This window comes from Megalops cyprinoides, chromosome 14 (genome assembly GCF_013368585.1).
Source record: "Megalops cyprinoides isolate fMegCyp1 chromosome 14, fMegCyp1.pri, whole genome shotgun sequence".
In the NCBI taxonomy this organism is placed as follows: Eukaryota; Metazoa; Chordata; class Actinopteri; order Elopiformes; family Megalopidae; genus Megalops; species Megalops cyprinoides.
Genome location: NC_050596.1, coordinates 20,417,517 through 20,561,695, shown reverse-complemented (window position 1 = coordinate 20,561,695; position 144,179 = coordinate 20,417,517). Strand labels below are relative to the sequence as shown.

General features: G+C 39.6%; 1 protein-coding gene across 1 annotated transcript; it reads left to right on the top strand.

Annotated features, from left to right (window-relative positions):
• Positions 1-57,521: 57,521 nt before the first annotated feature.
• On the top strand, positions 57,522-116,646 carry LOC118789292 (contactin-associated protein-like 5). Its single transcript, XM_036545635.1, has 25 exons — positions 57,522-57,525; positions 63,404-63,493; positions 65,252-65,362; positions 67,325-67,518; positions 81,682-81,829; positions 84,158-84,361; positions 84,633-84,817; positions 87,387-87,530; positions 91,509-91,773; positions 92,874-93,017; positions 93,860-94,031; positions 100,702-100,808; positions 101,341-101,460; positions 102,559-102,759; positions 104,661-104,817; positions 105,492-105,619; positions 105,905-106,075; positions 106,389-106,607; positions 106,920-107,159; positions 109,568-109,792; positions 111,500-111,633; positions 112,660-112,747; positions 114,993-115,196; positions 115,618-115,692; positions 116,279-116,646. The coding sequence occupies exons 1-25, from the start codon at positions 57,522-57,524 to the stop codon at positions 116,524-116,526; spliced, it is 3,978 nt and encodes a 1,325-aa protein (XP_036401528.1). The 3' UTR covers positions 116,527-116,646.
• The last annotated feature ends 27,533 nt before the right edge of the window (positions 116,647-144,179 follow it).

Sequence of the window (144,179 nt, the reverse complement as noted above, 5' to 3'; positions counted from 1 at the left end):
AGGTGAAGCAAGGGAGCAGTAAGAGAATGGACAGGATATATTGAGTTGATAGAGGTGTACCGGTGATTGAATAACATGGAATGTTTCATCCAATGATTTTCTGAATACAGCTAATGTCATTTCTTCAATTTAAATTCTAATATGCTTTTATTGCATAAGGCTGGCATGTCATTGTATCGATGATTTCAGGTGAGATAAACACATTACTAACTTAAAAATCTGGCACATGTTGAGGGGGCCAGTGGTGTTGATATACAGTGCGCACACAAGGAAAAAAATGTCTTTAAAAATTCAAGCTGGGATTCACAGAGAGGAGTGTACTGCTGGTCATTGCCGGGAGAGAGAGTGCATTTGCGACCATTAAGCTCCATTCCTCATCAGAAAGGTACGCCAGCCAGACAGGTTGAGTCATTAAAAGCAAATCTCTGAGCCATCTGGTCTCGCGGTCCATGTCTCTAATTGAAAATAATGTCTCCATTAATCTTCACTTAAGCACAGGTATCATAATATTTTTCTATACCTTTTGGCCCCAGCAGGTCAGAATGCATTCATCTCAGGCTAATGCACTGACAGATAATGCATTCCATTCCAAACAGGGCCATTCAATGTAGCAACAAAGGTAGCAAGACGAGCATTCATTCTATTCTGTGATCTGTGTCTTTACTGTCTCCAAGTTAAAAAGCAAACAGGAATGCCTTAATTAAAAAACTGCTTCTCTTCTACATACTATTGTGTTTCTGCTATATCTGAGTCCACAAGCAGTGGTGTGACATAACTGTAGTACTAGTAATAAACACAGCTTGTATACACTAATCTACTCTTTTTTTTGTGAAGTAGCAGGTGCCTGTACTAATGCTGACAGTTTTCAACTACAGACCAGGAACTAGACTAGAATTAATTAGTGCTGCCAAACTCAATGCAAGATTTTCCACTGAATTACCCAAAACCAGTGTTCACACAATTACATTGAATGCCAGTATCGCCCAGGATTGAAAACTTGCATGTTTATTTTTATCACGATTATTAACAGCTAAAGTTTGCCTTTGTTTTGTGTGTGTGTCATGTTTTTGGGGTGGTACCTTGCTGAAGTACCTGGTCACTTTGACAGGTGCTCTGTAAAAAACGTGTCCATGTTTCTTCATCTTCATTCTCCAATCAGGACTAAAAGCTGATAACTGAAAAGTCTCCAATCTGCACTACAGGAGAACACATGCAGCCCTCTGATGTGCACTTACAGACTGTTCTCCTACCATGAGAGCCTCTTTTCTGCATCTGATGATTGAATGGCTTCATGGGAATAACACAGTACTTGGGAAATAAATGATAGCTTTGGGTCTGTCAGTGTTAGCAAGGGTCAAATCACCATCCAGGTATCAGAATCACACTTTCTTGAATGCATTCAAGAGACAGAAAAAAAAAAATTACATGTTTATGTATTTTTTCCTTGAATGTAATTTCTACTGAAACATCAATGCAGAATAGCATTGATTCAAAATGAAATTACCAGTAAATAAATGTAGCATGGTTTGTGCAGATGTATGGATCAGCATGATCACAGACTAAAAAGATTTTGAATGAGGTGCCATCCCCACACTATAGTATACAGGTAGAGTGGGGTAAAGGCTTTGATCATGATAGGTGTCTGGTGCAGAGAGTGTACTTTAAGTTCATGTTGCCTAGTGCATAAAACAAAGTGAAAAGGAAGGTGCATACATGCACTGGTTCACAAACACAGACACACACACAATGACAAAGAAATTCCCAAAATAAAAGCCTTTGATGGGCAGCTCCAGCACACAAGCATGAAAAAACCAATATGCTTTCACAATGCATTTAAATTTGAACTTGAAAGGCAAGAGGTTACTGATCTCAGAGGCTCAGGGCAGGAGTCTGACCTAACTCAGCTGTGGGGTGTAAATGCATGTGCTTTTCAGTCAAGTGCAATTTTCTGAGTGTCCAAACCAGTGCTTGATCTCACTGTGCCAGTGTCCCTGGTCAGCAGAGTGGAAAAGGCCAGTGTAAGGTTATAACGGGAGCCATTCTTTGGCCAAAGTCAACAACCTATTAAGGCCAGTAGGATTACTCTCTGGGTCAATGCAATACACAGTATGTCAAATGTGCTGACCTGGGATTCCAAACCCAATTATATTTCCATGAATGCAAAAATGCTTTCAGTGTCCAAAACACCCAATTACTCACTTGTACTAAGTTCTTCTAATTCTAGTACTTAGTAATTCTAAGTATGCATTATCAGCAAAAACATCAATAGGTCACCAGTAACATTTGCAAAAACAGATTGACTGTTAACATTGATACTGTTAACGTTGAACTGAAGCCAGGTTAGATTAAATTTGGACCAAATCACCTCATACAAACAGATCATGCTCTGCTGGAAACACATCCAATATTTCCAAAATTCTTCTTTGTGATTTCCCCCCCCCATTTTCTCCCCAATTTGGAATGGCCAATTCCCCAAATTTTTCGAACTCCCAATTTGTCATTAATGTTCAGTCCCATTGCACAACCCCCACTGTCAATCCAGGAGAGCGTGGACAAGCATGTGCCCTCCTCCAAGACACGTGATGTCAGCCGCTGCTTCTTTTTGCACTGCGGTCCACAAGCAAAGCTAGCGCAGAGATGAGTCGGAGGAAGACATTTCATATGCAGCTTTGGCACGTGGACCACAGGCGCCCGGTCAACCAGCAGGGGTCGCTGTTGCTAACAGAACCGAAGCCCCTGCTGATGTACCCACCCCTATCCCCAGCGGAACGAAGCCAATGTGTTCCACCTGTGAGCTCCCGGTCACTGTCGGCTAGTGGCACGGTCCCGGGCCATAGTGTTCGGTCTACACTCGGAACGAGTGCTTTTACCGACTGAGCCACTCAGGAGCCCTTTTGTGTAACTTCTGTGTCTACCTCAGAAAAGCACTTTCGTGGTGGAAAGTGAAACCAAGCAATTTCCCTTGCACAAGAAAAATGGTTACTACCACGAGAGAAGAACGCTATAACCCCAACTTATTTCAAACCAGAAAGCAAACAGCCTCCAAAAGTCTTATCTCCAAAATGCTTCTTTTCCTCACTCAACCCACCTGTTGTTTTATCATCTGGTGGGTGTGGCTTCTCAATTAAGCACTTACCCAATTATCCTATGCCCTTCCAGCGACAAACCACAAACTCACATTCTCATGCTTTGCTGTCTGAAGTGATCTTGATTGCAAGCATATATCAAAAAAGCAGATGTCAGCAAATTGTCACTGTGATAGTCATGCATCAGTTATCCTCAAGATACCCATCAGCTGTGCATGTTTGGTGTTTCCAAATATTACATCATATATATCAAGAGAGAACATTACTGTATTTGCAAGAACTGTAACTGTAAAGTTCTGAAAAGTCCTTGGTGCCCCAGGAGCTCCTAACATTTGTGCTGTGCTTTCAAATTCCTGACTACAGATCAGATCTCCCTGCTGAAGGGAAGGACCCATCATTACTGGGCGGGAACCCCAGCTCTCCACAGGTGCTGGGGAGCAGCATTATTTTCACATACGGCCTCCATCATCACCGCTGTTTTAGCCCTTCCCACAATCAACATGCGTTTCATCATTGCAGCAGAGCAATAGGATGGCTCTGCTCTGCTCCCTCCCCGTCAGTCTTAAGGAGCTGAAAATGACCAGCTGTGTTTGATCCTGTATGACACAGTGTGTCTCCTATAGTGTGGGGCTGCTCCGGTGCATCTGCCTCAGCAGCCATTGGGAACAAATGGCACATTAGGCTGACAGCAGACAAGCACTTATTCAGCTCCCGCCCTCCTGCTACACCAGTGGAGCAAATTACTCGTAAGATCCTCCCCCTCCCTCTCTATACAAGCCGGTACTGCGCTTTCCTTTCTTTAAACAAAAATTATAAAGAATGATTTTTACCTTGAAGATGATTATGGGATGTCATCAAAACTAAAATAAAGACTCTCACGCTGCAAATTATGGAAAGAAATGAATGAATATAAGTGAGTGTGTGTGTGTGTGTGTGTGTGTGTGTGTGTGCATGCGCGTGTCATTTCAGTAATTATGTTGCAAACAGAGATGGATGATGAATGAAAACCACACTGCCTCATAGTTGATGGCTTTATTGAGAGAACAAATCCATCTATAAACATGCACAGCTGCCTTGATCTTTAATCTGTTAGAAGGGAGGATGATTTTCTTTGCTTCGATTGTTAACTGGAGCATTGCTGTGTATTTCTTGCTTTCTAAAACCTTTAATTAGTGGTTTTGGATTAGAAGTTTAGAATTACACACTAAGTAAGGTATTTCAGTGTCTTCTAATTAGGTGTAAGTGAACATTGAGATAAATATCTGCTGGACTTGCCAAATTGCTTCAGGGCTCTTCCTCCAAAGACTTGAATGAATCATCCCAGGTTCAAAATAAGTTTATAGGGCTGTGAAACTCCATTTAAGCAGTGATCTGAGTTATTTCCCCTTTGAGTAGGACTTAAGACTGGTGATTTGTATGCTATGACTTTAACTGTTTACAGATATGAAACCAGTTTCACAAGTTAATTGTTTCACTAGTTTAAAGCAGATTGGCAAGAATTTATTCTAACAACAGGGCACATTTTTATACTCAACTCTACTCACTGTACATACACTTTGTAATTTGAATGTAAATGTTGCCATTTTATGTTTCTTGTGCAATACTGAGTTTTGCAACTGCTGCAATTAATAAAAAGATATTACTAATGAAAAAAGGTTGGATGAGATCCAATGATGTCAGAGCTAAAATGTGGGGATTCTTTGATTACATAGTTGAAGCACTTGCTCTAGACATTTGGAAGGAATATGGGAAATGCTGAATACTTTTAGACTGCTGTCCAAACATGTCAGTCTTCTCAGCAGCAATGGTATAAAGATGTGAAATAGCACATCAGCGTCTGACACTTGATTTCAGTAATGGAAGCTGTGAGGTAATTACCTGGGTCATGATAATAAGCGAGAAAGCATGACAATTTTCCTTTTGCTTTGATGAAGCAAACCAACATGGTCATGGTACATTTACTTATTTTTACTTATTTATTTTTCTTTTAATACTCTAAAATGTTTAGAGTTAGCTGTAGTTTTTAATGAACTTAACCAAACTCCATTTGTTTTGAATAAAGTTCTTTCCCTGTGTGACCCCAAGTTTTCACTGCTCAGAGACAGAGAGGGACCGGAGCATAAAAAGCACAGTGTGTTATAGTTATATATACACAACAGACATAAGTGCAGTAGATATAGGAAGGTCTCAGGAGATGCTTTCAGCTAGACCAGCTTTCACACAATACTCTCATTTGTCATGACAGGCGTAATACTTAAACTTCAGGCTTGGATTTATTATTTGAACTGGTTCACAAACTTAATTGTTTCCGACATGCTTTGTAAAGAATACATGGCCTACACAGTGGAAATTATGCTGAAAGGAAGATTGTGTCATATACAGTATGGTGCTACTATATCTATGGTCAACTAGTACCATTACTGCTATGGTATATTGATATATTTTCAGTGAAAATATGACCTCTCAGATGGCAATAAAGACATAATAAAGTGTGCTAAAGATATAAAGATATTCTGCTAGCCATTGCTCAGAACAGTCTATTAGACATTATTATTTTTTGTACAGGAGCTGGGTTTACTTGCGGGGAGGCAGCTTGACAGGGTTTGGGGGTCTGGGTGTGAGTCATTAGCAGCCTGGGGATGCAACCATGATCCAGAATACAGGATGGGGACAAGGGACAAGCCATTATTGCTGAGGTCGAAGTGCTCACTGCGAAGGGAGCCTGCCTTCTCCATTTCCCTCCAGACCAAGACAGCAGATCATGGCAGCACTGACCCAAGCCTCTGCCAGCTTTGAGGATTTTATATTGAGCTGACTGTAACAGCCCAATTCAGAACACACAATTTCACAAATTGTTTGTTCACAAATTTAAAAAAGAAGACAATTCTATTATAAAGTTTACTCTGCATGACAAGGACTTAATCTTTGGATCTCTCTGTGCTGGCCCCAGAGAATACATTCTCCACTATCTTAGGAATAAAACACAAAGTGCTCATTAGAGAAACTGATAAAATGACTTACATTGTTCCCTTCCTTTTAGAAGTGCTTTAGAGCGCAAAGAAGTTTTTTGCCTTTTTATAATGCATGCCTACGCAGCTATAGTCAACAAGGAGTATTGGAGCAAATAATATTGACATCCCAGATGGATTCACAAAATCTTGTTCCATTATGAATACAGGCTTATCCTACAGAGAGTTAACAGTCTCTGCACTCCTTTTGTATCCACATAATGCATTGACCTGATGTACAAGTCCTGATGATGTACGAGTGTGCTGTTTTGATTGACCTGACACACCAGACTAGCTTGGTTTACACAATCAGCACAAACTACCCTCAGCCTCATTGGTCAGCATGTTAGTTTCTCTTTGCTCCAATCTCCTTCAGTGACAGTCCTTCAGTGACAGCACTGTGTGTGTGGGCTGAGGCAGTCATTAAGGACATCCATAAATTAATTGCGGAAGAGCAAAAGTGCTCTCTGGCATTGTATGCAACTACAGACAAAGGTCTCACAGCACACATTCTTAATGACTCAAATAACTACACTTGTGAGTTCACTGACAGAAGTTCTACATTTAAAATCTCAACAACATTCTGTAAAAATACAATGACACTGTTAAAAGGTACTGGAGTGTAATCCATGCAGTTAATTCCATATCCCTTTAATGCAGAAATTCACATGTCCAGCCCCCTGGTTACACCACCAAGTGGAATTATGGGGATTTTCAGTATAACAGAGGGAAGATGACACATGAAGTGACATATGAAAGAGATACCTCTGACTGACAATTACCACAGAAAGAGTATACAAACATGTTTAATTTGACAATGTCACATGCCTCACAATTCTGCTGGAATAAGACAGTTCCAACCTTCTCTGTAGCTGTGTCCTTGTTGTGTGTGAAGTTACACTAGGAAGGGCAGTTTAAATTGCAATAGCAATGGATGGCTGTGAAGCAATAAATAAATGAACACATAAATAAACAAAGGCTATAGATCTTCAAAAGGGTCTAGCATATCACTGTTTACGTGCTTTCTTCATTGGCTCAAATTTGTTGATAAATTTCTGTTCACATTCCATTTTTTATAATATTTTGTTATTATATTAGTGTTTAAAGCATTCAAATGGTAATGAGGCCATTTGTCACACAACATAACACAAGTAAGGGTGAAAAACAAGGCAACACAGGTTCAGTTAAGGCCACATATCACATTCAACGAGGTATGAAATTAGATAGAGTAAATAATGTGGGAATGATTACAATCAGAAAACTGTCCCTTTAAATCTCTGGGTTGAGGGAGTTTACAGTTAATGGGTTTTGGAATAATGTTTCAGGAGCAAATAAATATGAGCAATAATCACTGTGCCAATCTCACCTTGATTGTGGTGATTAGGTGTCATTTGTTTGCTCTGTCAGTTACCAGAGTTCAGATGAAATGTCAATAAATACAATTTCATCTGCTTTGAGGAGAAAGGACATTATAGCTGGTTCATTACAGCCTGCTATTTATTATGCTTTTACAAAACAAGTGTTGAAAATATCCCTCTTGTCAGAAACAAGCAATCTATTCATAAGAATCATGCTGGCCCTACTCATAACAGGTTAGGCACTGCAAATGAAATATTATGGCAAATAAGTTAAAAAAGAACAAAACTAATGTAAAACACAGGATTCACTACCATACCATGCAAAATATTTTGAGTAAAAAAACGTTGTTCAGTTTAGCTTAGGCCATGCAGGAAACAGCAGGAAAAAATACACTGCCAAACACATCTTGAGGTTCATTGTTGTCTATGATTAACCAAAGAAGCTGAGAACTGCCCATTTTCAGAGAACACACAGAGAAATTGAACAATCCACAGTGGGCACTGGCATTAAGATTCTTACAGGGAGGGAAAGCACCATGAAGGAGAAGACAGGAAATAAATCATCACAGAGGCAATCAAAAGGAACAAATGTGTGTCAATTTCTTCTTTTATATTTGAAACAATTTAGAAAAGGATATTGACAGTGGCATGGCACTGCTGCTTATACAATGCCATCTCTTCACATGGTTTCCTAGGCACATTTTGCAATCAAATAAGAGAAAACATTGGAAATAAAAGTGTCCTTTTTATCTACTGATTTAAGAGTCAACCTCTTATACGAATCAAATATTCCTGGATGGATGTGACTCTTATAAAAGAGTGCACTGTAATTGTATGAGGCATGCATGCGATTACATACATTGTATGAAAATGTAAAGCACTGTGTCCACTGGGAAGTATTTCTTTAAGTTTCTTCCACCTTCATGCAATCCTATTTTTGTAAGCACCAGTTATACAATAGGCCCATCTTACTGCAGCAGCCTCTCCACTCATGCAGGATTGCTGAGGTGAGATGAATGCAATTCACCAATACATGAGCACACAGCCAATGGCTGTTTTTCACACTAGTCACAACAGTGCACTGGAGTGGAGTGGGAGCTCGTTGGAGGATTGATGCCACGCTACTGAAATAATGTGTACAACTCAGCCTGACAAATCGCAGGGTGCCTGAGATCTGTGAGACAAGGAAAACTTGGGTAACCCTCACACCCCTATTCCCAGCAGAACAAAGTCCACTTGTTACTGTTCTAGTCCTAGTAGTTGTTGACACAATATATACCTTTACCAGGGGCTTGTCTAAAATTATTGTTATACCCCCTTTAAAAGTATTTTTTTAAGCAATTTGGACTGAAGTAAATATGATTTTCACATTTTGAATGATTGCTCTGTGTATGTTATAAATACAATGCTGAATGTGATGCTTTCAAGTATCAGATAATGCTAGTTTCACCATCAAAAAGTGCTTTCCTGGCACAATTATTGGCATTTTCTGGTACAACACCTTGAGGCTATTCCAGAGGTGACAGTTGGATACAGAGTAAAAAAATGAACTTTTTAATACAGACCATATGATATGTAATTTGAATCGCTTCTGTGAAATCTCAGCATTTCTGTGTGCAGCTGCTAATTGCCCCTGTATGCTTTCATTTGGCCTAATAGCTAAAAGGCGTTCAGTTTCTCCTTCAATCCATGACTCTTCTCCTTGCTTACTTTGCTGTTTTTTGAATGTTGTTTTGAAAGCATCCTTAGTCTTTGCTCTATGAGAGCTGAACTGGAATAAAAGTGGCCACTTCTGATGAATTACTGCATTGTCACTGAGCAATGCATTTTAGACTATTCAAAATTACTGACATGGCCTCCCCTATTAACTACCTTACATGAAGCTCATTGAAAGAGAGAATTCCTTACCCCCAGTCCCCCCCCCCCATGTCAGACCTGATTACTATGAATACAGATTTCCTAATCTTTAGTTTTCATAAAAGCATGAAAGAGGCAGAGTCTCTCTCTATATCTTACAAGAAAAACTGCCAAGCGTGACAGTGACCCAGGCATAACTGCTGGAACACTGTGTTATGACTAGCTTCCGTGGCTTCACAAAAATGATGAAAATGGCTGTAAACAAAATGCATGGCAAAACCCAAACCAACAAACCCTCAGGTGTCACAAGGCCAACCTCCCAGTCCAAGGTAGCAAAAAGGTGAACTTGCCAACATGAGGAATCTCCTCAGGGGCCAGCTTTGTTCTTTGGGCTCTACAGCCACTGGAGCCACATCAGGAGTTTGTTCAGTTTTGCTCATTTTTATTCATAAATGATGGTATGGCGGCAATAGACCAACAACCAGCTTCACAGAACCAACAGCAAACAAGTAACTATGAAAATGCCATCTTGCGAGTCAAACAGATGAAATTGTGTAATCCCCCAACAAAATGCTGTATGCTGGTCATTTTGTCCTGCACAGAAACCAGTCGCAACACCACTGTTTGGTTCAACCTTTCCACCATTTCTCCTTCATTATTCTTCCAGTTGGTAGTTCACCTGTATAGGCTTACCTGGAAGGGAGACTGTCCATAACAACTGTCAGTTATATTTTATTATAAAATCCTCTGCTTATTATGGTGTGTGTGTTTGTGTGTGTGTGTGTTTTTGTGTGAATGTGTGTTTTCAACCCAGATCACACAGCACTCTACTGCAGTATGAAGGAGCTCAGTAGCGGATTTTAGAATTGCACGTGCATAATGACATTATGCACACAGACACGTGGGTGCATAATAGGCAAAATAGCACACAATTTGACAGGCAAACAAATGAGAGAAATTAGCCTCTGTGGAAGCTGGGTGAAAGTTCAGATAACTTTAATTTAAAAGTACTCCCACCATTGCCATGTGACAAATTCCTCTATGAATACAAGGGACTAAAGTTTCCTGTGAAGTGGGGTTGCTGAGCGCATATGCCATCACTCTGAGAGGTAATTAAGATGTTTCTGGGAGTCATTGGAACTGAGATTAAATGTATCTGCAGGGCAGGACTGGACTGTGAATGGCCATAATTTGATATGACATTGTTTGAGCCTGTACCCACAGTCTCCATGTGGATGAGTGACGGGGCTGCAGAATGTCACCTGCTGCAGTCTCCAAGGGCCCCAAAACCTGCCCTCTTTTCATTAAACCCGAGGGCCTGGGGCAGAGTCACATGGAGACCTGGTGATTTCAGCAGAGAGGATATTTTAGAGTTCAAGGTGACACTTTAAATATCTCTTCATTTTCCACCTCAAAAGACACTTCATTTTCATCAGCTATCCAGGAATACATATCATCAAACTGGTTTTGGTTATAGAAATATGTACATATGACTCAAATTTAAAAGTGCACTGAAACCAGCTTGAAACAGGGTGTCTTGATGGAGGTGTCTGTCTGCCCTGGCCCTGGTATGGTTACTGGCTGAAATCACAGATGCTGTGAGTGTGAACACCCCCTCTATATAAACTGCTGTGCCCATTGCCTGAAGTGGAACAGTTCTCCCTCATCCATTTTGAAAGCAAAGCTGGAAATGGTGCTACTGACTGTTAGGAAACAAAAGGAAACAGACACTGCAGGAGAGAGCGCAGGTCACTGTCTAGTAGCTCGGAGATAAATGGAGGAGTGGAATGAGGGTGACAGTCACAACACTCTAATGTCATTGTCATCTTCCCTCCTAGCGACATGCTGTCCATGAACTAAAAATGGAGGCAAGCCAAATGTATTCCACACCGTGGTCTTCATAACTCAACAAGCGACATTACTTGACTAATGCCTTATTGAGGATGATTAGTGTGGAAAATTCACATTCTGTGGAAAACATATTTTCATTTAATGGATATGAATACCTGTAGTATAAGTCCCATGTATATCTATCTGAGATTTTCTTACACTTAAAGTTATCATGAAAAATTTTAAAAATATTGTTTTAAGGAAATACTGTAGCTCTCCAATCAAAATATTCACTGTTTAAAATCTTTTGCAGTGATGGCATAACAAGACTTCTCACATGCAAGGTTAAATGTATACATTGACTAATTGAATGAAAAACATCAATAAAATGAATAAATTAATTGATGAATCAATCAAAAAAAAAAATCACATGTGGTACATGTGTGTTTTGTGCAATATTTTTTCTCCTTAAATACAAGTATATTTAAATCCAACAATTCATTGTACTGAGCGACTTGACAAGATTCTCATTTCAAAATCACTGCATCCTTGTTTTTTTCATCTGGACAAAAACAATAGAACATTTTGTCTACATTCAGTTGCAGAAAACTATATTCAAATGTAAGTAATATGAAGTAAGGATCTGAAATGTTCTGGTATTAATCTGATTCCAACACACTGTCATGGTCATGTCAGCGGACTGATTATAGAGATTTTTTTAAACAGGTTGAATAAGAACAAGCCCAAACAAAACAGGTCATTTTTAGTAAAAAAAAAAAAAAGATTAATCATTATCATAATTCTACTGCCCCTCATTTTACATAGTTCCATATTCAGCCAAAAGAATGAAATATGTACTCAAACTAATGTGTTACATTTTTTAAAAATATAAATATATGCCACATGGGCCTGATTTAAATGTTCAACAAAAGTAACACATTTCACATTAGTCTTTTGGATAGCACAGTGACAGGCATGGATGGCCAGTTGCTTAATTGAGTGTGGCGAGACTAGATTAGCTCATTGACTGGCAGTATTGGATCTCCTGAGTGAAATTAGACAGCACGCCTCACTAGGCTGAGAAAACTCTTCACTGGAAAGGCCAGGCTTTCAATGACTGCTCAGACCTGAGGTGCCAGCCTCCATCATCAGACAAGACCTATAAATATTGACATAAGTCTGGCCCAGTTTAATTTAGGCTTTCTTACACCGAGACCCTGTGTGAGTCTGCAGATTGGCGACAGGGTTGTATCTCAGAACAGGCCCTGTTCCAAGAGTCTTTTTACAGTAAAAACACAGGAAACTATAATTCTTGATTTACTTTACCCATTTGTTCAAACTATTCTACGGTTTGATACTGATCAACAGAATGCCATGTATTTTTGATATAGGAAGTATAGGAAATAGCTGTTGTCATAAAAATAACAATAATAAGGGTAGCTCACTCAATAGTAAAAATGAAATACCAGGCTGCTTTATTGATATTAGCAAATATCGCCATTTAGATATAAACAGATTAAAAAGTTTTATTGTTGAAGATGGTGGATTATCACATTTCTGTGGGTCAAGCTCTCAACTACAAACACATGTCTGGTCAACACACAATGTAAAGCTATGAAAACCAAAAGACTGCAGTGTCTACCAACAATATATAAAATAACCCTGATTCCTTTTGATTAGTCTCATGTGTAGAACCTTTCATTTTTGTGCTTGTGGCATGCGAATCCAGCCATATATATAAAAATGCAGAAGAATGATTGTAAAACGTGAAAGGAAGTGAAAAGGAACTCCACACTTGTGCATTGTTAAAAACAAAGAACAAACAATCAATTTTTAAAGTAAAATAACATGTAAAATCCAATAAGATGTGGGGCAGACAGAAGAGACAATTAATTGCCAATTAATTACAGTTTGATCCCCCTGTAACCCTGCCATTGACTGTCCCCTGTAGTGGACATTTAATTTTTGAGTTCTGCTGTAGAGTAGCTTGTTTTGTTTTGTTTTTTTTTTTTGTCTAATTCCTCAGACTACAAAATGTATGTATCTCTGCAGAAACATACACAAAACATACACAACAGCACATTGTATGGAAAAATTTAAAGTTTACAGAAAATCACTGTAAACAATTTTGTACTATTATTATTGATGGCAGAGGCATATACACTGGACAGCTCTGGAGGAATTAGGCAAAGTCATTTTTTTCCTAACTTTTCTCTGTCAGGGGCAGGGATTTTAAATTGCCCTTCATGGTTCAGTGAACCTGTTATCTGTTATCTTGTGAAATAGGTGGCACTGACACCTTCAGACATTTTAGGGGTATGAAAGGCAGGTAAATATGAAGTGAAACAATGAAACATAAAAAACATATTCCAGTCTACTGTAAGCACAGGAGAAAAAACAATGTACCTTATATTTCTTTTCTGTTATGTATACAGCCTGAGCTTTTATAACACATAATGTTATACACATTATAAGTAGGGGATATGTCTTTACTAGAAAGGAAAAGGTGAGATAAATATACAGTTCAGTTAAATAATTACATACATGAATACTTCTTTTTTGTTAGGTGTTAAATAAAGATTTTTTGTAAGACAGCACTATATTTTGTATATTTCTCTACGGCACATAGATATACAAGTAGCATTTGCATTAAGTTTATTATTGTGTCATTATACTTTACCGCACATTGCATTGTTAGCGGTGCCATTTTTGCAGCCTCAGTGGAACTAGAGATTGAATATCTCTTTGTCTCGTGTTGTGGACATCCTGCACGACAGCCTTTTGGTAAGAATGATCTAAGATCATATTTCCTGTCCATAAACATGCCATCTACACATCCTGGGTGTCCCAGAACACTAGCTTCAATTCTCCATAAGCACTATACCAACTGCTTTGCTGGATACTTATTTGTAAGGAATATTGGATTTTTAATTCACACCATAAATTCATGGTCTTTGCATCATAGACAGAAGAAAGAAATGTATATGTTTCTGTGTATTCCACTGTTGCATTCATTATTGCAGTCCCCTTTGAAAGTGCATTCTGACTTATCCATGGACTTGGCTCCATTCTTGAAGTCTGGTTAATGTGTGAGTAGTGTGGTCAGTGATTAGCATGTGATTAACAATCCTACTTTATTCAGGGTCATCGTCAGGGTAACAAATGTAAATTTTCTATTCCATCCTCCCTATCTGAGTTTTTGATGCAGTAGTTTTGATGTTAAATTGATTATCATTGATTATACAAAATGCAGACTCAAAGTCATATTCCCCTAGGTTGTTGTCTTTTGAATTTTCTGTCCCAGAAAGATTTGCCTTAGACTTAGTACAAGGATGAGAATAGCAATGGGATTCTGGAGTTTAGAATCCAATCCATTAGCGGGTTTTTCATCTGTGGAGGTCCTTGATTATAGATGGGAACAGTGCACCAATTTCATCAGAAAACTCATTACATAAAACCCATCTTGCGCATCGAGAAGTTTCGATAAAATAACTCCATCTTTATCAGATATTTTCTTTTGGTTTTGCAGAGGCCTGTTATTACTAATGATAAACATTATTATTGACCAAGAGTCTTGTCTCAGTGATTTTCTAATTATATATTCTTTTGTTGTGTTGTTTTGTGCGTCAGCAGTCCTTCCCTGTATACAGCCACTCTATCATGCAAGTTTCAGTATAATTAAAATGATCCAACTTCTGACAAGATTGAGTGATTAATAATGTCAATTTCACAGGGACTGAAATAAATAAAAATTAAGTGATGGTTAGCTGGAATAAATTGAAAAAATAAATAAAATCAGGTCACATTTTTTACTTTTTTTTGGCCATCCACACTTTATCCCAGCCTCCCCATTGCGATGCATGCACTCACAACTCAATCACATCTTACCATGACGTGGCCAAACATGAAGTAATAGGACAAATATGCAAATACAAAGGAGGGTGAGGGCATTATGACCATAAAGGTAAAATCCAGGAGCCATATTTCCACATGGCATGAAGGTACAGTAGTTGTAAATGCCTAAGACTGCAATACTGTATTTACTTGTGCCTTTAAAAAGACATTTTTAACTATTTAGATGTTGTGAGGTTTATCCTGTGAACGGTTTTATAGTATCTAGTTTAGAATATAGTTTACATATATAGCTTAGTATATTTAGCTTATAGTATATAAACACACACACACACACACACACATACAGAGTTTTGTGGATCTTGATACTGCGTTGTCCTGAGAAGTGAACAGATGAGATGAGATGGATGTGAGATTTTCAAATATGAGATGGGTCATGCCCCATTACCACCTGGAATTTAAAAAAGGTGCAGTAAAAAGGAAGAGTAAAAGGAAAAGTAGGTGCTTTGTTGCCAGAGTTTAACGGTTGTGGACATTGACAAATACACGAAACACCAAAATTTATTTGCTGTGCCACTTAAATGTGGTAGATCAGTCAGAAGAAAACTTTGGAAGATTGAAGATTTTCACAACTGGTTTTAAGTATATATTCTTGAAATTTGAGCTCTTTCAGTAATAGATCTTTATAACCCCAAAACAGCAAAGTGAAGCTGACAGGAACTGTGAAAATGAGATTTTTTATTATTTATTTATTATTTTTTTAAAGATAAGGCATTTGACAGTCACCCACAATGGAAAAGGAACTGCTTTAACATGGAAAGGAAATATTGGCCCAACACTCAAACCATCCATCTCTCCCAGTCGGTTCTTCGAAAAGCAACCATTAATCAAGCAGGGAGGTGACATTTAATGGAAAGAGAAAAAGAACTATGAAAGGCCAGGACATTTCTTTCCCCATTCATCACTCACATAATGCCTGTTTGATAAGGTGGGGCGAGACACTGTTCCTGGTTCAGAGGTTTTCAAAGGTTATCAGTTCCATCAGTAACATTCAGCATTTTTTCCCATTTTTTAAAGTTCTGCCATATTTGCTCCACCAGCTGTCTTTGAGTAGGAAACATATATTAGTCAAACACATTACATTGTGAGATATAACCTTTTTTGTCAGATACACTGTGGTTATGCTTGCTTAGTGCAGTTATTTCTTAATGTTTAAAGAATAAAGTGGTGCCTTAAACAATTGAAAAAGCATTGTGTGATTTTTTTTTTTTTTTGATAAATCACTAATTTAACCATACATACGTCTACATATTTTCTAGTTTATAAATTCATTGGGAAGCTGCAGCAATGTGAAAGTTCCTGGCAGCCACCCATCCACTTTGTTAGGCCCCTCGGATTAGGGAACACAGCCCACCGACACTGATTAGTCATCTGGGACAGGTGAGAGCACGGAGCAGCAGGCAGGGCAGGAGATGTCAGATGATCTGAAAGGCTCCCGTTGCTTCCCCGAGGCTGACAATCTCTGGATGTGGTGCTGATGGGCTTTTCCCAAAGGGGGGGACATCAGCCCCCCCCCCCCCCCCCCAACCCCCCACCCCCACCCTCACGCACAGCCTCGCACAGCTGTGCACAGCTGTACTGTTAGCCTACAGGATGAACCAATTTCTATTGGTTGGACAATTTTTTTGGCAAAGTTTTGTGTCTCAGGCTTTTAGAACCACAACCTTAAACAGATTTGACTGCAGATTCAGGATGGCACAGATCATCAAGTCTCTCCCCAGTTTGTAAGTGTTGAGAGTGCTGCAGTGAACAATTCATTAGAGCTTCAGGGAAGATCAATCTTTAATCAATATTTGCATCATCAGCACCAAAACACCAATATTTGCGTAGGAGGACAAGTGACAGCAACATATAGGTTTCCTTGCAGCAGGATTATCAGTCTCATCCACAGCAGTACATTTAAAGCGGCAGTATTGTGAGCTGAGGTTCCTCCATATTTCTGACATAATGCAGAGCCATGTGTCATTTCTTACTGCTGTTATTGGTTTCCTGTTTGCATGTGAGAGACTGTGGTTTCAGTGGCTGGAAATCCCTGCATCAATCACTGTGTCCAACCTTGCAAACTGATGAATTTCTTAGCAATTTATTATTCATCCATCTATCTCAAAAGTTTCTGCTCTTCCACAGGGAAAAAACTACCCATGATACTGAAAATTCTTCCTTTATGAGGCGCCCGGAGGAACAAGTGATACTATTGACACTATTGAGTTGTTAAACTGAGATAGACAAACACAAGCAGTTGTGTTGTTGGACAATAGATTCCATGATTTTAACCCCTAAAACAAGAAAGCTACAAATTGCTGCCATGTCAGCTTGTGTCATGCTTCACTGAATAATTTGGTCATCTTTCCTCTTAGAAACAGAACTTTTGTTGTGCTGTGAACAGGAGTCTTATCAGTTTTAATGTGTTGAATATACCATAAGTAAACATAAACTAGCTCCACAATGATGGCTGGAAAGTTTGCCTATATTTTTTTTTACAACACCTGCAGTTCTTTATTTAACTTCAGAAAGAAATCTAATTTAATTCCTTTAAATATCTAAGTCATTTCAGGATGTAGAAACATTTCGCTTTTTTGTTATGTACCAGAATTGTGGGCCTCACGTGGTGTCGAGATGTCAGTAAATGACAAGGTTGTATACAATGTAGACATAATCTCCCTCTATTGAAAGCTACACTCTGTTCAGATGCACATCTCTGTCATCTTAGCTGACCGCACAGGCAACAAAACCAAATTTGATAATTAAAAGCACTGTAGCATAACTTAAATATGAACTGATTTATTATCACATCTATTTAATTGTAATCACTTAAGATGTATATAGTGTTATGTATAGTTGTTTTGTTCTGATTTGATGTCATTATTTATGTACACATTTATTGTCCTGACTAATCTGACTAAAAATGGGGGGCAGAGTCCAAAACCTCCAAAAACATTAAAAATAGGGCAATGTTAATAAGGGTAAGAACAGCCAAGGATTGTTATTATTTTAACCACAGAAGTTTTGATCAATCACTAAGACACTTCTCATTTGAGATGCCACCCGTAAATTTATCTATATGCCGCAACACAACACAACCAACAAAATTAAGCTCTCTTCCACACTTCACTTTACACAACACTTAAAAACATATTACTTTATCAAGCAAAAAATCCAAGGTTTTACCTTAATTCTTTGAAAGGTCACAAATGCATTGGATCCTTTTAACCTGACTTCAGTGATGCTGCTTAAATACTTTAAAGGAAAAAACAGACCATGGAAGGGTAGTGCCAGCACATTGACAGAACAAGCCTGTCAAAGGCTGGGAAGAGAACCAAACTCTCAGTTTTCCATTCATGACATGTCTCTGTAATGCCATTGAACAAGTGAGACAGATTATGTTTAATCCTCAGCCTCTTAGAAAAGCACAAATTGTAGGTTTTCCTTATTCACAGCATGCTTCTTAGATGGAGACTTTGGCAGCATCCCTAGCTGTTTATACTAATCTGGTCTCCTTTATCCAGGTCAAATTTGTATCTATCAGCACAAGCAATTCCTGCCACCAAGGACGATAATTACCCACGATGTCTGGCTGTGTGGGCAGCCACAGTAGGGGATGCCAAGCAGCGTGACTGATTCATATATTAGTGTGGTGCCCTCATTTGTTGTGTGTTGAAATAAGTCAGCAGAACCAGCACGGTGGAGAACATTTGGCTTCATGCTGACTCAGCACCCCAATGCCAGCTGTACCCTGCCTTGTCCCATCACCCCCTGTCCCATCCCCAGGGTCTGGGGAAATGGTGAAGTGTCACAGGAAATGGTCAGTGTGTGTTTCTGCATATTCTCTCCACAAGCTATACAACACCATTGTCCAAGTGCTGCCACCCCAACCCCAGGCTGTTCATAAGGAAAACATCAGTGACCCTATATCACTCGTCCAGAACCTTGTGATGGAGTATTAAATGCACTTGTCTAGATTCTGAATGCAGATGAAATTCATAGAATGCAGAACAATTCATAGGGCTTTTGGTTGCCAAGTTATCACTTACATCTGTCTCAGAGCCGTGGCCCAACAACACAAAGCATGGTCAGGCAGTTGCAACATGGCCATGGAATGTTCCGAGCCTCTGTGTATAAGTGCTTTTATTTTACACTGACTTGACAGGGAGGAAATCGCTCCATCTAAGTTTCAAGGGCGAAGGCCATTCAGGAGAATAATGTTGGGTGGGGGGAGGGTCATGACAAATCTTCTCCAAATAAGAGAGCATTGCACAAAACTGCAGAATGGGGGTAATTCAATCACTTCAAGGCTCCATCTGATTCCTGCTGCAGATTTATCTGTTTTCCCTGCTCAAAAAAGCACACACTGGTAAAAACAACACAGAAAACAGAAAATAAAATGTGGCATGGATGAGTATCCGTTAAGAAATTTTTCACTGAACACCACTTGCAATCCTGACCATGTATTCATGTTTATTGTTGTGTTGTTATACAGTAATTGCATTGTTATTACACTGTTTTGGTGTTGGCACTTTTGCACTTTTGGTGCAATGATACTTGCACTGCCTACTTGGTATTTCCCATCATGTATTTGAACTTTTTAAATTTAAAAACATAAATAAATGCATTTTGTACTATTAAATTTAATACTGGTGGTTCCACATGCTCAGGTTATTATTAATAATTGCTGAACAAACTGCAGTGGAGCAAACTGGTTTTGTTCCACTAAGCATCAAGGTAGGAAGGTCAGCCAGGGCATCCTTGACTCACTGCTGTCAGGTGCCTAAAACTTCCTTGGATGACATCAGTGGATTAGTGCCTACTCTCCAGCTGGTGCCCAATGGGTGTTGGTTTGTGCACAAATATTTCAGATGATTGCATTCATTTCACTTCAGTGCTCCAGAACAAGTGCAGAGTGTATTGCAGTGCGATAAGCATACTGTACACTTGCAAATACTAAAAAAAAAAGGCCAAACATATTTAAAAAGAAAGAAAGAACAAAAGAAAAGGGTGGTGGAAGCAGAGCAAAGCTGCATGGGATCAAATTATAACCACACCACCACATCTGGACTCAACCAGTTATCAGCACCATAATCTGTCACATCAAAGCGTTTTTTTCCACCAGAGCCAGGGGCGGTCACTGCATTGTAATGATCATTGTTTCAAACAGCATATAGCACAGGGACATCTGATGCGCAGAAATGATGCATGTCGATTGTAGGCACGCACATTTGTTATTATATTGTACCATTCTGTGTTTGTGATGCTGAGACAGAAATCTCCCTCTGAGGGACAGTAAAAGTTCTCATTTATTTATTCATTCGTTGTTCAGCTGTGATGAGCATAAATTGCCGCTGGGACTTTGATCAGGATTGCGCTGTAATTCGCGGAAACTGACGCTGGCATACGGAGAAGAGGAGGAGTCCGTTTCCATAGAACGGCAGTAAGCTGCATGGTGGATATGCAGTTAGATGTTATCTCAGCAGGGGCACCACTTTTCAGGTGCATGCTGATTTCAGGTGGCTCTCCACAGGATGGCGGCGCCATATCAAGCCATCCACTTCCTCAGTAATCGTCCTCCTTGTGATGCAGTCTGATGAAGGCAGAAACACTCCCTCACCAGCATAATGTGTCTCTTGGCAGAGATATTACAAATTATAGAATAACTACATTTAAACCATCACTCTCTCATGTGTTCTTTTATAATCCTCAGGTCTCTGACTCAGACTCTGCAGACCTTGGCAGTTTTCTAATGTGTTTTCTAATGTCCACTTCTACCATTTGGATTATGGACAAAGCTTATCTTCAATTGGCTTCCATGGAACACCTTATTAATCCATTTTTCAAAATACAAATATGTCAATACCATTCCCCTGAGCATCATTTGCTGAGTCTAAACTGATTGTGTTTCTTACTTCTGTTAGAGTTCAATGCAGTAGGAAGGACAAGGGAAGGTTATGTAATCAACATGGTAATCTGTTCTTTGTGCTTTGAAAATATTGTCCATTGTTTACCCTGACATAATTTTTATCCAGGAACAACATCTAAATGTTACTCAGGATTTCAATGCAGTACAGAGAGAGAGAGAGAGAGAGAGAGAGAGAGAGAGAGAGAGAGAGAGAGAGGGAACTGTGACCGAGGTCCATTACCAGCAGAGGCAATGGATCTAGCAATTTCTTCCCTATCTAAGTCTCCTTTGGCATTGCTTGTGGGTAGCCTGGGACTGCTGATGAAAATACTAAAACCCTGTTACCAGCTTTACTCGGGGAGCAGACTTGGTTTTATGGCTCTTTGTCATATCCCTTGACAGGACAGATAATGTCTTATTGACGATCTGTCCACAGTGCCCCTCAGCTGTCGGGCTTGTTTGACAGGCCCTCCATGTTGAGTCTCCCAGAAGTTAACCTCTGTGGCACAGTGGCTGATCATCTTTCAGCTGTTTCAATCCAGCAGTGAGCCAAGACGGTCACTAAAAAGTTACTGCAAACCACCACTTGAGAGTGATAAATTCAGACTGCATATTCATGTCCAACAAACAAGCATAATTATTATGTTCAGGGAAGTGATTTTATTAAACCAAAGGCATTAAAAAAAAAAAAAAAAACTTCCATAATAAGGGGTAAAAACAGTATTCATCTTATAACCTGTTGCGCTTATCAGCTGCTGGTGATAATGATAATTCACAAGGTAATGAACTGAATTCACATCAGTCTGTGTTGATTGAAAGAGTTTCAAACAGGTGCACACTCCACACTGAAAGGACACGGCTTGAACCCAGTGCTGTCCACCGCAGCACTAAGCCTTCCTCTGTGTTTTTCAGTCACCTCCTCAAATTAACTTAACAAATTAGGTTTTTCTAAATTAACATCTGCTGCTCTGCCCCTCTGACACTCATAACTTTGAATAAGGCCTGCCAGGGAAGCGTTGAGTAAAGTCTACTTAATGTTATCTTACAAGCTTCGCCCCCTCAGTCAGAGAGGTGTGGGTAATTGCTAGGTTACATTATGCTGTCTTCATTAGCCCTTCAGAGCCACCGTGAAAGCTCTCTGAACAGCAGGCAGCACCAGCACTCTCATCCCATTCCACAGGCTTGCTGCGCAGGTAAATAGTCAGCCTCTGCTCTCAGATTTACATTCTGCCGGATTAGCCCGGCATCCAATTATGACTTATTCCACCCCAGTTCTAGAGGTCTTAAAGTGCCTGTCTCTGTTGTTATTAATCACAAACAGCCGTCTGCTTCGTGGTCCACAGCGGTGCCAGCCAGATGAATTTCACAATGTTATCAATTTGAATCAAAATTACACTTCCTCGCTATCACTTTTCTCCCATTTCTAATGACTCAGGGTAATTTTTGTCTCTCAGATCATTCTCTGTAAACATTTAGTCTGCCAGACAATGGCCAGCTGGACTCCATGCAGTTGCTGAATAAAGAGGGCAGCATAGTAATAAAGGTTCATTAAAACTAAATTTGGAGTTGATTTTTGTATTACTACAAGAAACTACAAGTAATGGTGGAAGTAATAGTATCCCTAGTTCTTCTGCAGACACAGAAACACAAGGTAATTACTAGATACAACTAATGCATTGTCAATGGAAATCTAATGAAACACATATGAATAACTGAAGAACATATTAGAAATGCTAAGACTGAAATGCAGTTGTTATGCATGCAGTCTAAGTCAAAAGTGAATGATTGACAGGATCCGGACTGTAAGTGCAGCGATTCATGAATAATGTTTATAGAGACACCTCTCATAGCTGATTTGAATTGCTGGCTGTTAATGAGGTTTTCCAGCACTGTGCCTGAGAGTGAAGGCAGCACCCCAATTAACCAGACAGCGCACGTCAAAACTGCTCTAAATAAAACCCTGCCAGTGATGCAAGTAGATTTAAATTACTACTGATGCATGGTGACATGACCGCACAAACGTATAGTGCTGAAATTATATTACAATAAGCAGCAACAGTTTATAACCCCTTTACATTCCTATACACTAAAAATAGAAATACTCACTGTTTACAGAACAATGACATGTGACACATGACATGTTCTGTTTGATTTGTCAGAAGGAATACTTGATAGTGTCAATGTAATTTAATTTATAAGGATTTGGTACAGATATACTGTAGGTGGTAGTTGCACCACTGTAGCGTAGTCTCCAAGTGCACAGTGTTACACAGAAATTATCTTTTGACTCCTAAATTTTCCCATCATCCAATACACTACAGTTGGTTAGCATGTGTTCCTATCCAGAGTGACTTACACAGCTTACAGTTTTTGTGTCTTATCTTTATCATAGCAATATCTTGTTAAAAGATACAGCCCAACCTTTGGCCTACACCCCTGTTCATTACCACTATACCACAATACTTGCACTACAGACCCTCCATGGCAGCGCTAAATCAAGCATGGCTTTTAGTTAGCACACAAGACCAGTCATGAGTACATTTACATACAACACTGGTATAGTCTTAGAACTGTAAAGGATGTTGTTTTCAGTAGTTGAATGTCTCCTAGAATAAGCCAAACCTGCATTAAACAAGAATAATTACTTTAAATCACCTGAGGCAGGTATGACAGCATATGGACAGGATATTCTTTTGTGAGAGATATGATTTGTCTTTCTGAATAATTTGGCAGTGCATACACATGAGGATCATTGGATGACAGAGGAAATAAAATGTATAAGAATTCTCAAAAATTAATCAAATCAATGTTAGGTTTTTTTTGTTTGTTTGTTTCAATGGACCTGCTAGCTGACACCAATCAGAAAATGAATTGTTCTCTTTCACCACCATCAAATAGCTAACTCTAGTCTTTGAAGACTAGCCTCCAAATTATTAATTTAGGATGGCTTTTCCGGTTATTCAACCAGGGAGACACATTACACTGACGACATGGGGAAGATGGGCCTTTATTTCAGACAGGTGGCATTTAATACCCATTTAACTCTGTGCAATGAAAGATGCTATCAAAAACAGATGGAGCCCTCACTCGTTCTGTGCTGCCAGAGACAGACATACAACTGTTTAAAATTTAACAAGGGCTGGTTTACAACTACGAGAGACTGCAATACCTGGGTTGATATTCTCCAGATATTCTACGGTTCTTGCTTCATGGTGAAAGTGAGCAGTGAACTGAACTGAATGACATTAAATAATGTTGGATACTCAAATATGGAAAGAACTCCAGCCACTGTGACACATAGTTTAAGATCTGTGTGTGTATGCGTGCATGTGTGTGAGTGGAGTTAAGTATGGTTAATTGACTGTTGGCAATTATGAAGTAATTAAGTGAAACAAATTATTTGTATTATGAATCCATACTTCTGTTGAAACATTGAAGCAGCATGTGTTGCATGTTTATAGCAGATAGCTACAATGAAGGCGTGCTTAAAACCTGAGCCTACAGCAGCAGAAGAGCCATAGCCTCCAATGTGACAAATGATTAATCATCACAGAGAAAATGAGAGCGACAATTAAGGTAAATTTTTCAAATATGGACGGCACCCAGAGATGGAAGTTCCATTCCTTTGATTGTTACATTACAAATTAAGACACAAAAACCAGAACAGGCATTACATGAACGGAAGACCCTGTTTTAAAAGGAGCAGATTTGCCATGGCCAAAATGTGAGGATCAGACTAAATGAGATACTGATGCTTTACAAATAACAGCAGCAGTCGTATCCTCAAAATGATACTTATTCTCTGACATAGTTCCTGCCCCAAATTCCGGGTTGAGCAACACAGAGTGTCAAGCATTACATAAATGTTAAATAGAAGATCAGACATTGTTCCCCCTAGGCTCCCATGTGAAAATGAAATATAATGTATTGAGAAATACCTTGTTGAGGCCAAGAATTCATTGCAAATGCATTATAGGTAGATTCATGCAAAACAAAATATATATTGCAAAATACTACAATGACAATAATTTACATATTTTCAATATATTGACTGAGCTAAAAAGATACACATATATATATTTTTTTTTCTTCTTTTCTAAAATATATGTATATATAGTAATTTCATATGACACTCTTCTTGTTTATGTTCCTATTTTGTTCATGACACAAACAACATCAATGATGTAAGCATAAGCAATGCCATGAACTCTGGATACAATTGTATTTGTGCACAAGAATCTTTCAAAGACAAAAAAACACACTTCGGTGTTATCCTGAGATGGAAGAACACTTAGAGCTCAACTTCAAATTGAATATGAATGAACACCTGGTGAGACAATTGTAGTGATATGAGACTCAATATTTATCATGGAGGAGATATTTGTGTGAATCAAGTATCAAATCAAAACTGCCAGTCATTAGAGCAGTCATTAGAATCAAGCAAGGGAGATATAGAGGTCATACAGGGATAATGACTCAGGTTTGCAAGTGTAATATGGCCTGCTAATATGCCAACACCGACAGAAGTGTCATTTGTTAAACAAAGTCAAGCTGAATACAGTTTCCATAATTGTAATGGTCAGACTAAATGTACTGTCTTTGAAGATCAAGTATCACAAATCTTCTTGAAACAGATTATTATCAGAGACTGCTCAAAAACAATATATATTAGCACTGATCTTGCTTGAAATGCAGCCGAGCTTTCATATGATCCTGAGCCTGATGTGTGCATAAAGTAGAAACAATTAGCCAGATGTCTGAATATCTAGAACAAGAAACAAGTAAAAACAACATATATGCGATTTGTCTGCAAATAATGTTTTTGTTATTCACTGCTAAATAAGCCCTTGTACAGCATACGACATACACAGAAATTTCTGGCAGTTGTTACGGCCCAAAAGTCCCTCATGTTCTGATAATGCAGAGACAAAACCCATAACACAAGCAAAAATATTCCACCAAATCAGAGGGTTACCAGACAATGTTTTACGGAACAGGTAGATAATGATAAAGGCAAGTGGGATGGCAAAGTAACAAAACAAGGAAAGGGGAAAGTCTGGGCTACGCTACAACAGGGCATCGGCCCAAGAGTCTTTTCCACCTTAACAAAAAAACTACAACATAACAAACTAAAACAATAAACCGAGAAAAAAAGATGCCACCCCCCAACCTCCAGTATACAAAAAGACAAGAGGGAAAAAGAAAACAGGGCAACTACAAATGCAAACAAATACTGGATGGAGGTTAGCTGGAGTGTCAGGAGTGGGAGAGGAGATTCTTCTGCAAGTAAGCACCCCTTAAGACACTGCAGTCCAGGTGCCAGTGATAAGCACTAAATTGCAGGAAAGCTTCCAGCTGTCAGGTTGGTGGAAACAGAAACTCAAGCACAGACATCACAGAGTTGACATCACAGAAATAAGGGGTTCTTGGATTTTATGTCCCCGCCTCTCTTGCTCAATTCTTTGGTGACACCAGTTGAGGAGATGAGAGAAAAAGGTACCTAACACTATGAGGAAACAGAATCGCATATACTGCCACCTACTGGATGCTTGTGTTAGAGCAGCCACAGCTTACGGTTTCTTGAGAGCAAGTTGTAAGTTGTGCAAAGCGTGAGTCGCACTTCTTTCATTTTTGGCACACAGACTGGCGAGAGAAAGCGGCCAAAAATCAAGTGATAAGATTACGCTCCTGAGCGCTCAGCCCCGAAGTTACAAACGCAAATCCTGTGGTACATTTTTGCGAATATGAAATTACGATTACAATTTGTTTTTTGCAGTTTTGCAGATAGGAAGTTAAAACTGCAAACTCCAAAATGCGATTTCGCAAGTTGTGAATTACAATTGCAATTAGTCTTTCACTTTTACAGTTTGCCGTTTACAAGCGCAAATCATACTCTGCTCTTCTTCGTATATAAGGCACGATTCTACCTTCATGGTCTTCCATGTGAGGATGCATTGATGCAGCAGCTGCTAACTGAGACAAATGAAGACTTGCTTCCTTCATGTGTCCGATAGAATCTACTTTAAGGGGTTGACCAGTTATCAATCTCCAGGTCATGAAGGATGCGAGGATGCAGAAATTGAGGAAAGGATACAATTTAGCTGTATTGGGATGCAGCCGGGGACAGGGTCAATATTGCCTATTTTATATTTTTCGAATGTTTCCAGATCTCACAGGGCTTTTTAAATCTTTGCATTATCTGTGCCATCCCCCTATTTCAGCAACGTGTTTATCTAAAATTGAAAATTCTGCAAGACCTTGACAAAAAGAAACTTTTTTATAAAGCCTTACCAGTAACATAGCAGGCCGTAGGAAGAGATAAACCAAGCAAATCCTTCTATCAGATGAGATGGTAAGAGGTTGTATTTAAATACATTGTCAAAACACAAGCCATATCAGAGAGTCAACCACTGAGAATTAGATTGCCTTTATTGAACTGGGACTATGGCTAATCAGGGCAAAATTCTCCTGTTTAATGGTCTGTTTAATCACAGTTGTGGATTTGCTTTGTTTTGCAAACAATGCTTCCTGCTGTTCAGGGAGTTTGGTAGTCAAATGCATCGACATTGTGTTCTTCTCTATTCTCCCCCATGACTCTCCCTTAGCTTTTAAATTGATTTGAAGTAATTTCTGAGTCGCAATTTCCTCAAGAAGAGGCCTCCCTTTTCCTCCATGTGGTGAGGGGATGATCCAATTGCTTTAATATAAAGCTTTTGATTGAAAATGCTAATTTGGTCTCTGTGCCAATGCTTCCTCAGGCTGGTGAGCTGTGGGGATGTATGCAGTGATGGATCCATCGAGCCATATACAGTAATAGATCTAGAGCTGCTGCTGCCTAGAGTTTAATATGTATTACTGGTCTTGTTCCAAGGGTATGATTAAGTATATGTTTAAAGAGTATAGAAATCCCTAGTTAAAAATTAACAAGCTAACTACTACCTCAAAACAGGGCTTATGACACAGACAGTTAGAAACACTTGTACCCCTGTGTGTAGCCACTTCAGACCCCTCCAGAAGTAACACCTGGCTTAATGTATGGACTAAATTGAAGACACATCAGTAACAGAGGCAGGAGTAAAAGGGCGTGCCAGTACGCCCAGAATTCATTGTTTTAGACAGGTGCCCTTGTGAATGATGGATGTCTTTAGGGTCAGACTCCCCAGGGATGTTCTCCATTGCCTTGGGGATACTACAGGAGTTCCAACACAAACTCTGAGACACAGTTTGTCTTTCTGCCACAGAGGAGAGTCAGGGGAGTCAAACCCATCCCTTAGACAGGTCTCCTATGACTCAGGTGCCAAGCACACCCCAGTTCGCGGACGACGGGGCAGCTCTATGCCTAACATTGCTTATGCACAAACAGCAACATGCGGCTAGTATGCAGTGAAAGCAATGATATTTTATATAGACGAGTGGGATCAGAAGAAAACCGTCACAGTGGTTTTTTTTTTCTTTTTTTTTTTTTATGAAACTGAATTTGACATAACCAAATGATGCACAGATATTCTTACAACTGTGTCCATTTTGGAATGAAAAAAATGTTTTCAGATTTATTCAAATTCCTAAAGTGAACCTTGCTATTGAAAATAAATCTCCTTCATGGGAACATTCAGCAAAGAAAATAAACACTATTGACTTCTCCATCTCAGAAACTTGGGAGATACTATAAGCATACTTTGAAAGCGTATTCATTTGCCAGTCACAGTCCTGAGAGAAAAGATTCACTCTGTAATGAAATTGAATCTATGGCCATATTACTTTTCAATTAAAATAATCTTCTACACTGTTGGCCTTGCCTTTAAATAAATACATTCGGACAGTACAACATGTTTTTCTTCATGTCTTTTTACATAGTGATATGTCAAATTTCATACAGAAGCAGAAGAAGAAGGTTGCATGAAGCGGTTTTAAAACCTGGATCCTGAAAGCCTTGGTCGCAATTATGAATAACATCAATAATAGTAAAAAAATGATGACAACTTTAAATAGATTGGGCGCAGTCTAACCAAAGAACATTTTAACACACATCAATTGGTACTCCTTTCATGCTATGGCTCTAGAGAAGCAGGGCAGAGCAAAGTGCCACATTACCCTGACATAAGTGAATTATGTGAATAATGTGAATACAGAACTTGTAGATGGTATTTACAACTGTAAGACTCATTTTATGAAGAAAAGTTTTTGGTGAAATATAAAACCATAGATGTCAGCTCAAAAAAGCAATGGATCATGCAATAAATATTTTCTTTTTTTCTTAACTAGTCATTGCATGCAATGCTTTGTTATGGAGAAATGAAATGTAAAATGTATCAATGCAATGTAAAATCAAGCAAAAGGGCACTGTGATTAGTTTCTGAAGTACAATACGAATCTTACAAATAGCCATAACAAGAATAGCTTACAAACTACAATGCCCATTGTAGCTGTGTGATAGCTCTGCATGTGTATTGATATCTAGCTCAGGGGTGAACAATAACAATTATTGTCCACATCTCTTTTCCCTTTATGAGCTGCTATAATTTGCCTCATTGGATGCTTTGCTACCCCCAACCAGAAAAGAAATCTCAGAAAGTACATTCTAGTGCACTGCTGGTAGCAATGAGATACTGGAATGTCTAGTTTAATTGGTGAGTATGACATGAATGTATACACAGCTTCGGGCCAATTTTGAGTTCGCTTACTGTGGAATTTCACTGGCATGGGAATGATTCATTGTTCAGGTGGCCATGACAGATATTTTTCTATAACAGACATTTTTAATATGAAATACCCCACTAGTTTTCAATCTTGCACAAACAACACATATAATGACCACAGCAATGTTGGACTTACTCAGAAATAACATGTATTTCTGATATACACTATATGGACAAAAGTATTTGACCACTACTGTTTTTTCAGGGTTTGGGCTAGGCCCCTTATCTCCAGAAAAGGTAATGCTTCAGCATACCAAGACATTTTGGACAATGCTATGCTTCCAACTTTGTGGCAACAGTTTGGGGAAGGCCCTTTTCTATTCCAACATGACTGTGCCCCAGTGCACAAAGCAAGCACTATAAAGACATGGTTTGATGAGTTCGATGTGGAACAACTTGACTGGCCCGCACAGAGCCCTGACCTCAACCCCATCGAGCACCTTTGTGATGAACTGAAACGGAGATCGCGAGCCAGGCCTTCTCGTCCAACATCAGTGCCTGACCTCATAAATGATCTACAGAATGAATGGGCACAAATTCCCACAGAAACACTCCAAAATCTTGTGGAAAGCCTTCCAAGAAGAGTGGAAGCTGTTATAGCTGCAAAAGGGGGACCAACTCCATATTAAAGTATGCATTTGAATACAATGTCATTACAGTCCCTGTTGGTGTAATGGTCAGGCGTCTGAATACTTTTGTCCATATAGTGTATATGCTGATATTTGTACAGTTATTATACACAGCAACATTGTTATTACTCGTGTGGTAGAATGTTAACTTTGATAATTTCATGATAAGACAGAGCAGTCCTCTCAAGGCTTAAAGTCAGTCATCTACTTTATTAGCTCTGTATCTCTTCTCCAAAGTGGTTCCTCCATATCGCTGTCTGCTGTAGGTGCAGCTGGAGGCGATGGTGAGAGCACGTGACTGCTCTATGTTTCTCTGCATCACATTCATAATCTCTGAAGGGAAATTAAACATTACCAGGGGCATTAGCTCGGCTGTTCCACCACCATTAAGTCCTTTAATTATGCACACATTTTAGCCAGAGGTGGCACTAAAGATTAGAATAGTAATTTACCTCCCTCACGTAACACTGTAACAGTGTGGGAATGCAAGCATCCTGCCTTACAGTCTGTACAGCCGCAATGCCATACAGTATACGCTGAGCTGCAAGATGGAACACATCGTGGATGAGGGAGAAAGACCTGGACTTGACCAAATGTACAAGTGGTCAATTAGGGGGGAGCCTGGAGCTCCATATGACATATGGCAGCAGGAGAATATAGTGGAAGGGCTTTTGCTTTCCCTCTCCCTATTTTTATTCATTTAGTCCATTTAATTATTTATTGTCTCCGAGGAAAATCCCATGAGGGCCTCACATACAGTGACTGGTGTTGTAGCCAACGCAGCACCCTGACCCTATCAGTCACACTGACCTCTCTGGTCAGATCCAGCTCCACCTTCTCCATGCCCATCCCATGATATTTTTGTCAGTAGTTTTATTTTACTGTTTTTATTTTATTTTGAGGGGTTGGTCTGTTGCTTAAAGATGCCACAAAGCAGCCCTGTTTCTTTGTAATACAGTTCAGCATCAAATAATCCTGCTGAATCATTCCTACACATTTCTTTCTCTAATTCAAATTGATATTCTAATTGGAACTGAAATAGTTATCATATAGAGATCACTCATTTGACACTGTGTGGAGAGAACAAATAACTTTCAGCAATAGACAGCTTAATCTGAACTCACGGGTGAATGATTAAAAAAAGCTCATTTGTCCTTACTGAAATCCTCTTTCTTTTATGTGAGTTAATGAAAACAAGACTATGCACAAAAGAGCAGATAAGTGCAGTGCAATATTTCCATTACACGAAACCCCGTCTGGACCTACCTCATCAAGCCACTTCAGTTTATCAAATTTAAGTGGTCCCTTTTTAGACCACACTTATATGTATATTTTCGGCTTTCAGCTTTGCAGAGACTGGCTGAGTCCCGTATGGTGAGTAAAGCAGCAGGTGTGGAGGTTAATGGATCTGTAGTTCGTTCAAACCACAGTGATGAACTGGTGTTTTTTGTTGCAGACGATGTGTATATATACACACTAATGCACATTGTTCTGTACCTTTGTATTCAAAAGATATTTCAACATGCAAATGTGATTATAAGCATGATGATGATGATGATGATGATTATTATTTTTATTATTTTTATTATTATTACACTATTTATGCTGTTTATATGCAACATGCATCCTTCTATAGCTGATATTTAAATTGTGTACTTTTTACAACACTCATTCTCCATGTTGGATTAAAATATGCAACCTTTTGATGCTAAGGAAAAATCCCTAACCACTACTCAGCAATACCACCCACTCAGTTAATACCTTTTCTAGACACTTCATACAGAGGGCATAGTCTGTTTCACCCTTCTCTCTAAATGCGTGCCCGCTTGATTACAAAGCTGGTGATTGTTAGAGATGTCTCCTAATGATAAGAAAATGCCTGCATCCCCTTGTCAGTCCCAGAAACAAAAGACAGAAATCAATAATAAGCATGAAATTGGAGAATGCTGACAGAGTCAAGTTGTCTGTTAAATTATCCTGCATTTACAGAATTCCCAAGAGAAGAAAAAATAAATAAATAAATATACCAACTGATTGCTCATCGGCATTTGTCAAAGGTGAGCTCAGGAGATTCTCAGAGGAGCTTTCATCCCCCCGCCGCCCCCAATAATAAAAAAAAAAAAAAATTCAGATTCTCTGATTTCAGTCATGACTGGACCCAACAGAGACACAGCTAGGAGAAACCCTCTCCTCCTCTGAGCACTTCAAGCTATGTTGGCAATACAGTATCAGGCATGCTGTGATCCTCAGTGTTGTGACACAGCTCTCTGCAGCCAGCTGGGCCAGTGGGACCTCACAGTTGGTCGTGGTTTGCGGTTCCCGCCTTCGTGATAACTGGGTTGGCCTGAATTCACTGATAGTGGCTGGGCAGGCAGTGGATGTTCAGACAGCTCCTGGGGGAGGAGATATGAGGGTTTATCGCATCAGGGGGGGATTTGATGTCACTCTACCCCACCACGCCCAGAGGTCAGAGTTTTAATGTGAGCTTTCTGGCTGATACTGATGGTCCTTCTGGTGTCAGCACCAGAACTACTGGGCTCATTATCCTCTGGAGCACTGCTGGGGCTGTACCTGAAATGTGGATAAAAAGAGCCACCCTGTCATTCCATTGCCTTTCACCTGCAATTAGCTCCAAGTGCAGAGGGGAACGGGGGAGCGCTATTTTAGCAGAGTCACTGTGACAGCCGAGCCACTGGTGCTTTTTGTCTGCCATTAGGAACAGGATTTTTGAACAGTAATACTTCTGTGCTTCAGTTTCCTCATGAATTACAAAAACCCAGGATTAACCTGTTCAGATGGAGTAATGGTATAAAAACTGCCAAAGCGTTTGAGCATTTGTGGAAAATAAATACATCAAACCAGCAGCACACACTGGATGTATTTATCTCACATCTATTAGAGATAAAAGCATCCAGCGCATGCTGCCGGTTTAAAAGATTTCTCCTCTCATTAACAAAAAAATGCACACAATACTGAAAATTCAACTGTTCAGGCTGTAAAAATAATTACTTGAAATAAAGGTCTGAAACCCTCCATTTTTGGTTCACAGCTTCCCCTATCTGAATTAATTATATCCAGATTGAATTTCACTGCTTAACTGTAATTTAAGGACAAGTATCATTGAAGTGATAACAACACAGTTGAGTAACACAAACCAGGCTCTTCCTGTATGTACTTTCATTGGACTGAGGGGGTGGAGACAAGCTGACTGCATGGGCCTTGAGAGAGTTTATGGAGAGGAGATGCAGACAGACGTCACACTAAACACTTTCCTTTTGAAGCTCATGAATACTGCAGAGTTCTGCATCTGCTCCTTTCACGCTGTACTGGTTCACAAAACGACCGCTGTCGCCCCTTTGAATGTGCGCCATCTCAAGGAAAAACAATCACCCTCAGCCACCGGGGGTGTTACACTGAGTATAAACTTTCCTTAAAGTACCTCCCACACAGGATGAGACTCCTGGCCTACTGGCTGAACAGGCTGCTTTAAACCAGGTCATGTGAGGCCTGATCTACAATACAGTGGACAATTGTCGCCAGCACTGCAGTACTAAGTAAGTAAGTACTAAGTAAAGGCAACACTGCGCTCAACTAAAGGTGAGCCAGTCAACTATTGTCAGATTGCAGAAGAAAGCAGAGACATGAAATTTGACAAATATCCATCTACTGTTTGTGGATTGCTTCTTTCAAATGACCTTCACGGAAATGACACTGAGCATCTGTCATGGCATACAGTACTGGAGTTTGTTCAAGGGTTTTGATTTAATTTAATTCTGAGCTCTAAAAGAAAGAAAATGATTAAAGTTTAATCTGTTGTTGCCAGTTGTTGCAACTTGGCCGCACATCAAATTATAAATAATCACAACCAAAGACTGACTGAAATAAAATGCATTTTCCTGTCATTCCTGCTTCAGAGAGACAAGGAAGGCAAAAACAAAAGCTGTGTCCCAGCTGCCACTTCTGGGAGGGCAAAAAGTTTTTTTTTTTTTTTTTTTTTTTTTTTTTTATAGAATAAATTTATATTAGAACAGTTAAATTAAGTCTTATTTCCTGATTTTAAAAGTGTAATATCCGTCTGACTGTGTTAAGCAAAGCAGCCCTGATTTTAAAAGTTTAATGTGTTCACCATAGTAACAGTTATGTGTTACGGCCAGACTCCTACCAAAGGTGACTACAGGCAGTCACAGGGCAGTTGGCAGGACAAATACTCCGCACATAATAATACAACACCCCGGCTACTCACTCTTCCGAGTTTGGTCCAGCCGGGCAGAAGACGCAGCGGCGAGTGCTTCACACAGTTACCCATAGCTGATTATGTGTTTCCTTCAGACTTCACTGCCAGAATTATTGTAGCCACTGTTCCTCATGAAACATCAGTGACTAGAGCAGTCTTTATCACTGAAGCTCCAACCAAACATGCCCCACCAATTACTCCTCTCTCAAAACCACTGAGATATCGTCCCCTAGCCATTGTAGCCAAAATTATGGACAACTGGGCCTGCCCAACATTTTTATACATGATCCTAAGCATTATGGGATGTTAACTGTTTATTTAACTCAGGAAACACACCTGCGTGGAAGCACTTTGCATCCCTCATTTACTTAAACATTTCCTTTATGTTGGCAGTTGCCAAATGATGCAAAATATGAAATAGCTACTGTCATAAAACAGTATTCGGAATGTTAAATGACATCTTATGGGTTCTTTGACTGTCATTTGGATTTGTCACACAGCTCTAAATAAAACTCATGGACTTTTGAGAACTGGAATCATACTGGCTTTTAATACTGCAGTGAGTTATACTTTACACATAATACACTATTGGTAAACTAATAGTTAACAGGGTTTACTTTGAAAATGAATACCTACCAATACCTACACCAGTTACACAGAGAATTTTGAATCTTGGGGTAATAGTATCAGTCCTATGTATAGCTGTCTGTTTATCCATCAATCTTTCTGGTATCTTTCTGACACATTTGACAGTGTGGGTTGTACCACTTACCCTCTGAGAGTAACATGAACACATGATAAATAGATAAATGTCAACCATTCCCCAAAGCTGACACAGAGCCAAGAGTCACATTGGGTTCACCCACAGCTGGGCGCAGAGCAAATTGGTGAGGTAATGAGGCACTATTGCTCTCGGGCGTGTGTGATATTTCATTTTGTATGTCGTTTCATTATCTCTGCAAATTGCATCGGCGTCCATTAGTTTACACAACCTTCCAGGGTTCGGTTATCAGACAAAGACACATAATATCAGCAAAGGTTGGCGATAAACTGCATAAATGGATCCACTTGATGAAACTTGCAGATAAAGAAAGTATGGAAATGTAGATTACACACTTTAATATTTAATGAAAAAGACCAAGATGAGTGCAGATACAAAAGAGAAAAGAGCCGAAATTTTATCCTGAATAAATAATTAAGCAAGTCTCATTATTTATTCATGGGTTTTTTGTTTGTTTCCCTTTACTTTGTCTTGGTTTGGCTTCACCTTACATGATTTTAAATAGTGTTCCAAATGCCATTTTGATCACCACTAAATGAGAGAGAGAAAGAATGAGAGAGAGAGAGAGAGAGAGAGAGAGAGAGAGAGAGAGAGAGAGAGAACGCACGCTTTGGCAACATAAGTGTATAGAAGACAATTGATTCTGAAATTACACAGAGGGAGACAGACAGAGAGAGTAGCTGTAGCTGTAGTTGTAGTCATGTAGTCCCTTTAGTAGACTATAAAGGACCGTAGACATTAGTAGTAGAGTTCTATTCATTCATACCTGTATATAGCACATATTTCTAGTGCAAGTGGAGATTGACCACTGGATGGAAGCACTCAGAGTAATGCCCTCTTTTCCAAATATAGCATTATTATTTTATTCCTATCTTGTTTATTTATGTATATTTTATCCATAAATAATCTTCTTAAAAAGACAAGGCGCCCCTAGGTGTAATGCACTGAGATTAGTTTACCATTATGAAATAACTCGAAGTGTGACAATGAAGAAATTTTTTGACTGACTGAACCTGATATCGGACGTTAGGATGATTTGCACATGACAACGGTGGCATTCAATGGCAGAAAAATATCTTCTGGCTTGTACAAAATTGGTGATTGTCAAAGTCAGACACTTATACACAGAGTGTTAAGAGTGTACTGTGATTTTCTCCAAGATAAGGTCTGCCTATTCCTCCATTAGTATCTACACTTTTAAAAGTATCTTTTTGTAAGAATGAGGAATATAAACAGTGCTAATTAATCCCACTTTGATTTAGGAGAAACTGTTGGCAGTGTCTGACCCCTCTCTACCTCAGCATTCACTTTGTACATCCCTTTCACTGTCTCACTTGCAAGATGAAAGAGGGCTGATGATGAATATAATTGTGTGTAAGTGCAGAGGTGTGGAAAGACTATAAAAGGGCATATGAGAGAAAGGTGAGGGTACAATGAGAAACAAGGTTTTTGAAAAGGAGGACTATATTATGAGCAATTTGCTGAGGTTACAGTTGTTTTTCACTGATGAAAATGAGGTGCTGAAAATAATAATTTGTGAAATCTTTCACATGCATACAAAATCTGATTATGCATGCATACAAAGCTACATCACCACAGTTTTTTTATTGTCATTTTGTTTTTTACTCCAGCATTCTATCCCCATGTTGCTGTCCAGAAAGCCTATGCTAAAAATTATATCTCAGCGTAGGTTAACACATCAATTTACACCTCCTTGAATCTGTTCCTTTTTCATTTCTCTTTCAAGAGATATTAATAGTGTGCTCCCAAAAGTTAAAGTTAAGTCACAATTTGCATCTGCAATGCGCAATCATTAATACTCTCAAGAGTCCCACACTCCTGTTTCAGCACAGAACTATGTTTGCTTTAATTTCAGGACAATGTGATTTTTCGGCTTTGGGATGATCCAGATATGGAGAGCAGATTTGTCATTTAATCAGGGCTGTATTAGCCTTTTTTATTAGCTCTGGTGCTCTCTGCTGCTGAAGTAATAATGTTACAGAGGCAATAAGTGACAGTGCTTGTGGGCGTGTGTTTCCACAGCTGCTGCTTTGTCAAGGCAAACTTTTTACAGAAAACATAGAGGACTGATTAACTCTGATACGGAAGGAGCCAGGAGAATAAGCTCATGTTCACAGGCAGAGTCTTCCCCCTCATCTCACGTGAAGCTCAAATGAAAAGAGCTGAAAGCCTCTCTGCCAGTGGAGAAAAGCCTTGGTCACACCCACAGTGAATGGTACTAACTGACAGTTTCACCTCTTCTGTCACAGATGTGCTACTGGAGGGCCCGTCTGGGCATCCTGTCTGTCGTAGGTAAAGGAAGGGAAAGTAAATGATGAAGTTGTACTTGTAAGTGGGATTTCTACTGTAACCTTGTATAAATGGGCATGAAAATACAACTTCAAAGAAGTATTATTGATTGAAAGTTGGTTCACAGTTGTGTCCCATGACCAGCAAGGATTTACAAACTTTCCCAGAGTGCTAAAACCCATTCACACAGACACTGCTCTGGATAAGAAGGGGTTCATTAGCAGAACTACTGAATGACTGAAACTTTAAGTGGAGAATGTCCTCATCAAGATGTGATTGCGCATAATGTTAGATTAAATTAGTATTGGCCTACTTTTGAATTAATTTAACTCAAATGAAACTAAGACTTTGTGGAATGTTTCATCATCATTCAAATCAATTTTGCAATTTGGTAAAGGGCAGCAGTGGCACCTGAGTGGGCCATCTTCTGAAATAAGAGGGGAATGTATTGCAGGTTTAAGGGACTGGATCAACACTCCCCTTGTCTCCTCCAGGAAAATGCTTTGTCCTTCACAGCTGCAGAGGGTATTGTCTGATTCTTGAAGTCTATTCTAGGTCAATGAGGGCTCTATCACACCCCTTACTATTGCTCATTCCCTCTCTTACCCTTACTCTAACTTGTTCTTAACCTCTGTCTTTGCATGCCCCTGTTTATTTGTTCATCTAAATATAAACACCTTTCTTCAATTTTACACTTGTAATATGTAATTGCCTTTATATATGTTGTTATTGCACTAGTACACCCCTCTAAGTTACTATACCGCCAGAGAGAATCCCTCTTTAGCTAACTGTACTGGTATAGTGCCCCCATCTTTAGCTAACTGTACTGTTATTGTGCTGCTGTAGGGCACCAATCTTTAAGTTATTGTAACACTATCAGAAAACCCTCTTTAGGTGACTGCAGCACTATAGGACACCCTTCTTTCCATTATTGCACTGCTACAGGGTACTGCTCTTTAGCTTACTGAACCTCAATAAGGAGCCCCTCATTAGGTTACTCTACCACTATAAGCTTCCATAATCCTCTTTTAGCCATTATTTCATTTTAAATATAATTAGATTATTTTATCTGGTTTTACATTGCTTTTAATGGTTGCATGTATTATTTCCCCCTTGATGTATTATGTGTCTTCTACATTTTGCATTTGTCTTTTTTTCCTTTGTTTTTTGTATATAGTGCTTTGAACTGAAATTGATGTATGAAAGGTGCTATATAAATAATTTTTATTATAGTTATTATAGGGCACCCCTCTGTAGCTTACTGTATTGTGAGAGGACACCCCTCTTTAGGTGACTGTACTGTGAGAGGGCATCCCTATTTAGACTAATATACTGCTGCATTGCACCCTTCTGTAGCTAGATGCCCCCTGTGTGAACCTTCTGGCTGGCTCACACTCTGTTCTGTCCTCTCAGACCCACTTTGGCAGGACCTGATGGAGAGGCAGGGAGAGTCTTGATGGGTATCGATCTGCTTTGTCTGAGACATGATGCGCAGCCGGTGCAGAGGTGTTCTCTGGGTCACGCAAACAAACGCATCCTTCATCCTTGTCAGCGCTGCACTTAGATCCAGCACAATGCCGGTCACAGTGCCCTTTCCAGTCTCCTCAAAGACTTCTGTCTGTGTGTGCGTGTGCGCGCGTGCGTGTGCGCGCGCGTGTGTGTGTGTGTGTGTGTGTGTGTGTGTGTGTGTGTGTGTGTGTGTGTGTGTGTGTGCTTGTGTGCATATGAATGAATTTAGGATTGAAGTTATTTATACATACGTAGGCTTTACCTGCAGATTCCCTCCTTAAAAAATACAACAAACTCAGTTTCAGAGTAAAGTAGAGATACAGAACTTTGATAGAACTCTGTTACAGGAAACAGTTATTGTGAGTGCTCTAGTTACACACAAAAGTGCAAAAGCAATGGCATTGAGACAAGTCCCAGAGTACATAAAACTCTCAACTCGTGCTATACAATATATGCAATATCTGATAGCTTCTCACTACATATGCTATGCACCTCATTGTCCATGCCCTTGTGCTCTTCCGACCGGACTACTGCAACTCTCTCCTTGCCGCTTTTCCAACAAATGCCATCAACACCCTTCAGGTCATAGAGAATGCTTCTATTCATCTTGTTTATAACCAGTCACAATACTTGCATCTCACACATCTCCTCATCTTCCTCCTCTGGGTACTGATTGTGACCTGAATAAAATATGACCTGTGGTCCTATCCTATGGGGCAGCAACAGAAACTGCACTTTAACCTACAATCCATTATCAAATCATACATTCCTGCCAGACCACTCCATTCCACAATCTATAGTCACATTTCCATTTTCCCAAAAAGTTCCATGTCACATCTCTTCTCTATTTGGGTCCCCCAGTGGTAGTATGATCTCCCCACAACAGTCAGGACAGCCAAGTCACTGTCCATCTTTGGCCACAGAATGAAAACTCATCTCAAAATGCATTTTAGTTGAACCCCAAACTCTAAATGTTAATACTATACATACTTAAGACAGTGTTGTATATTATGTAATGACTCCTACTAGTGGTTGTGACAGTGGTGATTTGGCATCATCTCTGCACTTAGACTTTGGTACAACTTTTTTGTATGTACTTTTGCAAGTTGCTCTGGAAAAGAGTGTCTGTTAAATGAACACATATAACTGTACCATAACTCACCGTAACTACTGCACATTGAAATGATACCAATAATAGGTTTTATACAATCTGAAGAAAACAGCAGGCTGTATTCAAGCAACATCACTACATGCATTTATTCTCCAGTCAAAAATCTCTGCAATCATGACAAGAACTCAAGTTATATTTACATATTGTCTTTGTTTGGTCAAATACTGTAAAAACAGATCAAGTGACTTTTTTGTATTGGCTGTTAGCTTAGTTATATACTAATGCTCATATTTTTTGAGAACGGATAGCCATGTCAACATTGAAACATCTTTGTGCCTTAGATGAGTTAGATGATCTTAGATGAGTGCCTTTGATCTCCTTGACTTTTATGTTCCATTTGCCTCCAAATTGCTGCATACTTATTTTATTTATATTGAATCATGAAATTGCATTAGTGCTTACTGCTTCTAACAGGAAAATGAAATGCTCTGCAATAAGTATAAGGATGATTTACTATATATAATATTAAACACATACAGTTTTTACTAAAGTGTGCTAACACTTTCTTTAGGCACAAACAAAAAAAAAACAGATGAAAATATACACTAATTTGATGAACATAGAATATGGGTCTCATATTTCTCCCTTAAATATACTGCCTCCTAGAATTCATCTGAACTCATTGTGTATCGTATGAGCCCTTGATTACAGAGGTCTAAGTACAGGAGATCCACATTTGTATACTTTTCTCAAGATGCTAAACCACCAAACATCTAGTGTTTGTTCAGATGGGACCACCTCCAACCCTTGAACTTGGTTCAAAAGGGACCAACTGCCATGCCATACAGTTGAAATGATCCTGATATAACTGTTCAATACTCCTGCTGCACAATGAAATGTCCATGAATCTATGCCCCTTGCCACATGATTTTTTTTTTTTTTTTTTTTTTTTTTTTTGTGATTGTCAAAGAAAAGGCAACACTTAGAAAAGTGGCATACTATTGGGCCAACAGAACAAGACATGTAGAGCAACGATATAACTTAATAATTATGCAGTGTCTGCTTGTTTCAGCTACAGTGAACGCCAAGTGGTCGCCTGCAGGCAGTGTTGGAGGACAAACACATAGGGTACTCAGGCTGATTAACAGAGATGGGGAGAAACAGAGCTGGTATTATAATGGTGTCTCTATAGTTTAATCCATATGGATGTTAAACATACAGCCGATGGCACAGTTTTTGCAGAGGTTTGTTCATACACCCTTGTGAAATAAAAGCAAATAAATGAACCTTTAAAATTATAAATATGTATGCTTGTTTCACTTAAAAATAGTTTAGCTCAACCACAGCTGGTCTTTTGAATGCAAGCACAGATAACACTTATTACTGCATACGAGAAAATATATTGTATGGACTGAGGGACAGACGGACAGACAAATTTAAATAAAAAGTACAATGAATATTTTATGTATGCTTAAAACGGTGTGCCATGCATTTACACCATGTGTTTTCTTGTGATATTAAACAACATTTACGTTTGGCTGCAACAGGCCTGAATGGATGCAAAGTTAAGTTCAATCGTGTAGAGACAGCACAGCTTGATTCTCGACATTTCACTTATTTTGTTAAAACGGGAATGACATTTTTACAGACATTGCTCTGAATCAGACTGAAACTACGTCTTTCCGTCTTGACCATCCCGCCCCCGGCCTCTCTGACTCGGCACGGCGGCATACGTTTGTTCAAGAACACGGCAGGCAGGCAGTGTTCAGCAAAGCGTACTGAGCTGTCCATGGTGCTGAAAGACATTGGTGGCTGGGACAGCGTGAGAAAAACGGTGAACGCAGCCAAATAATTGATTTGCGTTTACGTCAGATCCCTCTCCACACACTCTCCTTCCAAGCCACTCCCCACCCCCGTCACGTCCGAAGTTAATACCGAGAGTTTAAGTCTCCACTCGCACAGCTTGTACGCATTCAGACGACACATTTTCCCCAGCAGGTCGACCTCCGAAAGAGCAATGCCAAAATAACATGAAATGGCACGAAATGTGAAATACGTTTCAATCTGTAATCAATCACTTCACGCAATACAAAATTCAGTTTAAAACTCAATGTGTCATGCAAATCGCTGAGCATAAAGCTGTAGTGTCAATTAACGAGGAGAGAGGAAAGTAGAGAGGGTGGGAGGGAGGAAGGGGGGAGGGGTGGGGGAGACGGTGCCGACGGTGTCGGAGAGCGCGTTCTGGGTGCAGCGTGCGTCTTTAAGAGGATGTGAGGGGGAGTGTCTCCTCTATTTCATCAGTGAAACCCTGGCTGCAGGGTAGAGCACACGAGCCGCGGGAACTAAAACACTCGGAGGCAGCGCACACTGGAGATATTTCTCGCAGACTGAGGATTTAACGGTGCCTGGATAGCCCCTCTCAGTCGGCGAAGATGGAATCGCAAAAGCCGTGTTTATTCTATGCCCTTGGTGTCGCGGTATTGAGCGTTTTTAGTTCTGCGATGGCAGCCAATAATTGTAAGTAACTCTTTGATGTTACAAAGTCTTTATTCGAGCTCCGAACTGATGCAGTTGACAGTGTTACACATGTGTGTCTTAATGAAGCCAGGTGAAGTTAATCTAAAATGCCATGCATGCCTGTTAATATTACTGTTACAAAACTATCGACGGATAGATGGGCACTGACCTAATATGGGATGCATTCAAACACCTCGGAACTCTTAAGGACATTTTAAGATGGCACATATCCTGTGTTTTGGATCAGGGAATAAAATTGTCCATGCTGACTGCTCTGACTGATTCGAAGAGAACGTTCATGGGCCACTGCGCTCAATCGGTCTGCCAAAGGTTGATAAAGCATTTTTCTTTTCAAAGGCTGAAATGCTAGAGACAATTTACTTATTCCTGCGTTCTCGAGTCATATACAGTGGTGAACTTTTAGCTTTGCAACCAAGATCATTTTCGACAAGACACTGTTATCATGCCATCCAAATATTTGCATGTGATCATGCGCTCGTAACTTTAAGATGCACGGACTTAACTCGTATACGTAGTAAATGATGTTGCGCATACAATACTGTAGATTCTTCTTTTGCATTCGGCCGCGCTAGCTGTGTATATGCACTACACTACATAAACACTAGAAAGTTTGTTTTTGAACTTGAAATCTGCGCTTATAGATCTTAAGTTAATCGTGTAGCCTACAGGAACTTGTTAGTATGTGTGCCATTTTATAGGCTGCGCTATATTAGTTTGCAAGTACACATATTTACGCAGGTGACCAGGTCTATTTTATCTGTCTATTTTAAACTATTTTATAGTCATTTTCACGTTCAGATATAACGCTAATTACATTAATATGGTTAAGTTGGTGGGTTTGGTTGGGGAAATATTTCAGCAACAATGCACATGAGGTCTTGCAATAGTGCAAATGCAGAAGGCTCAAACGGCAAATTCAGGCAACGAGTGCTTTGATACGGGTAGATGTCGCGTCTGGGTTTTATCGTCACTAGGGGTCAGTATTTCTCTCTATAACCACTGCCAGAAGGGTAACCGCTGTAGCGGGCAGTGGCGGAGCCAATAAAACAGAATACGAACTGTGAGATCTTCCAATAACCAGCTTAATGTTGATGAATACGGCCAATAAGTGTTCACAACCGAATGTAGTACTCTAACAAGTACCGTGGAATAAGTTTTCCAGTGTGTGTGTGTGTGTGTGTGTGTGTGTGTGTGTGCGCATACATAATTGCATAATTGCAAAATACATAGTTTCTTTTTTGTTGCTTTCTGTGGAGTAAATATACTTACAACATAGAACAAGCATACGTGTTATATTTTTTCCCCCTTTTGAAATGTTCTTACCTTTGGGAGTGTGACACATATATTTGGAACAAAAAAAGAGAGTATTTTCTCTGGACTTCATGCTCCCTGATAATGATTGTGTAATTCCTTAGCTAATCTGAACAACGGTTACAGCCATAATGACATTCATAATAAATCAAACTTAAGTGCCTGTCAGTGTTCATAGCCACTCTGAACATTACAATAGAGAGACTGCGAGGGTGGCACTTTCTAGCTCTTTGAGTTGTGTGGGCTGCTCGATTCATGTGGTCAAACAGAATAATAGAACAGGTTGGGAGAGCAGTCAAGCATTGAAAATGTGGTTTAAAATGGGAAAATGTTTCTCCTCTAATAGCTTTCCAAACTCTCAGCATTGTGCTCATCAGTCCTATAGGTCCAACGTTCATTTCATATGACCTGGCGGTTCCGTATGTAATGGTTGTTTATGGTTTTCCGGGCCCCCATCTATTGACAGTCAACATGATCAGCAAACGCTGTTACGTCTCAAGCCACTTCATTTCACATGAGCTGAAACAGCAAACTGTCAAGTACACGATCATTGTAAAGTTTTTGCGGTTTCGTGTTTGTCTGCCTTCACAGTTTTGTACCAATATGAAGTTCAGTTCCACACAACCCCCACTGTCCTTCCCCAGAATATATAAACAAATCACTGACAGGTCAAACCATCTCACAGCTGAATTTAATTTATGTTTCAATTTGAAAGTGGCCATATGGCAGTTCCTGGCTTAGCGGCAAACTGCACATGGTTAAATAAATACAGAGAGTGACATCTCTTCAAATGGGTCTTAAGAGCCCATGTGTCACCCACAGTTGCTCATGGTTAAGGCAGGGAGAATGTGTCCATGTTTATGCATCTGCAGGGCTTGGCTGTATAGTTATCCTGGAGCACAGCTCTCAGCAGCAGTGCTAAGCAGCCACTCTATAATGTGTTGACGGCGTGTAGAGATCAAAGACCAAAGACATCTCATTTGCCCTCAAAGAGCTTTAAAAGCTAATGCTCTGTCCCTGTTTTCATTCATTTCCTCACAGGGAATAAAAAAATCATCCTCTGATAATTTTTATAATTTCATGTCACTTCATATCATCCATGATCGACACAGGATGGTTGTGTAACACTGAGATTTAAAATAACAAACATACATCTGGATGCATGATTTATCAGCATCATGTAAAAATATGCTCAGTGGACCCTGTTGACAGACTGATAATATCTCCACAATGACTTTGGTGCTGCAATATCAGTGATGGATGTTTCCAATCAATATTTACATGAATAGAGAAGCAGCATGGTTTAGCCTTCTTATCGATCCCAAAACACATTAGCTCACGTAACATAAAATGCCATTAAAGATCACCCAACTGTAACTATGAAATTATTTAGCGATGGCAATACACATTAAATGTCAAATGAGAGGGTGGGGGTCTGTGAGTTATCAATGGGTTTGCGTTGCACTGTAATGTACAAGATGTAGAGACATCATTCAGTGATTCATTGTATTGTATTTGGGGGCAGGCACCACAACGGTAATGTGATGAAACCAGTCAATTCTGCTTGTTTGTCTTTTAGTCTGTATTCATTTTAATTAGTCAGGATGGACCTCGCTCTTGTGTGCTGGGCTGAGTTGCAATGATGCTGATCAGACATTTTGAGGGCCTTTGGCTTACAGTGTATAACTTTTTCCTGAATAACCATAGATATGTCACTGGAATATAGATTGCAATGTGGCATGTTGGATAACAATCTGTGGTTGTAAGGAACTGTAGTTGTTGTAGGTGTAGTTCAATTTACAGGTAAAGCTCTGTAGTTGTACCCTAGAATAAGGCACTTAAGTTGGGTTTACTACAGTGATATGCAGAGCTGTATGATGTACATTATGGAACAATGTAACAAAATTGGCACTTGGGAAAAGGGCATTTGCTAAGCTAAAATAAATAATTGTGATTAATGTGTGTGATCATTGTTCAGTTACCAGAGTTTATGGTACATTATGTTAATGAGAAATACTTATATCCCGATATTTACACTATGGGCAATCAGCTGGTCTGTAAGAAATTTTTATTGGTATCCTTTCTAAAAAAAATCCTTACATCAGTCAAATTTGAAATCTGTTTCCTCTCACCTCATTACTTCTTAGCCCCTTGCATGATTTGTGACCATTATGCCAATCAAACAAGCCATTTAGTAAATGGCTGGTTATGTTTTTTTTTTGCTCACTATCAAGGATGGGGCATATTGCGGTAACCTCCTCATTGCTTATTGATGTTTTTTCTGGTATTTTTAACATTTACCCTGCAATCAGGAATGGCACACAATCAGTGACGAGCAAACCGATTCTTCCAGAGGATGAGCAGATGAGCTCTAAGGGTTGCCAGCAAGCAACAAAAGCAGAACAATAATCTGTCGTTACTCATCTTTCTCGGGGTGGCAGAGATAATGTGAGCAGCAGCGCCTCTGACGAATGATGAACGTGTCCGTGCACTTCCTGTCTCTGTGAGAGAGACTACAATTTTTCCTTCTAGCTTGGCTTCTTGATGAAAGTGCCCTTGTCTGACTCCACAAGTCTTATGGGACGGACAGACAGCTGTGTCCAGGACAACAGAATGGAGGGTTTGTCCTTAGATGTGTGAGTTACATTGTACCTAAGAGAGCAGACAGACAAACTGGACATTCACTGTTGTTCACACAACTGGCATCAGAAACTTAGCAAATGAGAGTTAGTTCTGTGTTAAAGTCATCAAGACTTCAGAACACTGCATAAGCTTAAAGAGAAAATTTCAGTCGTGAAACTCCAAAGACAACTCAGTGAGACCAAAGACCTTTATTTGTTTTCAGCTATCAGGCCCTGCTTGAGAGCATATGCTCTCATAAACTGTAATATTTATGTGATTTACAAAGTTCGCACTACATTTCAGTGGGGAGCTTTGGATTTTTGATCAGAGCATTAGCTCCATGAAGTCATTTTTTTTTCCAAGATTTTTTTTTCTTTTTTTTTTTTAATATAGGGTCAGGAGTCCGGAGCTTTGAAAGGAAGATGCCCTGCTGAGAATGAGAGTGTAATTTTGAGTGAGCCCCGGGCAGAAACAGCAGGGCGTTTCATTACAGGAACTCATTCTGAAAGTGGAACCTCTGACACATTTCACTTAGATACGTGTCCAGCAGCCTATTGCTCTGGTTCCTGTCAAACGTGCGAGTTTGTAACGTTGTTACAAATTAATCGCAGTCCAGTTTGTCAAAAATACCATTTTCATACACAAAGAGCTCTCAGAAATGTACAGTAAGACTCTAAACTAACCCCTTTGAATCAGCCCTCCAGTTATTTGCAGTATGTTTAATTGTCCCACTACTAACCTACCACAATTTACACAATTTACACTGCTTGTAAACAGTGTTCTAGATACAGTGATGGTGACTGACCTTGAGTACAAGGTACTGTTACACATTAAGGAGGCAGACAGTAGCATTGGGTATATTGTCCTGCAGACCATGGTGGGAAATTAATTCTGTAATTTTACTGGCTGTTGATGATCTCTACCAGATCATCAGCATCATCATCATCATCATGGTCGTCATCATCATCATCATCATCATCATCGTCGTGGTTTTCTCTCTGCTCTGGTAGGACATAATGCTGATTATCAGATGCTCTGGAGAGACCAGGGGAATTAGAATATTTACTTTGGCAGGACTGCAAGGAGAGAGTAGCATAACAGTACACTGACAAAGCTTTTTTTTTACCCCAAAGGTCTGAAATGCGCACACACACACACACACACTCTTTCTCTTTCTCCCTCTCTCTCTCTCTCTCTGAATAAGTCAGAAGCACAGCTGCAATTTCTGCATTTTCTGGTTTGACCACGGTTGGTTTTTGTTGTACTTTCTCTCTGGGTGTCTGTTCTGTACCTGTACTGTCTGATCTGATTGTCTAAGTGGACATATGATAAAAGCAGAGATGAAATCTGCCATATTATCAAGGTGTCACAGTGTTTGATTTTCAGTTCTTCTAACAAGCTGTTGACATTCTGTCCTTTTTTTCTTTTCAACATGAATTTAGGCTTGATCTCACATTTTATTGCCCTATTAAACATTCTTCAAATTCTATTTTTGTGAATCATTCCGGTCAATAACAGTCACGTCATTGCTTTAATGTATTGATCTGCAATAAAAATTAGAGATGCAAAGAAAACCTACTAGTGTTAAAGTGGGTCACAGCACACAAAGATAAGGGTTCATCTAATTTCTAATCTATGAGAGTTGATTGTTCAATCTGCACAAATTTACTGTTCCTGAAAATGATCCTCAAAAAAAAAAAAGTAGGAGAGAAGAAAATGTCTGCGAAATGTGATCCAAGGCAGTTTGGAGCGATACGTTTCCTGTGAGCCGTATTGGAGAAGCAATGAAAAAGCCGTCTCACCTGATGAATATGGCGCCAGTGTGGCCCTGTGTATCTCCAGTTTAATCACTCACGTACTGAGAGCGCTCCTCTCTCGGCCCATACAGTGTGTGCTTTAAATAGCACTCTCTGATGCTCATTCTGCTCTTTCCGGCAACAGCATGAGACGCACCCGTGCTGGTAAATATTGACCTGATCAAGAGAAGGACAGACCCGGTCGATGTTGCACAGATTGATGATGTGGACGCAGGCCATAGTGATGAGGAAAGGGTCATTTGGAAGGGGTGGGTTTCGGTGTCAGGATTTAAACAAAAGCTATAATTTCTTCATCTGTGTGTAGAGCATTTCCTGGTTTTACCACCATTGATGAGAACAGTTTCTTGTCAAATGTTTCAAACAGATCTGACAGTTTGTCAAATCAGCATTAACATGAGATCTTCCAAAAGATGAACTTGCCTGAAAAATCAGCTCCTTAGTGCATATGCAAGTGGAGTGATTTGATTACCTGAAACTCTGCACAGGTAGCCAGTTTATAAAGAGCGATGGCTATGCGCTTCTCGGTTTGAACTGGCTGCCTCTGACCCCTTGTGGCGCCTGCCATATTATGCCATACTGCGTCGCATAACTCATCAAATGTTAAGCAGGTCATTCTGAAGTTTTGGATCCACAGGACCCCTGTAAAATCATTGCGGACAATGACCTTCCAGAAATCCCTGATACATGGCCGCTGCCAGGTATAAGGGGTTTGCCTTTCCATCATTGCATGCATCACATGCCTTCGTCACCTTCGATTAAACACTACTACGGCTATTGCAGTGGATGCAATCGAAATCACCATGCTCACCAACACTTATCAGGTCTTGGAGATCCGTCACCATGTTTAATTGGAAAGACTATCGCAAGAGGAGAAAACCCAGCTTTAATCGCGTAACATCACTCAATGGAAACACAGACCACTCACAAATGGTGTATTGTCGACTTTTAAAGTCGGAAGTCCGCCTTGTGAGATGAACTTAGACAGCAATGACACCCTATTTGATGGGAATGAGCAGATGTCTTACTCTCGCCTAGGCAATAGTGTTCAGGGTCCTGCTGTTACATTGATTGCTTTCCCCCAGGATCACCCACATCGGGCAACAAGGAACATTTTACGCTTTATTCACTTTGTGTTTTTACCATAATGTGAAGACCATCCGTGGTTGAAAAATGCAGTCACCGATGGTGGTGTGATGCAAGGCAATGTGCAAACTGAGCAACGGAGTGTTGGACTGCTGTGTTGAGCAAAGGGTAAGACAGCTGTGTTGAGTCTGAACACAGTGCCCATGTGAAGTACTTATAGGTAACATCCCAGCTGGGACACTGCTTTGCTGCCCTTGTCTTTTACATGAATTTAGCACAAAAGAAACACCTATGAAAACAGATTTACTGTTGCTTGCTTTAGATCTTTACAGGTAGAGATTTTTTTTTTCAGAACACTGATGCATTCTTGAAGTTATAATAAGTGTAATTAAATATTAGATTGTACCGCTACTGTATTTAACAATTTAACAGTCATTTGGAGGAAACACTCCAGAACAGAGGTAGGAGGAGTTGTTTTACCAAGAGAGAAATCTTCATTTGAAATTCAACTGACCTTACCTAGTATTCCCAACTGCTTCTTCCCTCTCCATCTCTATGACAACGTGTAGATTTACTTAACAGTTTTTTTTTCCTTCTTCTCTCATTATTTTATTGTTTCTGTGTAAACAAAGTCTGACTGTTCTGTTAGTGTATAAAATCAATAGTGTTCCTTTCGAGTCTCCATTAAATGCTAAATTACATTGGAGGTGTGTTGCTGTCCAAGAATGTGTTTAATGTCCTCCAGCATATAACCTTTGTGCATTTAAATCTGTGAGTGCATTCTGTGACGTTTCCACAGACAAGTACAATACTGTAGCATTTGTCCCCCACATCTGGGACTGTCAGGCTCTGAGAGCAAAATTCTAAGGTTTCATACTGAGAGTTTGACTCCACTGATCTGATATTTACCAGAGCTAATCGAAAAATAACCTTTAATTTCCTTTGCACTGCCACACAGTGTGGGGTGCCGATAGGGTTCAACATGTTACACATCACCTGGGTAGGGGTTTCATTCCACAGACGGATCTGCTCAGCCCTGACACAGCAGTGCTTTTTTAAAGGATCAGGAGCATGGGCAGTAAAGAGGTTCAGAAACAGTGGTTGCAGCATGGCTTCTGCAAAGCCACACGCTGCTCTTTTCACGCAGCCAAAAGAGGGCTTGTGTTAATACTGTAGGCCATCTTCATTTTCTTTTAAAAGAAACAGGTCCATTTGTACAGTGCACCTTTCCATGGTTTAGGGCTTACATAAACTCACAGCATGCAGAGTATATCTGAATCGATAGCGCCTCCAAACAATAGCTGTCTTTTCATGGGCTTTTCAAGCACAGTGTTTCACTACACCATCTGCTAACTTTTCATTACTGACTTGATGTGAGAATATTTAGCCCAAATACAACTGACGTTCATTTTTACCTATTCTGTACTGCAGCAGGTAAACATTGCAACGGTGTTAGCAATATGCCATCAGTGCTTCAGTTAAAGATGTAATAATGGACTGTTATTTCTATATTTGTTGTGTCGTTTTCACAGCAGCTGTCAAAACCTCACAAAATTTCGCATTGCATGAGTAGCTCTCTTAGTTCCCAGCAGTACTGGGAATGGAGCTGTCTGTTGCTGCAGCCTGAATGAAGAGAGTGGTTCAGTCTCAATGGCATTTTTCATTATTTTTCATACTGCCTCTCAGTTAACTGCTTTAAACAACATTGTTCTCGGAGTTGTTCTCTGAGGAAAACATAGCTCCCGAGCGGCTTATTCGAGAAGTCGGTTATCCCGAGTGCAGGCTGAGCCCTATGACTCGGGTTCGATCCGAGCTGTGCCATCAGCCAACAACGGCCAGCAGAAGAACAAATTAATTAGGCTGGGGATAGGGGAAGGTATGTCGGCAATGCCTCCACATCTCACCTCTCTCTGATGACGTGAATGGAGTAGTGCCTATCCTCCTATTGGCACCTACTTCACTGTGGTACACCATGAGAAGAAAAATAAACAGCCATTAGCTGCCTGAAAGTGTATCAGAGGATTGCATTTGTCTTGCTCCAGTGCTCCTGGGCAACTGCAGAGGCCATCATTGTGATGTGAGGCTAATGTGCAATTGCTGATTCTAAAATAGGGTTGCATGAAGGGAAAAAAACATTGAAAAAATAGAAGAGAAAGATGCTGTGACATACAGTTTATGACCGTTTCTTAACTAAATGTGAAAACTCCTGGATACTTGACCGAAATTGTGGCAGATGTAATGAAAGTACATATTTTGTTGGAAAAACAAGTACATGCCACTCAAGCTCTATATTTCAAAGTATGTTTTGTCCCTGTAATGAGGTGACACACTCATTCTGATTAATGAACCCACAGTTTGTGATCTTATTGCGCCTCACTTGGTTTTTCCATCACTTACGACATGTGGTGTATGAATTATTAAGTAGGATTCCTCTGCAGCTAAAAATGTGTTTTATAATTTGTATGCAGTCTCATGCATTGGCCATCAAGCATTTCCATCACAAAAGTCCGCCTCGCTGCATTCTGATCACAGCCATGCATGGTAGCACGCACATTGAGGGTTGGCACAGGAACAAGGTTTATAATTTCATTTACTCTGTTTTTTAATTGCTATTATTTTAATAGATCAGATCCAACAACACACAGAAGAAAATTTTGTCGTGGACAAGGATGTATGATCCGAGACGGAGCTCAGAGCAATAAACCTTGTCCACATCAAAAGTTTGTTGTGTTATAGTGATCTTTTTCATAGTTAGACCTGAAATACAGCATTGTCGCCGAATCACTGCAAGTAGGCTTTTATGTAGAAAGTACAGAATCAAGTACAGACAAGCAAGGTGTACACAGATAGAATAAACACAAACCACAGAAGATAGCAGATTATGGACACAGTTTTAAACAGGATAAAACAATGAAGTACTTAATATTGTCATCAACGTAACAGCTTTGTTTTTGTTTTCCTACCCTCAAAAACAGCTCCAAAAATATGGCACCTCTCACTGACCCCAGAATGACTGAGGTAAACAGCAGGCATGGGTAATGTCTGTACCCGCTGTGCCCAAATGCCCCATTGTTTGGCTATGTGCCTATCTACCGCAAGCACTCCATAAACAATTGAGTTTTACTGCATAATGGCACAAGGCCACTTCTTTCTGTAAAAGCCCCAACTGCTTCAGTTAGACGGTTTTGAAAGGTATGAGCTGTCTGCAGTCTCTCAATCAAAACAGTTGCAATTTAGTATATTTCTTCAGTGTGTCAATGAGCTTGTTTTTTTTTTTTCTTTTTAATCAGAACTCTCAATCCAAGTCGAAAGTTAGCAATCAAACATCAGAGAGGTGTAACAGATATGTATTTTTAGGTTTTATTTTATTTGGGTTATTGCCTGATGCATGTGCTTACCCATTCATTGTAGAGCGTTTCTGAGTATTCAGACAAGCAGTGGAGTTTTTACTGTTTGCTACTAATTTATATTTCCACATTCATAAGGATCACTGCATTTGTATTGTTGATAATGAGCTACATGAACCCCCCTATCACAACTTTAAGACTGAACATCCTTAAAAGGTCAGATGACTGTTCTTGATATTTAACAGTGACGTTAGCAGTATTTAATGCTTTTTTGGGTACAACTGCTGTCTTTAATGTAGCATAAAGCAGCCATTTTGATGAGCTGCTTACAACCAAGCCAGGGCAGTTCATGAATATTTTTCTGTGCAACAACCTTTTTAATAACAAGCCAGCAAGCTTCTCACACATTGAACTGAAACAGTGTCTTTGTAACAAGCTAGACTAAATACTGTAGATAAGACTCCTGAGTGTGGTTTTAAAAATATGACATTACCTCCATTTTCTCTGGCTACATACTATGGATATTACATTAACCACTGCATGTCATCTGTGACCCATGGTGATTAGTGTGTGCTTAATGATGGTGATAAGGTACTACAACAACAATACATGCAGATTTACCTGCATACCTGTCATAACGGAGCAGCCATGCTGCAGTTTTACAGTTGTCATAAGCTGGAAAGTTGTCGCCTGCAAAGTGCTTCATTTTAATAACTCATAACTATGAGTTTAATAACTCATAATTTATGTCCAGTAAGATGGAATAGTTTGTGTAATTTTTTGTAGTGCCAGTGAGCTGTAATGGGTAGAAATCCTCTTGCCAATACACAGAGCTAGAGGGCTTTGATTGCATGGGAATTCCTCTGTGCAAGCACACAAGCATTGTAATGTTAGTGTATGCTGGGTTCCCATGCAGACCAAAGAATTTCGACCATTTATTTTCAGTTGGAGAAAGCTGGCAGATAAAAATGTACTGCACCTGAGCAATCCAGTAACCATGTCTTGAGGCATGTACTGCAGTCTTTCAGACCTCCCACTAAATCATTAATTTCATGTACTCTATTTAGTTTTTGGAAATAAGTTTCACAGTATCAAACAATGCCAATTCCAAACACACATGCAAGGAAAAAAACATACTTGAAATAAATAACTAAAACAACACTGTGCCACACCACTCTCTCTTGACCCATGTCTTAACCCTTCCCAAGACAGACCACAGTGTTATTTTGTGTATTTGCCCAAATGTGCAGGAAAATAAATGGCTGTCAGATAATGCCTCCAATTCTACGCAGACGTGGACAAGGTTATCAGTGTTTGTGTTTGGTTTGAGATAAACGAGGCTATGTTTAGTTGTATTCCCCATGGAGAGCCATCTTCACATAATGATTCATGGGAAGGCTTTAAAGATATCGTGTTGCATTCACCATGACCTGACTTCATATTGATTTAGAATGCAGGCCATGGATTCCCTGTTGTCTCTGCACTGTAGACTCTAATTACTCTAGCTATCATCGTCATCGCTAAGCATCACACAAAAGCAGGTGAAACCGGTTATCATCCTGAAGCAAAAAGATAATTCTTTTACAAGGTAAAGCCAATCTGAACTCATCTGAAATGTGACTGATGTCATGAAATACCAACAAAGAATGTAAAAATAAATCCGTGAACAGTACTTGATATTTGAGGCCTTGGAAGGTATGCTAATGGCATATTACCAGTTCAACAAAAGACTTCTCAATAAAATAAATAAATAAATACAAACAATAAAATTTGAAATGAAACACTTCAACAACCTTATCTTTGCACAATACTAATAAAATTATTTGGACATGATTTATTAAACCACAACCATGACATGATCAAGCTAATCCCATGATAATTGTGCTCACTTGGGCTTCTTGTTGTGTAGAAGGATTGATTTCTAATCAAAGGTTATATTAATGTTATACAATGCCTTTATCAGACCATATTTAGAGTACTGTGTACAGGTCTGGTCACTTGCACAAGCAGAAAGAAAGGCAAAAAGACTGGTTTCAGGTAACAAATATAATTTATGGAAAAACTGCAAGCAGTTAATTTCTTTAGTTTCCTTAGTTGAGGTATTTAGATTAGTTCTGTCAGTATAACAAAAGGGCTTAGGTGGAAATTGATTAAAGGTAATTTTCACGCTGATGGTAGTATTTCTTAGAATCATAAATGTATGAAATAGCTTACCAGGATTTATACTGGAAGCAGAGACCTGTCACATGTTTGCTAAGCGCACTGTGTTATCCAGAGCTGCTTTTATACCTACACTTATTTAGTTAGATATTTACTGAGGCAATTCAGTTTAACTACCTTACCCAAGGGAACATCAGTAGTATGCCCACAAGGTACTTGAAATAACCTTTGGACAAGCCTTGCTCCTTATCACTACGGCACACTACTGCTTCACACAGTTCTAGATACTCAGACTATAGGCAAAATGAGTGTCACTAACCTGAACAGTCTGTTCTCCACTTTTTAGGTTGTTATAAATGATATAATGAGTATACAGCATGGATTCTGGCTACAGTTAAGCTCAACTTCAGTTATTTTGTGCATGTAAATCATTTATGGTAAAAATTGCACCAAGGTGTTACCTCAGTTTGAGAGAAACATGGAATGCAACAAGACAACCTGGCATATCTTAACACTCTCAACTCCCTACACCTGCCTTAAGCCTGAATTTGCCTCCCCAACAAAACAAAGGACTAATTGAAACATTTGATATAAATGACACTGACAAGGACAGCAATATTAGCTTAAAACTACAAATTAATTGAGTATGACATCTTCATGGTATCCTCCCAGTTACAATTGCCCCCAGACAGGCCTTTTTCTGAGAAAACTGGAAAGAAAAAAAAAAAGAATAATTATTTGTCATTACAGTACATACCAACTACCCTGAAATCACCTGGACTTGTCATTCTATTCAGTACATGTCATCCTCTTGTCTAAATAAGGGAAAAAAATCATTAGATCCCACATATAGTAGACACAATGCATTTTGTATTATGTATTTTAGTTAAATTTCCTCTCAACTCTTCAACAGCTGTTTTTTTTGTGGCAGGTCATGAAATATATGAAAATATGACTATGACTCCGATCACTTCCTTACAAGCCCATCTTTTTATTATGAGAGGAAATAATGACCTTGTGGCATCATGGTCAACTGTGTTACATTGTCAAAAAGCTTGACAGGAGGTCTCTTGGAGGGCAGAGTAGCACATCCCACAACACATTTTTACAGAGCACATCCAATCGTTCAATAGTATTCAGTGTGTAGAGCCACCCGTAATTAAAGCACTCCAGATTCAGCAGACACTCTTCCACCTCCATTGTGTCAATGTTAGAGAAATACAATTACACACTCACCAGCAGGCTCTAAACTGAATCACTGCAGCAGCCCCTGACTTTGCACTCAAACCCGGCACTGAGAGTCTCGGGGTCCAATTCAATGTCATAACAGAGAATAGAGTGCACATAGAAATATTCTACAGTACTGCTCAACTACTATCCAAAATAGAAATAATTCCAAACATGGAACCCATATGTAAAAAGTTGTTCATTATTGAAAAAGCCAGTTTGGTGCATAGCTCCTTTGTTGTGATTGAAGTGCTTTGTTCATCTGCTCATAATGTGCCTGACAGCATTAACAAGGCAGATGCTGAATGTCACAGAGTGTATGAATATCAAGATGGATATGAATATGTATGTTGGTGTGTATGAATATGAAGTTGGAGATGAATATGTACATTAGGGTATATGCATATAAAAATGCAGATGAATGTTTAGATGAATGTTGATGAACATGCATTTTGGCTGTCACTGGTCTCTCTCATGCTGTGGCTGGAGATCCTTTACTTCTTGGCCATGCAGATTACAGGATATGGACTACTCTGGTCCAGAACAGTGTGAGTTGTGTGTTCTGGTTAGAATGGAGCTAAAGTTTGTTCTGGCCAATTGTTCAAAGTGCACAAGCACAAGTAGATTTTCACGTATCCCAGGGAGACACCAAGCAGAATGCTGTTTCTCTGAAAAGCAATTTATCCACTCCCAATGATGAGATCTGTACCAAATGTCATCCCTCCAAGGGCACTATCGCCACCCTATCCTCTTCTCTCTCAACTGTGTGGTGCAGTAGCTTCACCCGCTCTCCCTGTGTCTCAGCTGTGCAGTACAATAGCTTTACCTCATCTCCCTGTCTTTCAGTTGCGTGGCACACTCACTACACTCTGTCTTCTCTCAGAGCTGTATAAAGCAATAGCTACACTCCCTCCCCCTGTCTTTTTGCTTTGTGGTACAGTAGCTTCAGCCTGTGTCTCCACTATACAGGATACTAAACCAGAACTAAAACATCTGAAAGGAATAAAACATCTATGTACCTGCAGTGCTGTATATTGTACTGGGTAATTAATGAACCTTGATGCTCTTTCACCATATGTATGGGCATGCAGCTGTTCTTTATAACCGAAATAAAATGGGGAAGAAAAGGCAGCAAATACATAATTGATAGCAATATTCTTCCATAATTAATTGGTTAGTGAGAATATGAGAGTGAGAGAGACAGCATGGGTGAGTAAGAGGGTTTTTTTCTAACTTTTGAGAGCACTTTATACAACCTTAATTTTTAAAGAATGAGCAAAGGGGAAAAAAGCAATAACTACATTTTAATGAAAATGAAAAGCACAGAAGAACAAAAAAACACAAACAAGAACCATGAAAAACCTCCATGTCACTTCTGCCCTTTTGCTTATTATGTCACTATAATTTCATCTTCCTTCAATTCACAACATACCCTATTTATTTCCCAGTAGTCATATACATTGGCAGTTAGCTTATACCACAATACCCAGCTTTACATGGGAAATGATCCTTGTTCTCATTACAGCAATCCCTCAACAATGGAAGGGGTATGTTCTTCAGAACCGCAGCCTCCTGTATTTAGCTAATGTTTGGGGTGTCGCAGTCATGGTTAACACTCATCAGAGCCTAACTACATTCCCTGTTCTTTAACTAAACACACAGCAATATAAAGAAAACATTATATTGAAATAACATATACAACATAAATATTTTCAAAACTGTTTTTTGAATGCTTGGTGATGATGTTTGACATAACAATATAATGTAAAAGTCTCAGTTTGCAAATGGAGATCCACTTTTTGGAGTAGTTCCCATTATGGTAGAGCCTTGTGATTTTCTCCTTGGTGAACCTTCAATCTGTCATCAGCCCTCATTTTTTAACATTTGTTTTGATGGAAAAAATGTCAAATTTTTCAACATACATAACTGCATTTACATAACACATTTAAATACATTTCCTTCATACTAGGTATTGCACGCCTTAACCATCTCCATTTATCCTCTGTACTTTTATCTTACTATTTTTTATCTTACTTTATTTTACTTATTTTATTTTACCTTATTTATTTATTATGTAAAGTTGAGTTGGCTCTGAAGCTAAGAATTTCATTACTGGTAATGATGTTGTATTGTTATCAAGTATATGTCAATAAACTTGAAACTTGAAACTAAAGATAGGGCTGGGAAATAGCTCTGGTACCCTAGCATTTATCTGGCCCCAAATATTAATTTACATTGAGCTCTTGACAGAAAATTGTAGTTTTAAACTACTCTAAACTACTCTACTTAATGTGCAAGTAGAATGAAGCCTGACATATCTGCCCAATTTGTCCTTACTTACCCGCTCAAAAATTTTAAGATCTATTAAGTGAGTGATATTGGTAACTCTGGCTTCAAAAAAGTGTGGACTTGCTTTTTGATGCTGAATCATGCTGTGGAACAAACACCAGAAAGGATACCAGTACTCCATGTACAAAGTTTTAAGAGCAGAACAGCTTTTGTACTGAAGCCTAAAAGCTGCCTTTCTGACATTTATATTTTTGAGGCCCCAACTTCTTTCAATCCATCATACCCCTGTCTTCAAGCAGTGGTGACACCCTAGAATTTTTAACCATTTGTTTCTGGCCAGAAGGGTCTAAAAAATGCAATCCAATTGCAATTGCATTAAAAGCAAATATGTAACTTGCATGCAGTGTAGCCAGCAATTTACAGCTTGATTCAACTCTTCTCTTGGCAAGCCAGCTAACAGTTATAATGTCAGTTATCATAGTTGTCAAACTGCAAATCACAGGTCTGATAACAAATTCTGGTTCTGTAATGATACTGTATGGGATCTTAAATATGAATCTTAAATATGAAAAGTATTACAGCTCTCTCTTATGACAATGTACAAGTAAATCACAGACAGACAGACAGAAAAGCATACACACACACACACACACACACACACACACAGTTGCATTGTGAATCATATTAAAATCCTTTCTGTAAAACAAGAAATTTACAGGGAACCCGACTTCATTTAGCACCTTTCAATGCTTGGTACAATGTATGCAATGCTTTTTGAAGCTGTGGATATTTCCGAGTGATTTCCGTGAATTTGAGGTTTTTGTCCTGCTTTTAGAGCAATTTATTTCTCTTTCTAATATATTGTTACACAAGGCTTCAGAATCAGCCATTTTCAAAATGACACATTTCTATGACAAAGAACTGTCCTTGTGATTCCAGAAAGTGATGAATATATTTATTCTGTAAATGACAGAATTAATTGGCCACTGCTTTGCTGGCAGTTGATTAGATTGCATGTTTTGGCCTTTCAAAAGGCTGATTAAATATCAACCGCAATTATACAGGTCGTCATTTTGACTCTTCCATCAGCAAACCTGATTCATTTTTAAAGGGCATCGATCAAGACCAGTCTATATGTATGTGTATTATATCATATTATATTATATATTATATTACACTCTAGGTTTGTTACTTCTTAGAACAATTTTAAAGTTCTGTAAAGGTGTGTTTTATACAGATGGTTACATGTGTTGAAAATTCATCCAATAAGATAAGGCTTCTGCAGGTTTAATTCTGATGTCTCTACTGTCTAGCAGCAGGAGACTGTTCCACTGTTGACCCTGCAGATTTATGTGCACTGAGGAAGATTCCATCATCAGGTTTTTACCAGCCCAACATCCTATTAAATTAACAGCCAACCCTTCCATATGCTGAGAACTGTGCTTGGAGCCTTGATTCCAAGTGCACTAAAATTAGAAGTTTTTATAGAATGTGTAGGGCTTTACTGATAACCAAGGGTAGAGGGCCCTGCCACTTAACATTATTATCAGCTTTTCATGATGAGGTTGGTAGAAGTAGACATATTACCATTATTGTTATTATTATTATACTGTTATTATACAGTAGTAGCGGCAGCAGCAATAGTAGTAGCAGTTGTTTACAGGTCACATTACACTGCAATGTAGAGCTAATTAAATGCTGAATAAAACTGAGGTAGATGGAAACTGCATTCCAAAAAGGTGTGTGTGCATGCATGTGTACCTTTCCGTAGTGTGCAATAAGAATATAAAAATTTAAAATACTGCATCAAAAGGTATGACATGCAATATAAATATATATATTTTTTTAACCGTACCCCTTTTTGTATGTTTAAAGACTACACGTTTTTAATAAATTTTAAAATATATGAAATGTATAAGACTAAATACATTTATATTAACTATATGTAATAAAAATATCTGAATATACAAATATGTATATAGTATTAATATCTTATGAATGTGACACTGTCTCCTGTTTATCTTGCTTTTTTGAGCCTGTGTTCAGAATGTCATGTTTTCTATGGGAAAACGGGATTCAGTTCACAATTATCTGAATGCTATTCAGAATTCAGAACTTCTAGAAAGGCACTGTGGCATAAAAACAGTGGCCAGCCTTGCTCATTTATTTTCATATTGTTTCTCATTTCTTGGTTGCGTTTATTAGTACTTTTATTAGACCAAGACCTTTATTAGACCAATTTTTTTAGAGGCATGTGGCTTTGATGCTGACAGCTGTGTGGGGTTGTCTCCATCCTCACAGGGACTCTTTCTCCCTCTGTCTTTCTTTCTAAATACAGACTACTTATTTGAATATGACTTTTAACAGTTGGTTTGGGAAATAATTTACTTCTCTGGAAACTACTGCCACAAACAACAATCATTAACACAAGACATGGATTAAACAGTTGTTATGCTCTTAACCAAACTACTAAGGAGAAAGGTTTAAGCTCTTGTCATAAATTTGATGTTTATGTAATATTAACTGCATTCAGTAGAAGATTATTATCATTATTATTATTATTATTATAGGCAATGGATTTGCTAGGGATTTATAATCTCAGTGTTGGGCTTTTCAGTGACAAGGACTGGATAACAGTAGGCACTTGGCTCGCAGGACTGTTAAACATCGTTTTGGGATTTAAAATTGGTGTAAAAATTGTTTGATACTGCTCAAATTGACATTTTATTAGCCAAGTTTCTCCCTATCAAAGGTGACCATTAGATATTGACACCTAATCAATATGTATTTTGTTTAGGTAATGCATTATCCAGAGCAGAATAGATTTCACATTATTCATTTTTACTGGTGGGTATTTAGTGAGGCAATCTGAGTTAAGTGCCTGGCACAAAGCTATAACAGTAGTGGTATCAAACCCACAATCTCTGATTCAGAGATTCAAAGAGCTGCACTACTACACCACAAGACTAGATACACAAATACAATAACAACCTTATTCATCAGTCTGTGTTAGCACTAAGACAAATTCCAAAAAAATGAGACAAAATTAACAAAGTTTAGACTTGTACTCCTATATTAAATTTTCCACAGCTGCTCAATACAGACTTTGAATGACAGAACAGTTATTGAAGACTAAACATCTTCAAAATACTGTCCTAGTTTTACTTTAATACATGACATGTGCAAAAAAAAAAAACAGTTTGGCTGGACCTTAGAGAGAAGCAGTATGACTATTAGCAGTATCACAATTTAATTAGAGACAGAGAGAAAGCAATGAATAGAATATGATTAATAAATGGTAACTCAGGTTGCTCTGTAATATCAGTGCCACAATAATGGTGTTTGAAATTTGAACAGAATAATAATTGATATAAGCATCAAGAGGATAAAATTAAAAACCTACAGTCACAGGAATGAAGTGGTTGTGGTCCTAAAAACAGATGTGTACTGTCACCAGTCATTCTCTAGCATGTCCCAAAAGCCAACATATTGGGAAACCACACTAGAACCAAAGTGGGCCCTTGTTTTTAAAATAAACTTACTCCCGGTGACAACTAAAGTTCACCTCAGGATGATGCCAAACTCATTAAACCCTGAACCCATATAGTCATAGTTTAATAAAGCGGTTGTACCTGACTGGGCATTTACTTCAAATTAGAACCTGCTTGAATGAAAGACATTTTTTATAACTTCCTCAAATCCAGAATATGCCTTGGGTGTCCAAATCCTGCTCACGTGCAAGTATTAAATTATATAAAGGGGGACGTGTTTTAACTTTTACTAGATTGTTCAATGGAATGAGATGTGTACCCCATGGAAATGCAAGGTGCTGGGCAAATGATAAAATGCCTCTGGCACAAGGTTAATTCTCCAGTCTTTCTGTGGTAAATACTGAATCTGTGACCTGATCCAATATCTGCCGAAATGTGCTCAAAATCCATTTAAATATTTTCAAGGCAAGTGAAACAACTGAGCACACAAATCCTCATTCACACTCATTCAGCTCTGATGATCTTGTGGGGAGTAGTTTTTGTTGAAGCTCATAGTTAAATGTAAGCTGCACTTATTTCTGTTGCACTTGCCACATTTTTTCTCTACTTTTACTTGAGATTGACCTCTGAACTGTTGAAACATAGCAAGTGATGCAGCCAGCAGAAGAGAAGTATCCTGAGCAAGCTACAACAGCAGCATATTCCTGGCTGAAGTTTGAATTTAATATTTTGGGAGCAGTGGTGATAAACTAACAGTGGTTAGTAAGCTTATCTGATAATATCCCTTTGCAACAGAATCGAACAGTTTGATTGGCTGTTTACATTTTTATAGTCAAGTATGGTTTGATCATATTATGTTCATTTTGAAGGCCATTATTTAAAAACTACTTTGCATTTGACTTTTTTTTGACTTCTGGGGGTTTAAAACAGGCTAGAAAAGGCCTATAAATATGTATTTATTTTGTAACATTTTTTGTTGTTTTTTTGTAACCTGTACCTGAAGAGTCTTGATAAAGTAAAGTTGTAAAGACTGAATTGGTCATACTGTCTAAAATAAGAATGCTAATTTTTAGCCTTTAAAGTGTATTGCTCCCTGCCTCAAAAGATTAATTCTACCCCCCCATCCCCCGCTCCCCCAAAGATAGATTTGAGAGTTTCAGCCCAATGGGGAAATGGTTGTCAACCAGCTTGAAGCTTGACATCTACAACCTTTAACCCTTTGAGATTTCTCCACACCTCATTCTTCCCTCTGAAAAAATACCTAGCTCTTTTCTTCTCAGTTCCCCTGACTCTCTGGTTCTGTGCAGCTTTGAACAGCTTCCGAACCCGCAACATCATGCACACAGAGGTGATACACACTAATCAGGAGGAACAGCGGTTTTCTCCATCCTGCCGCTGTAGAGGAGTCCTTTTTTTTCTTATTCCAGGAGATTCTGCTCACAGCAACAGCAGTGGGCTTTCTTTGGCTGGCAGACAGCTTGTCACAGCTTGGATGTTAGAAGGGTGTGCTCAGAAACTTAAATCTTGTCTTTCCTCACTTTTGCTTTTTTGGGACCTCAGAACGGCTCTTGGTAATTCAGCTTCCTCCACTCTCTCTAGAAAATGGCAGACTTTCTCCTGACCTTTATTTCCGCAATTTGAAGTGCTGCTTGAGAGCTTATAGCTGGTAATCAAACAGTCATGCAGTAAACTTAGCCTGAGAATGTGGGATTTGTAGAGTCCTCATTAACACTTTTCCCAGAAACAGCTTTAGGTTTAACAGGCTCTGTATATGCTGTATTTGCTTCATGCTCTGCATGTGTGTGTCTGCGAGACATCTGAGCAGAGAGCACTGCTGGCTTCAGGCCTTTTCTTCTGCCTCCTCTCTCCCTCTTTTTATCACCATCCCTTTCTTTTCTCTCCTCCTTCTACTCTTGCTCTCTCTTCAAGTTGGAGAAAATTGATTCATGAGACTGAGAGCAATTCTTTTTGATGTCAGGCGCATTCAGGATGCTTTTGAAAAGTTAATTGGCTGCATAATCAGCTTAGTGTGAGTGAACTAGAATGAGGACTCTGGGGGGGGGGGGGGGGGGCTGCAGACACACTTACTGTCACTGTACAATTTATTTTTTATCCCATCAAAGGGGGCCACACGCGTGTTTAAAAGACGGTTACCAGGGAAACTCATTCTGTGGAACACTCTCAATAATTCACTCATACATACAGAATGAATGTGTTTAAGGGGCGGTCAGGGTCAGCATGTCTTTATCCCTGAACACTGTGGATGTGTCTTCAGTGTCAGTCTGAGGCACGCTGCCTATGTGCTGTAGTTCCACAAGGCTTGCTGAGGACAGTGCCTAGCTTTGACCACTGAAAGGTCACCGACAGGTTACGAGGCAGGTTCTCCTTAGAAAGAGAGAAACAGGCAGACAGAAAGAGTCATAGTACACTGCAGAATAACTGATCTGTGGCTACGCACCAAATGTTACATTTAATATCACTACAAACAATAACTCTATCCCACATGCCTTATACACAAGATTACGTATGATGAAAGAGACCATAACCAGTGTCAATTCATCAGTCAGAACATGCCCTTTGATTTCCCTTATTGGATTAGTTCAAGAACTGATTGTGCTTAATGTTATTTTCACAAGCTTATTTGTGTTCCATGTTTATTTCATAATTTTTCCTGAGTCACTTGTTTAATGAGATATTCTGCATTTTACTGCACAAGCTCTGTATTTGTCATAGTCATAGGGCAATTTTTTTCAGATCTTCCTCAGTAAAATCTGATCTGAAGACTGCAAGCCATATCTGACATGTAGGAGCACACATCAAAAAAAAGCTACCAGGCCAGGGATTTGTTGCCCTCTGAAGCTGTGGGCAATATCACATTTTAAAGCATTCAGGGTATATGGAATTTTTCACGTGCAAGATGCTGTGGGAGATCCGCGTGTGCCTGTGAGGCTCACACCAGGCTTCTTTTCTAGAGAAGCAGTCAAAGAACAGTCTGAGTTCTCACTCGGTCATTCATTTTCATTCACTACCCCAGTCTCACCTTTTCTCTCCAGCTAGTAATGCTGAACTACAGTAACTATTGCAATCAGAGTATTAATTTTATTGTTGGCCACAAAGAAAAAAGTTGAGGGTGGCATTTGTCTCCTCCTTTGCAGATAATTGTGATGATCCCTTGGTGTCGATGCTGCCGCAGACGTCCTTTCAGAGCTCTTCGGCATTCTCGGACAACCACTCCCCCCGCTTCGCCAAACTCAATAGAAGAGACGGTGAGTAACATAATGAATGATCTCTATGCTTCCTTTGATGGCTGAGACATCTTATTTACTTTCCAATCAATAGTACTGCAGGCCGTAGCACACTGTTGGGAAATGGTATTGTGTGTCGGGTGGAAGGGAGGGCAGCAATGTTTCCATGGATCCGTATGTGATTAGACAGCCAATCAAAATAATGTCCTTGGAGAGTACCCCTGCTGGAATGGCAGCTCCGACCAGGAGACAGCTCTGTGCGCAGACATCTGCTGTTTGTGGGGAAAAAAAAGGTTACCGTGTGTTCAACTTTGTGGGATGATAACCAAGACAGCGTTAGCCTACATTTTTTCATTAGAATAGTTATTTTATAATGCAATGCAAATGTAAAGGAAAACAAGGACTGCTTTATTTATTCGCTTAGTAGCTACTTAGAATCCAGAGGTACATAGCTCTGGATTCTATTTTGCACATTTTTCATGGCTAATTTAATGTCTGTCTGTTGTTCACTTTTGATTAAACAACTTTTTTTAAAAAGTACAACAGTATCAGTCACTTGGTGAGAGGTATTTAAAAGTTTCTCAGTGCCCAGCGAGGCTTCTGTAGCCAAAGTTCTGTAAGTAGTTCTCTCTGATGGGTTTTTCAAAGATCAATAGGATTTGATGCGCTGTCACTTGTGTCAGAGTGGGATGGATGTCTCAAAGCTGTTATCAGCTCTGTGTGATCTGATTTGGGGCGAGGGGGTACGGGAAGGGGGAGAGGTGGGGGCTATGCTGTTCCTCCCAATTCAGCTAACTTGGGTGGGAGTTCTGTAAATGACACTTCTACCATTGTGGAAAGTGGAAACTCCAGGTTTGGTATTCCCCAATGCTCTAATCATGTTGCGTTCCCCCAGCCGCCAATGGACAGAGAAAAAGCAACCTTCATCCAGCACAGTTATGCGTCTCTCACCACCATCCTGTTTCCTCCAGTTACATCCCATTTTACCAAAAATGGTCATGTTTCTCCCATGACAGTCCAGCAATGGTGGATTTTTATGGTTTTTTTTAATGGATTGAAATACACTTGGACCTACAGAAGAGAGTTCCTTTCTCTACTCTGTCCTTTGCTCCAGGGCACACCCTCTCCTCCTCTCTTTCTCTGTCTCTATCAGTCCCTCTATAGTTAATTTAGTTTAGGCAAGTGAGGCGAGTATGTCATTGCCTCATTCTGTTTGAAGGGCCCCAACACTCAGTTTTGAAATACAATGAACATTTTCTCAATCAATAGTCTGAAGAAAGGTCTCAGGATTTTAACACACTGTGTGCTATTGAAATATTTACTTAGCACTTACAGAGAGAAGCGAGCAAAAATGACACACACACTCACACATGACATGTCTGCTTGCCTGTGTTTACAAATGTGAATAGTCTTCTATTACATGGGCTCAGCAGAGTTTGTTTTAGCCTTTTTTACATGCTTGGGTAATGCTCAGAGAAAAAATCCAGTTAAATTCTTTGCTAAAAAAAATTGCTAAAGCACTATCGCTGAGGCAACGTTATATTTTCATAAACTGTTGAGTTATCATGATCACCAAATTATTAATCAATTACTACCATACCATTGTAAATTTCTCTTTTTGCTGTAAATGCAGCTTCTATGACAGCAGCACATTTTTCTAAAGGTTCAACAAACTTTAATGCATCACATTAAAAACATCATTACACAAAATAGGACAGTCATTAAAAAAAAAAAAAAAAAAAAATAGAACTAATGTCAGGATACAATTGTCAGCATTATTCTCTATAACAGCTGAATAATTTCCACTTCTCCAATTCCCATTCACCACCGTGTGCAGTCATGTTAGCATTTTACAGAAGAAAATCCTGTCACACCAGGAATGAAACCTTCCATATCAACAATATAATATATCCACCCACACCAGCAACATATTTCCTGACATCAGCAAGAAATCTACCCAAATGTCATATTCTTTCTTCTCAGGAGGTGGGGGCTGGGCTCCACGCCGGACGGACCGGCACCAGTGGCTGCAAGTTGACCTTCGGGGCAGGGTTGAGATCACAGCTATTGCCACACAGGGACGCTATGGCAGCTCCGATTGGGTAACAAGCTATCTGCTGCTGTTCAGCGACACGGGCGGAGCGTGGACACAGTATAAACAGGAGGACAGCCCGTGGGTAGGTCCTGCAACTGCTGTTTCTGGGTGTACGTGTGTGCGCGCGCGCATTCTTGATAAATAACATTGTATTTCTTGTGCGGGTGTTGTGGAGAATTTAGCCAAGACTCCAGAGAAGTCTTAAATCTTTTGCATAAACCTCATTTTAAAGTCTCATGTAAGGGATGGCATCTTTTACAGTATAGTATCCCTCTCACTGCATCTGGGAAGAGCTTACTTGGGTATTGGCCCTCCTTTGTCCTGAGAACAGACTGTGCTCCAATGATTTACCAACAACACTTCCGTCAAGAGCTTCTTTTTCCCCCTAGGAGGTCTGTCCTTTAAGTCTGTCTCAAACCCTCCCCTCTCCCCTGTCCTCCTCTGCAGAGCTTCCTGCACTGTGAACATTTTGTGAGACTACAAAGTAGGTCACATACACAACTAGGCAATCAATGGGTAATCATTTGCTTGTTAGCCATAATTAACTAGTTATCTTGCCAGCTCTATACCTTTGGGTATTATAGCTACAAGAATTTTGCCTGTAAGCCAACACATGGTTCTTTCTATTACTTCTATTGCTGTCTTCTTATACGTTAGCAAAATTATTACAGCTGTCTAGCTAATTATACCCAATTAGCTAGCAAGTTGTTGTAACCAGATAGCTAATATATAGCTAAGCTGCTATATAAATTGCAAGCTACCTCCCTATAGCAGTTGGTGCTTATGTGCTTCTGAAGCGAGCAAGGTAGTCTAGCTAAGTAGGTACTTTATTACCATAAGACAACATATTTTTGCCAAATGTTATACAGTAATGAATAATCTAATTATATTACAAATTGTACATGTACTTTATAACAGTGACAGAAAGCATTAATAACCTATCTGCATTTTGAATTTAAGTGATACCTGTCTGCCAGGGTTTTATTTTGCATACCTTTGTTAAAGTTGCTGACCACAAATGAGTGGTTTGAGCTGTCTCTACCAATAATACAATGAGTTACGGGTTTTTAGCTTCACCCCGTCGCTGCAAAGCCAGGACTCACTCAGAGAGGGACGTTCAGGGCATAAGCTGCCCTCTCCTATAGAAGTGGAAATGCACTCAGCATTGGTAAGCAGCATGCTCCAGAGTGAGGGTAATTGTTGAACAAGGGTATAGGCAGCAGTTTGTGTTACAGCATTAGCTTTAACTGAGTAGGAGAAGGCTACAGGGAGACATTGCTTCTGGTATCCAGGCCATCACATCCATGTGTTTCTCTCACTGTCACAGATCTATCCCTTTCTCTGAAACATCTGAACAAACAAAGCTGATGTTGAATTTTATGTGATCATAGTCCTCTGTAGACATTTGAAAAGCAAACAGTATAAATAGTGAACAAGGCTGCAGAGGACTATTGAAGATTATGTGATCAAAGCATAAATTATCTTTTTTAGAAAAGACCCCACCTTTGAAATGCAAAGGTAGTGACTGAAACCGCTACCCTCTGAGATTATTAAATCATCTATGAAAATTGTAGATTAAATTTTAAATGTAATTTTAAATGCAGTGGGTAAGAGCTGCCTTAAGGTCTCTGTGTCAACACTCCCATTAAAAGACATTGTAAGGACCCAACCAGTGCTGCATTCCTGTTCAAATGAACTCTAGGTAGGAAATGTTTTTTTTTTTTTTCTGCTTATGCGAGACTGCTCTATGAATCCATATTCTGTATCAGCAACGAGAGGTTTTTAGATCAGAAGTATTCTTGCACTGCACCCATCTGTGTCTCAGCACCTACCAGGATCAGCAGTCGTCAACAATAATCGCTGATGCAGAGAGGTCCAAGACACACACTGGCACATACTTGCACACACACAGAAAAATTAGAAACACCAGCGTTTCCAACTTCGGAATATCACTGTGACTAATTTAACACCTAAAATTGCTCTGCAGCACGAAGCTATTCTGTTTGCCCATCTGTTTCTGCTGCTGTGGCATCACAGTGTTTGGAGGAGGCATACAAATATATGTACTGTTACATTCAGAAGAGAAATCAAACCAGATTTAATAGCACCATAGAAATGTTCTACATTTACATTTACTCACTTGGCAGATGCTCTTTTCTAGAGCAATATACAAAGCAAAGGGTATAAAACTGGTATATATAATAAGGCCACATGAACAAGTATGCATACAAAAAACTGACAACACATAAGGTAATAAACTACTGTGATATACACTGCTGTATTCTTCATGTCTCATTTTTGTTGTTTCCTTAAAATAAAAGTATTAACACGATCCACTGCCTATTAACTCATAGAGCTGTGCACTCTGGCTGCCATATGAATTTGGCCAAGCTTAGATTTCAGTTCTATTGTTAGCAAATGCTTGTTGTTTGTTCTAGTCAGTCTAGAGGGCAGTGGTGACTAAGCAAGTGAAGTAAAAGGGTGAAATCCTTTGTTGGATTCTTAAAGGATTTCCCTTTTTACATTTTCCTTTGGTCTTTGAAAAGCACTGTGTACAGTGCTATTCTCTGCTCTTTAAAACCCTGTCAAATCTGAGTGGGTTTACAGGATATAAAAGAATGTCAATCACGGCTTGGTCATTGAGGTACAGTTAACAACCAAAACAGTCTCCTTCACCTTCACTCACTCTCTCCGTACATTAAAAGTGTCACTGTTCTCATGAATACCATCTCAGCTGGAAGATAACAACCTCTGAGAAGTTCAGGTATCATACCAGTTTTGGAGTGACCTGTCAAAGCACGGATGCAAGGACTTCACTGTAAATTGAGTTGTCAGATAAGTATTTCAACTTGAATATAACATAATAGAAATAACCGAAGAAACATTTCCCAAGGCTTTTTGCATTTGAACAGACCTAGAAATATGGTGGTTGCATAAATGGGTATCATAGAAGTAGCAGAGAAAGACAATGCAGTCCTTGGTGTGCTATGGGCTGTCTATTTGTTACATTAAATTCAACAACTGTTGCAATAGGCAGTCAAAGACAGGCCTTTTCAAAAATCATGTACAATTAATTGGATAAGAAATCTACCTCTGATTACATACCAAAATCAGTGGTTCACTCCAGATACAGTATCTCTGCCAGTACACACTAGAGCAACGCAAAACAACAAGCCCTATAATGTATGTAGAAAGTAAAGAAGTCACAGCAATGCAGAGAGGGACAGAGAGGAGCTGTATACTGATAAACAAAGAAGACAGTGACAATCCACTGATACTCAAGGAAGAATACAGAAAGTGGAATCACTGAGGCTCACAGGTTGCTAGATGGGAGCCAGTAAGACCAACAAATGGACAAAGAAAACTGACATTCAGAAACAGACAGGAGCTACTCAGAGATGGTCTCTTTTGGCACAAATAGCCCCAGTCTGCTATAAAACAGAAACTTCATTCCACATTGCACTCTTCTTTCTCTTTATATGTACCTCTACCACTTTACAGCAGCTGTCCCTCTATCATAAGCATTTGCTGTGGGACATGAAGTATTGCAAATACACTTTAACACTACTGTAGATTCCATTTAGTTTTAGGTTTTACCACGTTCTTTGAGGTGAACTCTGTCCCTGTGAGTTCTGTTTAATGATGGATTTGAGGACTGAAGTAGATAATGTTTTGCATTTCTCTTTAGGATTTATTAATTTATTAATAATTTGTTACATGTTTTGATATGCCAATAATATTAACTAAAACAATCTGGAATTAAAGAAACAGTGGAGAATCTGAGCGTGGGTCTTAGCATTCAAACATCATAAAATAAGCAGAGAAAAACTGAAGGTTACAAGGAAATATTAAACCAGCCAAGCAGAGGCCATGATGTTTATGATACTTCAAATGTTAAAAGTAAACATGTGTGGGTGTTTTGACCTGCAGTTATAGCAGTGTCTCTACAATCACGAAGGAGAGGACTGTTTTGTTAAGGGACTGGTGTGTACTTGAAACTAGCATTGCAACTCTCCAACGTTCACTGAATACACATGCTGGTCAAACTGAATCCTTTATGCAGTGTAGGTTCTAACTTTGGCAGGAAGAATTGAGAACTCTGGTCCTTTTCAGTAGGATGATGGTGGTTGGGATGAGATGGCTGATGGCACACAGCTGACTTGTTCAAGTGCTTGTGCAATGCAATAATGTAACAAGACACATACTGTTTTCTTTTGCGTTTCAATTTAATTATGCACACATGCAGTCGTGATGCAGAAAGCAAAAACTGACATATATTATGTACACATGCACACGCACACCTGCAAATTCCTTGGGGACAGGGGCCACAATCTCTCAGGATCTGTGAAGCAATGCTTGATGTAATTGCATGTCTTGGAAGTTTCAAGTTCAGACAGCATGCAGCATGGTCCATGGCAGCCCCCTGGATTCAATTATTTACTTACTTCTCTCTTCGACAGTTCTCTCAAAAATACTGCCCTAGAATAAAACGCAGACTGGGTTTTGGACTCAAATCCTTAAAGGAGCTTTAATGCAAACTGTAAACCCAGAAAACATTAAGTATTTTCATTGCATTCATCCTCCTACAATTAAAAATGAGTTTCTGAAAGTCAATGGAAATTTTCAGTCAGGAGTAGTTGCTAGCAGGAATATAGAAATGATACAGAAGGTGAGTGAATTAATTCCTTTGAACATTGACAGAGATAAATGTTATATTTAACCCTAACTGCATACACAACTACCCTTCCTTCCAAACGATCATGCAAAAGGACAGAATCAAAGCCAAGAGTTGTGATGTAAGCTGTAGTGTGGGACAGTGGTGCACAGCATTTTGTTAGCATTTTAGAGCTATGATGGATATGTCAGTTAATGGTGTATGTGTAAGGATGGAGTTGGATCGGAGTTGTCAAGTATATCATTGTGACTGTCCTCTGATCAATGACAGAAATGTCAAGCGTTGTGTTTGTGTGTAGGAGTGTTGTTATGGAACAGATAATGCAATTTTTGTGCACAAATGCATGAGAGTGCTGATGTAGACCAATGAGCACGTGTCATGTTGATTCTGTCCTTTGTCAGTAAGTAATAGCATTCATCTAGAGCAGAGATGTGGAGTTTTAGTGTAAGTTACATCTAGATTTTAAACGTAAACATTCAGAGAATAATTTTCAGTTATTAAAGTCTGGGCTTGTGAAATAAATATTTGGCAGAATTTTCATCCTACCCTGTTGAAATACTTTGTGCAGTGCTTTGAACATAAGAAAAGAGCTATATAAATATGATGCCTTGCAATAGTCCATTATTATTCTAATGTTATTCAGTTAGGCTAATAAGATGTTTTGGAGAACTTACAGATGATTCAAGATAAATATGAAAGATCGGAATGTTATCTTTAAATGTCATGAAGATGTCACATTTAATAGCATTGTTATAAATCATACACCCTGCACCCTTTGTTTCCGAATAGTTCAACATTAGTTCTGAGACTTAAATTTAGCTGTCACATATGACATACTAGTATTAAAATGCCAGTCTCTAATAAGTCTCAAATAGGCATTGGGGGCTGTTTTATAATTACAGAAAACAAGCCCCCAGGCTACTGATTTACATTTCACAGTAAACATGTATTTGATGTGAAACTAGGATATTCAGTGTGTCATTGTATGTGTGCAAGATTGTGTGTAAGGCTGTTGATGTGATACATATTTGTGTGTTGCCGTTTGTGTGCGAGAGCATTGTTGTGGAAGATGCTTGCTTCTTTACTTCCATATACTTAATGTAATAAATTGAATCTTATTTTAGCTAAACACTGCTGTTTCTCCTTGATTAAAAACAAATTTCCCACTTTGTATAACAATACACCTAGGCTAATGATTATCATAATTAATTCATTTGGGAATGCACCAGACATTTTTTTGTTCTTTGAGCTCAAAGACTATTTATCTGCTTTTGTTTAGGTTATTTTTATGGTAAAGAATAATGCTTTTTTAAATGGATAGAGGCAGTTATTTTTAGAGGAAGACTCATTAAAATGCAGATGTTGCCAGCCCCATGAACAAAGAACACAAATTCTCTGCAATTTTCCACTCAATTCATAAAAGTACCAGTTTCTGCATATTTTCAGTTTATGTAAAAGTCAGTTTCTCTTCACACATCTCAGTGATTTTAAATCTCCAAAAATACTTGCATATCTCAGAAATTTCAATTGATGTGGAATGTCTTTTTAATCTCTGCTACATGTACCTTGTATCAAAGGCCAGGCGCAAAAGCCCAGGTATTTGTAATGGTGTGTTTTATGCCAGTCATTTCTGTTCATCCTAATCCTTCCTCTAATAAAATCATGGGAATATGAAGGGGGAAAGCCGGTAATTAGCATGGGTGCTTTCAATTAAAGCTTACCAAAAGGGCTAATGCCAATTTTAGCCCAGGTCTGATGAGACATAACCAAAGGTCCTGTTGGCATTTGGACAAGACTGCAGCAGAATCTGTGCCCCGGTGTGTCATTGCATTGACTGAAAAAGTTCATCAGCACAAACCGTGCAGGCAGATGGTGTGGCATCTGAGAGGTGACCTCACCAACTGTGCCTGTGTTTACTCTTTCCTGTCTCTCTTTTAGCTGCCCTGTCCTGTCGCAGCACAGTGACCTGCACAGGGAATGTAAAGTTTTTCTATGCATTAATTTAGATTTTATAATTATATATATATACATACATACATACACATACATACACACACACACACACACACACACATACTGTATTTAGGTGTAGCTGTGCATCTGGAGGCTAACTGCATTTTCATGCTAACTTGGTATTTAGAAGTTCCTCCATTGGTTACTGTTGTTGAGTTGCACAAGCTATCATAACCCGCAAAATGTGTACTGCAGACAGAAAATGGAGAGAATAGGCATTTCCCTGCATAAATTTCTACAGGAAGTATTAAATAGCGAAAGAAACTGCTGATTTAATTGCCAACAAAAGGGTCTGCAGTATGTTCCAGAGGTGATATCCACTATATGAAATTATCGGAAGAAATGAGCAGATAGGATGGGGATTGAGATGACTGTTGTAACTGCCTCAAACATAGGATTGGTCAAGTGCTATTCAGGGGTAGGGATTTGTGAAGGTTCTATTGTATATGTGCATTTGCTTTCTTCCCAGTTGTGTACTGCAAAAAGTCTGTATTTGCGATTCAGCTGTGCATTCAGCAGTGTTGGGAATTCAGCTGTTTATTCAGTGTTAGCTGTGTATTGGATGGTCAGCTGTTTATTTGGGGGGTTAAACATGTTAATCACGTCAACAAAAAGCAGAGGGGTGCCGTCTGCTTTGTGACCGTCAGCAGGTGTAGGTTGGGTCATTTCCAGATTATGAGAAAAATTTGCATTCATCAACCACATAAAAGGAGATACACATACAAGGACCTCCATAGCAATTACTTGAAGATGGATGAAACATATACATGTCATCCATGTGGCTGAAGTGCAGTCGATTAATGATAATTTCATTTATTCAGTACTGTTGTGACGTTTGTAAAAATACAAAATACAAAAAAATACAAATCCTTTGTGGTTGCAAGTATTTTCATGTTAGACATGAACTTCTCTTTAACATTAACTGGATATTCTTAAACATGATATTGATATTTCTTTTGTCTTTTTTGCAGAAAGCACAGTGGCACATAGCTTGCTTGTTTGCGTTCTATGTATTACTGACTTTCTTTGTCTTATTCTTTCAAGCACGCACACAAGTACACATCCACACACAGGCACACATACACACACACACTGGAGTTGGAAGTACGGTGAATTCATCGATGATCCCTTTGGTTGCATGCTGTGGACTGATCTAAGAATAAAAACCTAACCCCCAAACCCTTGAATGGGGAATAGACTCTCCCTGGCCTCTCATGGGAGGAATACATCTACTCCAGACTCTCAGAGGTTCAGTGCAGAAGGGTTGCCAGGAACACAGAGCCCCCCCGTGGCTGTGGGCTATTCCCTGCTCCAGACTTCCAGCACCATGCAGTTTTGAAGGTGCTTAGCGCTTTGCAGCATTCGCCTTCTTTATCTACCACTGTATTTTTGTATGGTATCAAAAGTAGATTTATTGCTTTGGTCTGAGATTTTAGATCAGTTATAGTGCCCCATAAGAGTTGTCTACCTCCATGGTACCTTTTTTTTGGAGAAAAGAAATAAGGCTCTTCAGCTCTTAATATTCCAGAGAAAACATATTTCATCTTTTTTTGGACATTTGTTCATGTATTTTGTCCCGATTTCCTTTTTGCCATTCTGCTGTAGAGCTTTCACTCTCAATTTAAAGGATGAACTGATGATGTAACTGAGCTTAACAAGTGTGTCACCATCTGCAATGCCTTGCGATTAGTTGTTTTGTTTTTTTTTCAATTTCTTTTTTTTTTTTTTTTAATTTTGCAACAGTTTATCAGAGAGTGGGAGAAAGGTGTCCAATTATCAGAAGCAACACACGCAGCTCTGATTATTACACACTTGGTGCTTTTAGCACCTTTAGGCATAAAACAAATTGCTTTTTTACAACATAGTTATATTTACACTGATGATTCAATTTCTATAGGCCTCATTAACTTTATGCGTATGATTTATAAAATTACCTGGCAGAGTCTTCAGCAGCAAAATGGTTTACCCTGTGATTGCACTAGGGTTTACATGACTTATACCTACTTTATAAAATTGCATTCTGTCAGTTTTGTCCTTTTCTACATATTTGTGTCATCTCCTTTCAATGAACAGAGTAAATACATTTAGAGAGGTTGCGATGGTTTGTTTCATGAAATCACAGTTTATCAAAGACAGAGAATACTGGAACACCACAGGGCCTCACAGGAATGAAACATCTTAGTTTCTTCATCAAACGCGGTCACTGTGGGGCTGATGTGTGCTCTATTCTTGCTACCTGGGCCCCTCCCTTGACGTGGTCTGTACGCAAGTGAAGGTAGCGGGGGGAGAGCTAAAGGAAACAAGGAGGTTGAGCTGCTAATGATCCCATTAACTGAGCTAAAGGCCAAGGGAGCAGCTGACATGATTGGAGCCCACAGGCGATGGCTCTCAGGTGTGGAAATAACCATCATTTCACTCAGATGGATAGAAATGATCCCCAGGCTGCTTAAATCCATTCCCTTCCTCTGCAAGTACAGAGTTGAAACTGTGGTGGCGTGCAAAGGTACACACAGTATTTTTCAGACCAAAATGAGACCTTTCAGCATAGTGAATACAAGCCAAGTTCCCCAGCCTCTTTTCCACTGTGAACATTTCAGTTTAAATGTTTGGTGGGAGGTCTGATGAGACAGCATGAATGTTTTTATTATAATTCAGAAGCATAATAGTGTTTTAATATGTTAACATTATATTCATTTTTCCGTGATGATGGTTGAGTGCTAGTGTTTCTTTTCAAACCCTGTTGTCTGAACTTGTTAACAGTGTTGTATGAACCCCCCACTGCGCCCCCCCTCCCCCTCCCCCGCTCTCCCCCAGGTAGCACCACTAAACAAAATGAACTGTCACCTTAGAAATGAGACGCACAGATCCAGCTGATGAAACTAATAACAGGGATCACATCAGTAGGGAGAACGAGTTGAGATCCTTAATGAATGGAAGGAGTGCGTCTCATTCAGGGCTCCTTATAGCAATGGAAATAACAAAGTCTCTGTGGGTGAAGGCCTGTTTACATGACTGGGAACTAACTTGGGCTCTGTAATGTAATGGGATGAAGGGGGATACCCATGGGCCTGGTCCAAAGACGTATGTTTATATCTGCAGGGTGACCGGGAGGATGTATTGTGGCATCTTTTCCGACGGTGAATGTGAGTCATTGCGGTACAAGGTGCTCTCTCAGCGCCACGTGAAATAGGCCATCCATCAGGGACACTCCAAGCTGCCGCTGACGCAATACCATACGGCTCGCATTTTGGCTGTACTCCTCTCCTACATCTCATCTGAGTCATTACTGAAGCTGTTACAGCTTATGTTGGTTTACTTAAGTTGCAAAAAAGTGCCTTTAACTGATCTGTATTTATTTGTATCCTCAGACACAGTTTAGCTAACCAAAGGTAACTTCGACTGGGATCTACATATATTTTGTTTTACATATCAATTTAAACAGCTGGCTTTTTATTGAACCAATTCAGGTTAAGCAGCTTGTTATGAGGTAGAACATAAGAATTAGCAATTAGCAGGACCTCACCTGGGAATCAAATCACTATCACATCATTTAAATAAATAAGCTTATTAATTTGCATGAATAAGTTATTCTTTATAATTAACCCGTTTCATTCATGAATTACTTAACACATTGAATTTAATTTGAATTTATTCTGCCATTCTCTGTCTCTGTTGAGCTTTCAATTGACACTTATTTTAGCAGGCCAGATTTATTTTCATTCACTGACAAGACTGATCTGATCTGAGAGTACATTTATCATGAACCGTGCTTAGTAATTGTTTATACCGTTTGGAAAACATAAGATTAATTGGTTTTAACAAATCACAATTTCATAATTTATTTTCCAAAATAAACAGCTTGCTTCATTGTAACCCACTCTTTTCTGCTGTTTTAAAGAAATATAAAATTATCTTAATAGGGAGTCTGGCCACACAGTGCCCACTAGTTGATGGTGTCTTTCCCTCAGACTTAGCCACTAGCCTCACCTTAGCCACTAGCCATTTAGCCTAACATCAGAAAGTCACTGAATCTCCTGGCCAACAAACTCTCAAAGTCACTGAGATCTCTTCCTCTAGCCAAAGGTGGCCAAAGTAATGGCCAAAAGGGTCTTCCCAGCATTTTTGTTCATGCCCCTAAGCATGATAGGGTGTTACCGGTTAATTAACCTAGTAAACAGTCCTATATATAATTTATAGGTGGAACACTTAGATTTCAAATGGTATATTCAGGCTACATATGTTGCGGTTTGAATGTAAACTGCCTTGCTTAAAGAAAGTTTAAAGCCAGCCTCCTCTAGACAATGGTCCATTGTTAGCCTTACACCAATTTTCATTCCAGAAGATGAAACTGTGCAATCAGACAGGTATGAACTCTCAGCCTAGTCTATCATCAGGCAGTGTACTAAATCAAATAATCCTCATTTCACCATGTTTTAGTTTTTGGTAGAGCCATTGAAATATTTCCACTTCTGAAGTCTTATTTCCAACATTGTTTTTACCAGTGTGACTAATTAGTCTCATCTGACATTTTCATTATTGAATAGGACATAATGTGACCAGAGATACTGTATGAAGTGCTCTTTGCTCCAGGTACAACACTCACCAGTACATACAGAGCCATTCACATTTGGGGGAAAATAATTACCAATTAGCAGGATCTCTTTGGGTTCAGATCAGCGCAAGACAGTTAAAATTGATTTTCTGCAAAAAAAAAAAAAAAAAAAAAATGCCACCTACTCTTTTGGTATCCTAAGAATGGAATAACATGCATTTCTGCTCATTTAGTCTGGAGATCAAAGTACTGTACATTTTATCTGCCTGTTCAGCTTTGTGTTAAGCTTTAAGGTTCACTGAGTACTTTTAACATGAAATTAGTGTGTGAAATTCCTACAAATGTGCTCTCGTTTATTTTGCTAACATATTTGACCCATTTCACAAGGAAACTGCCTTAGACCTGGAGCTAGCTTTTCTTGAAACTGAAAGTAAATCCTGCCTACTAGGCCACAGGGGAATGTACATAGGATGATATTTAATCTGTGATGAAATCAGTATGATATTACATGGTGTAGGCCTTTTTCAGTTGACTGACATGCTGTTATTGAAAAAGGATTGTTTGATGGGTTTCTCATTATGGTGTGTAAAGCCTGTTTATAGCACAGTGAGTGAATTCCCAGGAGATACATGGTCCTCTGTGGTTCTGTAAATGCTTTGCTTGCATCTCAACACACACCAAGTGTTCGGCTCTATTCAAACTGTTTCTAGTGAAATCAATGGCACAACTTATGATAGCACCCTAAATGACTACAGGTAGCACTGTGTCAGCTTTATTACTTCTGAGAGAATTCTTATTTCAATAAGTTTGTCTTTTCACTTGGAAAATTCCATCGTGTGATCTATGCTTCAGCAAACTGGAACATACACTTCATGGTACACTTTGAGTTGTGGGAGGAAGTAGAATTAATGGGAAGGCAGGGACCTTGCCTATCCCCCCCCCCCCCCCCCCCCAACCACTGTCCCAACCCTATCCACAGGGGAATGAAGAGAAGCCAGGACTCTGTCCCACAATCCATCTCTCCATAAATCTGTAACACATATCATTAGTGATTTGGTTTGTCAGCAGACTGTATACAGTTATGGTGGAAGTGGGTCATTGATTACAGAAAAGAGTTTTTTCTCTCTCTCTCTCTCTCTCTCTCTCTCTCAAATTCAAATTCAAATTCAAATGAGCTTTATTGGCATGACGAAAACTCCATTTGTATTGCCAAAGCATCTCTCTCTCTCTCTCCCTCTCTCTCTCTCTCTCTCTCCTCACACTGTGAATCTATATGCAGACATGGACTTCTTGCCAAAAAAGGAGCCATTCCATGCTGTGCTCTGAAGGAATTATTCTAACTACAAGACAAAGAAGTGCCGTTTCATCCCTGTCTAAACAAATATCAAATATGTTGTAACAGTTCCCACAGTGGTTCTGATTTTCAAATCTGGGCTGGAGAGAGTTATACCACAGGGATATTAAAACTCTTTTGAATTTGAACAGCTTCCTCAAGTCTGACGATAAGGTCTTTGAAGTCAATGAAAGTGAAGAGTCTTTGAGTAGAGTGAGAAGAAAGAGCACATTGCTCAGATCTTGTTCTGTGTGCCCTTGGTATATATTGTTGTTTATGTTCCAGGGTCTGCTTTGATGGGCCATTTTCTGTTTGTTTGTTTTTTTTTTTTTTTGGGGTTCTTTGTGCATACATTTGCTAAATTTATTAGCCTTGACACGGTTTTCTTTGTGGATTAATGTATGAAGTCCTCTGCCTTGCATTAGAATGGGAATTCATTTTCTCATTAATCTGACAAGCATCTCTGAATCTAATAATGTAACAAATAAACAAAAAGGGCATTGCACTGATCTGCATTATGCCTGCATAGAATTACTACATGCACTTCTTGACATTGCTATATGGATTTATAGTGCATATCCTGGAACCAACATTTAATGATGATATATTGTAATGTCAGTATATGCCTTTGGACTGGTGCAGGTCAAACTCATGTCAGTTGGCAGTTTTTTTTTGACAGTTCTCTGCCATATTAATAAAGATCTGTATTTGCAAAGTGATTGTGATGGTTTAAACGATAAAAGGTGCGGTGTTTCTATCCTGACAGCCAGATCCAGTAGCAATAAGTCTGGCAGTTATTCATTACCTCACTTCTGCAATCTTGCCCCAGATTCCAGATAGATGTTCTCTCATACAATCAAAACAAAAAGCAGCTTTCAGTGTAAACCCCCTTTACTCTTAAATAGTGGTCTTCCTCTGTCCCTTAGTCTCTCCTTTTCTCTTTGATAAAATGAATTGTATTGCCACCACCCATACAATTCCATCTAATTTATTTACAGTCCAGCATCTGAGAATGTGATGAATGCACCTCATTTTGAGGGGAAATGTCCATAGCTCTGAAACACTGGTGTAAACATAAAATGATATGAGTAAATATGAAATAAATTGTTTATCATTCCTAACAAAATGTGTAGGTCTTAAATGAACCAACAAATGTCAAAAAAGGAAAAAAAAATGGTTATTTATTCAGGTTACCTGATGAATGTGAATCGTTTTGGCTACAAGGTGCTTTATGCAATTTTGCTGTTGTCAGCTGCAGAGACAATTAACCACTAATTACTTAATCTGCATAATTACAGCACAGTATTGATGCTGTCTTGTTCTTTTGAGGATATACAAATGCATAAACCTGAAAATCACATTAAGTTTGATGTTTTTCCTAATAAAAAGGGGAGTGAAAACCAGGTCAGTGCATGACCGTTTTGTCACTGATGACATGGCAGAAGTGCAAAAGAGAACTGTGTATAGTCGATACATAATTGCATATCCTCAACACACTTGTCACTCCTTTTAAGTTCATACAACAGTTAAGTGCATCATGCAAGTGCAAATAGAGGGTTGTAGTTGTATTTCTTGTCATGAAAGAGAGTGTGTGGTTATCCAAGGTGCAGTTATGGAGCATTGGCTGTATTGAACTCTGTGTTATCCGTTATCCCCTCCTGTGTGTTTCCAGACATTTACCGGGAACACGAACGCAGACGGCGTGGTCCACCACCGTTTTCCACACTCTCTCAGAACCCGATTCCTGCGCTTCGTCCCCTTGGACTGGAGCCCCAGCGGCTGGGTGGGGCTCAGAGTGGAGGTGTACGGATGCACATACAGTGAGTTTGCCCGTGTTCTCAGGTTCAATGTGCATGAACGCACACACAGTGAGTTTACCCATGTCCTCTAGTTTGTGGGGTGTACAAATGTGCGTATGTCATAACGAAAGATGTAATTATTTGACTGCACGGAATTGTATCACTGTAGTGGGGACTTATGATCTGTTTGTGGTGAAAAAATCTGAAATGGCTATTCCTATTCCTATTTGGATGGATTTCCTCGTATGCTGACATGGGTCGAAATCCTCCCTCTACATGGTAAACATCATATTTAATACAAACCATCACCAAGATCAACAGAATACACTGACTAAGGGTCAATCACCAAAGAGGTATTCAATCTAGTCCTCATGGCAATCTGTCCCTATTTCTGAGGGGTGAATTTCAGTAGATGTGTTTCCTCTCAACCCTGCTGCTCTCCAAAATTCACCAGAAAACCACAGGTTGCTTTTTTCTTTTTATACAGAACTATAGTACGTTCATGCCATTTTTATTAAACAAAGAAACAATATAAGCCCATCAGGGAACTTGATTTTTTTTTCCCCATTTAGAGTTTGGCTGCCATGTATTTGGCAGGAAGGGAAATATGGCGACACTGACACACTGCCCAAACTTGATTAAGTCATCTCAGGACTAACTTCAGTTTCCCTAAGGGGGGCTAGGGATAAAGGCCTGGTCAGCTCAAAGTCAGATTCTGCCAAGTTAATGTTGAATAAATCAATGCAAGTAGCAGGGCACCTCTCATCAATGTTCATAAGCAGTGCTAAATGAATCAGCCAGTGAATTATGGCTCTGCATCGACATTTATAATTATCCTTTTGTGAACACATTCATTATGCAAGACAGCTTCATGCATTCGCGCCATGATCTCTGTGTTAATGCCAGCCGAAATTTGTGCTTTCCTATTAAAAAAATGCGTGGGAATCACCTCATTTCAAATTGCTGTTAAAGGCCGCACTGAATGCTCAAAGGACACCATTCTAGGTGAACCACAGAAGACAGGATCCAGCTCTGAAGTCTAACCAGCTAGTTAAAATTGACTTAATATAATGCTGTAGCATAACTTCAGTGAGGGCATCACAGGGACACAATGCAATGATTAAATTAAATCAATAAGAATAGGACTACTATACCATGTGAAGCACAAATCACGTTGGGTGAACGTATTTAAACATAATAAATATTTAAACTATTTTGGTTAGCAAACAGATGTTCTAATGCAGCTTGCACTGTACTGAAGAAACAGAAGAAAGTAATAACAATTGGTACAAACCAGTGGTAAAAAATGCTTCTGCTATGGAATTCCATTTAAAGTGACTGAGAGCAGCCCTCTGAAAAAAAGGCCATGTGTCTAGCAACAGCAGACAGTGGGAGTGATGAACTGGTGTAGGATTTCCCAGGATGAGGGTGTGCCCAACTGTAAAGGGTTGCGCCGATTTCGACGACATGGCTAATCATTGTTGGCGGGATGGCCTTAAGGGACAGCCATGATGTTGAGTTGGTACACTGGTAGGATGCAGGAGAGAGCATCGATGTGTGTGCAACTGGTTGTATTTTAGAATAAGGTTGACTACCTGAGTGTATTTACCCAGATACGGCATGGCAAAGTGTGTGTGTGTGTGTGTGTGTGTGTGTGTGTGTGTGCGCGCATTTGTGCAGGACAAGAAATAGAGATACAGCATGTATATGTGAGAATATACTCCTCTAGTTTTTTGAAATATAGCTTGAGCACACTTTGACAGCTTTTGCAAACATGTCAACCTTCCTGTATTTGCCAGAACATTTATTCCCTAATCTCACTTTAGCTCAGCAGGAAAACAGGTGTGCATCCAAGATTGTTGTATTAACAGTAATCCTTTAACTGGCAGAATTCATCAGCAAACGGAATTTGGTTGAACCCCATAAATACTTTTTGACATGTGTTGTGTTTACTTTCCTGTTCACCTGTTCTTCTCCATGAAGAGAAATAGAGGCAGGTTCAGATTTGTTAAGGTAGGTATGGTAAAGTGATACGAGTTACCTTAGGTACATTCAAAAGGTAGGAGAAACCAGAGTATTGCACATTAATTATTTCATTTGGGTTTTGCAGCCACACGTTCTTCCTTAATCTTGTGGCCATCATTCAAACCCAGGCCATGATACATTCATTCATGAATGTGTAACCCCCAGCCTATACACCTGCATTGTGTCATGCATAGCTAGAGATGGAGCTCATTTGTCCATATATACTCAGCTGGTTACGTTCAATGGTTTCCTTCATTCATGCTGAAAATTTAAAATTATTGTATTCATATGCATGCCCTTCATGCGTTTGTGTCGTGTGTACAGAGTCAGACGTGGCAGACTTTGACGGCAGAAGCTCTCTGTTGTACCGGTTTAACCAGAAGTCCATGAGCACGGTAAAGGATGTGATCTCCCTCAAGTTCAGAAGCCAGCAGGGGGAGGGGGTGCTGGTGCATGGAGAGGGCCAGAGAGGCGATTACATCACCCTGGAGCTGCACCGGGGCAGGCTGGCCCTGCACCTCAACCTTGGTGAGCCAGGGGTTAAGGATCAGGGGTCAAAGGTCAATAATTTTGTGGAGGAGAGAGTGCAAAACTGAACTGAATGACCAGGCTGTGTCTTCTGATGAGATGTTAAGAGAATCTCTTGCTGCACAGCATGTGTGTGTCACTGCATGTGTGCATTACTGGCTGTGTGTAACCCTGTTATCCCAATAACATTGCCTCCGTTCTGCTCCACACCCCCCTTCTCTCTGTCTCTCTCCCTCTCCTGTGTCCTCCTTCTGTACCCCATTCCCTCCAGATGATGCCAAGCTCCGCTCCAGCAGCAGTCATGTGCCGGTGACCCTAGGAAGCTTGCTGGATGACCAGCACTGGCATTCTGTCCTCATTGAGCGTTTCAACAAACTGGTGAACTTCACCGTGGACAAACACACTCAGCACTTTCGCATTAAGGGCGATGGAGACTCTTTGGAGGTGGACTATGAGGTGTGTCTTACAGCCCCAACCCCACTGCCTGCTGTCTTTTTCTATCAACCCCTCATACACATATCTGCTATGCGTTCAAGCATCTGTGAGCTACAGAAGCAGGGGGCTGACTGCATTTCCAAATGGCAGTGTGGGGGTCTGGTCAAGAGACCAGGGGAAGAACTCTACCATCTTGGTTTTAAACGATTCATTCACTCCCTGTAAGTGCGCTGCTGTGTATCCCCTCAATATGATAAGTAATAGACTGCATTCAGGGGGAATGGAAAAATATTTTGATATTCCTTACTTATCCAAAATATTCTATCAACTGCAGTGTGTCACCATGAAAAATGGTTAAGCAGTTAGCAGATGTATTGTTGGTTTGTTTGATGTGTCCTCCAGATGGAAGATTTGTTTTGCTCCAGATCAAGTTCTTATATGAGCCAGACTTAAAAAGACATTGAAAGTTTTTGTTACAAAAGAAAAAAAAAACAGATTATAAGCAGAATGTGTGTCTTAACACTGAATTGACTTTCTCAGAGAAAGAAAGACAGAAACAGAATTGACAGCATTTTTATTCTCTGTAAGCTCTAGAGCTTCAGAGCTGAGATTCAGACCTGATTGTTGCAGGGCTGTTTCCCACTCATATAAACCATCTCACCATTCAGTGTGAAAATGGAGCTAAATGACAAATTGGCCATGTAATGTGAGGTGATGAGACAACATGTTCAGCTCTTTGCAGCGAATCAAATCGATTTGTCCTCTACAATGAAATCATTGTATTATTACTAATATAAAGAATATTTTAATAAGTAGACAAGGGTGTTTTTTTTTTCACAAGCTGTGACGTAATCATACATTCATTCGTACAGTTTATTGCATTCATGCATTCAGTAACGTAATGATAGTCACTCATTCTTTTTCCCCATTTCTTTTTTTTTTTTTTTTTTTAAATTCATAGTCCCAGGTTTACATCCCTGTTTGTGACTAGAAAAAAAATAAAGCACTTAAAGCATGGTTACACTGTAGAATAGACAAGGGTTGGTGCTCACGTCGTCATATATAGCATGATTTTCTCATCCATTTCCATCATTTACTTTATGTAACATTTTAATCAAAAATTGTGTGCAAAAAACAATTGCGTTAACAGAACCAACATGTCGCAATCTTGCTGCTTATGAAAATGCATAGCAGATAAAATGTCTGACTCTCCTCACATTTCATCAAGATTAAGTGGATGTGAACATAGATGTGTGGATATGAATTTGCTTTAAAAATAATATATAGAAATATATCATAATATACCACCAGAATATTTAATGTACAATAATTCTAAAACTTGAAATTGTTTATATTTTGACTCTTTTCAATGAAATCAAAACACATTAGCCATGACATGTCTACAGCTGTAATATTTTTAGAATTACCATCAAAGTGTGCTGGACAGAGAAGATAGTTCCCTGGAGAACCATTAGGGGGAAAACTGATTATTCCCTGAGCAATTGTGATCGAGAGAAACTCTTGGTAAATAGTGTAATAGAAGCAAATGAAATGTATTTTTAAATAAATATAATCACCGTTCCCTACTTTGTTTCAGACGCATTTCCCTTTGGAAATAAAGAAATTTCACTAGCACAGAGGGCATTAATTTGATTTTTGTAATAGGGATCTCAGAATACACACCCGTCTCTTCGGTGAATTACAACAATGACTTTGTTTAAATAAGCATTAAACTGTATGGATGTTGACCAGGGGGATTAATGACTGGTCTAGTTACATTTGAGATACAACTGAGGAAAGAAAAGCACTGAGGAATTTGCAAAGAGTTTATTGTTCATTCAAAAACTAATCAAAATCATCCCGTCAGCAGCAACACTGTCTAAAAAATCAAGACATCTAGACCACTCTTTGGAAAAAATCTGCCAGCTTCAATATCCAAAATGAATCGTCGTTTAATACCAGTATCAAAATATCAGGATCAAACTAATTCATGCTTGAGTTTGAGATTTGACCATATCTCACAAATCGTTCAACAGATATGGAAAACATTTCAAAGGAAGCGATATTGCACACATTTAGTAATATTCTGGGTGAGCAGTCTGCAGCATATGGCAGATGTAGTAGCATGCAAGTATTTTTTTTTTAATTCATTGAATTGAATTTGAGTTTATCCCCTGAATTGACTGATTTGAAATGGAATTAACCCCAAGTACGAAATCTATTTGATCATTCAATCTCTTAATTTTCCTCAAATTAAATGTCACATTTTAATAAGAGCAGCATTGTATTTTATAAATGATTAAGAATTTATGACAATTGAGGGAATGCAAAGAAGCAGTTATTTTTGATTACTTTATTCCTATTATAACAGGGAGTAAAAATTAACTCTTACTTAAAATGTATCAAGGGAATGGATATATTTGGAGGCAACCTTAAATTTAGTTTGCAGGTTTGCTCCTACTCTGGTTTTGTCCATGACTGTTTTTCTTGCCTCTTTTGAAAGTTTCCATAACTGATCTTCTCAGAATGACATGGAGTTACAATGTATAATCATTCTTTGTGTCTGTTATCTTTTGTTTCCTTCACAAAGCTCAGCTTCGGGGGCATTCCGCTGCCAGGCAAACCAGGGACCTTCCTGAGGAAGAACTTCCACGGCTGCATGGAGAACCTCTATTACAATGGCGTCAACATCATCGACCTGGCCAAGAGACGCAAGCCCCAGATCTACAGCGTGGTAGGACTTCCCCTTCGGGCGCCTTACTGGAGCGATCAATGGAGCAACACACACTAGCGAGGAGCAGCAGGCACACAGTGAGCAGGGCCTGAGTGAGATTACATTAGTGTGGCCTTCTCAGCATTTGTAGTGAAAATTACATTGTGTGACATGCTTAGCCAGCAACCTTACCCAGAATGACTTGTATCGCTCTCATATTAAAAATAACATGCTACCACGTGGCAGCAAGATTACTTTTCAAACCACTGCACCACACTGCTGCCCTAAATGCATATGTTATGTATACAGTAGTGATATAAAGAGTCAGCTGTGCCGGCGACCCATCAAAGAGGAACGTACAGTAAGCCTGAACTGGAAGGAGGGGAGGCATACACATAATAAAGCCCAGTCCGTTATATAAATGGAAGAATGGTCCTGTAGGCCTCACCTTTGAGGATACTAGTAAGAGGAGAGTGTTTTAAGAGCTTGCAGATGAAATGAGCAGGTGGGATATCATTTGGCAGGGGAGGGAAAAGCATAAGAATCCTCTTTGTGTTCACATAGCGTAGGGATGCACTTTTGCCATTCAATGTCCCCTGTCCTTGCATGGAGAGGGATTTATTTAATACAATACTCCAGCAAAGACATCAGTTCTGTGCATAGGGCTTAGGCAAGCACTTTAAGAGAGCATCTAACCCTGGGAAACAGAAGAGGCTAAAGCAAACTTGGCGTGATTTCCATGCGACAGAACTCAAGGGAGCCAAAATTTTTTAAAGTGTTTCAGTCATCCTCTGATCCTCTTTAATCCATCGAGGAGCTAAACTTTGCTGAGAGTTTTTTTTTGGTGCACTGTGGGCAAAAATCTGGAAATAAAAGGACCTTACAGGCTATACTTCCTTTGTTCCCTCCTATGAAAAAAAAAAACCAATAAAAATAAAGAAGAAGAGTACAGCATATAATTTTTCAACAGTGTTGCATTACAGAATGTCTAATATTTAAAACACAGGTAATTAAATAGGCCCTTCAGGAGGCAATTTTTGTGGAGGCAGGCAATTCACACAGTATCAGGAAGGTTAAATCAGATTTCTCCAGGATAAAACCCAATAGGGACTTATTCCTTATTGTGCTAAACAGTAATATAAACATTTTTTAAAATTATTAATTTTAAATGTGTGCATCCATAATGAAGTTACTTCTGTAACTATTCATCTGCGTAAAATGTATGTTTATTTTATGGGTGCATGTCAAACAATCCAAACCTTCAAAAGCTTTTAAGGATTTTCTTAAACAAAATAATCAAAGATTTAATGCAAATTTAATTTCCATTATAGTTGTCATGCACAGTTGCGAGGTGATATACAGTATGTGATCTTGCTGGCAGGCAGTACAGCTCACAAGTTGTGTACTGAATTCTGCAGCTTTGCATTTAGCAACAGAAGCCCAGTCATCGTGTGTTTCTGTTCCCTGCTGGTGTGGGTTCACGGCCCCACCTTGTTGTCAGCGGGTGGTGCGTTTTCAATGCAATACAGTGCACTCCAACAGCAGCCGTATGAATCATGTCACTGAGTCCCAGGAATTCACACCTTCACAACCTTCACACATCCATTAGTAACATCAGAGCAGCCGAGTGGATGTGTGTAAGGCCAAGCTCTATAGACCGGATCTCAGCGACAGCATTTGAAACCCCTCATGAACTGTAGTGTTTAAAGATAACACCGGTTCGTAATATTCTTTTCTCTTAATTGCTGTAAGATCCTGCCTCACGCCTCTCGCAGCCTTGGGAGAATATTAGTGCTGCTACCATCAGTTCTCACGCCATCGCACACTCTGTGTGATTTAATGATAGCCTCTCAGGAAGTACTTTAGTGTCCAATTAGCAGGCGGCAGGGAAGTGCCACGCTGTACCACGATGTCTGTCTCCTCAGTGCTGGGAACAGGAATATCTGGTAGGCAAACATGCTGGAGCAGTGAACATAGGGGACCCGGGGAACAGGAATCCCACTGAGTGAGAGATTGGTATTCTCTCACACGCTGCCAGTTCCGAACGTGCCCGTTGCATGCGAAGGAATCCTACTCCGATTAATGTAGCACAGGCTAATTTTGGTCTTTTTCCCCTGATTATGAGGGGATATTTGGATTATGACGCTGGCCGAAGATCTAAATGCCCACATGCTCATCATCAAGAGTACATCTTACACAATTGCAGGATTAATATTAATGACAAGAGTCTGCATGAGCAGTGTTTTGAAGCAGTTTCTCAGGTACATTTCACACTGCACGTTCTTTTGATCAGTTTTCTCTTTTCACTTGAAATTCTGACAATTCAGTCCTATCAAAAGGGAATACTAAATATTCTTTTCTGCTTAATGTATACATTTGTGGCTGGCATTGGAAAATGAACTCAAATGCTGTCTGAGCTGAGACATGGTCAGTCGCAGAAAATTGAAGTCCAGCCTTCTCTGAAATGTTGTATTTGTTTAACCTGTCTGTTCGCTTTATGTGTTACAGGTTATTATTATGTAACAGTGAAAATGAAAAAGTGATAAGAGCACAAGAGCACAAAACATGTTTTGTATGACTAGTTTTTCGCCAAAATTTATTAAATGTTTTATAGCTCTGAAATGTATGTATGGTGCAATATAATTGTGTATATATTCTAAACCCATTTTCATAACTAATCACAAAAATCAGACATATAGGGTGGTTGAGGGGAGTTGATCCTGCACCTTATTTTAAAGTGCTTTGAGATCCATGAAACTCACTGTGTAAATTTAATATGCCATAATTTATTTGTTAAGGCCATTATAATGACAAAGATTATCATTAGTATTATTGCATCACAATAACAAGAGGAAATCTCAATCTGCTGTTTGTTGAAGCTTAAATAATGAAAGTCTCATTGGAGAAAGGGTTGAAAATCAAATGAACTCGTTTTCACATATGGCACGCAGGGATCATCTTTGGTCGGCATTTTTGAAGGTGTACCCAAAGGAGTGCAGTTCTATCATTAAAAGCATTCATCACCTAAATCGCCACTCTCACATTATTACACCCTATGGCCTGTATAAAGATGAGCAGACCCTGTGATCAGACAGCCTGCAACCAATATAACTGATCACTGGAGAGAACACCTCCTTCAAAAACTCTTATAAATATCATTTTTCTGATGAGCAAGTGATTCACTTGTGTTCATACTGTATGACTCTATGGGGAAGCAGGAGTGTGGAGGAGGGTCCCCTATATCTATATGTGTAACACAAAGATCAATGTGATGCCCACATCTCAGTCCAGTATTTTGGTATTGAACAGGACCGCTCTCTAAAAGGTGGATCAGGTGTGACTGGATCATTTCCCCTGCCCTCCTTGGCAGGCTCGGCACCAGAAGAAAATACAAAGGGGTGCAACTGCAATCCACAGGGGTGCACAAAAAGTCAAATACTATGTATCTCTTGGGATATAAGGAGACAACTGGGGGTACACTGAGGTCCATCTGGGGGTGTAATGCACCCCTAAGCACCCCCATAACACCAGGCCTGCTCCCTGAGGACCTGCCTGTAGATTTACTGCTGACCTGAGAAGAGACAGCAGGGGTTTATTCATTAGCCATACACTTTAATATCTCAGTGCTTCCTAACATTTTCAGCCTGTCTTTTTTTCAACCTCTTAGGTAACAGCACCTTATCAGAACTATACCTTTTCTTTAGCTCACTGCGTTCACCAAGATAGAATACAGCCAGGCAAAATACAAATCATGGGCAATTTCATCCTAATTGCATATTACAGTGACACATCTTAAATTATTTGTTAAAAAGTGAGAAGAGTAGAACATGTTTGTAATTAATGTAATGTAAATGCACAGTATCCCAACTTTCACTGGTACAGTCTGTCTGTACTAATGTCTCTGTACTTATGAGTCTGATCTGGTGAGCTCATCCCGATATGTCTATTCTAATGTGTCAGCTCTGATGCATCTGTTCTGATGACTTCTCTCATCTCCAGGGCAATGTGACCTTTTCCTGCTCGGAGCCTCAGCTGGTGGCAACCACCTTCCTGAGCTCCAGCTCCAGCTTCCTGATGCTCCCGGCACAGCTGGCAGTGGACGGTCTCTCTGTACGCTTCCAGTTTCGCACCTGGAACCGGGATGGACTGCTGCTGTCCACCCAGCTGGACCAGGACCCGGAACGTCTGGTTCTGCAAATCAGAGAGGGACGACTCCATCTCACACATCACAGATCAGCCCTGCAGAAATCCGAGATCTCTACGGGTGAGGGATGAGACACCTCCATAATCCTCAAACACAAATACAATGCAACATAACCCCAGCTAATATTACTGCATCTGAGCACTATAACCTCCAGCACTGCTCAGCTAATGTTGCTGGATCTGACCACTAATATCTAACAGTGTAGCATTTCTTGCAGACAGCAAAAAAAAAAAAAAAAAGGTATGGTAGTTCAGAAATGCAAATGTATGTCTTTGAGGATAGAACTGATGGATTATGATAATCAATTTCCTTTTTTTTTCAACCCCTCTCACTGAATAGTTTATCTTTAACAGAGAAAGGTGAAGATTTGATTTGTGTTAGAGATGGGAAGAACAGTATTCCATTGAGCTATGCTGAATGAGGGGCTTCATCTGCCAATATGGGCAGAGACATCAGTCAAACATCAAATTAAGTGATATAAGATAGAACAGCTGTGTGTCTCACTCTGAGAATGCAGATGTTCAATCATAGGATACCTGAGTGAGAATTTCAGGCGTGAATAAAGCAAACCGTTCTTTTTAGATCATGTTTGTGCATGTGTATAACACACACACAGAATAATATTGGTTACATATCTGAGTGAAGTAGCTGTGTGGTTTTGGTTTAATGCAAGAATTTCACACAGTACAGAGGGATTTTTTTTTTTTACCTGGCTGGGTGAGATAATGTATTTTTAGACAGTTTCGATGGCAGATCCCAGACTGACAGCAGATGGTGGGGACGGAAGGGACGATAGACGCGCTGCCGAAACACACAGCATGGGCTGGGTTCACTTTCATCGCCCCATTTAATCAAACCTGAGATCCACCTCTAAATCAAAGATTACTGCCCCACTGTTTATGGTGAGGTGCATTTGAGGTGGAGCTAGCAGGCAAATAAGGGAATCCTCTGTTCAGAATGCATTTGTGATTTTTTTAATCCATTGTCAGTCTGAAGAGTCCTTGAAAGAAAATGATTCAAAGATTTTCCATAATACTCTCCACACAAAGAGTTGAGTGTATGTCTATGGTTCCAACACTTACCAGTTCCATAACCTTCCATTCAAAATCCATTTTGCTGCCTGGGCTTGACAGCAGCTCTTGCTGCATTTTGTTCCACAGGCCACAGTTTGAATGACGGCTTGTGGCACACGGTCAGTCTCAGTACGAGGGGTCAGCATGTCTCTCTGACTGTGGACAATGAGCGGGCATCAGTCATGGAACTGGACGACCACATTGATTCTGGCGACAGCTTCTTCTTTGGAGGTAGGTCCACATGCCCAGCCTACAGACTGACGACAATGGACAGAGTTTACCCCTTTGTCATTTGTGGCACATAATCTTATGAAATATCCAGCATACTAGAGCAAAATCTAGAGATGTTTATACTGAAGTTGGCAACATTGCACAGTTCTTAAAGCTTGTGATCAATGAATCGATAATTCTGGAATTATGAGACTTCTGCTTCAGCTCCTGTCCTTGCCATATTCTGACTGCCCATCCCCACCCTATCCACCCCATACAACACCCACCCCACCCCTCCCCTTCCCCCCACTACCCATGGACTCTAGCAGGTCTCTTCAAGATGTATATAGCCAGGTATCCTGTAATTCCCCAATGACAAATTAATAAGACCCTATTTCCTCCCCTACCTTAATGTGAGAATGGATAGCTTGATAAAAGGAGGATTTGTACACTAAGAAAGAGAGGTAGATGAAAGGTTATTGAATAGATCAAGGGCACTGAGGTGAAATTCTCTTATTAAATCTGTGGACAGCTTCAATGTTGCTTTCATGTAAACTCTAAATACTGTAGGTTCAGATTTGCTTTGCCCATTGCAAATATGTTTTGCCCATTGGGCTGCAAGAGATTGAATTCACGCTGCAGGCAAAAAACAGAATATGTTCTAAGGCTGATCACTATAGCTCTAAATTCCCAGAATTCATCCTTTGAATCTATATTCTGATGTTTAACTTAAAAGAATTGCTCTAAGTTGTTATTAGACACTTGTACAACGTTTGAGTAGAGTCTGATTTAAGTTCTTGGCAGCTGTTTTCTTTGAAACACATTCCTTAGTGAAAAAGTCAAACATGTTTGTGTCACTTCAGGTTGCCCCGTGACCCCAAACAACCCAGGCTGCAAGAACCCAACTTTGGCCTTTCAGGGGTGTATGCGTCAGATTGTCATCAATGGACAGCCCATGAATTTGTTCCACGTGCAGCAAGGGCTGCTGGGAAACTACAGCCAACTTCAAATTGATGCCTGTGGTATCCGTGATAGGTAAGGCACCAGAGGAGTTCGCCTCAATATGGTGCAGAGTAGATGGCTGCGTTTCTGAATCAACTGAATGGTTGAGTTATGCTCAAAATGTTGGTAGACCAAGAAACCAAATTGTGGTCTGTCTCTTAAGACGTAGTGCTATTAGCAGAAGAGTCTGTTCTCCAATGGTTCCCTGATTACAAGACAGCATACTGACACCACCGATATGGAGATAATTACTTGGCTAAAACAGATTAAATTATTTATTTTTATTAAGAATTCTGATTCCATAATGATTATTATGCAAATACTGGATTCCCTTGCTACAGTATAATTGTATTATGATTTATTCATATGATTTATTTCATTCTCCACTTCTTGACCTAACCATTACATTGTTTGGGCTATATTGTAGCAATCTACATCCTCCATAAGATTCATGTGTGCTGTGTAAAGATGGTATGAGAGTGAATGAATGAGTGAGTGAGTGAGTGAGTGAGTGAGTGAGTGAGTGTGCGTGCGTGCGTGTTCAAGGCCTGTTTTTTTTTTTTTTTTTTTAACTAAGAAACATCATGCAGACCTACACAAAAAGCACAAAGCGCAGCAGGTGCCACCAAACCCGAGGAAGAAGGGTGCTGGTGTGGTTTCCATGAAAGGCTTCAGCACACAGTCTGCAGGGCAGTGCTGCCTTCTGTTTGCAGCATTTCAGAAAATGGATTGACTGACAGGTGAAAGGTTGACTGACAGGAACGTCCAATTAACACGACAGGAAACCTGTTAATGTTACAGTGGCTAAAGGGCTGCTAATGAGCTGGGTTCTGCATCCTGTCTGTAATTATTAGTGTCTCTGTTGGGATCCTGTGGGTAATTGACTGCTGAGAAGAGCTGTGAGAAAGTCAACAGCTACCCACAATGCCCCTGTGCCCAGGTCACACCATAGGTGATGGAGAGAGAGCAAGAGGAGAAGAGAACTCATTTCCAAACTCATCTCCTTGCAATTTTCCCTAAGAAAACCTTTTTTCATTCTGAATCCGACACTATATGTTCATCAGGATCGTCAGTTGTTATAGCTAAAAAAAAAAAGTCAGATAATGTATTTCTCATGAAAGTGACACAGACTGAACTAAATAAATGAAATCAGTGTACTCCATCATTCCAATTAAATAATATTTTTAGCAATCAATTTGTATTTTGACAGTGTTACATATTTTCATTGGACCATGGTTTATGAAGCCGAATACCGTAATAAAGGACTAGATTGACAGATCAGCATTTTACTACATGTATTCTTGTTGTCTTGCTTTTATTAATTGAAGCAGCTGAAAAATTAAGAACCTAAGTGGAAAATTTATTGGGCATTTTTTTGTAAATGTGGTGTTCATGTTTTGGAATGCTTCAATTAAGCAATACCTATTTTCCCCACCAACAGTATACTAACACATCACCAATGCCTGCTCTATTATTATTATTATTATTATTATTATTATTATTATTATTATTATTATTATTATTATTATTACTATTATTATTACTACTACAATACCGTAGTTTTCACAGTAGTGTAGTGCAGTTCAATGGATGTAATAAGACAGATGTTTTGATATGCTGAACTCTATTGCAGTCACTGAGGACAAGGTGCATTGGGACTGAGAGGAAAAAAGGCACAGACGGGACACTTCTAGTACATCCTCCAATATCCTTTCCTCCTCCTTCCTCCCTCTCATATGTACCTGCCCACCCTCCCTTCCCTTTTCTCTTCCCATCCTGCGATGTACCCACCCACACTCCCCCTTCCCCTTCCCTGACCTCTTCCTTTTCCCCGTCCCAGAGGGCCTAATGAGGAGGAAATGGAGCATGACTTCCAGACCACTTCCTGCCAATGACAGCAGACCACGGTGGCACAGCTGGTATTCTGTCCGATACCCAAACCTGGCAGCTGGGTAACAGGAGGGAATTTACCCTTGAGTAAAGCGCTTAACCTGGATTGCTACAGTAAATATCCAGCTGCATAAACAGATAAAATTCTATATATAAGCTATACAACTTGTCCTGGATGTGTAAATGCTAATCAAATAAACATTATTGTTTCAAAAGATAAAGTACAATGAGATTAAAAGCTGCAGGAAGTTTCCAAGACATCACAAGTATTTCTGTATCTGCTATGGGAACATAAAACTAAAGGAGCTCAGGTTGGATATATCCCTGGAGTAATGTGCAATATTCAAAGTCCCTGCTTCCTGTACTCAGACACGGTGAAATGACATTAGTACCTGGTGTAACCACAATACCCCTGTGTCCTATACCCCTATGTGCAGACATATTGCTTAGTCATGTTATACCTGCTTTCCAGCTACCTGCTTTTTCCCCAGCATTTGGTCTATTTCAGTTTCTTCCTGTAATCATTCTCCCATTGTCATACAATTTTAAAATATTTCTTTTTTTTTCTGACATAGCATAATTTACTTGGGTAGGCATGCATCAGCACAATTAGAGGTGTCAATCAGTAATGCTGGGTTCTGCTTGAGGGTGCTGTAATTATAGTTTGCAGAAAAAAATAAGCCAGTAGGGCAGTCACTGCCGTCTCGCTCCAAGTTTGGCTTTTAATTGATGACGGGCCTCCGTGAACACGGTCGGGCCTCTCCATCACAGGCTCCTGCCGTTAAATCATTCATGACCAGCTGGCATCGGGCTGGCATCAGCCTGGCTCCAGGCATGCTGAGTTTGACAGTTTCAGAGCCGGCAGTATCAACTTGGGCAGCGGCCTGAAGGCAGAGCGCTCGCTGCCAGACAGCCTCACCTCTCTCTGCTCCTCATGGGGGTCTGTGGATCCCCTGGATGTCTGGTTGATGTGGGAAGTGATCAGGGAGGAGGCTCGCTCCTGGGCTCTCACGCTCTCCAAAATCACGCTCCCAAATCTTTACACCCTCAGCTTAGCACAGGCACAGGCATGTTGTGATAATGTCAAAGGATATTAAGGAACCCGAGACCCCTTCAGCAAGTAAAGTGGGGGGCGGGATATGGGGTTAGATTACATTAAGACTCGAGTGTTGCACCAGATTGTATATACAGTAAAGGGTGTACTGCTGTGAGCATTAGACAGAGAGCAGACTGCTCTAACATGAGAGTGAATGGTCATTTAGAGCAGCCTAGCTGGTCATAAATTTATAGCAATTACAAGGAAATTTGATGGAAATTACAACAGCTTTCATTTGTTTCCTATAATGTGAGTCCAAGTTGCTGGTCATGTGGTATACTCTTGCATCAGGGATTAAGCACAGTGCCAACTCATTCCTTTCCTCCCACAGCCAGCTTTTCAGAGAATACAAATGAGCTAATAAAATGATCACTATCTCCGTCAAATTTCAGGACTCCATACCCATCTGAGTCTGGGCATATAAATTCAAGTTTCTTGTGCTTTACTTTGGCAATTTTGCTTTAAGCATGACAATGCGATGGGATTGCTTTGCTGCAGCTTTCTTTTTGGAAAATCCATCATGTGCTTCGTGTTGAACACTTAACAGAGACCCCCATAAAGGTATGTACAGGGCCTTAGTCTTGTGACATGTGCTTAACATTGATTTAAGGCATTGATTTTCAGAGCCAGTCTGTGTAATGAGTGTGCACTTGGGAAAAGCTCCTGCTAGTTAATGTGCACAGAATCGCACAGGATGAGTGGGGTGCTCTAATGCAGAAGGGAAGTGTTTGCGAGATTGAAAAATTAAAACAAGACACTCATCCAGGGCATTCCTCCTCTTTTTAGGAGATGAAGAAATGAAAAGAGCAATGTTAATATGACCAGACATTTCGAAATGCAGAGAAATCGCTAAATACTTTGTAGGTGCTTCCACATTTAATTTACAGCCTTCATCATTTAGAGTTCAATTTCATGGAAAATAAAAAGCTTTTTTGTTAAGGGATTCTTGGCTTGTCCAACTCAATCACACTTTGCGCACGCAGTGGTTTTTTCTGTGTGTCTACTGAAAGTTCACGATCCAGTTTATTCCGAAGACACGTTTCCGCCAGCTGGTTACTGTGATTTTATGGTCCACAAGAGCCCTTCTCTGCGCCTGAATAAAAATAGCTCTGCAGTAATTAAACCATTTTCTGAAACATTATCTGCACCGTGGTTGAATCACTCTGCTGCAGTAAGTGGGACTGGAAACATCTAAGCTGTAAGTACAGTTCTCCATAAAAATAGATAGTGGGTCCTCTGAGATTTGACCCGCAGACAAAAGTAGCATGAAAATATATATGCATAGTTAAAAAGGTTGTAATTGCCAAATTTAAAGGGACTTGAAGGCAGCACTATTAATCAAAGTTTCTGCTGAAGCACCTCTGAGAAACGTGTGATCATTCGCACCCCTCTCCCCCCTTTCCCTATCAGTTCACCTACTTTTCCAGTGATTAACAATACTGTGAATAAAGACACTTGGCTGCCATGGCAAGCACTGAGAAAGGCATAGTCATACAGTAGCTCTTGCTTTCCAAGCATCGTGAGCCCATCCGTTACCATAGCAACTTGGATTTGTTTATCACTCCCTCTTTCTTTAATTTGGATTTCAGAACCTGTGCTGGAATAGTTCCATCACATTTGGGATCATCAGGCATGTAATTCTCAGACACAACAAAAAGGGAATAAAAGCATTCCCTTTTGTGTCTTGAACTCTTTGGCCTAGGACCATGTTCTACTTACAACTGAAAAAAAAATCAGGCAAAACTAAGCACAATTAGTGCCATCCACTCATTTGCCAACTGTTTCCTTTTAATCCATATTCAACAGCTTTTCAACAGCTCAGATGAGGTATGCATAAATTGGCATAATTTCTCAAAAACGGATTTGAGAAAAGCGGTTTTTCAGGATTAAACAATGCTATATCTAAATGGTGGCAGTGAGGGCACAGTCACTGACTGATATGCATATATTATCATCCAGGCACAAAAGGTCTCGTGCCCCAACCTGCATAGCTGAGGTTGTCATTTATTGTTTGTATTCATATTGTTTCGCATCAAAATTTATGTGAGCGTATCACGTATGAGACCAACAGCACTTCAAGGAATATAGGCCTTTGCGTTTGTTATTATCAGGTGCAGTAAAAGTAATGGATTTTCCTTTGAGCGCAGAATTACATCATAAAACATATTGGCTGGATACGCGGAGCAAAAAGGTGTCAGCACAAACCAATTTGACACGAGGGTCACATCTCACACTGAAAAATCGCCATTCGTTTTCAGAATGCATAAAAGTGAAATGCATTTTGTGTGCGGCGCAGTCACTCTTTTTGACACGTGGAACATCTATACAAAAGATGTTCTCTTATGTGCCGTTCATGTTCGTTGGAATTATACATTTTCTAAACTGAGCAGCCGCATCGTTTTTTTTTTTTTCACTCCGTCTCCTGGCTCTTGCCTTTTTAACGTCCGTTCACAAACTATTACCACATAGCATTGTTTACTCCTTTGTCACCCATAGTTCATGGGTGTGGCTAGCCATCCTCAACAGCTCACAGTAGGCAAGAGTTTGTGTTTGTTCTCCATGGCTCCCACAGTCTCATCATAAGACTTGTAAAATCAGATTAATTATCCCCTGCCACCAGCCTGCAGTTTAATTATATCAGACAGCAGGCTCTCCCCTCAACCTCAGAGGACATTAGTGGATTAGTGGAAAAAGGATGGCAACTCGACAGTAGTTTCACATAGCTGGCTACCAAACATTTTACTGCCCAATGAAGCCCCTACTCAGTATTGATTTTATTTATAGTTATTACTGTTCTGATGTTGTGGATGCCCATTTCATTACAGCATTTTCATTTTCATTCATTAGACTGTTCAGCCCATTCCTTTACCAGTTTACTCCTGCTGAATTTCAGTCTGTCCTTCCCTAGGAAAGATCTGAGATTAGTTTCCCCTTTGCATGTAAATGAAAAATGCAGGACTTCTACATAACTGTATTGCCATTTTCAAAACAGCAATGGAGTGCTTTAATGCCATAGCTGTGATTTGGTTTTCAAGCCAGAGTACCCACCAGCTTTTTCATCTAAAGGGTAAAAAAAAGTCATAACTGAAAGTGTTAAATATCAAAAAGACCCCCCCCAACAAAAACAAGATAACCTACATCAAACTACCATCCAAAATTCCCACTCTTTCATACTAGAGTGCTAGAGCCTACTAGAGTGCTAGAGCACACCTGTATTTAAAGTAAAACTAACGACCCTGATTACAGGTGTGGTGGAACCAATTAGCTCATTGAGCCTCCCTATATCGCATTCTCACATTGAAACTAAGCAACAGGAAGCCATACACATTTGCATCTGATTATCAGTTAGCATGTTGATGAATGTAGCTTTACTAAGGGATAGGGATCCCCAAAAAACACTTTTGTGTCCTATAACCTTTCAAATATGTCAAATAGCACAATTTTATCAAACATTTTCACAGGCACATTCTTTAAGCATGGATGAAAGCAAACTGCTTTCAAACATGTTAATTGATCCCTGTCCATGCCCTACCATTCCCAGTATGGTCACAAATCATAACTTTTCCCAGCATTGCTTGATCTAATTTGATAAATTTGAGTGATTGTGATTGTGATTGCCTCCAACCTCTGGTTTTGTTTTAAAAGTGAATTGGCGTTTGTTTTTGGAGGTTTTGCTGTTGCTCACCCTCCTGATATCTGGAGATGTTCTCTCCTCAGGTGTTTACCTAACTTCTGTGAACACGGCGGCCGCTGTTCGCAGTCCTGGAGTTCCTTCTACTGCGACTGTTCTGGCACAGGGTACACTGGGGCTACATGTCACAACTGTGAGTTAATCTGGACCTCCGTGTGTCATATTATATAAACCTGGCCCTGCCTGACCCTGATCCAGACTCCTCCAAACCCACACTCAGTCCTTCCATCATTCATCAATCAACTCATTCCCCTGATCAAACCCTTCCAGTGCCTCACCTTCTTGAGTATACACGCCCAACTGTGAAACCTGCACAAAATTGCCCTAATTAAAACCATCCCTAATATTGTGAGTGTACTCCAATCAAAATCCTGTCTACCCACTATATCTATTTATTCTGCCTAACAATTACTTCAAGCACTAATTTCCCAAACAGCATCAAAGTATTAAATTAGTCAGTTAACTACCTATTAACTGTCTTCTCTTTGCCTGTTTGACAGTGTCTCACTGTATCCTTTTAAAATAAGTCATGATTAATGACAAGTAATGTATTTATTCATTACCATCTAACAGTTGGAAGGAGCTATTAAAATAAAATGAGTAGCATGTGACATGAATATTTTAAATTCATATTTCCACTGTGCATCCTGTCCTTATTTCCTCAGCAATCTATGAGCCTTCCTGTGAGGCATACAGACAGACAGGAAGCTCCTCTGGCTTCTTCTCCATTGATCCAGACGGAAGCGGTCCTCTCGGCTCAACGTTGGTGTACTGCAACATGACAGGTGACCTTCATTTTCATTATGAGACACAATCTGATAGCTCTGCAAATGACACAATCCCTTTCACTATGCACAGCAGAGGGTCTACGTATACATTAGGCTCATTGCACTCATGCAGTTATCACAATCTTAATTAATCCCGGGTCTTTGCTCTGGATTTCAGCAAATACCATTTCCATATGTCCATGGCCATAGAATTGAGATGCAACCACTCTGGGCTCTTCTGCAAAACTGGGTGGCTTCGGGTACTCATGAGCCATTCTTTCAGACAACAATCCTGATTACCACACATGCATAAGCAAATGCATACATATTGTACACATACTCATAAGCATACACAAACACAAGTCACCCTCAGCAAATGGTAACGTAGGGCTCTTCTCGATCTGAGGAAATACCAGGCTTCCTGTATGACATTGCAGATGTCTCACCAAATTAATTTGACCAGGGCATTCCAATGTATAGAACATTACGGGGCTTCCCACCACTTGAACATCACCAGGGCATCCCACCGTGTAGGACAGCATGTAAAGAGGCATCACGGTTTCTCTGTACTGAGAGCAGAGAGAGGTAAATGGGCTGCAGTTCTCACTGTAAAGCTCAGTCGACTGTTTTATCAGAGAGGATTTTAACAAATCCTGGTGGGTTTACTCACAGTTGACTGAGACTGACCTCAATTAAAGAGACAATTGGAGATGTAAATTCCACTCGGTTGAGCAAACACTGTCTTAAATAACCACAGGTCTGAATAGATGTTTAAGCAGGGGTAAACACACAATCCCCATGTCTGCATTTTCATTTCTGGTTTTTTCTTTTTTCTTTTTTTTTTTTTTTTTTGAATGACCGTCAAGTAACCTAGGAGTGATGATATAAAAATTCTTTGAATTTCCACTTCAGTCCATTATTGTATTTTCCTTTATGCATAATATTAACCTCTAAAACATCTGTATTATGCATATCAGATATTGGCTAAGCTCTTTCAGATATGCCATGTGTTTTGTCTGCAAAGAACAGTGTGAACAGTGATCTCTCCCTTTTTTGTCTACAGAAGACAAAGTGTTGACTGCAATCTCTCACTTACTCCATCTGTTTTGTCTGCAGAAGATAAAGTATGGACTGTGGTGGCTCATAACAGCACAGAGTCAGTCAGTGTCCAAGGCTCCACATTGCAGAGACCCTATATCACGCGCTTCAACTACAGTGCCTCGCCCCAACAGCTGCGTGCCCTGGTGACCGGGTCTGAGCACTGTCAACAGGAAGTGATATATCGCTGCAGGAAGGCCCGCCTCTTCAACACTTGGGGTGAGTCCTGGCTGCTTGGCTCCCTCCCTGCCGTTGTTATTGGCTGGATGGAGACTGACTGACTCTTCCTTGGCAGTTTATCTCGCAAAGTGCCTGTCACACCTGGCAGATACAGTCTCCATTGGGCCCCTGGCTCAGTATGAAGCGAGCCTTCTCCTGTGTCCCTTTGATTTTAGCTGCCACCACAGTGTCTGCTCGTTGTCATAGTGCAAGCTGAGGAGGTCATCCTGTGGGTTCCTCTCCTCTCTCCTCTCATGGCGCCTAGGGAGGGGACGGCCTCCTACTCTTCCTCCAAATCTATGAAAAATTAATGCGCTCGAGACCCCTGTGTCACTGCACACAAACAAGTTGATCAACTGGTTACAAAAGAAAGTAAAAATATGCAAGTAATATGCAATATGAAATGTATATTAAAACATGGAATAGTTAGGAACTGTTTATTTTGTTTGATTTTCAAAATTTGTCAGAAGATAAATTCTTTCATGTGAAAAAGTAACAAATCTATATTTTGTTTAATATCTTGAAATAATGAAGCTCTTCTGAGAATTTTATTTTTTTTTTACAGAAAAAATGACTTTATCCCCTAGTCAGTCTTAAAGCCATTTTCAATATGCATGAGCTGTCTGAAGTGTGGAAGAGGAACAGAGTGTAAATACCCAACGGACGATACTGTATTTATTGTCGAGTTCTCATCTCACCTGACAGTAATGGAAAATTAACCAGTGAATTATTGAGAATCATGAAGGTGCCTGAAATTTAATGAAGAAATCATGATGTAAAACTTCAAATGAAGGTCAAACACTGAATCACATTTAAATGGAAATCAATATGTGCTGGTATCGGGTTCTGGTGCACCAGTACCCTGGCCCACACTCATAAACAGAACGCTTATTGGATTTTTCCATCATTTAATCTCCCTCTCCAGCTATAACATCATGATCTCCCTGCATCTTTCCCTGTGTAATATGAAAACCACCTCTTGCTGAAGTGAAATACACATTAGCTCCCTCACAGAAGCTTAGTGTAATGGACTGGGTGACATTGGAACTAGAAGTAAAAGTTGAAAATGAACACAAAATTACATCATTATTTCATACAATTAAAATGAACTAATAAAAATCCAGATGCTTTTTTTCTGTGTATTTTGCTTATGGAACGTATGGAAAATAAAGGACTGTATTTCAACTAACCGACATCCCAGTGTGCAGAGTGTGGTGTGAGAAACTGAAAGATGTTCCCTGCATTCCTGTTACGGTGCAGATATGGGATCATGTTGGGTTAAAGATTGCTGCAGCAGGAAGCTTAAGGGGGGGCATGAAAAAATCTGCCGTTGCAAACTGACAGATCCGGCAGTGAAATAATACAATGCCACTGGACGCCAACAGATGCCCAGAGCCCGTGTTTTGCCCATTCTGCAGTGACCCTGTGACAAACGATTAGGGCTCTGTAGGGGACGCCCCTGACCGAGCTCTGCAGACTGGGGATCAGAACTGAGTTCAACACTAAGGTCCGAAAAGCAAAAGTTGAACACCTCACCTTAAATAACCCACCAGTATTTGTTCCTGGCCCTTTATTGGGCTGTGATGCAGAAACCATCAAAAGTGTCTGAAAAGTAGCATTTACAAGGGCGGAGAGAGACAATGGCAGGTTGTGATTTTCTGTGATTGCTTACTATAAGGTCATAAATGTTTGTTAAATTGCACCCTTTCCACTGAAATTCTTTTTTATGGGAGCTTTCCTGGTGAGAATTCAATGTGCAAACCAGATGGAAACTAATTACTTCTTTCTTATATTAGAAATTCCTGTAGCTTCAGTCATTTTGAGCACCTGTTCAGCCTATTTTCCTGTCATGACATTTTGAGGAAATGTTTAGTGACTGTGGGGTGTTCGGGGTCTTGCAGACGGAACCCCCCTGTCCTGGTGGGTGGACAGGAGTGGGGAGAGGCGCACCTACTGGGGGGGGTCCCTGCCTGGGGTGCAGCAGTGTTCCTGCAGCCTAGAGGAGAACTGCATGGACATGAACTACTTCTGCAACTGTGATGCAGACAGAAACTCATGGTAATGGGACTGAGTCTCTCTGTTTCTCTGATGACCTGTCTGTCTGTCTGTCTGTTTGCCTCCCCGCCTGCCTGCCTGCCTACCTGCCATGTTTGTTTTCCTACCTGTCTACTTGCATATCATTCTGTCTCTATCTGTTTCTCTGCCTACCCGCCTGCCTGCCTGTCAGTCTGTATGTCTGTATGTCTGTCTGACTTCCTCTCTATCTGTGCATCTGGCTGAGCATCCTTCTGCAGTACCCATTTGCATATAAATCTTATTTTCATAAACGAGAGATGTTGACACTGCGGTAGCTTGGCCCTGTTATAGTTGTGTTGGCTTGCTCCCATTTTTCTCAGTCAAAGAGCTGTGTCTCTTCCTTCTGAGACTTTAGTTTCCCCTCAGAGTATTAGCAGATATTCTGATCTTTGGTTCTGACTGCCGGGCTTGGCTCCAGGGTTTTCTTTGGGGTGTTAGTAATGAACTTCATAATAACTGCAGAGGTATTCCTGCAGGGAAATAGATTTAGACAGCAAATATCCACCGTGCAGTTCCTCGCTCTCATACAGACAGAGGTGAAGACAGGCTCTCAGGAGGAATGGGGAACGAGGTGAAAACAAAGGAGAGCGAGAGAGGGAAAAGTCTGCTGAATCCGGCTCCCAGATTTCATCTGGCATCTCTGTCTCTGTTTACAGGGCCAACGACACTGGTCTGCTCTCTTACAAAGACCACTTGCCTGTGAGCGAAATTATGATCGGCGACACAAATAGAACGGGCTCAGAGGCCATCTACAAAATCGGGCCGCTCCGTTGCTATGGTGACAGTAGGTAGCTTGTTCTTTCAAGGAAGTTCAAAAGGCAGCAAACAATGTGTTTTGTTAATCTGTGAATGGACCACATTCAATTTTGACAATTAGTGATTGTTTAACAATATCTGTCCTCTTTCATGAATGTCTTTTAGTTATGTATGCTCAAAAGTATAATTAGCATTTTACTTTATAAGGTATAATCTCAATATACTTTACTATTTAGCTTGCTCTTTCTGTTTGGAACAGTAAGATTTAATTTGAGGAAATTAACATAAAAAATTGTGTTTTTCCTTCTTCCAGGATTTTTTTGGAATTCAGCATCTTTCTACCAAGAGTTTTCGTACCTACACTTCCCCACCTTCCAAGCAGAGCTCAGTGCTGACATTTCCTTCTACTTCAAGACCGCAGCAGCCTCCGGAGTCTTCCTGGAGAACCTGGGCGTCAAAGACTTCATCCGAGTGGAGCTGAGCTGTGAGTTGGACAGTGGGAACAGGAGCAGGGTGGAGCATAGAGCTGCCCCCAACAGCAAGAACAAGTGCAGGGTGGATTGATATCACTGGCTGACTGACAAGCAATTGCAATTTCCTCAAAACATCAGATGTTTCCTTTTAGAGGACCTTAGAAGTATGCACGGCCTTAAAATTATACTACCAGCCACAATTTTGATTCTACTTGTGAATGCACCTGCCCACCATGTGATCAAATACAGCATTAAATGCAGAGAGAACAGAAAGAACCTAAGTGGATATTGGGCTCTGAGTGGTTGTCTGTCTGTCCTCACCAGCTCCATCGTCGGTGACGTTCTCCTTTGATGTGGGGAACGGGCCAGCAGTCCTGGTGGTCAAGTCCCCCGTGCCCTTGAATGACAAGCAGTGGCACTACGTGCGGGCGGAGCGCAACGTTAAGGAGGCGTCCCTGCAGGTGGACCAGCTACCCCTGCGCTTCCTGGAGGCCCCGCCAGATGGACACTTCCGCCTACAGCTGAACAGCCAGCTGTTTGTGGGTAGGAGAAAAGAGAGCAGTCCGGAGTCTCCCATCTGACCACAGCGACTCCCTCACCACAATAGAGCATCTTATACACCCCATTGATTCATTCAATGGCAGATTTAAGTCCAATTAGTAGTGCATCCCTGTAAAATTATGGATGATTATTTAACTGTCTACAAATTTGTGTACCTCTATCATTCTTCTTCTTCCTCTTCAATTCATCCTCCTATTTTTCATGTTCTTCCTCTGGCTTTTCTCTTCCTCATTTGCCTTCCTCTTCACACACCTCCCACTAAGCATGGATTAAATCCTCTTTTCTCTGGTGCAGGAGGAACAGCATCCAGGCAGAGGGGCTTCTTGGGCTGCATCCGGGCGCTGACCATGAATGGGCTCACCCTGGACCTGCAGGAGCGGGCAAAGGTGACGCCCGGGGTGAGCGGGGACTGCCCGGGTCACTGCAGCAGCTACGGCAGCCTGTGTCACAACAGGGGGAGGTGCGTCGAGAGCAACAATGGCTACGTCTGCGACTGCACCCACTCCGCCTACAGGGGCCCCCACTGCAAGAAAGGTGCGCCCACAAAATGAGAACCATCTTACACCGGTGTGGGCCTCAAGGCTTAACATTAAATACCTTACATTAAATATCTTACATTCACCACCAGCCCTCCTTAAGCTAATTATAAGACTAACAGAAGTTCAAAGACATCATAGAGTACTCAGAAAGTCTTCTACACACAGAAGACATTTATTATTCAATTTAGCAGAGTTTTGGCTTGGATTCCCCTGTGACAAAAGCAGATGGTTCACATGTATGGTGACAGAAATGTATTATGGCAGATACTCTCTGAACACATGCCAACCTGCTCTCCAGCATAGAATGTTTGATGTGACCTGCATGAGCATAAATGGTTGGAAGATGGAAGATTAGTTCCAGTCAGGCATGCCATAGAATACATAATGATTTTGGAGTTTTGATATGGCTACATTTTTTCAGAACAGATTCTGCTCCCGTACTCTTTTTTTTCCTGGTTTTGGTTTGAAATCAAAGAGCAGATTATACTTTGCTTAGGCTTCACACTCAGACTTGTACATGCCCACGGTATTGTTAATTGCTGCACTTTTGTAATGGAAACTGTAATTATCTCCAATAAGAGATACCCTGAAAATATGCCAAACATCTTTATGAAAACATAAAATGAGCACCATATGCTGTATGCTCAGGTCATTTAATGTTTTCTGTGCACCATCCTTTTAATGGGTACATTTTTTTCAAAACTGAAAAAGTGAAATTCCATATTTTAAAAGAAAAAAACACCCATGTGACACTTATAGGGCATCTTTGATGGACAGCATCAGAAAAAAGGCTGTTTTCAGATAATTTATTTACATAATCTCAGGATTATCAACCTGCTAGTGTGAAACTGTTATCTGAAAGAGTGTCTTAAGTGACATCACCTCAGTCTCTGTCACCATATTGCAGACATCAGACCAGACATCTGACACTATGAGTGTATTCTATCTTTATCACTGAACACCACACGCCTTAAGTGAACAACCATAACTTATGCGATGTGGTGTGACATCACCAAGTCGCCACTACTTAAATCCATCATCAGGTGCAATCACCTCCTCCTGTCCCAGAGAATGGAATTACGGTTCCTACAAGATTTTTAGGTACAATATAGCTGGTGTTGATCATCGTATAGATTTCATATAGTGATTCTGCTGTAATATATTTATGACGCCATTAATGACATAATTGTTTATATGTATAAGCAATATTTAATCACCCATGGCTTAAACAGGAGATCAAAACTGCAGTTGTGGGGGAGGTTGATTTGAAACGAGGCCATGGCAGTTTGTGGAATGACATTTCAAAGATTACTTCCCCAATAGCATCACTTTCCCCTTCAGAGAGGTCTTATCTCAATGTTTGGAGTATGTCATGAATTTGCATAACATGCCTATATGCAGTCCATTTGAAACATGACCCATGATTATTCAAATTTTAAATTGCTTTGGTCATATCTGTGGGCGTCCAAGTCTTCAGCCCGAAGAAACATCAGCACGATTACTGATGCAGTTGATGTAGTATTACCAAGGTGACAAATTTCATAGAAACTTTAAAAGTCCACATTCACTTTTGTTGACTTACAAATCTGTGATACAAACTGTATAGATTTGATTTTATTGAACTTCAGCTGTAGCAATGCCATATTAAGATGCCTTTATTTGATCTTTAAGAATTAGCTGAAAGCTCTTTCTCCACTGTTGTCATGCTTCATTAGCACTTGAAGAGAGGATGTTAAGATCCCTGGAATTTTCAAAGTGCCGGTTTGATTCCATGGGATCAAAGCACAAAATGATAAGTTGATGAAAGATCCTCTCTCAGCCTCCTTCTCTGGCCTGTCAGCGAAGATCCATCTTCCACACTCACACAGATCCGGGGGTCGGTTATCACGCGCCTCTCCTGTCTCCTCGGCTGGGGAGGAATCTCATTTAAAAGCAGCCCGATTCTGGCTCTGACCCGCCAACACTCCCTGCTCCGCACCACCCATCATTTTAATGAGAGAATTCACCGCTGTCAGCGGAGTCTTTATCTCCTCGAACCCGATCCTGAGAGATGACTGCCTCCGAATCCATTCACAGCTCTGATTAAAGTACGCGCGGTGCAGAGACGGGCTGATTCCACCCTCACAATGTGCTGTAGGCGAGCTCAGCAGTGGCCGGCAATGTTTTGAATCAAAAGCCTTTACATATTTTAGCATTAATGTATTATTATCGCTATCTGCATGTTATGATAAGGATTTATTCTGATGTATATTACCACTTTCATAAGACGCATTTGCATGACGATAGGAGGGTTCTTTTTTTTCTTTCACTGCAAGCAGATTGAACCAGTGCTAGCAGCATTAAATAACATTCTCCGTCTATCGATTTCTCCCTGTCGTGTCGCTGTCCCCTGTTTGTCCTCAGAGGTGTCCGTGGCCTTCAAGAGCGGGTCCTCAGTCACCTACACTTTCCAGGAGCCATTCTCCGTCATGCGCAACAGGAGTACACAGTCCTCCGCAATCTACGCTGAGAACAGGAAGTCAAGGGAGAATGTGGCCTTCAGCTTCCTGACCACCCAGGCCCCGGCCATGCTGCTCACCACAAACTCCTACTACCAGCAGGGCATGGCCATCATCCTGGCCCACAACGGTACCGTAGCATCTCATAGAAAACTCACAGTAGAGAAAGTGCATCTGTGAAATGTTTATCAACAGCACCTATCATTTTGGGGGAAACTCAGGTTTAGTATTGGTGACTCACATTAAAAATAAAGAAGAATCAGATTGTATTAATGTTGTCAAAAACAATGCAGCTAGGCAACTAAGTTATTTATCATAAGCTTATATTACTGGGGCTAAAAATAAACTCTCAAGTATATAAAATTTTCAGCAGTATACATAGTATAACATAGGTCATACTGCGTGTGTCTTGGTATTCAGTGCAGCTGGCACACCCCGGTAGGCAGTTTTCACTAATTACTGTAAGTGATTGGAGTGATTGGAGGGAATGGCCCGATCATATCTGTAATCAAGAGGGAATTCGTTTTCAATAGAGCAGGCCTATCCATTTCAGGGGTTGTGTGATTCACTGTGGCAGCATTAACTCTATGTGACCAAGAACATCTCCCTAGCTAACCTCCCAGGGAGACTGTCTCAGCTCTGTGCCAGACTCCACTGATAACGTGAGACTTTTCACCTCTGCTCGGAATCAGCGACGGGCCCTCTCTCTGAAAACCCGGCAGCTGTCGTACTTGGCATTCCTCTCAGGTCATCGCTTTCAGCTTCTCTTAGCTCCCGATTCGGCGGCAATTCAGGATTTGTTACTGTCAAGTGGCCGTAATCACGGCTGGCAAATCTCTCATATGGATGTATTTATGAAGCAGGCTGGGGGGGGGGGGACAGAGGTGGTAGAAGTAGATTGAGTTGTAGCTGCTTTATGCTCCTTGCTGTTTGGAAAACAGTTGTCTGCATTGATATGTGGAGTTGCTTTTAATTACATTTTACAGCCAAGATCAGGCATGCTCAAACGTGGTCCTCAGGGACGAAAATCCAGCATGTTTCACAGGGATCATCATGTCTTTAAGAGAAAAGAGTTTTATCCAATCAGGAAAGAATAATTCATCTTATCAAATAACAAGAGCTCAGGAGTAACAACATAGATGGAGCTGATACTTTCCTCCAGAACAGAGCTGGAAACAGATGCTATTGATGTAGCACATTTTATGATGATAAGAAAATTCCCAGAGGTGGGAATTTGTTAACTGCATGCTTCAGGCAAGACACCATTTATTAACATGTAACATTCTGTGTTTGGAATGAAATATTTACCTACTGTGTTCTGTCTTGAGCTTTACCTAATTTATTGCGAGGCTTCCCTTGATAAACTGTACTGAACAGCATACTGACTAGTGAATGGAATTGGTGTTACCCAATGTTAACAGTTTTCCAGGAGTCTCTTGACCTCCTTTTCTCAGGGTCAGCGAATAATTTTGAATTTTTTTGTCCCAGTTGACCTTGGCCTTTCTTTTAGTTTTTTTTTTTTTTTTATTCAATGTACTGTGTTCCTGTTCAGCACTTGAATTTCGATCGTAAAAATACATTACAACAAATAAAATTTGATTGATTGATTGGTAAGTATGAGAGCTCAGAAGTAGAGCATATGACCCGAGGGCCATGAATTTGAGTGTCAGGTTGGCACTGCTGTTTTTCACAATTTATTTTTTATAAAATTTCAGCCACAAAATCAATTGCAAGATGTGATATATCCCAATTCTGATAGGGACTTCTGCTAAGCAAAATAATTGGGATACTGTAGACAGTTACAGCCTTGGAGAATAGCCTGAGTCTGCTTTTGTAGGGAGTTTGCAAATCTTTTATCGGCTCAACAAGGAGAGGAGGCCAGACATCTTCACCCCCACATCCAAAAGTCTGGCTGACGGGCAGCTCCACTGGGTCAGACTGCACCGCGAGGGAAAGGACATTTATGTTCAGGTGAGTGGTGGCTTCAAGCGAAGAATACATTACTTAGAGGTATGTTTCTTTCTCTGGGGAAAGACATGAAGGCAGACGTAGCTCTTACATTCATTAATCAGGTAGTCATGGAATCCTATTTTCCTATAGACACATGCTACAAGGAGGGTTATGTTCTGGACTAGAAACTGGATTTTCACAGCTAGATGAAAATGGGATAAAGGAAAACATTCCTAAGAAATTAGCACTGCCTAAATGTTTGCATACTTAGATATTTTTATTCATATAATGCATTGTGCAATTATTGAACACTGTAAACACTTAAGAATGACAGGACATATAGCAATTAATGGCAACATTGTTATGAACAGTATAAATGCAGATCATCATAAAGCTGATCATTGCTTGTATACATCCATGTCAGTGTTGTCTTTCTCATCTCCATCTATTACTCTTTCTTTCGCTTCCTCTCTCTCTTTCTGTCTCACTCCAAGCAATCTGCTTTTGCATTGTAGTCACTCTCTATGTAATGTAATATCTCTCAATGGATTATGTAATTCAACCATGTATTACCATTCAACCATGTTACTTTTTCTTTGAATATTTATGATCCGCCTTTAGACAATTCAAATATTTTTGTAAATGTTGTGTCAATGTTCCATAATTACAACAAGCTGAGTTCAATATTTATAAATCATCAGTGAACTGTACTCCTCATCTGTATGAAATTTGAAGAATCCTGACTGCACATAAAAGCACACACACAACCTGTTCAGTCCTACAGGGGTAACCTCAGGATTGACCTTAAAATGACTTTACATTGAATGAATCATTTGCATACATAGTCAGAAGTTGCTCCATCTCATCTGTTCAAGCAGTAAAGAAAAGGACATTAGCACTACACCCTCAGATACTTTTGGTTTGTAGACTCAGACTTTTCTATCTCTCAAATACTGATCTTAACTGAAAAAAACAACATTTTTATTATTTCATAAAAGTGATGCAGTTTTTACTTTTTACAATTTACTTTTTATAATCCCTTCTCAGATTGACAAGGACATCAACCGAAAATACAGTCTGACGTCCGACACGGAGCTGAACACCATCAGATCCCTGACTTTGGGCAAGGTCACAGGTAAGCCGTCCTGCAATATAAAGCCACCCCGGATGGATTAATATGAAAACGTGATATCCACAGTAATAAAACCTCACCCATTAATCCAGATTAACACCTCCATTTTTCAGGCTGAGGTCAGACAATGCAGACAGACTTCATTTTAAGAAAACTGATTTTAGTGATTTTATCTCAAGCTTCCAAATGGCAGACCTGCCTGGCGTTAAGTGGAAGTGTTGATGGCTCTGTAGAATACATGCTTATAAAGTTGTGGCATTCTGTGGAGAAGAGCCTGCCAGAATTATTGCTGTCACCAATATCCACTGAGACAAGTTCTTATTGGGCACACGTTGTGACAGTCCTTGTTGTTTACATGTGATCCAAGCAAAAGCTCAGAGACTTGTTTTGGACTCCATTAACATCTCCAAGTTGTTGAAGTTTTTTAAGCTCTCATGGGTATGACAGGATACATTTGTATATTTGGGTTATGCCAGTCACAGTTAAGCAAACAATGGCTTAAATACCCGCTAAATCAAATTATGCAGTGCATTTCTGCACGTGTCCATTAAATCTTGTTTAATGTTTAATGATAATGTTAGAAAATTTGAAATTTGGACATGATGCATATATACAGCCATGTAAGAAAACAGTGGAGGGAAATCGTTTAAACCTCTTTAAGAACCATTTTGGAAGGCAACTATATAAAGTATTTCTAGAAGAGAATTTCTTTTTAATAATTTTCTTAATCATTATTTGAAGGTAGTTTTTTCTGCGGGTAGTTTTTGACCAATAAGATACAGTAACACAGGCAGGTGTTTTGAGGTGTTGCTGAATTCCAATGATAGTCTGTTGTTTATAATATTGTTGACCTCGACCCAAAACTTGCCCCTGGTCTCTTTTCCTTGGCATAGAAATGAAGGCACTGAACTTGCAGTCACAAGGTTTTAGGTTCATAGCTATGGTGGGCTACTGCTGCTGTACCCTTGAGAATTGTATTCAACCTATTTTGCTGTCATAATGGATGATATTTAAAAATGTAAGATGCCCTTGATGAGGGTGTCCACAATGCAAGGGGTATTTCTTTGTAAATCGCTCTGGATAAGAAAGTCTGGCCAATTAAAAAGATAAATAATGTGATGGGTAGAGGCTTATTATTTTCTATGGGTCTGTTCTGCACTTTCCGGTCGGAAGACGTTTCTTTTTGGTGCAGTGTGTTCGAAGTAATGAAAAGCTAAAAGTAATTGTCTGAAACATTTGCACCACAAACCAGATGAACTCAATTTAAAGCTAAAACTACAGCAGTCCCAAGCATGGTATATGTATATTGAAGGATATGTTCCATGAAATCCTCCTGACAACAAAAACATTTTACAAACCTCAAATTAGAATTCCATCATTGCTCACCTCTCTGTTTCTCTGTCTGTCTTGCTGTCTCTGTCTCTCTCTCTATCTCTCACACACACATACTTCATAAACACAACTATAATTATTTTGGCTGTTTATTTCATGAATTATTTAAGCTCCTGATATTCGCACAATGGTGAGGTAGCAGAATGTTTTTTCTCCATCTTTGTGATTTAGTGAAAACAAAGACAAATACGGCATTCGACATACTGATTTCTTCTTCCAGTCTTTCGGTACAATTTTGCTGTCTTGATTCAAAAAACATTGGAGGTTTAGATGCCCTATAGACTGTATAGTGTTGTAACACACTCAATCCTTGAAATGAGAAGTTATATATAATTCATTACTTAAGACAACTTACATTAATGTAATCAAAAATACATGTGATATTCTACTCGAAAATGAAGCCAATGTTGTGTACTAATGTGATTCCTGAGAAACCAGAGACGATTCAGTGCATTCTGAGGATCTATAATTTCATTTACATGTATTTTAATTGCAAATTAAGATGGGGTGAGGGGTAATCAGAATTGTCTACATTGAGTCTTTTATTAAAATGATCCTCTCCATTGAATTAGCTCTCCACAGAAGCTGATCAATGGGGTAAAATTAACATTGTCTTCCTTAGAATGACAGTACGCATCACAGCAATTTGTTTCAACAGCTATCTATTGTTCAATGTCTGTTGTGTTCGAATCCTTATTGTGAATTCAAGTGCCTTCCTCAATGTTCATATTAATCACCATTATTACTATTATCAGCTTTGATTAAAATGGTCCAGGGTGGGGGTTCATTTGCAAAAGGTCAACAAGGGGACCTACTGACTAATCATATTTTAAACTTATTTCCTTGACATCTACAGAAAGTGAGGTCATCGATGAGGAAGTGATGGCAGCCGGATCCAGGGGCTTCATTGGCTGCCTGTCTTCAGTCCAGTTCAATCAGGTGGCTCCACTGAAAGCAGCCCTGCTGAATCGAGGCAGCTCATTGGTCAGCTTACGTGGGCGTTTGGTAGAGTCCAACTGCGGGGCATCAGCTGACATGACTACATCACACTCTTTCTCAGGTGGGCTTGTATTTTCCAAGTATATACACACATCCTAAAATATTGCTGTTAAAATACACCCTAGATGAACATACATCCAGTTGAATGAAAAAAATTCTTGGATACGCATAATCCTCATTGTGTCACTTTTTATCTCACCTGAAATGACACAGTTCAAATTCATTGCCCAGGCACTCGGCATTTTATGTGTGTATTTAGTCACGTTTAGTCCAAAGAGATACACAGCGCTTCCTCAATGTTTTTTCTCCTCTAGGTTACATGAGGGTAGGGTACTGACCCCAGATGACTCGAAAAAATGTTGTTTATGTTTGACCAGTCAGATACTTTATCACTTCTGCATACTTTCCATACCTCACCAAATGAAATATTAAAAGCCTTAGTCACAATGTATTATTGCATTTGCCTGTTCTTTTGTCAACAGATCACTCAGAGAAAGCTGACAGAGGCAAGGAGCCATTGAAAGATGGAGCACAGAGTGATTCGGCAGTAATTGGAGGTGAGCATCTTGGTTTCGTGTTGCTCTGCTGTTGTACTGTTATCTGTTTCTGCAGAGGACATCTCAGAATAACACAAGCCAGTATTCCATGAAACTGTCTCCATCACACACATTCAAACCAACCTCACAGTAAAATGGAGAACAGCTCTCATGTGTTGACTTCATAGTGTGTTTGTATGGTGTGTGAGAAAGTTTGGGGAACAGGCAAGATTTAATTTAGCTTACAGTAGTTACAAATTTGACAGCACATTTGGTCACTATCGCACTGTGACTGTACAGTCTTGACTAACTCAGGTGCGGGAGGCGAATTGAACATAGATTTCATAGGGCGGCAGTGTAGCAAGGTACTTAACCCACAATAAATATCCCTCAGTAAATATCCAGCTGTGTAAATGGGTAACATTGTAAAGAACTGTAACCTATGTAAGTCGCTTTGGATAAAAGCGTCTGCTAAATGAATAAATGTAAATGTAAATTTCACTAAATAGTAAATAGGCCACCAACAGTGCATGACTCACATTTCCCCCATAATGACCCAACCGTATGATGTCACTAACTCTGCATTGCTCCTCGCCCATGTCTGCAGGCGTGATTGCGGCAGTGGTCTTCATCACTCTGTGCGTGGTGGCAGTGATGACTCGTTTCCTGTACCAGCACCGCAGGGCTGAGCAGGCAGCGGCGGTCCAGGAGAAGGACCACCGGCACAGCCTGGAGGCAGCCTATCGAGCAGAACTGGAGCATCAGAACCACCGGCTCAGCTTGAAAGCAGCCTACCGCACTGAACTGGACCTTCAGAACTCGGTGCGGGACAGCAGGAAGGAGTACTACATCTGACACCCCCGTTGCCCCTGGCCTTTCCTGCCCTCCTCTTGCTGAGTCATATGACTGGAGAAACTACGCCTTGGTTTGGCCAATTAGAGACATTTTCGGCATGCAACCGCCCTTTTGGAAGGAGGAACTTCTCAACAACACCTTCATTAGTCTCTGAGAGTGTTTTTTTAAGGTATAAAAGAACACTTCTGCAACTCTCTTTTTCACATCAGGGTAGCATCATGATTCAAGGAAAGTAAGGATAAACTGCAAGTCGGTGCTTTGTGAAAGCAGTTTTTCTCCTTGTAGAAGAAGCTTGACCGATTCTGATTGCCTCAGATCCCAACATGTGAATGTCTGTTTGATGAATCTTCATTCCAGTTAATGAGTGGAAAAGTAGACATTGATTCATAAGAAAGGCATAGAATAAAGTATTTAGATGAATGTTATTTTTCTTCCATCATTTAAAATATATCATTAAACAAGTACTTTTTTTTATTCTGGTGCATGGATTATTTATCCTATCCACTGGAAACTGTATCACCATATACAATATACTGTTCATATGAAATGAAAACTGCTTAATTTTCTGCCAACAAACCACTGAATTTGCATTCATACTGAAATGTACATGTACATTAAGACTGTAATTGAGAACATTTGAAACCTTCATAACTTGAATTATTTCTTCATCAGTTATAACATTCTATTCATTGACAGGAATGAAGTCTGTCACACATGCTCACTTCAGATTGGCATCTTCAGCATATCAGCACAAGTGTGTGATTTCTGAAAAAAATGTCAAACAATACAGAGAAAGATCTGATAATTATTGTTTTTTAATTTTGCTTCTTTTAGCATTTTTGTGTCTTGACAACATTGATGATGCCATGAAGTGAGAACAGTGGCCGTGCAGCTGCACTAGTGCAAAGTAATGAGCTTTCCCGGCTCTGTTGTGATACAGATTCTCTTCATATGGGCACGCTTAAGATGAGCTTTCACAGGGAGAGGACTTTATCCAGTAGATATAGTTCAGTGCCTCGCTTGCATACCCAGTTTTGTCCACCTGCTGGCCCAGGGCATTCTGGGAAGGGGCAAGCCCCTTCTCCTACTCTGGCAAGCATGTAGATAGTGGACAGGACAAGTAAAGTCAAGCTGATTTGTAGGTTGTTGATTGTGAGCAGTGGGGGAGGGGCCACAGTGTTGTTCGGGGAGGTAGGTGTGGGGTTACTAAATATCACTGTAGATTTTAAGGAGTACTGTTTTTTGTAAAAGAATAATTCAGTGATTAGTATCAGCTGTCAGCCTCAAGAGGTCAAGGGTCACGACGAGGTAAAGGCACCAGTCCTTCCATTGTCTGTGGAGGGATATGGAGAGAGGAGTAACATTATAGCGAGGAACACTTTTCTTGATTAGTAGCTTGATGTATCTCTGTCATATCTAAGCTCAGACAGAGGGCATCAGCTGCTGTCATGCCAACTGGCCATCCGGTTTCTCACTCCCAGTCTTTGTGGGCTTGAAATGACTGCTGTGTAGACGTACACAAACAAATTGAAACATCCCAGTTCATGACATAGAACTTCCATAAGTTATGAGTTGGCCTTGGTTGATGAAAAAACAGGAAGTGAAGAAGAGACTTTTAAATTTGCTCACCTGCATCGCAAACAGTCAGTCACCATGCCAACCTACATTTAATGTTCATTCTAGTTCTGCACCTAGAACAAGCATTTGGTCAATATGTAATGAAATCTTGCCTTCTGCAGTCGTAGTGGGCATTAACCTAATTACACACAGGGCACTAAAAAAGGAAACATACTTCATTTACCAATTGGTCTCTGCAGCAGATTACCCCAGTCCATTCTGCAATGCTTTGTGCATTAAACACTCTACATACACTAATATGTACTAGTAAGTAAAGTATTTGCAGCATCTTAAGTAGATAGACTCTTTGGGAGAGGTGCCATCTTGGCCTGTGCATCTGTCGGAGATTCGCCCAGTTACAGGTGCCTTGCCTATTTTCTCTGGCGGGTGGTTATTTAAGGAAGGGAGAAATGGTCCCCGCTCACTTCATTTTTTAACCTCTGGAGTCAGGATCCCAGGCCTGATAACCATGGATCTGCAACACAGTGCCATCTGCCAAACATCTTCCGGCATTTGACTGCGTCTGAATATCTAAGGCACATCTGTTTTTGTCCCCCTGGGCAGAGCAACCCATCAAATGCCGCTGAAGCGGCTGCTTGCCAAAGGCTTTGTGAAAACTTCAGAGGCCTGCCATGATTTCAGAGCTGTGTTTTTTTTTTCTTTCTTTTTTGGTGTCATTGTTTTTTTCCCCACTCACAGGACATTTATTTCTCTCTTACTTCTGCATTCGTCCATTTTTTTTGTTTTGGTGTACTGGTTGTGTTATTCCCTCTTTCAGTCATACATTGTCATCTCTGGCTTTAGGTTTAAATTCATTAAATGAAAGTATTTTTAGCATTTCCATTTACTCAAATACTGTTGAGTAACCAAATTAGAACCAATTTCTGTAATGTATTTTAAAAGGTTTTGCTTTGCATTGTCACAGATCATGCTAGAACAATCAAATCAAATGGAATCAAAGGGAAAAAAAAATATGACTGATTCAAACTGATACTGTGATCTTTCACTTCATCAGTGCATGCTGAGCATTTCTAATGGTAATGAGTATAAAATGCGTTGCTTTTCATTTTAGACATGGAAACAAATCTGAGGTGCATTTGCTTTCATCCTCAAAGGATCAAATTCACCTCACTGTGCACGGAACCTAAATGAAGGTGAATATGTTTTCAAAGGCACAAATTCTGAAGGTGAAGCTCAGTTAGCAGGTGATATTTACCAAATGCTTTGGGAGGTTACTGAACCAACAGCAGGTGTTGGACTCACTGACTCCTCCTTACCAAAGCATGTGGGTCCAGAGGATGCTTTCGGAACACGCAGGGTCAGGATGGAATCGCACCCTCTCGCCATCTCTTGGGGACCAGGCAGCCGGTCCTCAGTTGCATAGAATTTGCTGGGCTAACAATAAAGCCTCCTCCTTTTTGCTGAGGTGGCTGCTCTGGGGAGCAGAGTCTCTCCAATAGCGCACTGTCAGCAGAGACATCTGCAAGTGTCCATGTGTCCATGCAGAAAGCACAGGGAATCCTACTAGTTCAATCTAACCTCAATGGTTTATCTTTAATGTTGAACATCCAGTTTTTTTATTTATTAATGCGCCTGCCCTCCCCCTCTTAGTTACATATTATTTTGATTTAGGAAGTCCCTGAAATTTGTAAAAAAAAAAAAAAAAAAAAAAAAAACACAGTATATTACAGTGAAGAACAAAGAACAGATCCTGGTTCTGGCTGGCCATAATTTACTTTTTGTAAATGCTATTTTAAATCATGCATAGAATCCTACCAAGGCCATGAAAATAAGTAGATAAGTGTGATATATTTAACAGTATATTTGCAGTTTTGCTGGATAATGTTCCTTTATGTAATTGAATGTATCCTAATTTCATTTTTATCATCAACCAAAATGAAAAGTGAAGCAAAATATTATGCAGAATATGTTCTCTCCTTTTGGGACAGTGTTTGGGATCCATTCGGTGTGCATACTGTACCCTATTTGAAGTGGCATTATTAAACATTAAGCTGTATTATCATACAAATCAGCTCAGATAAAAGTTAATGTGCATTACAAACTGAACACCATTATTTCTCAGCCTCTAGCTTCTTCACAAAAAGTCATTTTGTACTGAAAATGGCTGTAATATTTTTTGTCCTGTTTTAGATGGTGCAGTATGCCATCTCCAAAGTGAAAAATTTGAATCCAGAGCTGCAAGTTTTAGGCGCAGCATGGTGAATTGTGCTGGTCTGATTGTATTGCTTATTCATGCACTCTTTTATTCATCTCTATGAATCTTTGCCCTCTCACTCTAAAGAACAAAAGCACACTGCCTGTGACAAATGCATTGTGGTTATGATTCATGTTATTGTCTTTCTGCATTGTCTCTGAAATACTATTCATTAAGATCAAAAGGCCTTGGGAAATAGATTTCAAAACAGGTTGGACAGCTGAATTGAATCATAAGATACATTATGATAATGTGGATAAGCATCAGTCTAGTATGGTAGTTAAAGAATTCGAATAGACTTCTTATTAAAGGTGTGTTGGGTATTGTACATGTTAGTCGGCTTGTAGATAAGATTAGATAATTATTAAATTGTTTACAGTACTACTTTAGCAAATATACACGGCTCTTCATAAATTTTCACTGACGATCAAGGCACATTATAGAAAACAATAAACCGGTCAGGAAATAACATAGAAAGAATACTAGTAATTCTGAGGGAACTTCTCATTGGATGTATAGATTTGAAAGAGACAGTAGAGAAACAGAATCATTCCATGGACGGATTTGCCATCTCTGTAGTGGTTTAGCGCTGTATACCATTTAGTGCGCCATCTGTAAGCCCTTGAATGAAGTTATAATGTCACTTACTGTAAGTTCCCTGCCCTTTTTCCAAACCAGTGAAGGTGGTTGTGTTGATATTGTCAGCAGCACCATGACATTGCTGTATTTCAAGAGCTACCATACAGAAAGAATGAGAAAGCACTGCTTTGTAAAAGACATAATTCATGGCATTATATCCTGTTATAATCATCTGGTCTGGCCCATCCGTTTCAAGTCCACAAAGACGTGAGACAAAACAATCCAGCAACCTGTTTCCCAAAACACTTTCTATTGAAGTGCATTACATTCTTAAAAATGACAACAAAAGACTTGTACAGACTTATCAGAATCTGCTGTTTATTACTTTATATTAATATTAATATTGTGGTTATTTTGGGGTTTGTTTTTTATGGCTATAATAATTGTACAGGTATATTGTAAATAGGTGTATATTTAATAAAGAAAGAAGCCATTTTTACAGCTTTATGTGCAAGAACTTCTGTGTAATGTGTCTGATTTTGTATGGCTTTATTTTTTTGTTTGTTTTTGGGGGGGGATTTTCCCCACTAAGGAGCCAAAAAAGGGTTATCAGCATGCTCTCTCTAACAGTGTTGTGGCCATGGAGAAATAGTTGTTCACCAAGGAAGGGTGGGAAGTTTCAGAGAAAAACAGATCCATATAACTGAAAGGTTTTCCAAAAATGCAAACTTTCAAATTGAATTTAAGCAAACCTCACTGAAAAAAAGGTATACCATTAATATGTTTGCAGCTCCAAACAAGTGTTCAGTAGTTTGTGCATACACACACACACGTGTATGAGTGTGTGCATGTATACACGGGAGTCTGTGCGTGTGCATGGGATAAAATATGCATAATTATCAGGAGTGGCAGTGAATCATGCTCTCCCATTAAAATCCATCATTGGAACTTTGATACAAAGCAAAATTGTCTTCATTCAGTCGCACCAACCAAGTGTTAAATTATGGAGTCTAAACTGCGTCTGAGGAAAACAGGAAAGCCTTTCTAAATTAATTGTATCTGCAACAATCTTTGCCCAAGCCTGTCAGAGAGAGACATTCACTTCCTATTCATCCAATTAAAATACATTCCATATAAATAACATACTGCTGTATATGTATTATAAGCTGCATTTTACTGTCACATTCTCATAAAAGGGTGATCATTTTCAATTCAGAATTCCATTTTAAAGTGGTGCGAACTGACTCATAAACGAAAAAGCCTGTTCACTTCGCTGGGGGTCTTGCTGTTCAAGAGGCGTTCTCACGCCTGCCATTTTCTGATCAGCACATCCCTTGCTGTCCTCATTCCCTTATCATTTAATAAGCATCTCGCGTGGGGCATTAAATCATTCTAATAGCACCCCCTCATTCTCCCTCACGGGTGAATATCTTTTTTCGTTAGGCTCCTTCACAGCTGGGGCTTGGTAGCACCAGCTGGGCGTACAGCTGGGCTAATGCTGCCTCCGTTGTAGAACAGAGCTTTCAGTCAAACGTAACATTTACAGCCATTGCACCACCTGGGCTTGTGTGCCCTTCTTTCTTTTACACTTGAGAGTATGTCCTCTGCCTAGCAGAGAGCAGAAGGAGTTTAAGTTATAACTGCTCCATAGTAGCCTTAAGTTAAACTGACAGACACACGCCCTTAAAACATAGTGGTTTCAGTGGTTTCATGTGCAGATCTTATTGCTAGTTTTTCTCCTTCTCTGATGTTGTTCTGAATACATTAATTGAAATGTTCTGGCAAGTAACCATCAACACATGTGGATTTGGAGACCATTTGACTAAAAGCTCTGGTGAAATATATGTCTTAGTTTGCAAGTCAAAGCCAAAGCCAAATTGTTGTTATCAGTGCAAAAAAAACTGGCCTGCATCTGTCCTTCCACCCCCCAAATCATCCTCTGCATCACAGCACTGTAGGAGGCAGCTTCCTCTCTCTGACATACTTTATTTATATCGCAGATATTACAATCAGACGTTCAACTTATGTGTTCTTTCTGTCCTCCATTCATCAAAGTATTTATAACTTCATTAAGAGCAGAGACAGAGCTTCAATGTGGCACACGTGGCGTAGGATATCAGGCCATTCTAAATAAGGTGTCTGTGTTTGTTTCTTCTTTGGTCGTCTCCTCAGCACCTGGGCTAGATTTCCGTTAAATACCATAGCTGATGGCGAGAGGACCAGGCATTGACTTTCCGCACTTTCAGCCTTTCTCCCAGCTGATTGCTGGGGGTGATCTGGTGGTGTGAGTCTGAGAAAAGGCTGAGAAGAGGCCCATTACCTCGCTGTCAGAGTGAATTAAGGCACAGAGAGTGCGGCGGGACCAGGATACCTGGAGAAATGGACACTGCCTCATAATGGGGGGAGTATTTCATGTTATTGGCTTTCAGACACCCATTAACCTTTGGAAATCAGGAGACATTAGGTACCATCTTTTCTTTTTTTATTTGAGGTATTTTAAGTAAAAGCTCAGATTTTTCACCTTGTGCAGACTTTTGAGTGATAGGGTGTGTGTGTGTGTGTGTGTGTGTGTGCGTGCGTGTGTGTGTGTGTGTGTGCACATGTGTTTCATGTTTGTACAAGCCTGTATCACATGTATGGGTGCATATATGTGTGGTTGTTTTGCTGTTTGGACCCCTGTTTTCTGCCAAGAACAAGATCAAGGTCATCATTTTTCATTTACACCATCTGACATCAGTGTTTGCATAATAGCTAATGTTTACCACAGTTAGGCTAGACAGTTACATGTTTGCTGGAAAAGCACTCTCTGAAGGCGTTTTGCTCACCTCAGAGGGTGAGGAGATGTCATAGAAGAAAGGGAGGCAGAGAAAAGAGGGAGCTTGTTAGAATAGCTGATCTTCCTAATGAGAGAGAGACCTGACATTTGGGTATGCTCTGGGTCTGACAGTGTATGCTAGGAGTCTGCCCTAAATCCCATTCAGCCAGAGGAGTCACATCTGATAAGCAACACACAAGTCTGAGTACAACAAAACCACAGCATATAGACTCATGTTTCTGAGTGTGGATTTGTTTTCGTATTAGTTACCCCTCATCATACAGAGTGCCGTCATCATCAAAACAGTAATTAACTCATAGCTGTAATTACATCTTCATCTGACAGGCAACATACAGTAAAACAATTATGAAAATGGTTACAACATGCATAGTGACAAAGACAACAAGACTATTGTATCAGACAGCACCATCACATAGGGGTTGTGCGTTATTACCTGTTGAGCTGTACATCTAATTTAACTCACTTATCTGACTCGTCGTTGAAGAGAATAACATTCACACCATAATCTAGCCATTTACCTGAACACTGCATAATTTTAAAAACATCATATGGAAAAAACAGTGGAAAACATTTGTATGTAAATTCCATTAAGTTGGCTTGAAAAAGCCAACTTACTGCTCTTCTTGTTTCTTGTTATTCTATCTCACTTTATATATGCAACTCCTCCTGCAGGTTTTCAACTACACTTGCAAAACTTGACCAATACCTTCAGCTAATATTGGATTATTGTGTTGCTTGTGCTGTGTAAAATATCTAAAATACTTTGTTTATATAATAATTCTAGTTTATAAGAATTACAATAAAGCTGTTGAGGCATGTCTTTCATCATGATGTGTTAAACATAGAGGAAAGCAGCAGCCGTCAATTTATGCCTCAATGAAATTTTATCCATGTCAGAATAGTGCTGGGTAGTTATAGCTGTCCATGAATGATCCAGTCTTACTTAAAAAGTGCTCAGTCATAACTTGTAGCTTTCCTTGTCTGACACATTTGAAACATTGAAATGCTTACTAAGCAAAATGATGCCATTTACATGGATGTCGCCAGCTTGTAGTATAACAAGAGAGAATGGTGCATTGGGGAGTCAGTGGAGACTACTGGCCAGGGAACTGGACTTACAGTATAACCTAAAGATTTCAGGTTTAAATCCATGTTGAGACACAGCCTCACTTTAAACTTCTAACTCTACAGAAAGTTGGACTGCCAGTGAAAAGAGGGAAGATCTAGGACAAGAGAATTTTTGGGGGGTGAATCCAAAGAAGATGGGAGGTAAGATCAAAACAGGGCCATGTACTATAGGCAAAATGCTTGTTAGTCACCTATAAGGAAATTATAATCATATTTTATAAATTCAGAAGAACATGAGAGATGGAGAGCTAATAATCCAATCAAACAATCTCTTCTTGGAACAGCAACAAACATGTTTTCTGCCCATATGGTAGGGAGAGAAGTCCATAGCTACAGAGTCAACACGAAATCATGCTTCTTTAGTGAACAGTTACTTCCTTCTGTTGAGTGTTCTGTCCAGTAAATACAGTATCTACAATGGACTTTTTGGGAACCAAGAAAAAAACTTTACTTATAGTATATATTTTGTACACTTTCATTGAGGTGGCAAACACTGGCACCACTGGCAAACATTCTTTTTGAAGAAATGGTATGAAAAAAATGTACAAATACAACATTTGTAGATATTCAATGATAGCACTCTGTCATCAGTTCTTCAGACAAAATAAGATGTACTAGTGAAAACAAGAGGGGGTCAAACACTGAATTTCACTCCTTGGGGATCATAACCCGGAGATCATAACACTAAGGAATATTGCTTCCATTCAAGCAGGTGAAATTCCCATACAGCATGTAGCATTAACAACAATAACTTCCACTCCGCCCACTATGGTTTTTTTTTTTTTTTGCTTTTGTTCCCTGGAGTGGTTTTGTTCCTACATCTCCATGCAAGCTAAAAGCCGGTTAGTTTCCCAGTGAGATGCTACGCAGTGGCGTCATTCATCATCTAAGTGGGTTGAAAGAGTATTTCTTCGATAGTCTGAATCTCTTGTCAGAAGACAAAGAAGAGACGATGCAGGGATGACAGTCCTTAATTAGAGACGTGGACAGCCCGCCCATAGGGAAACAGCTTCCCCCTTAGAGGCACAGTGTGAACACAGTGAAGCTGTACCACATGCAAAATGTGTTCAGTCAGCCACTGTCCTTGTCACTCCTAACACATGAACTAGCTATAACTAGTATATGATGATAGACAGTAAGTTACAAGTTATATTGATGTTTTTTCATATACATCTTAATTGAGGTATACATGTGACCAAGGTCCTTTAAAGATCACAGGAATTTTTTATGAAGATATGCATACATTTCATACTAAATTTGAACATGCAAACATTTGTTGACGCAAATACATTTCTTACTACATGTACTCACGAATAAAGTTAATTACATTACACATATGCATGTTTCTTTTATAAATCACAAATGGCTATAATTGTGGGCATTAAAACCTTATCCATTTAACCCATAAAAACAGTTTTTCTTTTTCAATAGTAGTCATAATGGCAATTACCGAGGAGCAGGCAAGATCAAATAAATGTTTCTGGAATTTTGATTTTCATTCGATTTTGTCAATGTGCTACACACATTGCTAGCATCTTTAAACACTCAAACTGATGCAACCTCACCATTCATTTAATGCTGTGTGGCAGGGTGACACAGGTGCCAGGTGACGATTGGGTGAGAACATGAGCACCCAGGGAGTGGGTATGGCCATATGGCATTTATTCTTGCTGCTCTGGGTTTACCAAATCTAATAAAAACAAACAACAACAAATGGCATAAAAACCAGTTCAAATAAAGACACAAGGCCCAGTGGCACAGTTCAAACACAAAGCAACAAAACAGATGCCTACTAGCCCCTACAGACAGCAGTTAGGCATCCTTCATAACAGGCCTGACGAATTAAAAAAAGCTACACCTGGAATAATTATGTGGTGGTCTATGAGACCACTGGTATCCCATGTCCTGAAGCCTCCCAGGCTATGGAAAACAGTTAAACAGACTCACAGCAGTCAAAAATGAGTTGGAGCAATCCCTGTACTCCCACCTTACCACTTCCAGCATCATGTAATGTCTTTATTCACTTTCAATGATGTATACAGATCTGAAAACCTTCTCTAATCACAGTCCACGTGCTCAGCCAAGAGGATTAGTTTGTGCACTTGATCTATAGTTTATAGAAATATACTGATGAATGAGGCCCCAGGTTCTCCAATGCCTTGTGTGGCCCACAGAACTGTACAATAGTTACTGACAGTTTAATGAGTGCCCTTTTCAATTGGGAAAAGATCATCTGGAGTCCAATGGTCACTGGAATGTATAAAAAAAGTATAATACAGTATTTGTCTAAATGTGTTTCTAATGTTATGGAAGAAGTACCATGGTGATGGAATTGAACACACCGCTCATTCAACTTTAAAGTGGCAAATTTTAGATTTGAAAACACATGTGTTGTTTGCCATACATATACTACTATACTGTTATTAGTATAGTAGGCAATAATCTCCTCAAAGGGAGCCACAGCCTCAAACTGAACACTACAACTGCCAGAAACAAGAAAACAACTCTCATTTTAGCAATCTTCTGTATGACATCCCTCTTGTTCTGCCCCACAGTGCCACTCCTGATGAAGGGTGCATTGTGTGGCTGCACCCTGGTTTACCTGCACAGCTATACAAGTGACCTGCTTCTCTAGTTTTATGGTCTAATCTTTCAACTGCTGTGTGTTGTCCCAAACAACCTTTCTGAAAATCCTAGAGCATTACTGGAGTACCAGTTTTTGTCTTTGTTGCTGTGGCTGTTAGCTTACTTAGTTATTTATGTGTTTATGCATTTAATTCTATTTTATTTTACAGACACCCATATTCAGGGAGGCCTATATTGTGCGTAATAGCAGGCCTTCTTTGGACAGCAACAGTGTATTTCCTGGTAGTTAGAAGATTCACTCTTGCCTTGTCTTGCATCAGGCCTCACATAGACTGTATACAGCCTTTGCATGTATAGCAAAATGTTTTTTCCCATACCAAATGGACGCCCTAGTTTTTTATTTGATATTTGGCCTTTAAGACTCTCACATGAATCTGTGCTCCTTAGCTTTGACAATGCCTTGTTTACCATTGCAGACAAGCAAGGCTGGCCATGAAAAGCAACAGCCTCCATCTCCATCCCTGAAGTATGACATTATATATATTTTACCTTTGGAAAATTCCATGTTTTTGTGAAATGAAGTTTTTTAAAATACTATGCATTTCTATAGTGTCTACATAGAAATGCAGCTTAGCGTTAGATTTCATTTGCAACTGAACTATTTTAGTATATGAACACTGAGAAAATCTGTTTTTTGATCAGCTAGGATGACGGCTGAATTGTTCTGAAAGTATAAAAACAATGTGCAATCATTCTTTAACTAATCAATGTATTTAATTAGTTGGTGATAGCCAACTACTAATGCGATACATTTATGTAGGATTCAGTGTATTATTGTTTTACTTTCACTTTGATCTATAAAATCAATTGAACATTTTAGTGAATATTATTGTTACATAAAAATAGCAATATTAGCATGTAATTACATGACTTTCAAGCAAGGCATTTCTATTTTTACCTGATGCTCTATTGCACTACGCGTTAACATAGATTCAATCTAATTTATCAAAATACATTTTTCCTTGTTTTTTTCTAATGCAGAATGGAAGCATTCGTGCTCACTATTGCCTTGAACTGTGCAGAGAAAATTGCTTAAAAGAATATTTGTTTGTTTATGTGTTTTTCCTCCCAAACATGTTGTACGATTGCTGTTCATTAATGAAATGTTAGCGGGAAATGAAATTGCTCATTTTTCAATTTTGCATCTTTTATTCCATGTTGATGTGCCACTTTGGAGAGTGCACCTCCTCTATTAACATAAGAGAAAACTGAAGGATTCCTTCCTGTTTTGCTGTAATCTGCTTTTTAACTATTCCATCCCAACAGAAAAGTGCAGAGATAAACACTGCCTGTTAGAACTGCTCAATTATTTACTCAGTAATGTTCCAGAGACCATGGAAAGGATTTCTGTGCTGTGAATTCAGCCGGATTAAAGCCAGTTTTTTTTTGAGGATAAAATCTGAACTCATTTCATAGAACCAGCTGGCTTTTATCAGAAAATTTGATATTTTACTCTGTGATGGCATTGCCACAAAGGAGTAAATAATTTTAGATTTGTTTGATCCATTAAAGTGTAACAGCTACAGGAAACTGTTTCAACAGGAGCATGTTTCAAAAAGGCCAGACACAAATGAAAAGGGCCTTTTGATAAAGGGCTTCATCGGCCGTGTGGTAAATGTTATGGTCTACTGTCTTTTGCTCCGGTTTGCTCAGAGCCAGCTTGAGCTGATGCTGTCCAATCCTACAGGATTCACACTGCAGGCATTAGATTTTTGGGGGGTGGAGGGGGTTGTCAAAGGAGGGCACAATGGTTTCTGTTCTGAATGCTATGCTTTACTCTCTCAGTCATCATAACAGCAATATGTTTGTTGTGACAGATCGAAGGATTTCTCATATGTCCTTACTCTTCTCAAATTGGATGTACAGTGGATTCAGATCTTCCATTTCTTTTGGTTGTCAGGAGTGAGTAGTGCTGTCTAAACATACTGTATGAGCACCAGAAAACAGTCGTATGTGCAGAGTATTATTTCGTGGGTGAGAAATGGTGCTTTCCAGAGAGATTAGCGCCTTTATTCAGTCTAACCCAAGTGCACACTGTTCCTGACTTTGAACAAAAAGCAAGGCTTTTCCTTGCACTTTTTTAATTTGAGTGATCAAACTGACTACATTGTCTATGATTAAAAATAGAGATGACTTCCTTAAATTTGTCATTCAAAGCTGAGGACTGATGGCATTGCAGCACAATTGAATACGGGCTTATATTTTGTTCTTTTTTATTAATTTTTAAAAAACAATTACAGTGTTTCTCATCCCTGCTTTCACCTCAAATCCCTGTACCACTTCCTTATTCAACTTTATTATGTTAAAATTCACAAGGAGATTGCACATGTTTAACCCATCATTTATTCCAAAGGCCTGACATATGCATGCATACCCCACACACAGCGATTTGTGCTGCGTCTTCACACTCACCAATACCATACATGTTAGAACAGTATAGGACATTCCCCTGGAATAAAACGCACACAGTGCACATTTACGAATAATGACCCCTAGAGATATTCCTCCCCATTTAGCTTTACCTTTAAGGCAGGCAGTCTTCAGTGTCAGGCGGAACTTTCCGGAGCTTTCTGAGGCAAGGAGCAGCAGGATGATTGAGATTGCTGCTGGGTCATATATCAAAGCAGGAGCCCCATTTCTGCCAGGCCTCTTGATGGAGTAGATAGTTTCTTCCCCTCTCAGCCCTCAGCAGCCCGCTAATTAAAACCTGACGTGCTGTTATTCATCTGCACCTGGCAGATGAGTTGAAAGTATCCTTAGCAGCTAACTGTATGACATATAAACAGTTAAAGCAAAAAAAACAAGTTTAACATTGGAGCAGCCAGTAGTTTAATCACTTTTAGCCTGCAGCATTGCACAGGTCTACCTTTTAGGCATTATTATACAATATATTCATTTTCTTCCTCTTCCTTTTTTGTTTTAGTTTAATTAAAGTTCAGTAGATATGAATTCTCATTAAATCAAAGCATGAAGACTGCAGTTAATGTGGCTATAGCAGTACTTTTTTTCAGCTTGGAGTCAGACGAAGGGATTGCAAGGTTCTTGATCCCCCATTGGGACATCCTAAACAGGGAAACAAAGGGGGAAATGGGGTGGAGTGTGGCTGTGAACAGCTGACACAGAAAGGCTGTGGTAACTGAGAGTTTTTATAGTCCTGGACAGGACCAGTTTGTCTACATTTGGTTAATTGCAAAGAGATTGTCTGAAAATTCTCCTCCTGTATATTCATTTGGAGCTTCAATTGTTGCTGTTCAAAAACAGGTCATGTTTCATAAATATCTTCAACATATCATTTGCACAGTGGGAATAAGTCAATATCTATATACAGAGAAAATCAGCAATAAACTACAAGGACGATGTATGGTGTCCCAAAAAACAATAGTCATCATGAACCTTTTGGAATTATAAATTATTTGGTATTTCATCACATACGTTTAAATAATCACCAAACATTTGTCATTTAAAAACCAATAAATTCACTATCTTCACAAAATAAATGTCATTAAAGTGTATTAATTGATTAAACCTTGAATGTTTTGTATGATACTGTTGTGAAATGTAATGCACACTTGATGACTTTATGATTCATGATTTTTGATTAATAGTTTCTTGCAAAATATTTTTTCCACTGCTAATTCAGACAACAGTGGAATTGATTGAAAATGAAATCCAAAAGGGAAATGCATACAATTACTGAATTTTAATGTTCTAGTGCACATAATATAACAATCCAACCTGCCACGTTAAGTCTGTACTGTAACAGTACAAGTCTGCTCTCTTTCAAACATTATCAAACATTTTTGTAAATTATATTTGATATGCATTTCCCAGAAAAAGTATCTAACAAGATCGTAACACCCAGTTCAACGCTTCCAGGTATTCTAATTAGCGAATTTATTCTTTGCGATTACATAAAATACTGAGTGACATCAAATATTTTCCTTTTTTTTGCTTGTTTATTTAACTGACTGATTCTCATTCAAAAATGAGCATACATAGTATATTAACAGTACATAAAAGTACTGCTTCTGAGATCTGAATTTTATTTTTTTTTTACATGATTCACCTTCAAGGCGCTCTATACATTATGAGGACAGGCAGCATTTTAAAATATTCCTCTTCATAATTCACACTCTTGATAATGAGCATCTTACAATGGCCAGACTACATAATGAAAAAGTGTATGTTGTGTTCTAGACACAAAGCCTATGGCTGTCAGAGATAGAGTCCCTGAAAGCAAATTAAAGCATGACTTCAAAATGCATCATTTCGACAATGCAATGCATGACAGCCATGACAGGCAAACAAACCTGGGGCTCATATGGAAATCAACTTCAGGGATGTGGATGTGATTCAACAGAAGTGATTTGTACAGTTTGTTTGAGAGGTGCGACGTGCTTTATGTCCTGTAGAAAATGAAATACTTCATGTGCTGTGTCATTCCTTCGTGTTATGCACTTAATTCAGGCATTTGTCTTAATTTTGCCTGAGATTTCCCTAACCAAATATGACCGATGCTTGAAAAAAGAATAGTTTGTCAGGTGTATGCACTCAACTAATGGAAACCTTTAGATTTTTCTGGAATCCTCTCCACCCAAAGGAGGTAAGGACAGGCACAAAAGAAATGGACTGCTGGGTCCTAATACCTGGACCAAGGTTCTAATGGCAGCACGTAACTACGTATCCCCCTAACAGCCATCATTTACCTTTGTTCACATGACATGCAGTTACCTGCTGCCTTTCGGCCTCCATAAGAAGAGTTTGTCAGCATGTGAGAAAGGGGAAAATGAAAAGAAAATATTTTTAGCTTCTGGTGGGTGAGCACTACCTTGTAGTGATGCAAATTACCACACTTGAACTAGCTTACCTTTACTGTAGTCCATTCAGCAACAGCGACACAAGAATCTACAAAGCTAGCCTCTTTCCTACTTGAAGTGACTTTGTGAGACGTGTCTCTGCAGTTGTGCTCTCCACTTCGTCGAGAGAAGAGAATGGCAGTGCAATGGACAGATTCAGAATATCGCTGAGAGGGAGCAGGAGGAAATTGAAATGCAGCCGACCATCACTTCCCAAAAGAACTTTCCTCCACAGGTGAGCGGGCTTCTGAGGTGCTGTTGGAGTGACACGCTCTTATGATCGCTCGCACGCACTATTGATTTTTTTGGGTTGAGATCAGCTTGGTCCAGATCAGCCATTTTCTAAAAAGATGAACGAAAATAAGGCTGGCGACAGTTCCATGAAGGCACTAGCAGAGAATATCTTGAACAAATGTATTTTTTTCAAAGAACAACACCAAAAAAAGTGAAAAAAATTAATGCTGGAAAATATTCACTGAGAACATTAACAATCAATATGTTTTGTGACATTTGCTATTAAAAATAATTCTCTCTGAGTCATCCACCTCAGAGGTGGCAACAAGGCTTTCTTCTCATTATGGGACAACAGTTCATGAATTAACATGAACAATCAATAAGAATCTAGGAGGAGACCTCAAAAGTCATTAATTTGAGTTTGTTTATTCAGTAGAGTTTAATCAATGTAGATAATGAGACAATGCAATTTGTATACACATAACATTTATTAACAGATTTACAGAGGACAAAGGATTGCAATGCAGACAAAGGGGAAGCCAGAATGATATCTGATTATACAATGGCAAATTAATTAATTCATATTAACCTGGAATTAAAAATAATATTACAGTTTTATGTTTGCAATACAAATATACTTGTTTGGCTGTACAAGTATTAATATCATATCAGTCTCATATTTCTCATCAAAACAAAATGGCTCTAAACTCTTGAACAGTAATGTGTTAAGTTTAAGTTGGACAGTCACTTGGGCTAGTGGAAGTTCTCCCTCTACACAACATGACAATGGTGTAAATGTGGTGGATATTTTTCAAGGTATTGATGCAGCTATTGATGCAGCCTTTCAACCTCTAAATATTAGCCAAAATGGTGACCCTATACAGTGTGACGTCACTGTTCTTTAGGTGTATTCTTCTTATGGGACATGTTTACTCATACAGAACATGGTCACAGAATAGAAAACCAAAAATGGGTAGCTGGTATGGCCATTCAGGTGATATTTAACATTCACAGCACTGTTGTAGTGGTAATATATTTTCACAAAAACTGTGCTGTTGATTTTCAGAACAGGTGGCCTCAAAAAGATGTGTAAACATATCATTTTCATTAAAAAAATGAAATCACTTGAGATATGTGTAGTTGAATGTCCCTTTAAATGTATAGTATATCAACAGGAATGATTGTTGAAATCACATTCCAAAAGCACATGAAAATCAGTAGACATCTGCAACTGACATGGTTTCGTATCGCTGAAAGCTGCAATATTTGCACTTTGTTTTCTCGCAGTGCCATCCATGTGTTTTGTTATTACACAAAATTGATTAATAAAGAGGCCATCTCTTGATTGCAATCCACCATCATGCAACAGGCTGAGAGCTGCATTTTACATAAAAATGCTTAGACAAGCTAGATTTTAAATACACAGGACAAAATATTCTACTGTCAGTATGCATTTTGGAGAGATGAACATCTCATTTCCTTCATCGCATGTGATGTCAAATTTAAAACAGCACCAGGAATGATGATGGACATTCTGTCCTAGCAGAAGTAAAATTGTGATCACCTTCTCATTTTAGCTCGATATCCAAATCCATAAGTATCACTCAACAATTATCAGAATTTTTCTGATATCCCTGTTAGTGGGTAAAAGATGTAGTTTCCTGGAAAAGAGGCTTAAGGTAAGCATAGTGTGGAGGCAAGTTACCTTAATGTTCTGAGACTGCAGTCGGCCTCAAGCCAAGCAGCAAGCCTTCGAGTTTCCAGAATGGAGTATTTGCCCGAATGAGCAGAGTAACTGAGCAGGAAACACAGACATGAGCTGACAATTCCTCTCTCGTACACAATGTGCTAATAACATCCATCTGGATTGATTGTGAGGCCTTCGCAACAAATAATGGGAGGTCTCTTCAGAGTCACAGAACCTGGTCTTGAATCTGTAGCTCTGACATTGCCTGATGCCATTCCACTCTGTGAGGCAAATTCTTTCATCAAGTATTTCTTGCCAGTGTGTTTTTGTGTGAGGCTGTGCTGTATAAATAGATATCTTTTCTCTGTAATTTTAAACACAAAGCCAGAGGCTTTCATTGAATAAAACATGAAGAGCTAATGATCGCATAACGGAATGCAGCCATATGAGGCCTCGGGTACAGGCAGAACAATTGTACACATTATCTCATATTCTCCATGTTTCTAAGTGTTTTAAAAAGTCGCACTGTGCAGAATAAGACAATTACACACAGTGTGCAGAATGCAAACCAGAATATAAAAATAAAAGCATCTTAATTAATGAAAGCACTTCAGTAAGGGAAAGTTTAAAGTGGGCAAAAAAAACTTCATTGGATGAATGGTTGTACGATGCGTGGCTTCAAAGGACCCCCATATATGATGAAAACAAGTCAGAAGATGGAGGTCTTGTATGAAGTGCTGAGAGCTGGCTGGAGGAGTTGAGATGCTGCCAGGAAGCAAAAAAAACCTCCCTGCAGTAAATGATTATGAAGATAAAGATGTGGAGGTCAGATATCTAGTTATACGAAACAGGAATACGTTTGTTGAAGAGCCCCCACAACCTATGTGAAATGAAACACAGGGATGTATGTTGACATTACACACAGTAATGCTAGACAGTACACAGAGTAATGTTAGATTCTGCAATTAATCAAAGTGAGCAAAACATTCATGGGCAAAGTACATTGATAATTGCTTAGAAACACAGGGTGTATATTTAAATTAAAAGTAAAGTGAATTTAAAGTAATCTAACTGCAATGCCTTTTCTCTCGGAGAGTTCTTTTTTTTTCCTTTGTAACTTTTTTCTGGAAATTTCAGACAAACTGCCAATGATAATGATAATGATTAATGATACATTAATGATACATTAATGATAAAGCCTTATTCTAAGAAAAAATAACAGATGAGATTCACACATCAGATTCAAGCATACAGATAATGCTTAAAATGATCATTAGGAAACTCATTCCCCATGTCACAACACAAAATATGCCTAACAAAGTACCACAGGAACAGTAGGTATTAAATCTATGTGAATTTCACTTTTAGCATGCACATACTGCATTATATCATCAACAATGCCACAACAGATTTCACTCCAGCTAAGGCACATATAGGTGTCAGGAGCTTCACATAAGACTCACCCCGGTTCAGGGAACCACATCAGTGACCCTTTAGTTCTGGTAGTTGTGGGTACCACCTGCTTTAATTACATAGCAATGATCTGCTTATCTCAGCATCCGCCATACTGATTGTTAATAATGCTTTTACGTTGTTTTAATGGAACTGAAATCAAAACCATCTACACGTCAGGATTTTGACATTAATGCAAGATGTGATTCACAGAGGTGAAAAACAGCAGACATTGAGACATGCAACATTCACGCTCAGCATTGTGTTTCTCGGCTGGGTTAAAAGCCTGTCACACTAAATCACGCATGACATTGGTCTATCTTCCAGTGTTCCAAAAACAGCACGTGTAAACGTTGTATTCCTACACTGATGGATTGTTAATACATGGCTCATGTTTCAGGTTCACTAGTAATTCCTGTCTTCAGTGTGATTGATGCTATATCAGTGTTTAGTGTAAAGGGCATCTAGGATAAAATCATTTTTTTCCACATTGTAGGCATCATAACAGATAGATCAATACTCCATAAGTACAAACAATATTAATTTAACCTATATGAACCTAAATGAGAGCTTCTGCTATCTACCTTCCAGCCCAGGAAAGAGAAAACAAAAGTAATCAGAAGTTGGAACAGACACTGTGCATCATATTTTTTCTTCCCTAAATAGAGACAGCACTTCCTAGACAACTCACAACAAAATCACATACATTGATTAAAAGTATATATTACATCATAAGTAATGTATCAGGGTTGAATTTTGGATAATGCTGTTTGATTGAAACAATGTTGCCACTTCATGATGCATCGTGTATGTATGATGCATTATGTTCTGTGTTCACAATGTGGTTACAATATCTAGCGTAAAATGTACTGAAAGAAATTTGTTGAACTGATTGATGTAAGATTGATGCTTGCAACATCAGTGCATTGTAGAGACAGCCAATTTGAGTAGTAGATAGTAGACATGAACATTTAATGTACTGACACATAACATGTAGAGAATTCTGGTCAAGTGGCAAAGTGGCGCATTCATTTACAGGGAGAAACATGTCATTTTGGAGCTGTTTGCCAGTGTGAGCCGTTGTCTTGTGATGATTGTCTGTAACTGGAAAGAGTGCTAGAGCCACTATCTGTGTGTAAGAGTAACTGGTGATAGGGAACAGGAATGGGATCAGGGGACAAGGTGTTAACAAGCATGCGTAGCATCACAGCACTGGGTAGACAGAAGATATAATTTCACAATATAATTTCACAGCATTTAACCTGAGAAACCGAGCTGGTAAAAGATGTGGGGGAAAATGCTGGACCCCCATCATTTACACACACACACACACTCACTTCCACTCCATATTCCTCTTCTTGTTTTTTTTTTTAGGATCAGCACTTTCGGTAATGACTGCGGCACTGCGCATCAGAGCACAGGGGACACTCAGGGATCGCACTGTTTTATTACAGCATACTGACATGGCAACATTAAGCTCTACACATATTTTTGCAAAGCATCAGATCTAATGAGCTCTGTTCCAAAAGAAGCCTCTCTCAGGAGGACACCGTGCTGAAATAAAGACTGGGGGTGGGATAATGTGTGGAGTGGCTGGGAACATTAAGAAGTCATTCTCACTTTCCCCCTCGGAAATCAGTGAGCAAGATTCCCTTCTCTGAGGAAAGGGGACTAAAAATATAGATATCCTGCTCATTGCGACCAGTCAGATAAGTGTTGCTCAACATACCTCTGTGAAATGCTGTAGCTTTGTTTACTGGGGGTATTTTTCTTTGTGTTTCCATGTTTATGTGTGCCCACTCCTTTCTGTGTACATGTGCATACATATGCACTCTTTGAATTCGCTCATGTGTTTACATGGGTGTGTGTGCATGCATTTGTGCATACGTGTGTGTGTGTGTGTGTGTGTGTGTGTGCTGATGGGTGTACATGCATGTGTGAATGATATGCAATCCGTCAAAGGAATGAAGTGGCATTCTGGGGCAGGTGGTGATGTAATGCTCTCCATGTGAATTCTTATAGTAAATGATTCCTACCATCCTTCATATATCTTGTGAGTACATGTGACCTGGAGACAAAGCTGCACAGATTCACTGATCTATAAATAATCTGGATGGCTGACCTCATGCTCTATACCTTCTCTCAGCCCATCCATATATTATAACATTTGACCAAACACCAACCACTTTAATGTGAAAGAATGATATATCATGTTAGGTTTTCAGTGAAGTTCCCCTTCAATTCCCATCTCAGCTTCCCGGCAGAAACCAGCATGACTTAAGTTTAGACCAGATTCTGTCGGGACCATATCTGCACATGACTACAATGAGCAAACTCCAGTCCCCTGGAGGTCTGAAGTGTCATAGCACAAGCCCTCACTTGTCTCTCGATTGCCCCCACCCTCTCCTGGGTTCTCCGAACTGTGAAAAGAAAATCATGAGAAAGTGAGATTTTCAGTTTCCCAGGAATCGGTGTGCCTCTGAGAAGGAGCAGGGCAAAGACAATATCAGTATCTTTAACTGAAATCGATTTAATTTTGCTTAATTTTAGATCCCACACAGAGTCTTAGGAGAACACAACTGGCGCTATGAAAATGACATGATTAATGAATCAGCCTACTGCTTTTGTAATCTCATCTCTATTATTATTATGTTCTTCTTATCATTGGTCAGATTGTATATGCATTGGGAGCATTAAAAAAAATCAATTAACAAATATAAAGGCTCCCAGTATGTGGTTCTTAACCAAGAGCGTATAAATTGGCAGCGCATTAATCTCAAATGACTTTAAATCTGAGCTGTTGTATTCAATTTGCAAGATACACAACAAGAGAGAACCAGTCTGAACTGATGGACTCATTTACGTTGTTATCAAAATGACCTGGGATAGGTGTGATTCAGGTTCTGAGGCCGATAGAATATGATTGTTTGATTGTGTTTTTTCTGCATTACCTACGTTAGCAACGCCTTTGCAAGATTCTTCACGGCATTCCATTCCGGAGTGTGCCATTTCACAGCAAATTGAGCTATTTTGCTGCTTTGCATTAACCCCTTCAACCCGAAAGCCACAAATTGCACCTGGATAATTTGGTCATTTTTGCATGTAGAAACTTCCCATTTATTTTCCAGCATACAGAAGGCTTCTCACTTTCAATTTGTTGAATATTGTCAGTAAAATGGGCTCCACAACAGTGATGCAAAAGCTGTCTATATTTTTGCATCAGCAGCAGTTCTCTCCTTTATTTCAAAAAGAACTCCAATTCCTCTCGGTTTAATACCTGTATATCAGTCATTTCAGGGCATAGAAACTTTGCTGTTTACTTGTTACCTAAAATATAGGTCTTACATGGTGTTCAAACAACACATTCAAACAACAGATGTCAGTAAACAGGTCTGTATACAAAAAAGACACAATGTCTGCCTATTGTTGGCTGCAGTTTATTCAGATGTGTGTCTGTCTCAGATCAGGTGACCACATAGATGACAAGACCAAAGTAGATGATTATTGAAATCAATACTTCTTTTCATCTGTAATATAGTAAATAGGAACTGATTCATAATTACAGCTATTTGTCTGCATTCATTTCAAAGCAATGGAGTCTCCCTCTGACATTTTTATATGTATAAACTCCAGACAATCCATACTATCAATCCATACTCTGTGGAGATACCTGTACTGTTATATTTGCTATTGGAAGGGAATTCAGGTAAGTACATTTTTTCAAGAAGTGAGAATAATTTAATAATATATTAATATAAAATGGCATGTCAAAAGGGCTCCTGAGGGCTCCTGATGGCTGTTCCATCATACACATTAGTTCTGAACAAAATTATGTATAGCATGTGTGGATAGCTGTCACAGATCCTGAGCAATCTGGCTGAAACTGAAGGGAGTCTGAAATGTAAGGCAGGGTGCATAAGGTTAGTAAAGGTTTGACCAAAGAAATCCTTTCAAATTTTGCTCTTTCCTGGAGTTTTGAGCCAAGCTGAAGTGTAACAAAAGCAAAAATGTTAAACATATCTAAGCTGCTGCAAGCACACTTTCCCCAGGATAAGTCCTAAAATCAACCGCTGCTTTATTCTGAAACATCATAAATTTCAAAAGAAAAAAAAAGTGAGCGGAGCAAAAAAGCAAAGCTAGTTCACCTGTAATCTTCAAGAGCCTCAAGATCCGTATTCAGGACCGTCTGTCCCCGCAGTTGCCTGGCAACCTGACTCAAAAACGCTGCTAGAAGGGAGAAAGAGAGTGGGAACAGATTAGAGTAGCAGCGGTAGACAACACTTGTACAGCACTCTCACGAATCAAAACTCACCATGACAAACTATTTCTCATTAGACATCCACTCTCACTGCCACCAAAAGAACCTTGGCTTGCCGTCTAGTCTCACATATGACACTTCACGCGGGAAAACCTAATTGACTCTGTGGATGTCGAAACCCTTTCTCATTAGTGCACACTTTTTTCTTCCTTTTTTTTACAAGAAAGATACCAGCATGAACACCACAATGAATTGTGATGGTTGTGTAAATTAAGCGGGAATTCAGGTTTGTCAACAAGGTTATGAATTAATTACGTTTTCATTTTTGAAGGCTCTTTCCACCTCTGAATGCTACAATACATTATTTATCTCTCGTTCGTTTTAGAAATAATAATGACAATGATACGAACAACCAATATGCTTGGACTAAACTTTGACCTCACCTCCTGACACCTGTATGCACATTATTTCTTGAGAAAATGCCAAGAGTAGTTGAGTTTAACCAAATCCTAGTGGTTTAGAGCCACAGTTTGAAGATTTAAAAGATGTATCATATTTTTTGTACCGACTGAAAGTTATCATAGCATCAATTACCTTCATAATTCATTGATATTATTATTACTTAATGGATTGTGTCATCAATTAAAAAGCAGGTATATAACTTATTTATTGCATTAGTTTATTTTTGTGGTCAAAATGTGGCTGTTTTGTGTCAACAACAAATCCTCTCTTTAGTCTTTAGTCTTTAGTTTTGATAATTCACTGTGATTTCAGGAACAGCAATTTCCTGTGAATGCTGAGGATGTCCTGTGTACATGGTTGCAGCTTGTGTCTTTGTTCTGTTGGCTAAGAGTTGAAATGAGGACATTGATAAGTTTTGGCTCTGTGGTCACAGAGGGTCATGGAGTCTCTCATCTTCCCTGAACTGAGAGACAGGGCATAGTCAGGAGTACCAGGACTCGGGATGTGGCAAAACATGCTGGAGCTAAATGTAGGAAGGGCCTTACAAAGACTAAAGACTTTAGACTGCACCACATATAGAGGCCATGCAAAAAGGTGCAACTCCCTGCATCAAACTTACAAGAAGAAAAGAGGGACACAGTTTGCAAAACAACAAAAAAGAAAACAAGTTTACTGACTAAACACAGCCTCTGTGACTGACAGAAAACAGAAGTTTGTATGATATGAAACTTTTTGCATGTGCGTTTTGTCTTCTCTACAGCTATAGGCAAAAATTTAGGAAACTTTTCAAAACACATGGCATTTCAATTCCCCAATACCAATGGTGTTTGTTAGCAAAGCCACATCACCATCTAATGGATCTGTTCATATTAGTTTATCATTCTATTAGTCTACTGAACCAGTGATAGTGAGAATTTCTGAAGGCTTTTTAGAGGACTCCAAGTATGCTCAAGGCAAAAGATTGGGGAACCTACCTGTCTTCTGTGAAAGCATTGTGGTATTTTGTGTTAATGCTGGGAAAAGTAATTAGTTGGATGGACCAAGCATGCCGTTTCACATGGCAGATTGAGACATTTGGTGAGGCTAATCAAGCATTTTCCCTGGGCTTTATTTTCCAATAGAATCACCTTCCTACAGATGATGTCATCATTGTTTTTTAAACAGAGCACTAGATGGAAAATGTGCTCATTTACAGTTGTTCTATGTTGTCAAAATAGTTTAACACAACTAGTCATTTTTTTTTTTTACATTAAGATTATCACACCATTTTCAGATCTAAAACACGTATTTCCAAAACACTTCACACAAAATTTTACATTAAGCTCACCTTTCATGGGAGATTGCCTGGATGTCACACATACGATCACACATTCTCAAGTAGGTGGATAAAAACCCAGCACTTTGCAGATGGCTTAATTGTTCAATTATCAACCACCCCTGCATAATGTATAAAGAAAGAGTAACCTGTGAACTGAACTTTAGTGATAAGCAATGGAGTGCATTCAAATACTGCAAAAGAGAACTGGAGGAAGAGGCAGAGGCAGATTGAGAAGTAGAGATAGAGGCAGAGGGCAAATACCATAAGATGAAGGACGACAAATGAGTTGAGTGTGACTATAATTGATCACTTCCCGCATTCAGAGGACAATCCCAACACCTGACTGTGCAGTGGACTTCTTCCTCTGCCCCTTCAGTTTCTTCAACAAGGACTCATCTGTCACTTCCCACAGCACAGGCTGAGGGACACTGTGTCTTGAACAAGCCATTCTTCTACAATGGCACCCAAAAGCCTCTCTAATGTCTATACATGAAAGATGCTGTAGGCCATATACAAGCAAGAGCTATTTCAACCAAGAGAGCGCTATAACTGTATAGGACTCAGAAAGATAGCTTACATGATGTTGTGTAAATACAATGTTGAGGCAATGTTGAGAAAATCTTATGTAGATGTTTAGATATTGTCCACAATAAGAGTACAGTTCTTATAGCTGCAAAGGGGGACCAACTCCATATTAAAGTATATGTTTTTTAATACAATGTCATTACAGTCCCTGTTGGTGTAATGGTCAGGCATCCGAATACGTTTGTCCATATAGTGTAGAACTAAATGGAGTAGAGAGATGAAGAGGCAAAAGCAGGGGAAGAGAGAGATTTAAATCAAGATGCAAGACTTTTCCAATGATCATTTGTTATATGTACTGTGCTCTTTCAGCTTTTTTCTCAATCGTTTACACACTGTGACTGCAAGCATACACAAAAGCTTAAACTCATATATCAAATTCCTATAGTGTCTCTGCAAAACTCAAAGCATATTTTACTTGTATTCACTCATATTGCAATTCCAGTTCACTTTTTTGCAAAACACTTCACACACAGCGTCAACTTACAGAATAGTTGTCATGAAATTTCCTGTGTTCGTATGGGAAACATATTATGGCAAATACCAAATTCTAATTATTCATTGTCAATGTTCACACTTCACAAGCTCAAACAAAGTCAAGTTGCTAAACCGATCAAATAAACGCCAAAGCCTCAGCAAGAATAAAAAGGTCACAGGTTCCATGTTAATTCCATAATCACTAACTGTACTTTATGTTCTCTTAGGGGATATTGGAGTGTGATGCCAACCAAACTCATTCCAAGTACTTGAAGTAGACAAGGTGGGATTCAGCCTTACAGAGGAAAGAGGAAGAAGAGGTGGGAAATATCAGTAGTCAGCTTCCCACATTGTACTACTGCTTATGAATGGTTCATTATTAAGTACTGTTACCCTGCAGAGGCATTGTGTCTGCTTTGTCAGAGCTTCTTGAGCAAAAGGTTCCCTAAATTTAGTGTTAGTCAATGAAAGCTTGAAACCTTCACCTTGACATTGTTCTTCGTGTATGTATGTGTCTGTCTGTCTGCCTGTCTGTCTTTCACAGCTCTGCAGAGACTAGCCCTGTGAAGTGTCAGACATGATTGCCCCTGCAGGAAATAACACTGAAAAGTGTCATGCTGCGGGGTGCCAGTCAACATGCGCACCGACGACTATATCTCCAAACCGCATAGTAGAAGGAACTATACTCTATCTCAGAGTTGAGAATCCAGTTTAACATCAGATCTGGTCTGCATGCATGCCGTGACCTTGTTTTCACTATACTTGTCCGGTCCATACTTCAGTGATGTATGTATGGCCATAGTTGAGACATTTTTTCAGGTCTTTTGCTAAATTACAACTAAAGAGCAATTTCAGCAACAAAGACAAATTTCAGCAACAAAGTTGAGTCTTTAGCATAGCAGAGGAAAATCACTCTGTTCTGTAATCAGGCTTGCTGCTAGAACCAAGCCGTGCAATAGTACACTTATCTCTATTATTCCACAGGGAAACTAATTTGGTTTGCGTCATTGCGTATAGTTGTAAATGGTAAAATAAACAAATTAACACATAGCCACCATGCATAATGCTAATATGCTGAAACATTGATTAATTGTATATACACATTGGCAAAGCACGGAACTGGCATCCAGGAAATTAATTGTTTCCTTCACAGTACAAATTGTTATTATGACAAATAGATTGAATTTTAATTGTTGTGTCTTGGATCAGATACCATTCTAAATGCTGTTCTGGTTCCATTGCCAAGAAAATTAAAGCGTTATTTAATTTATCCCATATAGCACAAGGAATTACGATGATTTGGTTT

What these genes read in the sequence shown, in the direction of transcription:
- LOC118789292 (XM_036545635.1), top strand. An exon ending in AGCCCCAGATCTACAGCGTG is followed by an intron (nt 87,531 to 91,508) that starts GTAGGACTTCCC and finishes TCTCATCTCCAG; the next exon opens with GGCAATGTGACCTTTTCCTG. An exon ending in GAAAGGACATTTATGTTCAG is followed by an intron (nt 111,634 to 112,659) that starts GTGAGTGGTGGC and finishes ATCCCTTCTCAG; the next exon opens with ATTGACAAGGACATCAACCG.